Here is a 128,030-nt window from a genome sequence, read left to right as displayed (position 1 = left end):
AGACTTTTTTTTTTTTTTTTTTTAATGAGGGGAAATCAATGGGCCAAAGGGACTCAGAGAAATATCAGGAAATTTCCTGTTAGTTGGCATCAGCTTATTGGGTTGGCAAGTCTCTGTCTGATTTATGGGCAGTAGCCAATAAGCTTTTATAGCATAAATCCACTATCAGTCACTGGAGGCCACCCAGTGTTCCATTGTTTGCCAAAATACCCCATGATGTTGTGTAATTGTCCTACAGCTTTGACACAAGTCAATACAAGTCTATGTCACAAGTCACCAGACAGTGAGATGCAGACATCAGCACATAGTTCCATAGTCAAGGAGACTAAGCGTAAGTAGAAACCTTCCTTAAAGCATCTGTGTAAAAGAAGAATCTTCCACTTGTACAGTTAGTCCCACATCAGTTGGTTACTTACTAAGCTGTATTACTAAGTTCGGTTGAAGTGCTAATTTCTATGAAAGGATACCCAAGTTTCATTTTAACGGAGACAGAAAATTCCCATTTTTTTGCATGACATTATAAAGAGTACTCGGTTTTTGGCCATCTGGCTTGTTATAGCATTTGCCGTTTATACAACCAACTGATTCACTACAAGGGATCAGTACTAATGGAAACTGGGAAATGCTCAAAGGGATGTTGTATGAGTCCATTCTCTCCCTGCTATAAAGCAATTTCTGAGACTGGGTAACTTACAAATAAAAGAAGTTTAATTGGCTCACAGTTCCACAAGCTGTACAGGAAGCATGGCTGGGGAGGCCTCAGGAAATTTACAATCCTGGCGGAAGGCAAAGGGGAAGCAGGTACAACTTACATGGCTAGAGTAGAAGGAAGAAAGAAAGTGAGGAGGGGCCGCACACTTTTAAACAGCCAGATCTCACGAGAACTCTATCACGAGACAACACTGGGGGGATGGTGCTAACCCATTCATTAGAACCCGCCCCTATGATCCAGTCACTCCACGAGGACCCACCTCCGGCACTGGGAGGATTATTGACATGAGATTTGGGTGGGGATATAGATCCAAAACATATCAAATGTGGACATAATTCCAATGGTTGGTTAAATTATGTTTAAGCCATGGAGTCACGAGGGGTACAAAGGCAGTATTAGGAACAGGGGCCCACATGGGTGACATAGTTAGGAGATAACAAGTAGCTATTTGCAATCCAGAACCTTAAACCAGCAGAGAAAGGGGGAAAAAAAAACAAAGGTAAATAAGGAACAAAGGTAACTAAAAACAAAGGTATGTAAGGAACAAAAACGTGAAGACACGTACAGCAGTCAGTTCTAGGCATTTGAAATCTCGTTATAATGTCTCGGGAAGTGAATCAGTTTTCTCAGAAATGTTGACTATTTTCAGTGAGCAGCAAAAATTGTGCAGCTGGAGGGCCTGGCGACAGAGGGCTTCAGGCACACGGCTGCTGCTACTACTGCTGCTCTGAGACGAGGTGGATGAGTCTTTGTTGCTGGATCAAGAAAAAGGTTGTCATAGCTTTTTGTTTCTAGGCTCCAGAAAACTGGGTAAAAGTTGGAAGCCTTTCTGTATGAGTGAGCAGAGAGGTTCATAGTTAGGTAAGGCCAGAGTGGGAAGTTGTTGGAGGGTTAATTTCAGTCACAGGATGTCGGCTTATGTTCGGGTTTCTGTTTCACTTTCCTAGGGCCACCATAACACGTGATCCGGGAGGGTGTGGTGGCTCATGCCTGTAGGCCCAGCAGTCTGAGAGGCCAAGGCAGGTGGATCACTTGAGGTCAGGAGTTTGAGACCAGCCTGGCCAACATGGTGAAACTCCATCTCTACAAAAATACAAAAATTAGCTGGGTGTGGTGGTATGTGCCCGTAATCCCAGCTGCTCCTGAGCTTGAACCCGGGAGGCAGAGGTTTCAGTGAGCTGAGATTGCATCACTGCACTCCAGCCTGGGCAACAGAGCAAGACTTCATCTCAAAAAACAAAACAAAACAAGATAACCCCAAACTTGGTAACTTACAACAGAGATTTACTCTCACAGTTCTGGAGGCCAAAAGTCTGAAATCAAGCTGTCAGTAGCCGTATTTCCTCCAAAGTCTCTAGAGAGAAATCTTTCCTTGACTCTTCCAGCTTTTGTGGGCTGCAGGCTTTCCTTGGCTTGGGACTTGTCTTCATATGCCTGCCTTGTCTCTCTCTGGTTTGTAAAAAGACACTTGTCATTGATTTAGGGCCCACCCAGATAATCCAGGATGAGCTCAGCTTGAAATCCTTAATTACATTTGCAAAAATATTTCTTCCAAAGAAAATATTCATAGATTCTGACACATGGACATATCTTCTTGGCAGCCAGCCTTCAATCTATTACTGTTCCCAAAAATGGGAATTCTGGCGTAGATGACTTAAAGTTATAGAATTGTGGCGATTACAGAAAAGTTAGGGGCTGACTTTCTGCAATAGCTAGTGTGACCCTAAATGTCCTTTGTTGACTTTTAGTGTCAGGACTGGGCAGTTCTGAATGGCAAATCCTTGTGAGGGATGGACTTCCTGGGATAGTCCATATCCTAAGAAATGTACCTTGTTCTGCCAAAATTATACTTCACAGGATATAGACACCTTCTCACCTATATTGGGATTATGGAGATCCGAGTAAGTAGCCCAGCTAATGGAAGGCATGGATTCTGACCCCGTGTCGTGAACAGCTCCTCTTGAACCTCCTTGTGCCTCCGTGTGCCCCACCAGAAGCTACTTTGTTTGCAGCCAACATGCCCAGTCCTGTTTGAGACTAACACCTCATACACATTAGAAGTGGTATTGAGACCTGTGAGTACAGAGACGTCAATTCTCTGAATTGTTCCAGCCTGAAGGTGCCTCATGGCTGCAGGCCAGCATGGCTGGGTTGGGGCTGTACAGCAGAACTAAGTTCTGCGTTCCAGTGCTGCAACTTCAGAGGGACTGAATGTTCCAGGAAGTTTTCTAATGCCCCCACTCCTGGGTCTACCCTCTCCATGAGCTGTGTATTGGGTCATGCCAAGACATATCCCTCTTTTGATCCTAACAGAGCCAAGCAATGGTTTGCAGGGCTAAGAGGTCGGGCTCTCTGAAAGCAAAACTGGATGGTGATGGGTCAGTAGGGGGCCTGAGACAGGTGACAGTTGAATTAAAACGATTTTGAGAGAATCCCAAAGGGAGGAAAACATGTGCCAAGTAATTTTCTTGGTTGTGCACCCATCACCCACTGCAAAATGCAGACGTTTGCTTTATCTTAAGATGAAATGAAATTATCTACACACTAACTGCTTCTCAGGACATAGATCCCCTTTCTTGCTTAAGAGAAACTGAAACTTAAGAATTGGAGAAAAAGGATGTCCTGTAATTAGACTTCCAGGCATGGGCAGGCAATCTCTGTATGGTTCCTAGTATGCCCCCAAATGAAAGAGAATGTTTATGAAGCTCCTACTATGCCGTAAGCCATTTATTAAAATGTTTTATCTAATTGTTACATAACCCCTGTTTGCTAAAAGTGTCTGCATTTTTGTTTTATCCAAAGTCACAGTTAATATGTAAAATATATGGCATCTCCCCATGAAATGTGTACCCATAAAACAAAGGAATTGTCAAAAGTGTGTCAAGGTATGGACGGGCAATTGGATTCCTTCATTCGTCTTCTTCACTGTAACCCACGTGTTTGATCTGAGTGTGTTTGATTAGTGACTCTGAGATTAGCAGAGAGTTACCATCTCATCACGACTCCGCTTTACTCAAGCAGATATGGCCGAACTGCCTGTGCCCTGCCACCCTGAGTCCACTTTCTCTATCAAAGTCAAGTTAATAGCTGGACACCTGCTGGGTGTGGTTCCCTTTATGCCCCAACCAATATTTCTTTCTTTCCAAAGAGTATTTGAAACTTCACTTTACAGACATAGAGCTATTCAGGTTTTCCATTTCTTCTTCAGTGAGCTTAGTGTTTTTCTAAATATTAATAAATGTGTACATTTTATGTAAGTTGTTAATTCCAATGATATGAGGTTGTTAGTAAAATGCTCTTATCTTTTTTTTTTTTTTTTTTTTTTAGACAGTCTTACTCTGTTGCCCAGGCTGGAGTGCAGTGGCATGATCTCGGTTCACTGCAATCTCCACCTCCTGGGTTCAAGCGATTCTGCCTCAGCCTCCAGAGTAGCTGGGATTACAGGTGTCTGCCACCATGTCTGGCTAGTTTTTGTACTTCTAGTAGAGATGGGGTTTCACCCTGTTGGCCAGCTGGGCTTGAACTCCTGACCTCAGGTGATCTACCTGCCTCAGCTTCCCAAAGAGCTGGGATTTTAGGTGTGAGCCACTGTGCCCAACCCCATTATTATCTTCTTATTAATCATAATGATGCTACTTCTCATTCCTGACATTGGTAATCTGTGTATTTCATTTTTTTTTCTTTTTCTGATTGCTCTGGCTAGAGGTTTAGCACTTTTTTTTTTTTTTTTCCCTCAAGGAACTGGCTTTTGGCTTCATTGATTTTTTTTTTTTTTACCTTTATTTCCTTTCATCTGCTCATTTGGGGTTTCATTTGCTCTTATTCTAGTTTCTTACCATGGAAGCTGAGGTCATTGTTTGAGACAGTTCTTTTCTAGTGTAGGCATTACGTAGTATAAATTTCCCTCTATGTACCGCTTTAGTGCCATCCCACAAACATTGATATGTTGTGTTTTCAGTTTCATTCAGTTCAAAATACTTCTGAATTTAACTTTTGATATCTTTAAAAATTTTTTTTTATTTTTTGTTGTTTTTTCCTTAACTTTTGGTATCTTTTTGACTAAGGGTGTTCGAAATTACACTTTGTTGGTTTCCAACTATTTGGGGATTTTCTAGCTATCTTGCTATTGATTTCTAACTTAATTTCAGTGTGGTCAGAGAACATACTTTGTGTGACTCAACTCCTTAGTTTTAAAAGCTGGGAGAGATATTAAAGCATGTTTTTATGCAATGGTAATCTTAGAGAGGTGAATCTGGTGAAGGAAAGAAAGGGAATAATTACAAGAACAAAATGTTTGGGAGGGCGATAATGGATGAACCAGGACTCCGGTGGGGGTGCTGCCTGGGAAGCAGTGTGCCTCTTCTTGTAACGGAAAGCAGGGCAGGGTGTGCTGTCTGGTTGCAGGTATGTTGAACCACTGTCCTCAGGGGCATCTATTTCTTTTTTAGGGAACAGATTTGAGGATATCCTCTAGCACAATCAGTCTGGGAGATATGCGGAAAGAATAATCATCTTACAGAGTAGGAGAGTGAATTTACTAGGGGAAAAGACAACATTGGCTAGGAGAATTGCTTGTCTGTTTGGGATTGGGGTGGGAACATAAAAGAGCAAAGTCAGCCTCTTGTTTCCTTTCTCCCCAGCATCATCTGTTAAGAGCTGCTAGAGCAGGCTGGCATGGTTATTAAGCATGGGGATGGGTGTTTTGCCAGACTCACACAACAGAGTGAAGGGTGTTTGCAAAGTAAAACTCGTAGCATCGAACTATGGCCCTGTTCATTCTTTGAGATATTTTGCATCTCTTTCTAAATTGTATGTAACAGAGGTGCAAGTGTTGTCCTGTCTAGTGGTGACTGAATTGACCTCCTCCTCCCTGTGAAAACACGTTTTGTCATCATTTGCAATTCAGCTCAACATTTGTTGATTCCATATAATCTGTGCCCTTTCAGCTTTTCCTTTGAACCAGTTATAGCATTTCCCTGGTTCCCTTATGAGTAAAATACATTTTTTTGAATATTATTTTTACATCTGTATGACAGTCATGATTTTACCTTTTTCCGAAAATTTTATTTTAGCACCACGTACCTATCACCTGGTATAAGAAAGAAACCCTTAGCAATAAAGACAGAACCATGTGTGTCCTCCTCCCCTCACCCTCAGAGGTAAGCAGGTACTTGAATTTGGAACAATGCTTTCTCTAAATCTCTTAAAGAAGCTAGGTGTTATTTTTAAGGTATTAAGGAAAAATATCTTTGCAATACAGGTATAAATTTCTAAACTAGCACTTGAGAATACCAGTCTTGCTGCAGATGTGGTTGTTTTCTGGTGTCTGTTTACAAAAACTGGGAAGAAATGAACAGCCCTACTGAAAGGTGAAACTTGTTAAAGTAAACCTCACTTTTAACCTAAGGGACTAGGTTGGGCATGGTGGCTCATGTCTGTAATCCTAGTACTATGGGAGGCCGAGGCGGGTGGATCACTTGAGGCCAGAAGTTCGAGATCAGCTTGGCCAACATGGTGAAACCCTGTCTCTACTAAAAATACAAAAGTTAGCCAGGCATGGTGGCGGGCGCCTGTAATCCCAGCTCCTCAGGAGGCTGAAGCAGGAGAATCACTTGAACCCAGGAGGCAGAGGTTGCACTGAGCAGAGATTGAGACTCTGTCTCAATAAACAAACAAACAAACAAACAAATAAATAAAGGGACTCTTCCGAAGCAGTTTGGAGAATTAAAAAATAAATAAATACAAATAAAATAAGGGGCCTCTCCTTCTTTTCATGGGTGATCGCTTTTTGTTTCTGTAAGCCTTAATTCTCACTGGTGAAGTGTGAAAGATCACGACACTGTGATTCTGTGGAAGAAAGAGAATGGCGTGGGCACTTACTGGGTGTTAGTAAACACACACTTCTCATTACCAGCAGGGACAGCGTCAGGCCCATTTACAGGAACTAATGACAGCAGGGGCTGTTCTCAACACTATTTTTTTTTTTTTTTTTTGAGATGAAGTCTTGCTCTGTCACCCAGGCTGGAGTGCAGTGGTGCAATCTTGGCTCACTGCAACCTCCACCTCCTGGGTTCAAGCGATTCTCCTGCCTCAGCCTCCTGAGTAGCTGGGATTACAGGTGCCCACCATCACACCCGGCTAATTTGTTCTCAACACTTTATCTCAAGACATATAATCCTATGACTGTCATCCCAATTTGACAGTTGAGGAAACACAGACAAAGCCAGATACAGTATTCTGCCTGAGGTCAAGAACTCGGAGGGCAGAGCTAGGAGTTTCCACTCCCAATCCCCAGGTTTTGAAAGCTTTCAACAAACAGAAAAGTTTTTTTTTTGCCTTACCTGTTCATCAGTCTGTGTATACTTTGCTGAAACACGTTGTACACCTGGGGCATACGTTGTACACCTCATGACACTTCATCCCTACATAAATAACACATTCCTATGGAGATCTGATAGGTCCCTCATCAGCTCGGTGTTTCACACAAGTGCACACTCACATTTCACACATTGCAACTGGTTGTTTTTCCCCAATGACTTTGGCTTTTTAAAGAGACCAGGTCAGCTGCCTTTGCCTTTGTGGTACTGTCCATGTTTTCCTAGAGGCGGGGAAGGGCCAGAGCCAGCTATGCTCACAGGCTTACATGCTGTCAGCTTTTGTTACATAATGTGGATCTGGGGAGTTCCAATGCATTGTCTGACCTACAACATTGAAAATATTGACTAACTGGCTCTTTCTTTACTTTCTGGGTTTGCTCACCCCCAAGTTGTACTGTCCCTTCCCTTGACCTTTTAGGTTGACTGTACTTGAGACAAAGCTTATTTAGCATCTAAACAATCTGTACAAATGGACACTTATAAAGAACCATTTATTCATCTGTTGATTTTCATTCATTATTTTCATCAATTACAATTTTTCCTCTCCCGCATCAGAGGAAATCACAAAAGACCGGACAGATTTAGGCAGTCAGCTGAGTGCGTAGGCTGCTCAATTAGTAGTACATTAGTGAGTGCTAATTGATAAGAGATCTTTTTTTTTCTTATATAAGGATATTTATGACATTGTAAATGCCCTTTGGACCAACTCAGGACAGGGTACAAAATGGGGCCCATGGATGGAGCTGTGAGCCCAGCTCACCACTGTTCCACTCTCTTCTCCGAAACAAATTGTCCATGGGGACCCTCAGCATCTGGGGGCAAAAGGGCCAAGTACACAGGGGTCTCTGCTCCTTCTTCTGGGCTCTTGGTGGCCTTGGGTCCCGCCATGTCGGTTCTCACCCACCCTGGGCAGCAGGCATTCAGGAGGATCTTGTCCCCTTTCCTCTGCTCACTCAGTTTCCTGGCGTGGATCCTGGACAGAACGGTGACACCAATCTTCGTCACCCCGTATGCGCTGCTGGGCCAGCCCTCCTTCTGGTGCACTCCCTTCTTTGTATCCTCCACAAACTTGTTCATGAGCCCCACCAGCTCCTCCTCAGTGATGGTCTCACTGCGGAACTTCTGCTGCAGCTCTGGGCTGCAGCTTTTAAGGGCTCTGACGCTCATGATGCTAGATACATTCACCACTCTCCCTAAGATACACCACAAAGCATTATGTAGAAAGGTGTGCAACAATCCCATAGAAAGGTGAATGCCAAATGTGCAGGGATTTTGGAGCAGAAAATTTTCATATGAGAGACAGTTACTGGTATGAGTTCTAAGAGGAATACACATAGAAAGTGTGGTGGTAGTTGCATAAGGAACTTCATTCCTGCCTTCAAATTTCGGCTGAGTAGAGTCAGGTGAGATTTGGAAGAGCTGCCCTTTGAGGTCCTGGTGAACCAGAGCCTTAGAAGTAGCACAACTTAATAGGACGACAGGACAGGGAAACAGGATAAAAGCTGAGAGTAAGATGTACATGCAAGTACCCAACTCGAAGCCACACATTTAAATTTTTCTAAAAGTGGCTACTTGATTGCTGTGTTATTTAATAGGTGGGTTCATCTCCTATCCCATTACTTAGGGTAACCATCACAGCAGTTTACAACCAAAGAAATGTGATAGTCACGTCCAGCACCTTCAGCACGTTGAAGGGGAGTTAAAATGGGCCCGGAGTTAAGCAGCGGCAGATTATGGACATCTCTGTGAACCATGCTAAGGGCTTGGACTTTCCTCCTGAAGGATTTTGGGAGAGGCATGACCATGCAGACAGTATGCAGGATGCTGGGAAAGAAAAGACTCAAGACCAGAGGTGCCTCGTGAGGGTTTGCAATTGTCCAGAGGGACAGGTGAGGGCCTGCTGTAGAGTCGGGATGAGACGGATTCAGGAGGAACTCAGTGGGCACAACTCCTAGGACCTAGTAAGTGATTATGAGGGGCGGGGCATGGTGACCTGCAGGATCCTGGTGGGTGGGTGGTAGGGTCTGTGTCCCAGACGACTTAGGGAAAAGGATAGGGATCCTCTGGAAATATCTTAGATTGTGGGGAAAGGCATCAGGAAGAGATGGAAAGGCAGCAAGCCAACTATGTGGTTGGGAGCTTAAGGAGTGTTCCAGACAGGTGACAGGTATTAGAAGGGCCTAATGAACTGGTGGTAGTAAAGGCTCCACCAGCCTGAATAAGATCTCTCTGAAAGAGCAGAGAGAGGATACAGGATGGACTCCCACGCGGAGGGGCATGGAGCAAATGAAAGAGCATCTCTCAGGAGACGTTTGAGCTAAGACCTGAAGGCTGAGAGAGTCAGCCAGGTGTGCAAAGACCAAGTGGGACAGGGAGGACGAATGGCCAGGGGAGTGGAAGAAGTGAGGACAAAGTCCTGAGGCAAAATGGCACATATCAGCTGGCAGGAGACAAAGCACAGACGTCAGTGCACGTGCAGCATGGAGAGGAAGCAGGAGCCTGCAGGAGAGATCCCAGGCAAACAGGGGCCAGATCAAGCCCCAAAGAGAAGGTGCGCTGTTTCCCATCAGACTCACCTTGGGGTTTTATTAGAGGGAGTAATTCTGTGCACACATCTCGGGTACCAAAGAAGTTTGTTTTCATCGTCACTTCGGCTTGAATATGAAAGGGTGTGGGATCAGCAACTTTTAGGAGAGAAAGAGAACACAGTTAATACATTGTACCCATGAGGTAAAATTCTATAGAATGAGACTTAAAAAAACAAAACAAAAAACAACTTAGTGCCTTCTGCCTAAAGTCTGTGTCTGGTTACCATATTGTGCCAATGTCAATCTCCTGCTTTGATCACGTTCTAGGATTTTTGTAAGATGGTACCAGTGGGGGAAGGAGGATGAAGGGCGCACACACTGGATCTTGGCATAACCATTTTTTCTTTTTGCAATTTGTCGTTTATTTTAAAATCAGTTCAAAATTCATCCAATTGCCTTAAAGCTCAATTCAGGAAAACTGCAGAAAACCAGAAAAAGATTCCCAAGAGTCCCAGCCAGGGAAACACAAAGTTCCCTTTGGCTGGAAAACTCTCACTTTCTCCAAGGTTTCTGCACTCCCTGCATCTCCCAGCTCCTCCCTGTCCTCCCTAGGGAGCCGTGATGGACCCCGCAGACGCCAGGAGCCCCAGTGCAGAGCTTCTTCTTCGGGGAGGCCACGTCCCCTCCCCATACCCTTGAAGGCGATGCCCGCGTTGTTGACCAGCACGTCCAGGCCCCCGTACTCCTTGCGCAGGAAGTCGCGCAGGGCGCGGATGCTCTGCAGATCGTCGATGTCCAGCTGGTGGAAGCGCGGGCTCAGGCCCTCCGCCTGCAGCTGCTGCACGGCTGCCTGGCCCCGCGCCACGTCCCGCGCCGTGAGCACCACGTCCCCCGAGAACAGCCGGCACAGGTCGCGCACGATGGCCAAGCCGATACCCTTGTTGCCTCCAGTCACCAGCGCTACATGCATGCCGGACGACATGGCTGAACGGGGCGCGCGGGACACCTGCGTGGAGAACAGACCTGGCTCAGGCCCCGGAACCGCGCGGCGTGTTCCAGAGACTGCTCGAGTCTGGCGGGCGTGGGCGCGCACCCGTAGGTTACACGCCCGGACGCTGAGCGCGCAGGCGCAGGCCCCGCTCCTAGCGGGGCGGGGCCGAACCACCCCTCCCCCTCCCCACCGGAACTTCGCCGGGGTGCGGAGCAGGCGGAGAGCCAGCTAGCCTGACTTTGCAGAACCCGCTGGCCGAAGACCGAGGCTGGTCTCTAGCTACTGGCTGTTGGCTGCCCACGTGGCAGTGAAGAACCATTCCTAGTGGCCATGTGCCTAGATCTGAACTCACTGCTTGTCCTTGGTTCTCCGAGGGGTTTTCTTCCTATTCTCCCAACTGTTCAATCATTCCTAGTTGTGTTTGAAGAAATAGTACATTTGCATGTTTTTTTTTTTCTTTTTTTCCTAGTGTTCTAAAAAAAAAAAAAATACTGCAGGAACTGCAGTCTTTGGAGCTAGAGTTGCAGAAGACACTGGAAGGAAATGACAGGGCATCAAGTTTTTGTTGATTTCCCCCCTAAGTGTATGAAAACAAAGCTACTGACTTAGCCAGATTTTCCAATAATGGTGGGAAACATTCACTAAATCTTTACAAGGTTACTTCTCTGGGCACTTGCAGGGCCATCAGTTTACCTGTGCATAGGTGTAGGAGATTTCACAGCCCTATTTTACACTGACAATAACACTCCAGGATGTACCTTTTAATCCCCATCTTAAAATGAAGAAACAGGGATCCATCCTCAGAGTTTATAACTTAGTTCAGTGGTGGGAAATTGTTAGAGAAATGCCAGGAGTTCGGTCTAGGTCCGGTGGTTCACAGCACAGAAAGCCAGTCACTGAGACCCCATTATTGTCAGGGAAGAAGGCATTATTTGGGTGCTACAGCCTAGGGGGGGAGATCGGTTTCAAATCCATCTTCTCAACTGATTAAAATTAGGATATAGCAGGGAAGAAATGTAACCACATGGGGGAAAATAGCAGGAGTTAGGGAGAGATGAGGAGGAGTGGGTCAACAGGCATCAGGCACTTGTTGCAGGTGAGGGGTCTGGCGTCTGATTTTCCAGATTTGGTGATCTGATAAGTTTCCGTTCCTTGGTGCTATCTGGGAGGCCTGATGGCTAGTTTCCTGAGAAAGGAACTCAGATAAGACAAATGTAAATTTCTCAAGTTTTTAGACAGGGAGGGTCAATTTATTTATTCAAAGGAGACCAGGCTGGGGGCGGTGGCTCACGCCTATAATCTCAGCACTTTGGGAGGCTGAGGCGGGTGGATCATGAGGTCAGGAGTTCAAGACCAGGCTGGCCAAGATGGTGAAACCCTGTCTGTACTAAAAAAAAAAAAATACAAAAATTAGCTGGGTGTGGCCTGTAATCCCAGCTACTTGGGAGGCTGAAGCAGAGAATTGCTTGCTTGAACCCCAGAGGCAGAGGTTGCAGTGAGTCGAGATCATGCCATTGCACTCCAGCCTGGGCAACACAGCGAGACTCCCTCTCAAAAAAAAAAAAAAAGAAAGAAAGAAAAAAAAAGGAGACCATAAACATCCGTCCTATGGGACAATTGCGTGGTTTCAAAGTGAGTGTTCCTCCTTCCTACTTACAAGGGAATTGGGAATAAGGTCAAGTTTCATTTCTGTGCTGTCCCATAGGTTGCCACTATCACAGGTGGCCATTTAAACATAAATTCAAATTAAGCAAAATTTGTAATTCAGTTTTTTAGTTGCACTAGCCACATCTCTGGTGTTCAATATTTGCATGTGTTAGTGGTCACTGTATTGGGCAGTACAGATTTAGGGTATTTCTATCCTTGCAGAAAGGTCTGTTGAACAGTACTGCTTTAAATAGATTGCAATTACATTGCAATTTCAAGGTAGGTTTCCAATCAGTTGCTTTAAAACAAGTTAATAATCAAGGAAAGACCCTTGCTCTTTTTCAACTGAAATTTTTGTCAAAGTAATTATAGATTCACATGCAGTTATAAGAAATAATACAGAGATTCCTTACCCTTTACTCAGTTTCACTAAATAGTAACATGTTGCAAAAGTATAGTACAACATCACAGTGAAGATATTGACAACAAAACAGTCCACCAATCATACTCAGATTTCCCCAGTTTGATGTGTACTTTGTGTATGTATTTAGTCCTATATAATTTTATCAAATGTTGGTTTGTGTATCCACCACTACAGTTAAATGAAAATGTTTCCATTAGCACAAAGAGCCCTCCTGTTGCACTTTTATCACCAAACATACCTCTCTATTACTCCCCAAACCAACTCTAATTCATGGCAACCACTAATCTGTTCACCATTTCTACAAGTTTGTTGTTTCAAAAATGTTATATAGATGGAGTCATACAGTTTGTAGTATTTTGTTTTGTTTTGTTTTCCACTCAGGATAATTCAGAGCTCTGTTTTGAATTTTCTTTCCTATCCCAGTATGTGCATGTTGGGTCTGTCATTGGCTGGGTTCTTTCCACTTAACTAGTTACTGTCTTCTGTAGCTGGTATGAGTCAGTGTTAGAGTGGGATGGATTAAATTTATTAAGAGGGCCAGTCAGCAATAGCACATGGTGTACAGGGAACTTTGGACAGGGTGAGGGTCCTGCTGTTTCAAAAGGCAAATCCTGTGAGGGCCATGTATCATGAGTTTGAGTCTCATTTATTTTTTTAGGACTGGTACCAACATAAGAATTGACAGGTACATTGGGCAGGTTGCTCCGGAAAATATATAAAATATGTATTAACAAGAATTTACTGTATGATAAAGGTGGTTTAACAACTACTGAGGGAAAGAATTATTCCAAAATTAGCACTGGGGAAAGGGCATAATGATTGGAAAGAAAAAAGATCCCTTACAACATACACTAAATAATTTCTGAAGAGAGAGAGAGAAACAGTGATTTATAAATGAATCCATAAAACAACGAAAAGAAAACAAAAGTAAAAGTTTTATTTTCAATAGGGGAAAATGCTTTATTTTGTAAGCATAAAAATAGGGGAAGAATCATAAATGTCTGATGGGTTTGACTATGGGAAACTTTTTGAAAATTTGTTTTTGAAAAGCATAACTTAAAGCCTGTGAATTAAGCTCTACTTGGATGATTTTGTATTGTTTTCTCTGCTACATCTGGGTCTTGATTCTGGTGGTATGTGTGAGGAGCCTCCAATATGTAGCACCTTGTCTGGATTCTGAACAATTTAAGAAATAAAACAGAAATTAAAAAATGGAGTTTCCAGATCTCTGCTATTACTGCTATTGGCTAAGTTGGAAGACATGCCTTAGTTGTGAGAATCAAAGGTCTGAGACTATATTGGCTGCTATATAAAGAATTTTATCACATCAATTAACCTGTGGAATGAATTCATATCTTTACTACCCACCGTTTTTTTTTTAATAGAACGCTTCATGAATTTGCGTGTCATCCTTGCACAGGCACCATGCTAAATCTTGTCCACATCATTCCAGTTTTAGTATATGTGCTGCCCAAAGAACACTACTACCCACTAGTTTAGAGCAACTAAAGAACACAGTTCCCACAAAAAAGAATGGAATCATTTCCTGTGCAGCAACATGGATGCAGCTGGAGGCTATTGGGCAAACGCAGAAACAGAAAACCAAATAATGCATGTTCTCACTTATAAGTGGGAGCTAAACATTTGAGTACACAGGGACACAAAGATGGGAACAATAACATTGGGGATTCCAAAAGGGGGAGGGAGGGGGTAAGGGTTGAAAAACGAACGATTGGGCACTATGTTTTCTACTTGGGAGCATTAGATGCCCAAACCTCAGCATCAGGCAATATACTGATGTAAGAAACCTGCACATGTATTCCCGAATCTAAAAACAAAAACGAAAACAAAAAAGCCCAAAACACAGTTCCATGGTATATATTACAAGAAAAGATGTTGGAAAATAATATTGTTAAGTTATGAACTGTGAGGTTCTCCGGGTCGTTCCTTTGATTATTTACCCTCACGGATCTCTGCTTGACACTGGCTGTGTTCCTCTTGCATTTTATGCTTGTTTAGGATATTCAATAAGCCTTTCTAAAGGGGTAGACTATGGACTTTGAGACCTGGAATCAATCTGTGGCTTAGGTGCTTAGTAGTTATGTAACTCAAGCAATTTACTGAATTCTGTGAAAAATAAAGCCAGATACTAAGGTGGTAAGGACAGATTTTAGTCAATAATGAACTCCTGTAATAGGAAAGAGGGTCCAGTGTAAACGAACTTTCATTTGTACAGAGGTGACTGTGCCTTTTAAAGGGAGAATGAAGGATCAGGAAGTGGGAGGAGTTAGGGAAATGACAAATTACCAAGGGTTGCTCAGTGGAAATGTTGGTTTGGCCAGCTGTGTCTGTTAGCTGGCAATTAGCAAAGTTGGGATTCTAGTCTCCCACTATAAAGACTGAAAGACAGAGGCCCTATCATTTCTGATGATTACATTTCAGAGGAATGGCTTTCAGGTCCTTGAGAAAGACATTCTTTCTTTCTTTTTTTTTTCTTTGAGACAGAGTTTCTCTCTTATCTCTCAGGCTGGAGTGCAGTTGTGCGATCTCGGCTCACTGCAACCTCTGCCTCCCAGTTTCAAGAGATTCTCCTGCCTCAGCCTCTCGAGTAGCTGGGACTACAAGCGTGTGCTACCACGCACAGCTAACTTTTTGTATTTTTAGTAGACAAAGGGTTTCGCCATGTTGGCCAGGCTGGTCTCGAACTCCTGACCTCAGGTGATCCGCCCGCCTTGGCCTCCCAAAGTGCTGGGATTACAGGTGTGAGACACCACGCCTGGCCAAGAAACGCTCCTGGGTGGGAGATACATCTCAAAGGGACAGAGAGAATTCACAGCTGTAAGCCGTTTTTAGTAAATGCTTTAAGAAAGGGCAGTCAGGGGCCTATTGTCAGAAGTTGGTTATTACAAACACCACATTTTTTTTTGGCAGCTTAAACATTCTCAGGAAGGGGCTAGAGTCATCCTAGGGGTGATGGGGTCATCCTAGCCATGTAGCCTTGAGCTGTGTTTACAAAAAAAAAACAAAACCAAAAACAACTCACAATGTGTAAATTTAGAAAAGGAGATGGGGACTTTATTTCTTCTAAAGGGGTACAACCTGCAAGGTAGCCATCCTGGAGTCTGGGGAGCTGACTCCAGCAGAAACAGAGACGGGCACTTTGAAGGGGGAGGCTTTGAGGCAGGAGCTTTAGACTGAACAGGTTGGCTAAACTTACACATTCAACAGTTTACAGGAGGAGCTGTGAATATTCATGAAGGTGGTCCTGATACATGCATATTGAAGAAACATGCATGTAACATACGACTCATGTATATTCACTTTGGGATGGTGACTTGACATTTAAGTGTATTACGATTAGGCCCTATCTGTCAAAAGGTCTTTCAGGACATCAAGGCACGCAAGTACACAGCCTCTGTAAACCAGAACCAGTCCATTCCATAGTCCACGATCTTCTTCTCAGGAGAAAGTTGTTGAAATCGGTCTCTTGTCTAATCAAAGCTGTAGTTATGGCTTGTGTGTAAGAGTTAGAGAAAGAGGAAAGAAGCAAAAATGCGTTGGCAGTTAGAGACAGGTTTACTTTAGATGAAACCTGAGAGGCGCTCCTGGCCCATTTTGGTCAGGAGCTCTTTCTCTTACAGACTAAGAGTATGTATTCGTTTTAGGGTGGGGGGCTTATCACAAGCTTGGAATGTTTATGTGTGTGGAGAAGTTCATGGCGGGGTTGGAATCTCTCTGGGAGGAGCAGAGGTTATCCTGGGGCAGACATCTTTCTGGCCTGGAGGGGGGTTATCTCGGGGCCAGCATCTTCCTGGCCTGGAGGGGGCTTTATCTAGGGGCTAGCATGTCTCTGGTCGGGGAGGAGTTTGGAATGTTTCTGGTTGGAGATGTTATTTGTGGTGTGTGTAGGGATGTGGGATTGTCTGGCATCCATGTGGACTGGCGAGAAGAAGCAGAGGGTGTCTGTTTTTGTTCTAGGCATTCCCAGACAAAAGACAGAGACCCAGAATCCTCTTACTAAAGAGGATGGTCAAGCTGAGAAGAAACTGGGCGTCCCCAAGATTTCCTCTAGCTTAGTCCTGCTGGTCCTCTGAGGACCGGACGGCCGACCTGACTTTTCCCGGGTACGGCGAGAAAGCCGGGGAGGGCAGATCTTACCAGTTGGCTGGATTAGTGTCCGATGTTGGATGTTCCAGTTGGAATTGGCAAAGGGCCTCTTGGACTGCAGCCGCATGAGGAAGAGAGAGAAAGAAAGAGAGAGAAGGAGAGACAGAGAGAGAAAAGAGAGGATGAGGGAAAAGTAAAGTGAGAGAAAAGATGGGGCGGGTGGCCAGAGACCCTCAGGATCCAGAAATTAGCTCAGGACCAGCTGCGCTTGCCCACTGCTTCCTGGGTTGCAAGAGAGCCTCTGCCCCCAGCACCCAGCCTGGGTTTCCGCACCAAACGTAAGAGTTCAAGAAAGAGGTAAGGAACACTAAACGCGGCTGGCAGTTAGAGACAGGTTTACCTTATATGAAACCTGAGAGGTGCTCCTGGCCCGTTTCGGTCAGGAGCGCTTTCTCTTAGAGACTAAGAGTATGTATTGGTTTTAGGGTGAGGGGGCTTACCACAAGCTTGGAATGTTTATGTGTGTGGAGAAGTTTATGGCGGGGTTGGAATCTCTCTGGGAAGAGGGGAGGTTATCTTGGGGCAGACATCTTTCCACCCTGAGGGGTGTTATCTCGGGGCTAGCATCTTCCCCACTTCCTAGCCGGAGCGGGGTTTATCTTGGGGCTACCATGTCTCTGGTCAGGGAGGAATTTGGAATGTTTCTGGTTAAAGATATTATTTGTGATTTATGGTCATGGTGACCTTAGCCATTAGGCTGATGCCCTTTGGATTTAGGCGGTTTTTTTTTTTAGCCAGAGTCTTGCTCTGTCACCCAGGATGGAGTGCAGTGGCGCTACCTTAGCTCATTGCAAGCTCCACCTCCTGGGTTCATGCCATTCTCCTGCCTCAGCCTTCCAAGTAGCTGGGACTACAGGCGCCCGCCACCATGCCCGGCTAATTTTTTGTATTTTTAGTAGAGACGGGGTTTCACCGTGTTAGCCAGGATGGTCTCGATCTCCTGACCTCGTGATCTGCCCGCCTCGGCCTCCCAAAGTGCTGGGATTACAGGCGTGAGCCACTGCGCCCGGCCTAGGCGGTTTTTTATTAAAGTGAACTTTAGAATGAGGGGCTCGTCCAAGATGGTGATGCTTCTGCTTTGTCATTGTGGAACAGGGGGTTAGTTAGCATCTGGTGGTGCATGAGTGGTAATTGTTTTAATATTGCTTAGGTGGAGGTGAGTGCTTATTTAGCTGCTAGAGAAAAAGAAAAACCTTGTAGCCATTAGAACAGAATTTATTCTTTAAGTGACTTAACCCTTTCCTGGCATGGCCTTAGGTCTTGTTTATAATTTTTGTATCTTATTGCCACAAACAGTCTGTTCCATCAGTCTCATGGTCTCCATTTTAACATCAATGCTGGCCAGTTGTGTCTAAACTGTAAAAGAGAGAGGGTATAATGAGGCATGTCTGACCTCCCATTCCATCAGGGCTGGGAACTAAGTTTTTAAGTTTTCTTCTGGGGCCCTTTTGGCCAAAAGGGGTTCCATTCAGTCAGTAGGGGCTTAGAATTTGTTTAGTTTACAGCTGTTAGAAACTATGTTAGTGTTTAAATCTTTTAGTGTTGTGGGGCAGGGGTGAATAAAATCATTTGTGTTTAGAATCTGTAGTTTAAATAGGATTTGTGCTCAGAGGAATGTGTCTGGAATTCACTGGTCAAGGAGGAAAAAAAACCCCGCCTAAATCCAAAGGGTATCAGCCTAATGGCTAAGGTCACCATGACCATAAATCACAAATAATATCTTTAACCAGAAACATTCCAAATAAAAATACACATAACAACTGTTTTGTGGGGAAAAGAAAGAGAGATCAGACTGTTACTGTTCTATGTAGAAAGGAGTAGACATAAGAGACTCCGCTTTGTTATGTACTAAGAAAAATTCTTCTGCCTTGAGATGTTGTTAATCTGTAACCCTACCCCCAACCCTGTGCTAGCAGAAACATGTGCTGCGTTGACTCAAGGTTTAATGGATTTAGGGCTATGCAGGATATACTTCGTTAAACAAACGCTTGAAGGCAGCATGCTTGTTAAAAGTCATCACCACTCCCTAATCTCAAGTACCCAGGGACACAAAACACTGCGGAAGACCGCAGGGACCTCTGCCTAGGAAAGCCAGGTATTTTCCAAGGTTTCTCCCCATGTGATAGTCTGAAATATGGCCTCATGGGAAGGGAAAGACCTGACTGTCCCCCAGCCCAATACCCGTAAAGGGTCTGTGCTGAGGAGGATTAGTAAAAGAGGAAGGCCTCTTTGCAGTTCAGATAAGAGTAAGGCATCTGTCTCCTGCTTGTCCCTGGGCAATGGAATGTCTCTATGTAAAACCCGATTGTATATTCCATCTACTGAGATAGGAGAAAACCGCCTTAGGGCTGGAGGTGAGACATGCTGGTGGCAATACTGCTCTTTAATGCATGAGATGTTTACGTATGGGCACATCAAAGCACAGCACCTTTTTCTTAACCTTGTTTATGACACAGAGACATATGTTCACATGTTTTCCTGCTGACCCTCTCCCCACCATTATTCTATTGTCCTGCCACATCCCCCTCTCCGAGATGGTAGAGATAATCATCAATAAATACTGAGGGAACTCAGAGACTGGTGCTGGCGTGGGTGCTCCGTATGCTGAGCACCGGTCCCCTGGGCCCACTTTTCTTTCTTTATACTTTGTCTCTGTGTCTCTTTCTTTTTTCAGTCTCTCATCCCACCGGATGAGAAACACCCACAGGTGTGAAGGGGTAGGCCACCCCTTCACTATTTACCTAGTATTTACATTGTATTAGATATTATAAGTAATCTAGAGATGATTTAAAGTATATGAGAGGATGTGCATAGGTTATATGCAAATATTACACCATTGTGAAAGTTGTAGAATCAAAATGGAGTCACTTGTGTCAAAACCCTGATAAATGCAGCTGGGGAAGGCCTTGAAGGAAGGGTTCTCATGCAGTATGCCTCATAACAAGAATTGTCACAAAAGACTCTGCATAAACCATAACCTTGCAGAAAGGCCCAATCTTACACAAAAATACTTCTGCAAGGACCTCTGTCCAGCAACTTTGGACTGATGCTACCTTTGTTATTGATTCTTTTAGCCAAAGATAATTGATTTAAAGCAATTCATATAATCTTCATTTTCCTTTTAAAAAACATCTGCTTGCCTCAACCTCCCCCAAAACACACATAGTTTACTATGGCATGCATATTCCCATTGCAATACTACTCCCAGATAAGTATCATTTTCTTTTAGGGAGCTCTTTTGTTACTTAGGTTTACACCATTGTATACAAGGGACTTGAGCATTCTAATTCTGGTATCCGCAGGGTCCTGGAACCATTCCCCCACTGACACCAAGGGACAACTGTACTTGTTTTTCATGACAGAAAACATGTTTAGGAGTACTCATTTTTTTTCCCCCATAGAAGATTTCCATAGAAGAAGGGTTTTGGAGAGAGATACCACAGGAACATGCTATCAGCATGATTTCTTCCTGATGATGTTATCCTTGACCACCCGGTAAGGTACTGTTTGCCAGGTTTCTCCACTGTAGCCCCCAACACCATTCCAGACTGTACTCTTTGGAATCAAGTTACTAGGCATAGCCCGTAATCAAAGTGGGGGTGGGTGGGGCACAAATCCAGCTCCCGCTATTGGAAGAAGGGGTATTTAGATATGTTATTTAGAATTTTCCTGTGAGGCGGGTCCTGGGACCAGACTGAAACGGTGGAATGGGGGCGGGGATTGGCGAGCAAAGTGACTTGACCCGGCAAATCCAGCCTGGCAGGAATGCCTGAGGTCGGGGCGAAGAGGGCCGCGCGCCCTAGGTGGTTTAACTTCGTAAGGAAACACTCCGCAGGCCGGCTCTTTAGTGCGCAGCTTGCCCGCCTGCGGGTTACTGGATTTTCTGACTGCTGACTCGAGGTAGGGGTTATGGGGGTGTGGGGGTGCCAACTTCGTCCCCAACTGTATTGGGCGTTGGCGGCGAGTCCGCGGACACTGCGCATGCGCTAGCCGGAAGCTGCCGCCCGCGGCGGAAGGGGCGGACCCGGGAGACTGAGGACTTGGATTGCTTAAGGACACCAGGCGGGAGCGACGGCCTTCAGCTCTCCCTCTGCAGTTTTGGCCCGTTCCTTTAACTAGCGTTCATCTGGGGCTGTTTCGTGTTTCCACGTGCCTTGGGCCTGCCCACTTCAGCCGCCATCTTGGAAGCGGCCGCGGGCGCCTAGGTGAGCTAGTAGGACTTCCGGGTCGGGCCTCCAGTTGCCCGGGTAACGGGAGCAGAGTCGGCCTGTGCGTTCCTTAGTCCTTCATTCATCAGCGTAAAAAGAACTGAGTTCAGGTCGCAGGTCCCCTCCAGGGCGGGCATTATCGTGTGCGCTGCAGTAACCTCTCATCTTGTGGAGTCCTTCACTTAGCACATATTGCTACGGCCGCGCTGCGTAACGCTAAGGAGCCTGAGGCCCGTGGTGCGATACTCACCTGGCCGGCCTCTGGAGGCAGGAGCGGTGTGTGTCGGACAGTAGGACGGCCTCATGGCTAGAGTTTGAGGACTGTGGGGGCGGGAACGGTGCCTGTGTCTGTGGCGGTCACCGGGCTTCACGTGGTCCTCAGCAGGGTGCTGGTGGACAGCTCGCGCGAGCGCCCAGGAGTCTTGGGGACACTTCCTGGCGCGGTCTGTGGACTGAGCGCTGGGACCCGGACCGAACCAGCCGCGTTTGCCACTGGAGCTGAACATGCCGACTTTCGTTAGGTCAAATAATGAACCTTATGCTGCGGAAGTGCGTATTAATGTTGCCTGGAGTTCTTGTCTCTTGCTCATTTCTGCCCTCGTATGTTTTAGGAGTAGATTTATTTTATTTTATTTTTTATTTTTTATTTTTATTTATTTTTTGTGACAGTCTCCCTCTGTCGCCCAGGCTGGAGTGCAGTGGCGTGATCTCGTCTAGCTGCAGCCTTCGCCTCCTGCGATCAAGCGATTCTCCTGCCTCAGCCTCCCAAGTAGCTGGTATTACAGGTGGCCGCCACCACGCCCGGGTGATTTTTGTATTTTTAGTAGAGACGGGGTTTCACCGTGTTGGCCAGGCTGGTCTCGAACTCCAGACCTGAGCCCGCCTCGGGCTCCTGAAGTGCTGGGTTTATAGGCGTGAGCCACTGTGCCCAGCTCTTATTTTATTTTTATTTGTGTATTTATTTTTTGAGACGGAGCCTCACTCTGTCGCCCAGGCTGGAGTGCAGTAGTGCGATCTCGGCTCACTGCAACCTCCTTCTCCCGGGTTCAAGCGATTCTCCTGCCTCAGCCTCCCAAGTAGGTGGGATTACAGGCGTGCGCCACCACGCCTAGCTATTTTTTGTATTTTTAGTAGATTAAGCTGTAGTCACTAGGTCTGCAAGATAAAACTGTTTTAGAGGGACTGATATAATGGGAATTCTGTTACTGTAGGGATCATGATTTAGCTCACAGTATAAACCTTTCATGTACAAAAGCACTTGAGGGAAACAGTTTACCAAAATATACGTTTGTATACTTAAAGGTACAAAGAACAGTGATTATCATATAACTGGAAAGTAAATCAAAGAAATGTTTTTTATTTTAGATTGAGCATTTCCACAGAAATTACAGTTTTGTCCTTTTTGAAAAAATAGAACTGTGTTTCAGAAAAAAGAAACTACGGTTTTAGCATGCAGAAAGGAAAAGGGAGAACAAGCCGGATCAGAAGACGAAAACTCTGCAGAAGTTCTGAATCAAGAGGAGGTACAGTTTTTCTTTTAGTGCCAGTAATGAAAAAAGAAATCCTTTTGTGATTGCTTGTTTGTTCATACGTAGCTTTTCTTTCTTTCCTTCTTTTTTTCTGAGACGGATTCTCGCTCTGTCATCCATGCTGGAGTGCAGTGGCGTGATCTTGGCTCACTGCAACCTCTGCCTCCCTGGTTCAAGCAATTCTCCTGCCTCAGCCTCCGAAGTAGCAGGGACTACAGGCGTGAGCCACCATGCTCGGCCTAACACATAGCTTTTCTCAAAGGCACACAGTGTTCAAAGAGAATCTTTCTTTTTTCTTTCTTTCTTATTTTTTTTTGGAGACAAGGTACATTCTGTTACCCAGATTGGGGTGCAGTGGTGTGATCATGGCTCTCTACAGCCTGAACTCCCAGGCTCAAGTGATCTCCTGCCTTAGCCTCCCTCCTGCCTCAGCTTCCCAAGTACCTGGGACTACAGGTACATGCCTCTGCACCCGGCTAATGTTTTTTTAAATTTGTTTTAGCGACAGGGTCTCACTATGTTGCGCAGGCTGGTCTTGAACTCCTGGGCTCAAGTGGTCCTCCTGCCTCGGCCTTCCAAAGCACTGGGATTACAGGCGTGAGCTGCCCAAAGAGAATATTTCTTAAATAACACTCTTTTTAATGGTGCCATTGTATTCTTTTAGATCCTGGTGGGAATGTGAAGATATCCAACTCATTGTTTCAACTGTCTTCTCTGGGGATGACTCCCAAGTTTCTTTTTCTGGTCTTGACCTTCAGCTCCCTGTAGGATATCAAATGTTTGGATGTAAATTTATCGCTTCAAATTTGGGGTAACCCTGCCTGAAGAAGATACTGTATCTTGTTCAATACAAAAATGCTTGGCCATCTGGAAAGTCCTATGTAAATCCAACTGGATATGGTACAAGATATCGATAAGTTCACTTTTTTTTTTTTTTTTTTTTTTGCTTATGGAGATCCATAAGCAAAAAAGATCATCCCTTATTGAAAAGACTGTCTTTTTCCACTAATTTGCCTTTGCACTTTGTCAAAAATCAGTTGTTCATTTACGTGTGGACCTCTTCCTATTTTCTGTGTTGTTCCTTTGACCTATTTGTGTCTGTCTTGACAATATCACACTAATTTGATTATTGTAGCTTTATAATAAGTTTTAAAATCAATCTTTCAAAGATATTGGGGCTATTCTAGGCTTTTTACATTTCCACATGAATTTTGGGATCATCTTGTTAATTCCTGTATGAAAGCCTGCTTGAATTTTGATTAGGGTTACATTGAATGAATGTAGTTGTATGTTGCATAAGTATATTTTGGTTGATGGATCACATGTATAGTGGTGGTCCTATCAGATTATAATATCGTATTTTCTTTTTTTTTAAGAGATGGGGTCTTTCTGTGTTGGTCAGGCTGGTCTCAAACTCCTGGCCTCAAGCAGTCCTCCCGCCTTGGCCTCCCAAATGCTGGGAATACAGATGTGAGCCACTGCACCTGGCCAATACTGTGTTTTTATTGTACCTTTTCTATGTTTAGATACACCAATTCTTACTATTTTGTAAGTCTGTCTGACACATTTCATCAGACATGTTCTTTTAAAAATGGTAATCCGATTATATAGTGGTTTTAATCACCATTTGTTCTCTCCTTGCCTGATAGTGAATGAGAGCCACAAGTCTGAATTTATAGAGCTGAGGAAGTGGCTGAAAGCTAGGAAGTTTCAAGATTCAAACTTAGCGCCTGCTTGTTTTCCAGGTAAGAGCTAGCCTTCATCTGTCCTGCCCTTTCCCACACGAGAGCCAGGTAGATGGCAGGGGCTACTCTTGCAGATGGGCCTCAGCGGATATTGTCCCTCAGCTGGTTTGCATGTGTTCCCCTTGGGTTGGAGGAGGAGCCCCATGTGTGTGGCCAGTTAATTGCGGAGTGGTGGGCTTCAGCACTGAGCTGAGGTAGACTGACATTCTCTTCTGGAACTTGTGCTTATTAAGGAGGTTAGGTTAACATTTTGCCAGGCGCGGTGGCTCACATCTGTAATCCCAGCACTTTGGGAGGCTAAGGCAGGCAGATCACTTGAGCTCAGGAGTTTGAGACCAGCCTGGCCAACATGACGAAATCCTGTCTCTACTAAAAGTACAAAAGTTAGCCAGGCGCGGTGGTGTGCCCTGTAGTCCCAGCTACTCTAGAGGCTTAGGTGGGAGGATTGCTACTCTAGAGGCTTAGGTGGGAGGATTGCTTGAGCCTGGGAGGTTGAGGCTGCAGAGAGCCATGATCATGCCCCTGCACTCCAGCTTGGGCGATAGAGTGAGACCTTGTCTCAAAAAACTAACAAAAAAACCACTTTCTTCTGGAACATTCTCTCACAGAAGTTGGGCAGCTTGCTATGGGTGTGTGCCTGCATACATGGCCACTCCACTCTTCCCACAGGTGGTCAGGAGATAACCACAGGGAGGCGCAAGATGCTCTTTAAAATAATTTGGAGTCTGCTGTAGCACAGAGATAGTGGTGCAATTAGGGCCCCAAAATTCTACATCACAGGGCAGGCTGCACCTCACAGAAAAGTTAAAGCATATGCCACACAATGCTCCCCTTGGCCATTAGAATTATTACTCAAGTACCCATTAGGTAATTGAACTTTGAGCAAATTAACTTCCTCATATACCCCGCGCCAAGGCAAATGATTTCCCACTTGTGCCCCTTGCTGAGTGAGGTGATGTGTGTAACGTTGTTCTCCGTGAGTCAGTTACACATCATGACTTTGAACTAAAATGCTTGATTTGAGCCATTTTCTATTAGGGCCCCTTCTAGTTGATGGTCATGAACCATATTGTCAGCCTCTAAAATAACGCTTGACTTTCTGTTTTAGTGTGTCAAAGATGGTGAGTAAAAGCCACACCCTTAGATGTTCAGAACAGAGTTTTTCCCAATGATCAAGAGAGTCAGTAATGTCAGCAGTAAACTTGCCGTGTCTAAGGCCTGCCCACATCTCTGGTGTCATTTGCCCTAAGAAGGATAGGTTTAAAATCATCAAGCAGGAATCAGCAGATAGTTCAGATGGAATACCTGAGAATAGGTCATCTGTTTGTAATTTGGAGCAGTAAAGATTCCTATTTTTAAAAGTGGGAACAACTTGCCCTGGCCCCAACCCCAGATTTCAGGTGTTGCAGGTGCAAAAGCACAGTGGCTTGGCAGTGACCCATGTCCAGTGCTTACAGTTCTGGGGACAAGGAACCTTCTGTAAGTGCTTCATGTAGTTTTTAGCTCTTAGTCAGTGTATGATAGGAGGTAACATTTTTGGGCTTCAGTCAAAATGTATGAACTCTGGGGAATTCATCTTAGTTTGTGGAAGGCACAGGAAATCTCCTAAGCAGGATTCCATCTTTAGACTCTCTCTTCTTTTCTGCCTTGGGAACTGACCCCAGCATTTCCTTTCACCACCAAAAGCACTAGCCAGGTCAGGGCCTTCCATGTAGATTGATGATAGTGGAAATTTTGAGGCTTTGAGACATTTGTAATAAGCTTTACTGTTATGAGCTCCTAATGGCCACTTCTACTTTGCCTAGTATATCCAATATGAAAATGAAAGTAAGTGTAGATTACTATATGTTTTTTGATATTAAACACTATCTATCATATAAATATAGGTAAAGGATCTTCTAGATGTATTCCATAGGCCACCTTTTGTTCATATATATGTTTGGAGAGAATTTCCACTTAGATTAGCATGTAAGTTTTTGGAAGGATAACCACGTAGAAGAAAATCTTCCCATTAGTAATTGATTCTAGGAGGAGGTCTGGCTCACAGGGATGATTAACTCCACAATGCGGTACACAAAATCAATGAAATAAGTTAACACTAGAACCAGCTGTATAAGCAGACAGTATCCTCCTGGGAGGGGAGATGAACTGGGACTCATCAAATCCAACTTGCTGGGAAACCGATGGAAAACTTGAGGCAGGAATTCCCACCAAGAGCCGGGAGCATCAAATCCAACCTGCCAGGAAACTGATGGAAGACTTGAGGCAGGAATTCCCACCATGAGCTGGGAGCATCAAATTTAAGTTGTGGGAAACTGATGGAGGACTTAAGGCAGTGAGCCACTGTGAGCCGGGAGCTCCCAGTAGTCCTGCATTGACTTGGCTGAATTATTTTCCCTCCCAGCTAAGAGAGGAAAGGTGAAGAATGATGAACTGGAGACATTAATGCTCTAGGCCTCTTATGATCATGTAATACCTATACCTGCCAGAAAAGCTGTCATCTGAGCATCCTTTCAATGTTCGTCTGACTGTTCCAGGAGCAGAAGCTTAGGCATGGAGGGAGAAACTTCTGGAAGTTGGTGTTAATTTTTAAATAAAGAAATTTATTGAATTAATTGGTATTAATGCAGCTGCTGAGGTTACTATGGTGACTGTGCTCTAGCCGGAGCCTTGGTTCACAGGGAACAGCTGGAGCTGACCTACCCAGCTGAGCTCACCAGGTCATGGAGAACCCATCTCATGGGTTACCTGATCAGAGAGGGAAGGATGTCTGCAGGCTTTGTGGGGACTTGAGTGGGGTTTACTGGCCAGCCTGCCAATCAAAGGGGTCTTAAGGTCTTTACTCGGGAGAGCTGAGTCTGGTAATGGGGATAAGTGGCCTGGGGCTCTAGCCTCAGAGGTTGGCTGGGCATTGGGAATAGCACCTTGTTAGCTGGTAGGCCCCAGGGGAGAGAGTCCAGCCCAAAGCGTCCGGCAGGAGGCCCAGCAGTAGGTCTGTATAAAGTCCACGGTGCTCTTTAGGTCTCACCTCTGAAGCTGACTTTGCCCTTCAAGGATTATAACTCACTGGAGGTCAAGACATTTTCTGGAATAGCTTTCTGACTCCCTGTTTCCCCTGGGAATCAAAGGCTGAGAGACATCCAGCTTCAGCCTTGTGTAATTTTGAAGTTCACATTTTTTTTTTTTTTCCGTAATAGTTATCTCTAGGACCTTGAAGGTATAGTAGGATTTACTCTCTTTCTGTCTTTGCTTTCCTAGGTACAGGAAGAGGGCTGATGAGTCAAACATCCCTGCAGGTGAGAACTTTTCTTTGATCCTTGAAACCCAATGTAGATTTTGCTGCTTTGTTTTTGTGGTTCAAACGAAGTGGATTAAAAAAATTTCAGACATACAGTCATTTCTTACTTACCTAATAGATATGTTTGAATATGGTTCTATCAACTAGGATTAAGTTTGTTGCAATAAAAGACAAGCCCAAAATTGAGGTGCTTAAGCAGCATGGAAATTTATTTTGTTCTCACTCATAGAAACAAGCTTGGAGTAGGCTGACCCTGGCTGGTGGGGCAGTCCCATGGCTGGCAGAGGCCCCAAGTCCTTCCAGCTCTCTCATGTCCTTAAGGGAACTGCACCCTCAGGTTAGGGTGCGTGTCTTGGAACTTGGGCAGCAGGAGAGAGCAAGTGGGTGAGGAAGGGCAGGCTTCCTTCCTTTAAGGAAATTCCAGTCCCTCTGTCCTTGGCCAGTGATCAGGTACACAGCCCTAGCCAGCTGCAAGGGAGGAGATCCGTGCTGGCCTTTCCCCAGCCACGTGCCTTCTAAGTAGGATTCCGTTAGTGAGGAGGGGGAGAGAAGGCATGTTGGGATAGGCAACTAGCAATCTTTGCCACAGCACATGTTACATGTCAGATCACGTTTTCAGTATGCTAAGGGAGTTGCTGCTGTCTGTGAGGCAGTCGTGCAGCAGGTAGAAACCAGAGCTAGGGGAGGATGAGGCCTCAGGCTTGGGCCAGAGTTGCCTTCAGCTGCCTTCAGCTGCCTGGGGGCCCCAGCATGAGACCCCTCATACTCTTGGCTTCTGTTTCCTCACCTACAAAATCAGGAGGTAAATGACAGCCTCCAAGGTTTCTTTTCATTCTTCCAATGCTATTTTAAAGGATCTCTAGTGCACGATTTTCTGTGAAGCCAGAAATTAATTTCTTCCTTTATTTAAAAATTATCTTATTTTTAATTCTCTATTTAAAACTCGCACTCAGATGTGTACATATGTTTAGGCTAAGGAGTGGTATCTTTTTTTTTTTTTTTTTAGTAGATAAAAGGTCCTTTTTTTTTTTTTTTTTTTTTTTTTTTTTTTTTTGCGACAGAGTCTTGCTCTGTTGCCCAGGCTGGAGTGCAGTGGCGTGATCTCGGCTCCTTGCAACCTCCGTCTCCTGGGTTCAAGCAATTCTCTTTCCTCAGTCTCCTGAGTAGCTGAAATTACAGGTGTGTGCCACCACGCCCAGCTAATTTTTTTTTTTTTTTTAGTAGAGACAGGGCTTCACCATCTTGGCTAGGCTGGTCTTGAACTCCTGACCTCAGGTGATCTGCCTGCCTTGGCCTCCTAAAGTGTTGGGATTACAAGCATGAGCCACTATGCCTGGCCCAAAAGTAATTTTAATTGTTAAAAATGTTGTGTTAAAAAGATAAGTTTTTAAAATATTAAAGGAAAGTATAGTTTCTTTAAAATGCAAGCATAGTGAGCAAGGGAATTCAGGTTATCTTTCCTAAACAGATGAAAATCACAAACACAAGAAGTCCAATATATAAAGAATGATATGTTTTAATGTTGTAATTCTGTTACGCCATGTTAATGTTTTCATCATTTAAAAATTTTTAATTGTGGTAAAATATATGTAACATAAAACTTTTTTTTATTTTGTCATTAAGAAGCCTTTATTGGGTTATATTCACTTCGACCCTCCCACCGAATTAAGAGGGAAAAAACGAAAAACAAACATAAGAAATCCCAGTAAAAGAGCCCCTCAAGATTTCATAAACTACAAACTAAGGCTGCTAGTTAATAAGGAAATGGCAGAATTTTCAGAGCTGTATAATACAAAAGTTCCTGTAATTTAAGCAGATGTTTTCCTCACTGATGACAAATCTTCCAACACAATGTGAAGTTATGCTACTTGGATATTTGTAGCAAAACCGTTTTTTTTGTACAAAAACAAAAGCAAGGGACCATGAAAAAAAAAGTATTTGTTCCTCATGGCCTATGAGCATACAAATTTTGTAGCAATTTAAAAGGGTAACTGACAGCCTGACATTTTTCTGTACCCCACCTATTCTGCCTGTCTGTAGGATTTGTAAATGAAAGTAACATCTTACTAGCAGAGGTCTCGTCTATCTCCCACTCTCTCCAGCTAATCCTACTAATTTTCTCTCATCTTCCTGAGCATCCTCCATGAACAGCATTGCAAGTTGGTTTTAAAAATAGAAAAGAAAAAAGAAAGAAAATTTTACAAGGGTTTTGTTGGTTAATTACCAGTGGAGTCAGTCCACCATAGTTTGATTTCATTGGCTAGCAGCTGGTTCACGTTGAACAGGCCCCCTGGGAGCTTGGTGAGCAGCTCTCGCTCCATGCTTTCAGGGTCACTGTCTACAGAGCTGGAACTTGCACTTATGTTGTCAACAGCAGTGCTGGCTGGGGGACCCAGCTCCGGCTCACTAGTCTCACTGGCAGTGGACACCACAGAGAGCAGGGACATACGCCGGGTGAGCCAGCCAGAGGGTAGAAGGGAGGCGGTATAGTCTGCTATGATACCAGCTACATCTAGATTACAAGCCTTATCAAAGGCGATGAAACCTACATTTGCATTGGCCTCACAGACGCAGAAGGAGCCGCCATCTTTCATCAACAGGTCAATGCCACACACATCCATCCCCAGGATATTAGACACCTGGATAACTAGCTGTTTCCCTTGTTCACTCAGTGAGCACATCATCCCCACACCACCTAATGAGCAGTTGCTTTGCATTCTCCCATCTGTTGAACAATGTAACATGGTGCCAGCCACACGGCCTCCCACGACAATGACACGTACATCCCGTCCATGTGACTCTTTAACATACTTCTGGAACAAGTATGGTGCTTCATGGCAAATAAGATGGCTTAGATCAGCCAAATGGTGCTTATCTCAAGCCAAGAAAACAGCTTTACCTCTATGACCCCGCGTATTCTTTACTACCATTGGGAACTCCAGTACTTCAGCTTCATCAATCATTTTAGCAAAATTTTCATGGCCACCATGAGAGAAAGTATCCGGCAGAGGAACACCGTGGCCAGCCAACTCTTGAAATGTCCAGAACTTATTAACGCAGTTCAGGATGGCTTGAGGTCGGTTCATTAACTGGCATCCCATCTTCTCTAGATGGCGCAAAACAGTAATGTCACTATCACTTTGCACCCAAGGGGTTGGTACTCTGACTGCCACCACTTGTGGGTAGGCAGTGATTAGCTCTCCATTGATCTGCAGACCCAGGTTTCCTTGCTCGATTGTCAGCACCACCTCATCCATCACCACAGCCCTAAAGTCCAGTTCCTCCTCACAACATTTGGCCTTCAATGCTAGTAAAATCTTTTTGAGGATAGTCTTCCCTGATGTGATGATCTGTCAAAAACCACAACTTGGCAGCCACAGAACTACACATCTTGATCAGCTTGTGCTTCCTTGCCTGGATTATTTCCTCTTGGATGTAACTTCTACCAGTTGATTATGGAAGATGAACAGCCAGATACAGAGGTCTGCAAGAGTCCTGAGCATAGGGGCTTCTGTCCCCGAGTTAGAGTGCACCACCCTCCAGCAGGTGGAAGCAGCCCACGAATCCATAAACCCGGAAGCTCATCTAACATAAAACTTACCATCTTAACCATTTTGAAGTTCAGTAGTATTAAGTACATTCATATTGTTGTACAATATTTTTATTTTTAGAGGAAGGTGTAATTGACTTTATTCTGTAGCAGAATTTGGGGATGAGAAATGTCATGTATGCAGCAGTAACTACAGGTAGTTTTTGTTTAGGTCATGAAATAATTGGCAGTTGTTTCACATGTACATTCAAATGTGGTTGTTTTATCAAAAGTTTTTGGAAGTTGAGGCATATTTTACGTATAGTGAAATGCACAGTGAAGTGTACAGTTTGCATTTTGATGATAAAGAGATTTACCCAAATATTTTCGAACCAGAAGATCATAGGATGTTGGGATGGGAAGTGACCATAGTGATCATCTAGCTTAATCTTGCTTTACAGGTGAGGAAACCAGAAATTGATCCCGGAAGATTTTTTGGCTGAGATTTTTTTTTTTCTTTTTTGAGATGGAGTCACACTCTGTCACCCAGGCCGGAGTGCAGTGGCGCAATCTCGGCTTACTGCCGCCTCTGCCTCTCGAGTTCGAGCGATTCTCCTGCCTCAGCCTCCCGAGTAGCTGGGATTACAGGTGCCCACCACCATGGCCAGCTAATTTTTGTATTTTTAGTAGAGATGGGGTTTCATGATGTTGGTCAGGCTGGTCTTGAACTCCTGACCTCAAGCAATCCGCCCGCCTCAGCCTCCCAAAGTTCTGGGATTCCAGGCATGAGCCACTGCGCCCAGCCTTGGCTGAGATTTTTAACCAACTTAGATGCCAGTTAGAATGAAAGGAGAGTCTTACATCTGGCTTCTTCATGCCGTGTTTATTTAAACTGTTTTCTATTACTTTACGTCTAATTTTTCTTTCTGTGGTTCTATCTCAGTGGGAGACACTGAAAACGATACTCTTGCAAGTGGTAGAGTTCGATGCTTACTGTGTTGGGCATGCTGGCCTTTCTTTAGCTCATAGGCGTGGGTTATGTAGAGAGCAGACCATCACCTGACCACTTGGATTTCACTGGATACAATTTTTTGGGGGTAGTTTCTGTCTGTTTGCTATTGGTAGCACTATTTCCTGGCATAAGAAAGTGAAGAAACAGGTGAAACCCTGTCTCTATTAAAAATACAAAAATTAGCTGGGCATGGTGGTGGGCGCCTGTAATCCCAGCTGCTTGGGAGGCTGAGGCAGGAGAATCGCTTGAACCTGGGAGGTGGAGGTTGCAGTGAGCCGAGATGTCACCATTGCACTCTAGCCTGGGAGACAAGAGCAAAACTCCCATCTCAAAAAAAAAAAGTGAAGAAACAGTATAATTTGAATTGTCAACATGTTTCCACCACTCATTCTGGTGAAGGGTTGACTGCTTGTGGGCGTCAGTCACATAATTAACCTTTCATTTTTGTTGGGGCTGTGGGGCCTGGCATTGGAGCAGCCTCGTGTGCATCTGCTGACTCGCAGAGTTGGGAGCGACTCCATTGGTGGGCTCATTGGTGGCTTTTGGTTGAGTTACAGTAGGTTACTGGTAGGTGATTGTGGGATCAGAGACTTGGTAAGACTCATACTCATGGGTCCTTCCCAAAGCATAGGCATCCTCAACTTTACTTTCCTTTTGGCCAGGAGGGGCAGATGATTATTTCGTTGCCTGAGAGTTGCCTGCTCACCACGGACACAGTGATTCGAAGCTACTTAGGGGCATACATTACTAAGTAAGTGACCACACACATGCTTACCTGCTGCAAGTGCTTCTCATTAAGGTCTGTCATTGGCAAATACGTCACTTGAGACATAATTCATTAGAACCCAGTCCCTTGTAGGGCTGATAAATACCTGAATGATGTGAAAAGTTTACTCCATTCCAGAAAGTTTGCCCTTCCTTCTTTCCTGTCTCTCTCTCTCTCTCTCTGTCTCTCTCTCTCTGTCTCTCTCTCTCTCTCTTTCTTGCTTGAGACGGAGTCTCACCTGTTGCCCAGGCTGGAGTGCAGTGTCGTGATCTTGGCATATTGCAACCACTGCCTCCCGGGTTCAAGCGATTCTCCTGCCTCAGCCTCCCAAGTAGCTGCCATTGCAGGTGCCTGCCACCATGCCCAGCTAATTTTTTTTTTTTTTTGTATTTTTAGTAGAGACAGGGTTTCACCATCTTGGCCAGGCTCGTCTTGAGCTCCTGACCTCGTGATCCACCTGCCTCGGCCTCCCGAAGTGCTGGGATTACAGGTGTGAGCCACCGTGCCCGGCCAGAAAGTTTGTTCTTAATTCACTGTAAATGGCATTTCTAAGGTTTTTAATAGGCTTCCTGGAGTGTGGGTATGATATCCCAATCCATCACTGACTAAGAAATAAAAATTAAATGGGATAATATATGTAAATCACAGCTGAGTGCCTTGGCTCATAGTAGCCTGTTCTCTTCCATCATAGTAGCTCTTGACAAATGTAAGTTACTCTCTCATTTCTACCCTTATTGTACTTCAGTTTTTCTTGAACTTTGGAGAGCTGTTGACATTGTGAAAGAATTAGTTTTATTTAGGTATAGAAGAGAGGAGGCTGATGTGGGAGAACTGTTTTCTGGCACACGTTCTGCTGGGCCTTTGTTTTGGGGCATCTTTGAGGACAGAGTGAGAGAGACCCGCAGTGGAAGGGATTTCTAAATACAAGGGTTGAAAGAGTATACCGTTTTTTTCTTTCTTTTTTGAGACAGGGTCTTGCTGTGTTGCCTAGGCTGGAGTGCAGTGGTGTGATCTTGGCTCCCTGCAACCTCCACCTTCCGGGTTCAAGCAATTCTCATGCCTCAGCCTCCCGAGTAGCAGGGATTACAGGTGTGTGCCACCATGCCCTGCTAATTTTGTATTTTTAGTAGAGACGGGGTTTCTCCATGTTGGTCAGGCTGGTCTCAAACTCCTGGCCTCAAGTGATCCACCCACCTTGGCTTCCCAAAGTGCTGGGATATAGGCAAAGGGCTACTGTGCCTGGCGTATACTGTCTCTTAACCATTAGGTAAGTGCTGGTCTTTTTTCCCCCTGGCATGTTTTTGGAAGAAAGTGAATAAGGTCTTTTAGGCCTGTGTAGAGGCAACGATGCTGTCATTATTAACATTTTCTGAATCATTCTGAAATTTTGAGTAGAATGTATGGCAGTATAGGAATCTGGATGTTGAAGGATTGATGAAAACTTTTTCTAAATACATTCAGGCAACATGAGATCTTTTTATTGGCAATTGTGCAAATAAAAATACTGTGATACATAATTTGTAATAGAGCAGGTAAACTTAGGAATAAAAGCTTTAGAACTGCAACAAGTGTATATGAGCATATTCAGTTTTGGTTTAGGTTGGTGCCCTCCAGTAGAGCTTTTAGCAATGACAGAGATGTTTTTTCTGCATTGTCCAGTATGGTGGCCACTAGCTCTGAATGGCTATTGCGCAATTAAAACATAGCTTATCTCACCAAGGGATTGAATTTTAAATATTCAATTCTAAATAATTAAAGGTTAAATTTAAATAGCTCTGTGTACCCAGTGATTACTATATCGGATGGTGCAGGTCTCAGTTCTTTCCACCATTTTTTCCCCAACATGTTTTATATCTTTATATAGGTGAGACAAATGGACTTAGGTCAAAAGCTTTACAACTGGAGACCCAAGTTGGAAGCAAAGAGGTTTTTTTGCAAAGAGGAATCTCTTGCAAACAAACCTGGAACTTGGCTTAGTGAGTCAGTTTTTCTGACATGTAAGTATGGCTCTTTCAGAGCACTAGCACTGGGGCTGTGCTCCCCCGAAGAGGAAGAGCCTTGAGGAAGGAAGGAAGGAAGGAACTCTTTTGAGTCTGTTAAGTAAACTGAGTGTGTTGACAGTTTGAACGCACTCCTTCTGGCAGCAAAACAAACTGCTTGGCTTATTTCGTATTTTGAATCAAAGTAATTCCTTTAAACTGGCTTTTAATTTTCAAAGGTGGAAGCCTCCTCCATCTCCTCTGCTGGCGCTGTGCACCTTTTTAGTTTCAGAAAAGCATGCTGGGGACCGATCTCTTTGGAAGCCTTACCTGGAGATTTTACCCAAGGCCTATACCTGCCCTGTTTGTTTGGAGCCGGAAGTGGTGAACCTTCTTCCCCAATCTTTAAAAGCAAAGGCTGAAGAGCAGAGAGCCCACGTGCAGGAGTTCTTTGCTTCCTCCAGAGACTTTTTCTCTTCTCTGCAGCCTCTGTTTGCGGAGGCTGTTGACAGCATCTTCAGCTACAGTGCCCTGCTGTGGGCTTGGTGCACCGTCAACACCAGAGCCGTGTACCTGAGGCCCAGGCATCGGGAATGCCTTTCTGCAGAGCCGGACACCTGTGCGCTCGCTCCGTACCTGGACCTGCTGAATCATAGCCCACATGTCCAGGTGAGAAGCTGACAAGGGCGCAGCTATTCTATTTGGATAGGAAGGCTTCCACTGCCCAGAACCTGTGGCTGTAGATGGTGGGTGGCACCACAGGGAGAGGCGTCGGCGGCTTCAGGTGACCCTGTCAGGTTGGCCTGACGTCAGGAGGCTCCTGTTGTTCTTCTAGACCCCACTGTCCCTCCCGCAGTGCTTGCCTCGGCCCCTTTTCTTCACTCTGCTTTTCAGGCCTACAGAGCCTTGTGCTGCATCCTCTGTCCGGTCTTTCCCAGCAGCCCGTGGTGCAGAGCCTTCCTTCCTTCTCCCTCGTTCCTCCTTCCGGGACTGAAGCTCAGTTTGCTTTCCTGCCCCGTCCCTTTTAAACTGGTGTTACAGCTGTCACAGCATTTCTCTTTGCTCTGATCGCTGACTGACTTGCTCTTTTTCACAGTGAGCTCTGAAATCTTTGAGAATGGGGTCTTTGTCTTGTTCCTCTTTGTCACTCCAGTGCTCATGGCAGGGCCTGGCACATAGTAGGTGTTCAGTAAATGTTTATTGAATTGATGGGTATTTGTGGGGAAAGGGTTCTGGTAAATAATGAAAGAAACCTGAATTGGGAGGTGGTCACAGATCGCCTCCTCCCCAGCGCTTTCCCCAGGTGGCTCATTTAGGAAATGAATGTATTTGCAGGGCGTGCAGGGCTAGAGGCCTGGCTTGGAGAGCAGAAGGGAGTCCATCAGTCGGCTCACCTGTAACCCCTTTGGGGTGTGTTGTGGAGGAACATGGCTGGGATCTGTGTCCTGGCCGTTGCCTTCATGTGACATTCCACTGGAGAAGAGTAGCCATGCCTTGTGAGCCCACGTGCTAAGCTTACGTGCTCTCCATGTGAGATCAGAGTTTAGGGAGGTTCCCGCTCTGCTTTCTTAGCCCAGGAACAAGGGCTGTCTGCTTGTTACTTTTGTAGAAAGAAGTATCTTTAACAGTCGGGAGCAAAGGAGCCTGGGATTAGGTGAGTGTTTCTGTGGTTGATGTTGATGAAATAATATCAGGAGTGTGTAGTGCGTTAGGATGCTAGACATGGGGACTCCGTCAGCAGTGATTTATTTTTATTGGGACTTTTGGTGCATTTATGTGCCAAACCAATGAGTTTATAGTTTACCGTAGGAAGACCACACCACGAACTACAGCCTGTGGGTATGTGGCCCGAGAGCCCTGAGCTAAGAATGGTTTTAACACTTTGAAAGGATTGTAAAAATAAAACTTGTGACAGAGACCACATAGTGCTGGCAAAGCTGAACGTATTTACTCTCTAGCTTTTTACAGATAAAGTTTATTGGCACCACCATGTCCTCCTTCCCTGGGCTGTGAGTGGACGTGACCAATAAACTGCTGATGATCTCATCTGTGCTGTGTCGGGTGTCGTGGTGTGGCCACCCCCAGAGCCCTAGGGCAGGACTCCCTCCGTCATCAATGGGGTGAAGTTGAGGTGGATGAAACCGGAAGTGGCATTTTCGCTATGCGTAGTTACATTTATTGATGGGTGTTTGAAAGCTGCACCTGACTCACATTAATATTATGTAATAACTTAATCAGCTTTGTAGTTTTACACCTTACTTTAAAAAATACCTTTAACAGTTTTTCTTTCTAGGTAAAAGCAGCATTTAATGAAGAAACTCACTCTTACGAAATTAGAACGACTTCACGTTGGAGAAGGCATGAAGAGGTATTCATCTGTTACGGCCCTCACGATAATCAACGGCTGTTCCTGGAATATGGATTTGTTTCCGTCCATAATCCTCATGCTTGTGTTTATGTCTCAAGAGGTTGGAATCAACTTTGTTCTTAACATTAACACTATACAATTTTTTTCCCCATTTGAAGATGTGTATTTTCAGTTTTAATAAAAATATCAAAACCGTAAGACTGACATACACATCACTAATTTTCTTCTAGGTAGGCCTAGCCTTGCTCTTACTGACTGTCATTTCAGTGTTGAAGTAAAAACAACCAAGTTTTGACTGATATTTAGGATAAGAATAATTGAGAAGTTTTCATTGCACTGGGTCAGAAGATAGAATGGAAGAAAAGGAAAACTGCTAAGGAAATAAATACAGTATTAAAGGATGGAAATGTTGATACTGAGACGTTGTCACTGGCACTAAAGAAAATAGGATTAGAGAGCAATGAATAAAAAATATTTATTAAGCACCTCCTGTGGGTAAGACACTGTGTTAATCACAGAGATAAATCTGTTTATAGTCCTTGTTTCTGGAGGTTGATGCCATGATGAGATTTGATTTCATGTATGTTCTTTTGTGATCTATTAACTAGCCACCATCATTGGTTTTATTATTTTTGAGTCAGAGTCACACTCTGTTGCTCAGGCTGGAGTGCAGTGGTGTAATCTTGGGTCGTTGCAACCTCCGCCTCCCAGGTTCAGGCGATTCTTGTGCCTTAGCCTCCGGAGTAGCTGGGATTACAGGCATGCACCACCATGCCTGGCTACTTTTGTAATTTTAGTAGAGATGGGGTTTTGCCATGTTGGCCAGGCTGGTCTTGAACTCTGGCCTCAAGTGATCTACCTGTCTCAGCCTCCCAAAGTGCTAGGATTATAGGAGTGAGCCACTGTGCCTGGCCTGGTTTATTATTATTATTTTTAATATTTGTTTTTTCATATGATAGAGACAATGTCTTGCTGTGTTGCCCAGGCTGGTCTTCAACTCCTGGGCTCAAGAGATCCTCCTGCCTCAACCTCCCAAAGTTTTGGTATTATAGGCGGGAGCCACCATGCTTGGCCCAGTTTTATTATTTTAAAATAGTAAGTTAGCCATTACACTTAAGATGTGAAAATTCCAAATATAGTGTCAAAAAAGCACATAGAAGACTGATTTTTCCCTTTCTGAAACTGTAGAGAAGCAGTTTTCTAGGCCATGAAGAAAGGGCAAGAGATTTATTAAATATATAATTTGAAGCATTTTTTAATATAGATTTGATTGGAAATAGAAACTTGGCCAAGCTGTTACTACTCCATATTATAGGCAGAATAATAATGTGATTTCTCAAAATAAAAATAGAAAAGCAAAAACTGGGTCTTGCTGCTAGAAAACCAACTTTGAGATTGGCTTCATGTTTTCAAAATCCTGATAAATTTAATATTGATGTCCATGAAGTATTCATTTGTTGAATAAATTAGAGCAAAAATTATATTTTAGTTATATTTACATTTTAAAAATAAAATAGAAAAATCCCTTATTACCCTGCTTCTGCAAATAGCTTTGTTAATTTGTGCATATTTACTTTAAGTTTTTTGTAGTTGCAGTCACTAATATCCAGACTACTTTGAATTCTGGTTTGGAAAAAGCTCAGTATTGTAAACCTTTCCTCATGTTTTTGCAGGGCCTCTACTTTTGTTGACTGTAATTTTCCAACAGTCATACTGATGTCCTAATGACCTGCTTGTTTTTGGTGGATTTACTTAGTGGGAGCATGAGCTGAGATTATGTGTGTTTAGTCCTCCAGCCTTGAAATTCTTACAGCCTTTCAGGGACTCAATACTGATGTGACTGAATTGGACTTGAAGAGTAGACTTCCTTTGTGTGAATTAGGTGGAACTGTTTATGCATGTTTGGGTTGCTAAAGGGAAAGGAAGTGAGTTGAGAAGGGAAGGGAGACATACTTTTGTCCAAATTTATGCCCTAACAGTCTGATTTTTTTTTTTTAAATATAGAAATACTTGTTAAATATCTTCCATCAACAGATAAACAGATGGACAAAAAGATTTCTATTTTAAAGGATCATGGCTATATAGAGTAAGTGTTTCTCTTTCCCTCTTAAAATTATTCCTTTAGGAAATTTTCGTGGAAAACCTGGGGTTAAATTTTCCATGGGGGTGAGACACCTCCTGACCCTGTATCAGTTGGCGGGTAGGTATTGAGCACTTACTATGTGCAGTAAAACTGTGCTTGATATTGTGGAGGACATAAGGAGTATAAGACACTTGAAAGAAACTTCTTTAGGGACATAAGGTACAAGCTAGAAATATTAAATTATGGTACCAAAAGAGAGCTTGGATGTGTTGATGGGTGGTCCAGGGTGAGTCTGTCTCCCCTGTGGTCATGTGGAAAGGCCAGGCTGGGCCTCAGGAGAGCCCACGCACCTGGCAACGTGGTGCAGGCTCTTGGGGTAGGTGGGTAGCGAGGTGATTCCATGCCAAGTGGCTAAACAGGGTTCAAGGCTCTCCCTTTCGGATTTTCTTTTCTGGATGAAATTAAGTTTGGAATGATCCCGCCATGGTGTGAGAGCAGCCTGGCAGTGGTGGCTGCCATCAGTGGGATGCCCAGGGCAGTTCCAGTTCTTAAGCGTTTCAATTACTGGGAACTCCTGCACATGGGCCCTGCCTCCGGCCCCTCATCCACGTTCAAGCTTCTCTCTCTTTTTTTTTTTTTTTTTTTGAGATAGAGTCTCGCTCTGTCGCCCAGGCTGGAATGCAGTGGCGCAATCTCGGCTCACTGCAAGCTCTGCCTCCTGGGTTCATGCCATTCTCCTGCCTCAGCCTCCTGAGTAGCTGGGACTACAGGCGCCTGCCACCACGCCCGGCTAATTTTTTATATTTTTAGGAGAGATGGCGTTTCACCCTGTTAGCCAGGATAGTCTTGATCTCCTGACCTCGTGATCCGCCCGCCTCGGCCTCCCAAAGTGCTGGGATTACAGGCATGAGCCACCGTGCCCGGCCAGCTGTTTACTCTTTAGAAAAAAAATGGGGAGAGAATTTTCTGTTACTTAGGCTTTCTTCTTAAGTATTTGCGGACTGATTTTCTCTTGTCCTTTGACCAAGATTGCAGGTTACATGACATTTAGCAACCCCTTTAAAAAGGTGTTTGGCTCTTCAGTCATGTGCTATGAGGTCATGAAATACTGAAATGATGGATTTGTCATTATTTGTTTTTCTGCTTCAGAAATTTGACATTTGGATGGGATGGACCATCTTGGAGGCTACTCACAGCCCTTAAGTTGTTATGTCTGGAAGCTGAAAAATTGTAAGTTTCACATGTGTTGGTCTTAAGCTGTAGCAACAGGCTAGATATAACTTTGGAGGGTTTGTTTGTTTGTTTTTGGCCTGCATTCAGATACCCAACCAGGGAGGAAAAAGGAATGTCATACATTGGAGTTGCTTTCTCATTATGTAACTTGCCCATGTAGTGAATGTTTCATTTCTCAGTTTTAACTGTTTTGGAATTCTGGTTTTAGACTCATAATCAGAATACTTAGTTTTGATAATTTTTTTGTTTGTACTCATATTTTCCTCCTGGTGACCTGAAATCCTTTAAAAAGTGTGGGCATTGGCACTGTTCAGAGGAAAGTCTCAGAGTAGGTAGGTTTTGCCCAGGACAAGTAGAGCTAGAGCCCCTAACGTCGGTCCTGCCCTGGGGCAGATCCAGAAACCTGGCTGAAGAGCTGGACTTTTCCATGGGGGAGGCAGGTCGGGGAGCCCCCGGTGTGGGTGTGCATCCTGGCCAGGCTCCCTCATGTTCTTGCCTGCTGTCAGTCTTGCTCCCCGCAGCCACCTGTCGGCACATCCAGCTGTGCTGTACCCAGTGCAGGGGCAGCTTCAGCCTGAGTCCCTGGCAGGGAGAGCAGCCTTCAACCTTCTGCTGCTAGATATCCAGGGAGAGCCTCTTGAAGATAGTGCAGGCTGTCCTTGAGCAGTTGGGAGGACTGACTGAGATGAGGCACAGTGCCTGGGAACAGTCAGTGCCCCTTCAGTGACGCCTGTTCTTCTTGTGGATGAGATGATGTTGCTTCCTTCTTTTTCTCTAGGAACTTTTGGAGTAAAATTTCTCTCTGGTCTCAATACTAGACATAGTTTTTGTTTTTATTCTTAGCAAATGGAGTGTTTTTATCTTACAGATACTATGAATTCTTTAACTGATGTTTCCTTCTTTTTCTTGTTCACTGGAAAACTGAGAGGCAAATCTGAGGTCCATCCAAATGTACCTAGTGTTGGGGCGTGCGGTTTCGCACTGGCCCATTCCTGCTGTGTCTTGTCTTTTCTCCTTTTGTCTTCCTTTGTCTTGTTTTCTGCCTTCATTCATCTTACCTTTTATTTTGTGTGTACTTATGGTAGCTTCTTTAAATCCTTCTGGCAACAAGGTATGAGTCCTTTTCGGACACTTCAGCCTAAAATTAAATACAACTGGCTGTTTCCCAGAGGTCTTCCTTAGGCCTCTTTTCTTCCATTTGAGTTACTGCTTACTGAGTGGGTGGCAGAGAAAGCACGTGTGGGGCTCTGGCTGATGTGTGTTTGCAGTTCTTTCTGCCTCATTAGCTCTGTCACTTAGGGTGAGTGCTTCAATTTTCCTGAGTGTTTCTTTGAGTCTAGCCTGGGGATAATCGTGCTTTCTTTGCTAGGTAACTGTGAAGATTAAATTAGGTAATGGTTATTCATGAACACCATGCCTGACACACAGTCATTTCCTTTTTCTTTACTGAGAACTCATTTCACCTGTCATCTCTGAAACTGAAGCCTTCTGAGACTATTCAGGGCTGTGTCTTGCCAGCTGTTCTGAATCTAATGGGCTCCTGTTTACTTCCACAGCAGCCATCTTTCCTCCCCTTCAAAGCCACTTCCACTTCCGGATTCTCGGTGTTCAGAATCCGGTCCTCCATCCTCTTTCTCCTGGTAGTTCTTCTTTCTAGTGTCTAGGTCTGGCACTGCCACCTCTGCTCTGCATCCTGCTGTGGCTCCCTTGCACCTGCCACAGCAGACCTGCCAGAGTGGGCCCTGCCTGCTGACTGAGCCCCATTTCCTGCGAGGCTTTGTAGTAGAGCACTGGAATGGCCTGTATGGGGGAGAGGCTTGCTGTAGATTCCTCCTTCCAGACGCAGAGCATTTGGCTTTGTGAATTGTGTCCCAGTTTGCTACTATTTTGGACAGACTGTCACTTGAAGGAAAACTCCTGCCTTTGCTCCTTAGTCTTCTGCCTTTCGGCTGTGGACTCGCCTTCCTGTTCTGTCACTGGCTTCGTTCCCATGGCCGGGAACAGGACTTCATTCACTCATGGGTCAGACACAGGTTTGTGATGATAATAACATTCAGTCCTTGCCTGCAGAGAGTACCCACCCCCCGTGCTTTTTATTCTCAGCTCCTCCTCCTCCTTTCTCATTACCTGGTCGGCTTCCACATGGGAGCTGCAAGTGGCGTGGAGGTTTGGGGAATCTGCTTATGGAATGAGTTGTATTATGCTCCTGGAGAAATAGGAGAAGGAGTTTATGTGTTGCATTGAAATAGAAAAGTCTGTTTTTTGAGAGCCTGCTGAAATTGTGTCATGGAACATTTTGGTTCTAGTACATGCTGGAAAAAAGTACTTCTTGGGGAGGTAATTTCAGATACGAATGAGAAGACAAGTTTGGACATAGCCCAGAAAATATGCTATTATTTCATAGAAGAGACTAATGCTGTGCTTCAAAAGGTATGTTTCTAGAATATGACATCTTTAAAGAAGTGTCTTGATTCAGCAGTTCCTTGTTTTGTACATGTTATTAGGGATAGTGCATTTTCATAAGAGCATTGTTTAGTGCCTTAAATAAATAAATGTTGATGTAATCTCTATTTTTGTTCTGAGATGGAGTTTCACTGTTGTTGCCCAGGCTGGAGTGCAATAGCACGATCTTGGCTCACTGCAACCTCCACCTCCCAGGTTCAAGCGATTCTCCTGCCTCAGCCTTCCGGGTAGCTGGGATTACAGGCACCCGCCACCATGCCCAGCTAGTGTTTGTATTTTTAGTAGAGACGGGGTTTCACCATGTTGGCCAGGGTGGTCTGGAACTCCTGACCTCAAGTGATCCACCCGCCTCAGCCTCCCAAAGTGCTGGGATTACAGGTGTCCACTGTGCCTGGCCTGAACCACCGCATCTGGCCTCCATTTTTGACTGTTAACATAGTACCTATGCTTTTTCTTTCAATTTTTTTCTTTATTTTTATTTATTTTTTCTTTTTCTTTTCTATTTTTTTTTTTGAGACAGAGTCTTGCTCTGTCTCCCAGGCTGGAGTGCAATGGCACGCTCTTGGCTCACTGCAACCTCTGCCTCCTGCATTCAAGTGATTCTCCTGCCTCAGCCTCCGGAGTAGCTGGGATTACAGGTGCCCACCACCACGTCTGGCTAATTTTTGTATTTTTAGTAGAGACGGAGTTTCACCATGTTGGGCAGGCTAGTCTCAAACTCCTGACCTCAGGTGATCCACCCACCTCAGCCTCCCAAAGTGCTGGGATTACAGGCATGAGCCACCACACCTGGCCTCTTTATTTTTAATTGGTCAGTAAAAATTTTATATATTTATAGTGGACGACATGATGTTTTAAAATAGGTATACATTATGGATGGCTAAATCAAGCTATTTAACATATGCATGATCACATATACTTATTTTTTTGTGGTGAGAACATTTAAAATCTACTCTTAGCAATTTTCAAGTACATAATATATTGTTACTAACTGTAGTCACCACGATGTACCATAGATCTCTTGAACTTAATCCTCTGGTCCAGCTGAAATTTGGTGTCTTTTGATCAACATCTCCCTAATCCCCCTCCAACCCCTCAGCCTCTGGTGACCACAATTTGACTCCCTGCTTCTATGAGTTTGATGATTTTAGAGTCCACGTATAGTGAGATCATGCAATATTTGTCATTCTTGTGCTGGCTTATTGCCATGTGACAACATGTCCTCCAGGTTCATCCATGTTGTCACAAATGACAAAATTTCCTTTTTGATAAGGCTGAATGTACTTCACGGGGTATATATGCCACGTATTCTTTATTCATCTGTTGATGAATACTTAGGTTGATTCCATATCTTTGCCTTTACTTTTTATTAAAAGGAAAAAAGTAAAAGTTACTGTGTGACTTCAAGCATTCTTTCTCATTGATGTGTTTATTTAGTAAATGTTTTAGTTAAATGAGAAATCAGCTTATTCGTATGAAAACATGCCTAGGATTTTAAAGAGTGATTTTAATGAAGCTTGAAGACACTATTGGAAATGAAATAAGCCAGACACAAAAGGACAAATACTGTCTGATTCCACTTCTGTGAGGTTCCTAGAACAGACGACTTCATAGAGACAGAGAGTGGAGTAGAGGTGACTGGGGGTTTGGGGAAGAGGGGAAGAGGGTTATTGATGAATGGTTGTAGAGTTTCTGTTTGGGGTGATAGAAAAAGTTCTGGAGCTGGAGAGTGGCAGTGGACCTATAACAATGCGAATGTACTTCATGCTGCTGAACCATACACTTAAAATTAGTTAAAAAGGTACATTCTATGAGATATATATATATGTTTTACTACAATAACAATAATTAATAACTTTCAGGTGTCTCATATGAAGGATGAAAAAGAGACTCTGATAAACCAACTAACTTTGGTGGAATCCTTGTGGACAGAAGAGCTAAAGATTCTCAGGGCATCTGCTGAGACCCTGCACAGTTTGCAAACAGCTTTTACCTGATTTCACCAAAGCGCGTTTGGTCACCTCCTCTGGTGGGTGTTAAGTCACACATTTTAGACTAAGGTTTGATGGATGGACTAAATTTATATAGTTTAGAGTCGATGAGTGGTATCTACTCAACTATTAGGAACTTAACCCTTTTCTTTTTGCTTTTCCTACAGAAACAGAAGTTAATTTGAAGAGTGTCATCATGGATTGGGGTGGTGGCTGCCCCCAGGACATGCAGGATTTCTGCAGGGGGCAGCACAGGTTCTGGAATTGTGAGGCTGTGAGTGAAGGTGGACAAGCTGTCTGGATGGCAGGTCTAATGCTCTTCCGAATAAAGTGCTGAACTGTGAGGAGAGAAGCGGACTGTGAGGCAGCCAGGAGCCAGCTGCGTCCGTGGGTGGTCTGTCACCATGGGGCCTGCTTCTTATCTGACACAGCAGCTATCAGAGTCTAGCGGTTGTGCTTTTAAGATGCTCTGATACCATTGGGTTAAGGGGCAGATTGGTGGTGGGTGTGGGGCAGTGTGAGGTAGTCCTGGGTCCCCACCAGGGTGGCCCAGCCACCAGCCCATTCCCTGTGTGGCTGTACTGAGGTGAGTGTTGAAGAGCCCCCTAGGGGACACACGGCTTCCGGGAGGAGGGAATGTCCTCTAAGTATGCTCCTGGCCTCTCAAGGCGGCGCTTGTCTAATTATTCCCCTGGGAAGAATGACTGGCTCAGCCAGCGGCTCTTTCTGCTTTGTTCTGGCGACTTTCCTGGGCAGGCCTTTCCACCTGGGGAGCTGGCTCGTCCTGCACAGCTGCGCCGTGGTGGGCCTGTCTGCTTGATTCTGGGGTTCAGTGTAGGTCAGCTGATGGCAAACCATGGTGGTGGTTTGGCCTCTGTTCTTACTCTTGAGTTTTGATACTGCTTAGACCTTGGGTGGGGAGAAGGGGATGCTTCCTGCACGGCTCTCAGTGGCCTGTGGCCTTGGGACTGCCTGCGTAAGTAACGGAGGGGCTGCTCATCCTGTTCAGGCCTGTGCCGGGGACGCCGCTTAGACAATGTTGCCCAGAGTCCTGTTTACCCTCCTAGGGTTCATTCTTCCCAAGAACTCAAATTCCTTTCTCATTGGAGCCTAGCGAAACCAAATGAACGGGGCCTGCTGGCCTCAGGAGGCAGGCAGAGTTTAAAATAAAACTTTCTCCTGATTTCTTGAACATCTTTCCCTGTTTGTATATACAGTTTGTGTTTATTTTTCGGTAGTTGCAGTATATTTCTTTTTTTCAATATTCAGTATAATGCAGTGTATTTCATCATGTGCTGTATGGAGAGTGGGCAGACTTCTGTGGAGGGTCCGATAGTAACCATTTGAAGCTTTCTGGACCTGTGGTCTTAGTCCCAGCGATTCTGCAGAGCGGCCATCGGCAGCATGTCAACCATTTGCACGGCTGGGCTCCAGGGAAACTATTGACAACGACAGGTGGCGGGCCGTAGTTTCCTGACCCCTGTGCTATGCCAGAATTTCTTTTTCCTCTTCCCTATGAGTGGACCTAAATATGTTAATTCCTTTACACCTTTCAAAACGGACAGCCCCTTGAACATTAAAAACTTTGCAGACCCTGCATGGTCATTGTGCTTTCCTTGTCCAGTGATTAGAAAAAATGCGCAATGGGTGGGTGTGGTCCTTACACCTGTGATCACATTAGGGGAGGCTGAGGTGGGAGGATCTCGAGCCCAGGAGTTCAGGAACAGCTTGGGTGACGTAATGAGCCCCCCCCACCCCCCCAACCCCGTTCCTACAAAACCATTTAAAAAATGAGCTGGGTGGGGTGGCCCGTGCCTGTAGCTGCAGCCACTCGGAAGGGTGAGGCCGGAGGATGGCTTGAGCCCAGGAGTTTGAGGTTCCAGTGAGCCAGGATCGCGCTACTGTACTCCAGCCTGGGCAACAACTAAGTGAGACCCTGTCTCTAAAAATAATAATAAAGAAAAATTAAAAAATACACAGTGACAAAAAGCAGCTACCCAGAAACATTTACAACTAATAGTTCATCAGCACAGCAGATCTGCATTTATTTACAGCTGAGTAATAGTTCATCAGCAGAGCAGTTCATCAGCACAGCAGATCATCAGCACAGCAGATCAGCATTTATTTACAGCTGAGTAATAGTTTATCAGCACAGCAGATCTGCATTTATTTGAAGAATAGTAGTATGAGACTGTAGACAATGCTAGTTATGTGAAGTCAGGGACCCCTTGCAAGAAACCTGTGGCCCCTTGTGGGGCAGTCTGTGGCCACGGTGAAACCGCCGCTTACAGTCCATACACTTCCTTTTGGCTGCTCTTTTGTTTTGGACTCAAAGACTCCAGTGGCAGGCTGTTATTGTCAAGTCATTCTGAGGGCAGCAAACCCATCTGTCCCCACGAAGGGCAAGGCAGCGTGCAGTGCTGTTAACCAACGGCGCTATTTTCTTCCTTATTCTCTAATCACCACCGCTCTCCCTGGCTACCCCTAGCCATCCTTCTTTCTTGGTTTTCTCTTTGCTGGTGCTTTGGATGTGCCTGAGGCTCCTAAGGACTCGCATCCCTGTTGGTGTCTGGTTCTGAGTTTGGGTGGTAAACCTCCAACTGCTGACTTGGCCCGAGGGGACAGACAGCAAGAAGTTAAGGGTGATTGGAGGCATTTCTTGATCATCTTTCCAGCTAAGAATAGAATAGGCCCTCCTCTGTGGAGGGTGTTAAGTCTGGAGGCTGGCAGTGATGTTTGAGGAAATAGGTCTGTAATTCTGTGAAAATGGCTTGCTCACCAAAACTCCTGGCTGTGCCCCTTGAGGATCCATGGGGTCCGGCAGAGGTGATTCTGGCTCCTCCTCGGTGGTCGGCTGCTGCCTTCCGTACTATAGGTAAATGCTGCGCAGCAGATTTTGTCCCAAGAGGGAACGTGTAACAGAACCCATGACTTGTGGGCTGATGTTTGAACAGCCTTGTCAGGAATGCCACCTGTGGGATCCCTTGTAAAAGAGCTTTCTCCTACAGTCCAGAAAGTCCTGTGGGAACTAAAGGGAACAAAACGGAGGAAGGAAGGAGCAGGGACAATGCATCTTTCTCCAGCCCGGCCAGTGTATCCATGCATCAGCGCCCCACAACAGGACAGTAACCCCCACACATTAGCACCCCACAACAGGACAGCGACCCCCACACATCAGCGCCCCACAACAGGACAGCGACCCCCACACATCAGCGGCCCCCACAATAGGACAGCGACCCCCACACATCAGCGGCCCCCACAACAGGACAGCGAACCCCACACACATCAGCGGCCCCCACAACAGGACAGCGACCCCCACACACATCAGCGGCCCCCACACACATCAGCGGCCCCCACAATAGAACAGCGACCCCCACACACAGCAGCCCGCACAATAGGACAGCGACCCCCACACACAGCAGCCCCCACAGTAGGACAGTGGCCCCCACACACATCAGTGCCCCCCACAGTAGGACAGTGACCCCCCCACACATCAGAGTCCCTCCACAGTAGGACAGCGAGCCCCCACACACATTGGTGCCCCTCACACAACACGCCAGTGTCCCCGCACAACACATGCCAGGGTCCCCCACATGACACGCCAGTGTCCCCCACACAACACGCCATTGCCCCCACACAACACATGCCAGTGTCCACCACACACGCCAGTGTCCCCCACAACACACCAGTGTCCCCACACAACACATGCCAATGTACCCCAGACATGCTAGAGTCCCACTGACAACACGCCAGCACCTGCCCCCGCCAGCAGACATTTATCTCCCGTGCTCATCCCTCTCACCTTTCAGAGGGCATTTCTCATCTTCATGTTGTAACCTTTTGCTATTTTCTTGTTTTAATATCCTTTTATTCTATGTAGTTTTAACATTAGGCTATAAGAAAATTAAAACAAAACAAAACAAAACAAAAAAACTCCTGGGTCAGGCGCGGTGGCTCATGCCTGTAATCCCAGCACTCTGGGAGGCCGAGGCGGGTGGATCATGAGGTCAGGAGATCGAGACCATCCTGGCCAACATGGTGAAACCCTGTCTCTACTAAAAATACAGAAAATAAGCTGGGTGTGGTGGCGGGCGCCTGTAATCTCAGCTACTCTGGAGACTTAGGCAGGAGAATCGCTTGAACCCAGGAGGCGGAGGTTGCAGTGAGCTGGTATGCCACTGCGCTTCAGCGCAGGCAACGGAGTGAGACTCCATCTCCAAAAAACAAAAAACTCCCCCAAATAGAATGTATTTAATGAAAATGTAAGGTTACCACTCCACAAGGTAGATAGTAGCAGGTGCTGTTACTATCCGAGGTGGGAGGATCACTTGAGGCCAGAAGTTTGAGACCAGCCTGGGCAACATAGTGAGACCCCTGCGTCTCTACAAAAAATAATAATTAAAAAGCTGGATGTGGTGCTGCGTGCCTGTAGTCCTAGCTACTCTGGAGGCTGAGGCAGGAGGATGGCATGAGTCCAGGAGTTCGAAGCTGCAGTGAGCTATGATCGCACAGCTGCACTCCAGCCTGGATGACAAATCTGTGGAGTCCTAATTAGGGCAAAGGAGTCAGGCTGGCGGGATTGAGGGAGTTAAAGAGATAAAGCAGATAAGTTACCGGCCTGCCTTTCTTCATAGTCCAGGACACATAGCCCTCCAGTGCAGATAACGTACATTACCCACAATCCTCCTGCACCCAACTTAACATCAAACACTTCCGTTTATCATCAGACACCTTGGCTGATAGAAAAATGCACGTTAGCTCCTTGCAGCCCTGGCATTATCAGTATTGCACGTAGCCCTATGTAGCCGAAACCATCCTATAAAATCTCCGGGAGCCTTTGTCTCTGGCAGTCAGCTCCTCCACTGATCTGCCCGTTGCCTCCTAACAATGTGTTTTCATTCTTCCTCGCGTAAATCTGCCTTTCTTTACCTACAGCTGTCTTGGTAAATTCTTTTACCCCTGCATGCCACTGGCCCAAATGTTGTCGCCCACCTGTGACAAGTGAGACCCTGTCTGTAAAAAAAAAAAAAAAAAAAAAAAAGATGGAGTGGGACTCACAGCCACTGTATCCTCCCGGTACCCGGCGTGATATCCCTCTTTCTCATCTAATTGTCACAATAGCTCTATGAGGTAGGTATTCCATCTTTTGTTAGAGTTGAAGACACTGAGGCATAGACGGGTCAAATGACTTCTCCCACATCACGTGGCGGGGATTAGAAGCCAGTAGTGTCTGGTGTCTGAGTTCCTGCCTCTGATGTGTGAGTGATACCTGTTTCTGTCTCCTAAGTTAGGCAGTCTAGGGTAAGGGAGGGGACCCGCCACCTTCAAGCAGTTTATGTTGTCTGGTTTTGCTTTGTGAAAGGCTGAGTGACTACCCCACCTTTCAGGCTGTTCTGGAGGAACCGGGCAGCTCCACTCCCTGGCCCCGCTGCAGGGCAAAGAGTGAGCCAGTTTCTCTCGCTGCAGCCTTGCCTCGAATGGTCCCATTTCAGTTTTACAGCCTACTCCTCATCACACTGACAGCTCTTATCTCATACAGGGCATAGCTGTTATTAGAGGGCTGAGAAGGGGAGAGTGAGCCCAAAGGAGGCCTTTTCTCCTTCCTGTGGAATTCGTCTCAGGGGAGAGGCTCTCCTGTTGCAGTTGAAAGCATTGTCTCGGTGCCACAGAAACTGCTTAGAACCCTGAAATCTCCTCCTAATGCCCAGATTCAGAAGATAGGGCCAAGGCCAGAACGGCAAAGACCCCACTCAGTAATGCTTGGGACAGTCAACAATTCCAGTTTTTACTGTGATAATCACAAAGGGAGACTAAACTGTTGACAGATAAAAGAGAGTTTGGGATGTCACAGAGGAAGCAGGTCGGGTCTAAGGGGAGTGTGGTTGGGACAGGCAGCGTAGACCTCTGCTTCTCGCGCCATGTCTGAGACCTGTGTCACTGGACGTCTTTGCCTTCCAAGCCTCTGATGGTAAAGGCTGTAGCAGTGGTTGGCGGCTTTGCTGTTCACTGGAATCACATGCGGAGCTTTAAAAAATTCTGAGGCCGGGTTCCCACTGCAGGGGTCTGAACTAGTTGGCCTGAGGTGTGCCGGGGCATTGGAGATTTAAAGCTCCCACATGACTGATGTTCACCAAAGTTCCCTTTCTGAACCTCTGGAATATGGGAGCAAGCTGCTTTACCTTTTCCCAGCTGGAACTTTCTGGTTTTCAGAAGTGTGGGAGGCAAGCTGGAGAGTGTCAATTCTTTTTTTTTTTTTAATTTTTTTTGGAGATAGAGTCTTGCTCTGTCGCCCAGGCTGGAGTGCAGTGGCGTGATCTCGGCTCACTGCAACCTCCACCTCCCGGGTTCAAGCAATTCTCCTGCCTCAGCCTCCCGAGTAGCTGGGATTACAGGCGCATGCTGCCACACCCAGCTAATTTTTTGTATTTAGTAGAGATGGGGTTTCACCGTGTTGCCCAGGCTGGTCTCGAACTCCTGAACTCAGGCAATCCACCCGCCTCGGCCTCCCAAAGTGCTGGGATTACAGGCGGGAGCCACCACGCCTGGCCAAGAGTGTCAATTCTTATACTACACAAGTTCATGCTGCCTAAATGATCTTTTAAATAGTACCACTTCATGTTGGGTACAGATGAATCCAGACTCTTTATCATTTGGCTCAGTAAATACAGTTGGAGTGCCCGTCCAGTCCACAACAAGTGATTAGCAAATGTTAATTCCACGTGTCTCCTTTAAAAGGAGCCACACCTCTCCGTGTCCAGAGTGTTTGGGCTGATGCTTGGTAAGTACCAGGTGGATCTTGGAATCCCTGTGGGACTTTGCAACGTGCTTGAGCCACTTCCACTTTTCGTACACTGGATGGCGCAAGAGGACCGCCGAGCTGACCTGGGTACTGAGGCTCGGTCAAGTCAGGCAGCAGAGAGTGGTTTTCCCAAATATTAGTAGCATCCAAACAAGGCAAAAGCAACTCTCTGCGTTTCTCCTGGAAGAAAATGCCAACGTTCACATTCTCCTTTGGGCGGATAAACACCACTTCAAGGTGATAGCTGCTCTGGAAGGGACCTGGCCAGGTGGGGCAGGGGCTGGAGAGGGCAGTGGTGGCTCAGAGGTCATGGCGAGAGGAGGAGGGGGTGAGACCGTGCAGGAACCATCCTGGCTCTGCCTACAGAGGAGCCACAAATAAAGGCGTATATTTAGCCCTTACTTTTGAGGAGGAAAGAACTTTTCACACCGGGTAGCAGGTTTCAGTTTCTATCCTAATTGATAGCAGGTAGACTCAGGCTGTTTCAGGCGCCCAAAAGAAGGATGTTTTTTTGTTTTTTTGTTTTTTTTTTTTTTTGAGACAGTTTCACTCTTGTTGCTCAGGCTGGAGTGCAATGGCGCGATCTCTGCTCACTGCAACCTCTGCACCCCAGGTTCAAGCTATTCTCCTGCCTCAGCCTCCCAAGTAGCTGGAATTACAGGCATGCGCCAAGTAGCTGGACTTACAGGCATGCACCACCATGCCTGGCTGATTTTTTTAATTTTTAGTAGAGATGGGGCTGGTCTCGAACTCCAGGCCTCAGGTGATCCACCTGCCTCGGACTCCCAAAGTGCTAGGAAGTGCTGGGATTACAGGTGTGAGCCACTGCGCCTGGCCAGAAGGATGGCTTTTAAGGAGTTGAAACTGACCACCCACACAAAGACAGAGGGACGGATCCTGTGGCTCCTAGCTTCTCATCCGCTAGGTGTTTCTAGAATAAAAACGTGAAGCATTTTGTGGTGAGGTGGAAAGAATCCATTTCTGCTGACCGAGGGGAGGCCTGGCCCATCTGTTGTTAGAGGTGCATGATTGATCAGAGGTTGGGGCCTCAAAGTAGAGTGAAAAAAACCATCAGGGTGCCCTTGAGCTTCTCTGTCCACAGGTGACTGAGACACTGTAGATCCCCAAATGGCTGGTGATGTGGACTGACTCAGTACAACATCACATGATGACTTGATGCTGATGGCCTCACTTGACATGATTTCTTTGGTCAGCTGGACTTTATCAGAGGCTCTGTCATCTGCTCTTATGTGTAGACAAATTCAACAAATTCAACTTGTGAACTGTGAAGCTGCTATAACGCTTTTCTCCCTCCTGATACCCTTCTCCTCCCCGGCCCCGTGCTATTGATACACATTCTGGCTTTGTGTTGAGTGGAAGTTTGTTTACTCTTTGGCATGTTGATCTAGAGGGTGCTACCAAGACCTCAACGAGGCCAATATTCAATATCACAATATTGAAGGTTTTTTTTTTTTTTTTAATTGGAGGAGTAGAGAAAGGTATACATTACTGTTTATCTGATTGGAGTTGCCTCACTGGTGATGGTGATCATGTATATGGAATTCAGATATTATTTAAGAGAATTCAGGTTGGGGCCAAGCATGGTGGTTCATGCCTGTAATTCCAGCACTTTGGGAGGCTGAGGCGGGCGTATCACTTGAGGCCAGGAGTTCCAGATCAGCCTGGCCAACATAGCAAAACCCAATCTCTACTAAAAAATACAAAAATTAGCCAGGCGTGGTGGCGCATGCCTGTAATGCTAGCTACTCAGGAGGCCAAGGCATGAGAATCGCTTGAATCTGGAAGGCCCAGGTTGTACTGAGCCTAGATCATGCCGCTGGACTCCAGTCTGGGCGACAGAGCAAGACTTCGTCTCAAAAAAAAAAAAAAAAAAGAGTAGTCCAGGCGAGGTGGCTCACGCCTGTAATCCCAGCACTTTGGGAGGCTGAGGCAGGCAGATCACCTGAGGTCAGGAGTTCGAGACCAGCCTGACCAACATGGAGAAACCCCCATCTCAACTAAAAATACAAAATTAGCAGGGCACGGTGTCTCACACCTATAATCCCAGCTATTCGGGAGGCTGAGACAGGAGAATCGCTTGAACCTGGGAGGCGGAGGTTACGGTGAGCTGAGATCGCGCCATTGCACTCCAGCCTGGGCAAAAAGAGTGAAACTCCGTCTCAAAAAAAAAAAAGGATTCAGGTTGGAATAACAAGTTTTGTTTTTTTTTGAGACAGCTTCGTGCTCTGCCACCCAGGCTGGAGGGCAGCAGTGGCATAATCTCAGCTCACTACAACCTCTGCCTCCTGGGTTCAGGTGATTCTCCTGCCTCAGCCTCCTAAGTAGCTGGGGTTACAGGCGTGCACTACGCCACCACTCCCAGCTATTTTTTTTAGTAGAGATGGGTTTTGCCATGTTAGCCAGGCTGGTCTTGAACTTCTGTCCTTAGGTGATCCAACCACCTCAGCCTCCCAAAGTGCTGGGATTACAGGTATGAGCCACCCACACCTGGCCACAAGTGATTTTTGATGGTTGCGGTTCAATGTTAAGAGTAGGTGGCCACCATGTAGTCTAGGCAGGGAGCCTTGACTCATAACCATGGCAGCAATCGTGTGAGAGAAGAAATACTGTGTCTCTGTATTAGAAGGCAGTGTATCTGGTACCAGCAGGAGAAAAGTACTGGCAGGGGCAACTGCTAGTATCTATCTTCTTTCTTTTATAGGTCACCAGGGCAAAAGTCTATAAAGGAGGCCACTACCACCAAAAAATGTCCCCCAGGAAGCTAAATAAGTGCTTTCAGCTTTGTTGATTGGGGCCGTTTGCCTTAGAACCCTGCTCCTCACAGGGTGATCTGCAGAGCACAGCATCAGCAGCACCTGGGAGCCTATTAGAAATTCAGGATCTCGGCTGGGCGCGGTGGCTCACACCTGTAATCCCAGCACTCTGGGAGGCAGAGGATCACTTGAGGTCAGGAGTTCAAGACCAGCCTGGCCAACATGGGGAAACCCCGTCTCTACTGAAAACACAAAAATTAGCTGCGTGTGGTGATGGCGCCTATAATCCCAGCTGCCCGGGGAGGCTGAGCTGGATCACTTGAGGTCAGGAGAATCGCTTGAATCAGGGAGGTGGAGGTTGCAGTGAGCTGAGATCGTGCCACTGCACTCTAGCCTGTGCGACAGAGCGAGACTTCGTCTCAAACAAACACACACACACACACACACACACACACACACACACAAATAAAAAGAAAATAAATTCAGGATCTCAGGCCCTGCCCTGGACCCACTGAATCGGAATCTGCATTGGAACAAGATTCCTATGTACGTGAAAGTCAGAAAAACAGTGTCTTAGAGTTGTGACCGACTCCAGGGATCGAGCCGGTTGGATGGTTTATGACCCATCTTATGGGCTGTCCATCGGCAATCCCTTTAGCCCTGTTGTGGTTGACACGAGGTGCCAGTGGAGATGGCTCATTTACAGAAAATGAGGAGGGGCTGGCGTTCTGCTCAGAGGACCCACAAGGCCCGATTATCAGCACAATGACCATGGTTTTGCCCCTTTTACTTTGGGGCATGGCAGTTGCCAAAGACTTCTTGAAGTGGGAGGCAGCTGGACAGAAAGCCACCAGCCCCTTACTCACACCACATGCTGGGGAGCCTCTGCGCCGTGGGGCTGTGGACCTCCAGCCTAAATCACTCGCATTTGTGAGTTTCTCATTCACTGGGAGAAACAGATCCCAGGGCAGCAGTGTGGTTACAAAATCGCCGAGCCCCACAGGTGCATGAGGACTGGTGCACCCTGATTGGAGGGGTCCCAGGATGTTCAGACTGGACTGTGGCATTGACTTAGCATTTCCAGGTGCCAGCACAGTACCACAGGCTGCCAGCCCTGAATCAGTTTCATCCTCAATGGCTACACTAGTCTCCTCCCAACAGATGGAGAAAGTCCAGCTCAGTCAGTCCAGCTTATTTTTATTAGCTAGCAAAGTCCCTTCCTTGTCCAAGGTTCATGGCTGGTATAGACAGACCAGCTTTGGGTCCTGGTCTGCTGGATACCATGTGGGCACTTGGTACCCTCTCAGCCTTGAGAGACAGGGTCCTGCTCTTTTGCCCAGGCTGGAGTGCAATGGCCAATCATGGCTCACTGCAGCCTCAAATTCCTGAGCTCAAGCAACCATCCCGCCTCCGTCTCCTGAGCAGTTGGAACTAAAGGCATGCACCACCACACCTGGCTAATTCTAAAAATAGTTTGTAGAGACGGGGGTCTCATCATGTTGTCCAGACTAGTCTCAAACTCTAGGCCTCAAGCGATCCTCCCACCTTGGTCTCCTAAAATGCTGGGATTACAGGCATGAGCCACTGTGCCCAGTTACCACCCAGCCTCTTTCCAGTCGTTTCCCGTGACTGCTCTCTGATTCCCCACAGCACTGAGGTCAAGGTTGAGTTTCAGTGGAATCTTAAAGAATGAGCAGAGAAGGATGTTGGGAAAGGCAGTGGTGGAGGGGGAGCAGACTTCACCTTTGCTTTGTCTTGGCCATCATAGATTCTGGGACAGGAACCTCAGAAAAGGAGGAAACTTGGCCGGGCACGGTGGCTCATAACCTGTAATCCCAGCACTTTGGGAGGCCAAGGTGGGCAGATCACTTGAGATCAGGAGTTTGAGATCAGCCTGGTCAACATGGTGAAACCCCGTCTTTACTAAAAATACAAAAATTAGTGAGTGTGGTGGTGGGTGCCTGTAATCCCAGCTACTCGGGAGGCTGAGGCACTAGAATCACCTGAACCCAGGAGGTGGAGGTTGCAGGAGCCGAGACTGCAGCACTGCACTCCAGCGTGTACAACAGAGGGAGACTCTGTCTCAAAAAATAAAAATAAAAAAGGAGGAAACTTCAGGAGAGATGGGGGTAGGGGGGTGGGGGTGGGACCAGATGACTGCACTTTGAAAGTTGGCTGTGCCGTCTCTTTCCTGTGGCTTTGGTTGCCTTCAGCTGGTTCTAACATGCTCAGAGCTCACGTACGGAGGCAGGTGGGGCTGCTGGCCGCCCGGGCATGCTGGCCAGGCTGATTTCGTGGGATTGTTTTCAGCCATTAGTGCGTATTGTGCAGAATGACAGGGAACAGGGCCTAGTGCCTCTTTTTCCCTTCTTTTGTTTACATACTTTTTTTCCTCTTTGTGAGGGAGAAAAAAGAGCTGACTCCCTTTCAAGGGACATGAAAACTGAGTTTTGTCTTCCCTTCCTATTACTGTCAAACAAAAGTCACCTTCAAACTCCAGCTCACATGGAGTCCGTCACTGGCAGGAAGCAGGGCCTTCCCTCCTGAATGTATAACTTACAGTAAGTTCTCAGCAGACCAAAAAAAATTCCTTTTATCATGTTCTGGTTTTTTTCCTTCCACTGTTTTATTTCACTTACAACATCACTCAGGTCCAAATGGTATTTGTCAGGAGTAATTGGCAAACGCTGGAGGCTGTGTTCAAGGCTGCTTGAATGGAAAATCTCAAAGCAGTTGTCCATGTTGAAAGAAAATATTACATTTGATCTTTTTAAAAAATGATTTTCGCAGAAATGATGCATGTCTGCATTCTTTAGCCTTACAACCTCTTTATATTTGGGGAGGGAAAAAACCTCCCTGCAGGAAGTAGCACTTCACAGTTAATTTACAGTATGTCGGAGAAGTAATGACAACACATGAAAAGTCATTTTAAAAACACAACTATGATTTATTTTATTAGCTAGCTCATAAACCTGTACTGGTTTGCAGGTTGTTATGCATTGAGTTATGACTTCAAGCTTTGCATTTCATGTGTATTTCTCTGAGGATGTTTATTCTTCTGGATGAAAATATGCTTAAGGATGGTGGCAGCCGTCCACGGGGGGTGGTGTAATACCTTCACATGCAGTCTCATTTCTACGCTACATGCTTTTCCAGAGCAGGACATCATATAGCCAGCAAATGAGAATCATCTGATTAAACTGAGGCCCAGAGAGCAGGGATAACGTGACTGAGGCCATGCAGTGAATGGTGACTGGGTACCCTAAACCTGTTGTCGTCATACTGTGCCAGCTGGTTCCTCTGTGCATTTTCACTTCCAGGAACAGAGCATAGCATCAATGACATGGTTTTGAGGCTTTTAAATCCATACTACCCCCTATTAATATGCCTTCCTCCATGTTCCAGGGGCGTATGTGCACATCCCCAAAGGAAATGACGCAGTCCAGGGACTGAGGATGGCGGAGCTCATGGGAAGTACCACCTCATATCTGCTATGCTGGGATAATTCTGGAACAATCACATACCAAGAGCCATTTTGATGTTATAGAAAATTCTATACCAGGAGTTGGCAAACTTGCCAGTTTCTATTTTTGTAAATAATTTTTTTGTTTTCCTAAGCCAGGTATGGTTGCTCACGCCTGTAATCCCAGCACTTTGGGAGGCTGAGCTGGGTGGATCACTTGAGGTCAGAAGTTTGAGACCAGCCTGGCCAAAATGGCAAAACCCCATTTCTACTAAAAATACAAAAATTAGCTGGTTGTGCTGATGCACGCCTGTAATTCCAGCTACTCAGGAAGCTGAGGCAGAAAGAATGAACCTGGGAGGCAGAGGTTGCAGTGAGCAGAGATCATGCCACTGCACTCCAGCCTGGGTGACAGAGTGAGACTCTGTCTGAAAGAAATGTTTTTTTTCTAAATGCAAACTTTATTATGACAAAATATGCATAACATAAAATTTACTATTTTAACTATTTTAAATTGTACAATTCAGTGGCATTGAGTATATTCACACTTTGTATAACCATCCCCACTATCTAATTTCAAAACTTTTTCAGCACCCCAAGTAGGAACTCTGTACCGTGAATCAGTAACTTTCCATTTCCCACTTTCCCGAGCTTCCGGTAACTTCTACTTTCTATCTCTATGAATTTGCCTGTTCTAGGTACTTCATGTAAGTGCAGTCATACGATCTTTTTACTTTTGTGTCTGGCTTATTTCATGCATCATGCATTCAGGGTTCACCCATGTTGTAGCATGTGTCAGAATTTCATTCCTTTTTAAGGCTGTATACTATTCCTTTGTATGTACATGTATCTACACATTTCGTTTGTCCATTCATCTATTGATGAACACCTGGGTTATTTCCACATCTTGGCTGTTGTGAGAATAACATTCATATACAAGTATCTGTTTGAGTCCCTGCTTTACATTTTTTTGGGTATAGACCCAGCCATGTGTAAATAAAGATTTTCATGTGTATTTGTTTGCCAGTCGCATATGGTTGGTTTCACTTCCCAACAGCAGAGCTGAGTAGGTGTGACAGAGACTACTCAGGTTTGTGGTTCACAAAGCTGAAAATATTTACTATCAAGCCCTTTACAGAAAAGTTTGCTGGCCTCTGCTAGAGCTGATACAGTATGTGCTTTCTTCGATGGCTCTGTTGGAAAGTGCCTCTCTCCATCACTGGCTTTGAACAAGGCCTGTTTGCCTGGTGCTTGGTACCCACAGAGTGATAGCATCAGGCATGCTCCAACCACCAGCAAGCTTGCTCGCCCCCCCGGGTCTGCCATCCTCCCAGGGGTTTGCTGACAGCCATGAGATGCTGCTTTTTGGCTCTCTTAGAACCTGGAGCAAATCTTCTCTATACTGGGGCAGCATTTTTCCCCCCGCCTCGACCCGTAGGTGTTAGTTTCCCAGGGCTGCTGTTACAAAGTTCCACAAGCTCGGTGGCTTAAAACAACAGACATTTATTCTCGCACAGTCCTGGAGGCTGGAAGTCTGAAATCATGGTGTCAGCAGGGCTGTGCTTGCTCTGAAGGCGCTCAGGGAGAATCTGTTCCCTGCCTTTCTCCCAGCTTTTGGTGGCCACCGGCCATCCGTAGGGCTCCCTGGCTTGCCGCTGCATCACTCCCATCTCTGCCTCTGTGGTCACATCACCTTCTCCCATGTCTCTTTCTGTATCTGTTTCTCCTTTTGTCTTACAAGGCTCATTGCATTCAGGGCTCACACAGCTAATCTAGGATGATCTCAACTTGAGATCCTTCTCTTAATGACATCGGCAAAGATATGATTTCCAAGCAAGGCTGCATTCACAGGTACTGTGACTTAGGGATCGGGCATGTCTTTTTTTGGGGGAAGGGGACACAATTCAACCCACTACAACATAGAATGGATGACATTCAAAGCCAAACGGAATAGATGTATATATATAGCTAATAAAATGACACATCCCATGAGTGGACTCTGATTTTGAGAAAATATAAGTTTATTTTATTTTATTTTTAAAGAAACGGAGTCTTGCTCTGTCACTCAGGCTGGAGTGCAGTGGTGCAGTGATAGCTTACTGCAGCCTTGACCTCCTGGGCTCAACTGATCCTCCCACCTCAGCCTCCTGAGTAGAGCTCGGGGTTACAGGCTCATGCTCCTGCACCCAGCTGATTTTGAGAAAATATCAAAAATTTGGTAGGGAAGTAAGGCAAATAACACTGCTTTTTTTTTCCCCCCAGGGACATTGATAAACACATTCATCCACATGAGTAAAGCAGCCATGTAAAGGTCTCAAAAACTAGTCATTGAAAATCATTTAAAATGTATTTTATTTTTTAGTGTTTTTTTTGGAGACAGTCTCATTCTGTCACCCAGGCTGGAGTGCAGTGGGGCAATCTCAGCTCCTTGCAACCTCCACCTCCTGGATTCAAGAGATTCTTTTGCCTCAGCTTCTTGAGTAGCTGAGATTACAGGTGCTCACCACCACACCTGGCTAATTTTTGTATTTTTAGTAGAGATGGGGTTTTGCCATGTTGGCCAGACTGGTCTTGAACTCCTGACCTCAAGTGATCCACCCACTTTGGCCTCCCAAAGTGCTGGGATTACAGGCGTGAGCCACTGTGGCTGGTCTAAAAATGTGTTTTAAGGACTAGATTATTTTTTAAAAGAGTATTGATTTTTTTCCTTTTCTGTATTGCACAGGTAATTAAGCAAACAGGCCAAGGGTAGTGATGGCCCACACCTGTAATCCCAGCACTTTGGGAGGTGGAGGCGGGAGGATCACTTGAGGCCAGGAGTTTGAGATCAGCCTGCTCAACGCAGCAAGACCCCATCTCCACACACACAAAAATGTATATTTATATATTAGCTGGGCATGCTGGCACATAGCTGTAGTCCCAACTATTCTGGAGGCTGAGGCAGGAGGATTGCTTGAGCCCAGGAGGTTAAGGCTACAGTGAGCTAGGATTGCATCACTGCACTCTAGTCTGGACTACAGAGTGAGAACCTGTCTCAAAAATACAATAAATAAAATAAATAATTAAGCAAGCGAGTACCACAATAAACACATTTAAATAAACACATTTTTGTTAACAATCACAGTAAATGGGATTCACACATTTTTGGCTATGTAAGAAGAGCTCCAGTAGAGTAGCCTTGATTCTCATAAGGGCTGCTAGTGACTTCCTCTGCTGATGAGGAACACAGAACAAATCCAGGACATCTGATTTTTCTTGTGGTACGTACATGAAAGCTAATCTGAATGATAATACTGGAAAAAAGCAAAGAAGAGTTCATACAGCCTGATGGCAGGTTTCTCCTCTTTGCTTGGAGAGAGGCAGGGTGGCGTATTTGTTCATCAGCAGTGCAGGGGTTACTCACACGTGTGTTTAGCCTTGACATCTTTCGTGTTAAAAATCTATCTCAGGGCCAGGCACGGTGGCTCACGCCTATAATCTCAGCACTTTGGGAGGCTGAGGGTGGTAGATAGCTTGAGGTCAGGACTTCAAGACCAGCCTGGCCAACATGGTGAAACCCCATCTCTACCAAAAATACAAAATAAAAATTAGCCAGGTGTGGTGGTGGGCACCTGTAATCCCAGCTACTCAGAAGGCTGAGGCAGGAGAATCACTTGAACCTGGAAGGCAGAAGTTGCAGAGAGCCGAGATTGCATCACTGCACTCCAGCCTGGGCAACAGAGCGAGACTATCTCTCAAAAAAAAAAGAAAAAGAAAAAGAAAAAGAAAAAGAAGATTATATTTCAGAATGAAATGCAAAAGAAAACAACAGAAACTGTAAAACCACACCTGCAAGCAGCAGAACAATTTGTAGTTCCCACGACTGTTCACTGTGGATCAAGGGCTTCTGGGTTGTGAGGGGAAGCATAGGTGGTTCACTCATTCTTACCTAACTTCTTTTTTTTCACTACAGAAAGCACATCGGAAGTGACAATATTTAGGGATAATGTTTAAGCCATTCTAGGCTTTTGAAGGCATAATTTAATTTTATGTCAGGGAGGCTAAATTTGGATTAATAACAAATTACTTGTGTATACCTCATAGCTGCTTGGGATAATGTTAGGTTTGTCTCAATGTACAAGATTATTTCCCTGTTGGAAAATTAGGGGCTTCCCCAGCCAGAGCACAGCAGTGTTACATAGCAGTAGAAATGGGAGCCGCAGCTGAACTTTCTGGAAAAATAAATCTGAGAGCAGGACAACGTCGAGGGGGCCTTTCTTGGTCCCACATAGAGCGGGCATCAGGATTCTGCGGTTGTCTGGAGCTGTGCAGGCAGAAATGGTGGTACCCAGGGCCATGCAAGTTTTTCTTGGCCAGACTGATCCTTCGAGGGAAGCTTTTTGGAGTGGTCCACTGAGAAATGGAGAATGTGCTAGAATTAGACTATGAAGCCCTCATGGAAGCAATCGGCTCCACCAGCATCAAACCTCAGAGTTGTGATGGGGACACACAGAATAGTATCCTCAGACACGGAGGGGCCCAGGACCTGTCACCAAGCCCAGGAACACCAGCTCTGGGCTTCACTTACTGAAGCCCTGCTTGGCCTCCCATTCAAAAGCACAAGGAATGTCAAAACATGCCTCCCCAAATCTTACCACACAAAATCTCACTCTGAAAGGGGAAGAAGACAGGAAGTTAAGGACTGAGGAGGAGAAGCGAAGCGTTTCTTTTTGTTTTTTTGGGTTTTTGTTGATTTTTGTTTTTTTGAGATGGAGTCGTGCTCTGTCACCCAGGCTGGAGTGCAGTGGTGCTATCTGGGCTCATTGCAACCTCTGCCTCCAAGGTTCAAGCAATTCTCCTGTCTCAGTCTCCCGAGTAGCTGGGACTACAGGCGTGCACCACCACACCCAGCTAATTTTTGTATTTTTAGTAGAGATGGGGTTTCACCATGTTGGCCAGGCTGGTCTCGAACTCCTGACCTCAGGTTATCCACCCGCCTCAGCCTCCCAAAGTGCTGGGATTACAGGTGTGAACCACCATGCTCGGTGGAAGCAGAGAGATTTTAGAATCATTTCACTATTTCCACTGAAAACTTCTTGCTCCACTCCTCCACAATCATTCATTTTCATGGGGGTATAGGATAGCGGTGGGGAGGCTTGGAGTGATGTATATTTGTCTCCATATCACGTTTCCTTCCCATTAAAATGTGGTACCTCCAAATTTGTGATATAGCATCGCAATGTAATCTGGCAATGTACAAAGAGAAAAGGAAATAAATGTTGGTCTGAAGTAGGGTAAATACGACATATAATCACTGATGTCAGCAGCTATCAAAATTGTAAAACATAATCATGGCTCTTGATTCTAGCATAGTGAAGAGCTGGGTTGATGAACCGTGACCCATGGGCCAAATCCAACCTGATGCCTGTTTTTTGTTTTTGTTTTTTTTTTGAGATGGAGTCTCGTTCTGTCACCCAGGCTGGGTGCAGTGGTGCGATCTTGGCTCACTGCATGCAACCTCCGCCTCCTGGGTTCAAGTGATTCTCCTGCCTCAGCCTCCTGAGTAGCTGGGACTACAGGTGCATGCCACCACACCTGGCTAATTTTTGTATTTTTTGTAGAGACAGGGTTTCACCATGTTGGCCAGGCTGGTTTTGAACTCCTGAGCTCAAGTGATCTTCCCACCTCGGCCTCCCAAAGTGCTGAGATTACAGGCATGAGCCATTGCGCCCGGCCCCTGATGCCTGTTTTTATTAATAAGGTTTCACGGAAACACAGCCACACCCTTCATTTACATATCGCCTATAGCTGCTTCATTCTTACAAAGGCAGAGTTGAGTAGTTGCAACATAGACTGTATGGCCGGCAAAGCTGAAAATATTTACTATGAAGAAATAGAAAAACTTTACCAATCTCAATTTAAAAATTAAGATGGGCTTTTCACAAGATGGCCCCGAAAGCAAAGAAGGAAGCTCCTGCCCTCCTAAAGCCGAAGCCAAAGCGACGGCTTTAAAGGCCAAGAAGGCAGTGTTGAAAGGTGTCCACAGCCACAAAAAAAATGATCCACACGTCACCCACCTTCCAGTGGCCCAAGACACTGCGACTCCGGAGGCAGCCCAAATATCCTCGGAAGAGCGCCCCCAGGAGAAACAAGCTTGACCACTATGCTATCATCAAGTTTCCGCTGACCACTGAGTCAGCCAAGAAGAAGACAGAAGACAACAACACACTTGTGTTCATTGTGGATGTTAAAGCCAACAAGCACCAGATCAAACAGGCTGTGAAGAAGCTCTATGACATTGACGTGGCCAAGGTCAACACCCTGATTCGGCCTGATGGAGAGAAGAAGGCATATGTTCCACTGGCTCCTGATTGTGATGCTTTGGATGTTGCCAACAAAATTGGTATCATCTAAACTGAGTCCAACTGGCTAATTCTAAATATATGTATATCTTTTCACATAAAAAAATTAAGATGGAAACCAAAGCAAAGATGAACTATGGAGACAATCTAAGCAGTGATCTTCTACTATAACACTGGATTGCATTTGTGTCTGCCTTCCCTCTTGCCCCACACCTGCTTTAATTTTTTTTTTTTTTTCTCTGAGATACTTCTAGGTAAAAGTGACAAGCCAACTGGCAAACCTGCAGAAATTAAATTACATTCAGAAGATGGCCTGGGATGGGAGCAGTGGCTCATGCCTGTAATCCCAGCACTTTGGGAGGCTGAGGCTTAAGGGACTGCTTGAGGCTAGGAGTTTGAGACTAGCCTGGGCAACATAGCAAGAGCTCGTCTCTACTAAAAATCCGAAAACAAAAATGAGCCAGGTGTGGTGGTGTGCACCTGTAGTCCCAGCTACTTAGGAGGCTGAGGTGGGAGGATTGCTTGAGATTGGGAGATTGAGGCTGCAGTGAGCTATGATCACACCACTGCAGTCCAGCCTGGGTGACAGAGTGAGACTGTCTCTAACAACAACAACAACAAAAGGAAGGTGGCTCAAGATTCTTGTCTATTTCTCTTCACTGTTGAGTTCACAGCACAAGTAGTTCTTCTATGTTTCTGAAACACTGATTCACTTTAATCAGTTCCTAAAATGTTGCTAAATACTGACTAATGGATGTTTCCAACATTTGTAATGCACTTGAAAAGCTGCTAATCAGAAACACAGCAATCAAGTCATTTATCAAATATGAGAAGTCCCTGTTCACAAGACTGTGAATTCTCGTGATTGATTCCATGACTATAAAATAGCATTATGGTTTTTTACATACTCAACTTGCGACGGCATATGCCCCATATTTTGACAATGGGGAAAAAGCCCAGTATCTTGTGTCTTCTTTAAATTGATGTTGAATATTCAGAGATTTGAGACTTTCGGGATGCCTGAGTCATATCCAACATTTTACTCAGCAATTTTAAAGAAATAGTGGATTGGAATAAAACATGCAGGATTGACAGCAGTGGACAGAACTTCCACCCAGGCTTGTCAGGCTTGTCAGGGACTCATTTCTCCTGTGTTTCTTTCTGGGTAACTTGACCCAGCTGACACATCTAGGAAGTAAGATTGATTTGCTCACCCTTCAGAAGAGCACTGAGAAAAGAATCTGTTTCTCAATGGCTTTTGCAGTAAAAGCTCATCAATTGGGACTCTGGAATAGTTTGGATGTAGCAGATCCCTGAGGAGTTCTGTTTTCACAACTCTGACACAGGCTGGATTATCTCAGAGCAGCATGCTATTGAAGGGAGCATGGCTCCCACAGGAGTTTCAATCTCTACTAGAGGTTTTCTTGTTTGGTTATTTTTTGAGACGGAGTCTCACTGTGTCACCCAGGCTTGAGTGCAGTGGCGTGATCTCAGCTCTGTGCAACCTCCACCTCCTGGGTTCAAGCGATTCTCCTGCCTCAGCCTCCTGAGTAGCTGGGATTACAGGTGCCCACCATCACAACCAACTAATTTTTGTATTTTTAGTAGAGATGAGGTTTTGCCATGTTGCCGAGGCTGGTCTCAAACTCCTGACCTCAAGTGGTCCACCCGCCTTGGCCTCCCAAAGTCCTGGGATTACAGGAGTGAGCCACCACACCCGGCTTGCTGAGAGTATTAAGACCTTCACTGCGTCACTCCAACACACTTTACACTAAGCGCCCATCCCTTTCTTCTCCTCTCTAGGTGTAATCACCAAAGGCTCCCTGCTGTTTTCTGAGCTTGTGTCCTCAGTCTCAGAAGAGGGATTGGAGGGGGAACCCTGTTATACACAGCAGCATCAACTTAAAATTGCACCTTAGCAGCTCTGTGTTTCAAGGTCTTCCAGTCCTTGTGAAACTGACTTCTCATCCATTGCACCAGCCCATAAGCCTGTACTCCTCACGATCTCACCCCTTCTCCTTCATTTCTCTCTTATCCTCACCACGTCCTTTTCAGAACATTCTTGTGAACTTCGAATTCTCATTGTGTTTTAAAAAATCAAGATATAGGCCAGGTGCGGTGGCTCACGCCTGTAATCCCAGCACTTTGGGAGGCCGAGGTGGGGGATCACAAGGTCAAGAGATCGAGACCATCCTGGCCAACATGGTGAAACCCTGTCTCTACTAAAAATACAAAAAAATTAGCTGGGCATGGTAGTATGCACCTGTAGTTCCAGCTACTTGGGAGGCTGAGGCAGGAGGTTCGCTTGAACCCGGGAGGTGGAGGTTGCATGAGCCCAGATCACGCCATTGCACTCCAGCCTGGTGACAGGGCGAGACTCCATCTCAAAGAAAAAAAAAATCAAGATATAATCCACATATAAAATTCACTCTTTAAAAGTGGAAAATTCACTGATTTTTAGTATAGTTACAACATTGTACCACCATGACTACTCTCTCATCCCAGAACATTCTCATCACCCCCAAAAGAAATACCTTACCCATCAGCAGTCACTACCTACCATAGCCTCCCTTCAGCCCTAGGCATCCACCAATATAGTTTCTGTCTTTACGAATTTATCTATTCTAGGCATTTCATATAACAAAGGAAGCTGGGTATTTCATGTAATAAAGGGATCTGGGTCATGTAATAAAGGAATATAAAGGAACCATACAATGCATGGCATTTTGACTGGCTTCTTTCACTCAGTGTAATGTTTTCAAAGTTCATCCATGTTGCAGCATATATCTGTACTTCATTAATTTTTATGTGGAATAATATTCCATTGTATGATATAGCATGTTTTATTTGTCCATTCATCAGTTGATGAACATTCATTTAGGTTGTTTCCACTTTTTGGCTCTTATGAATAATGCTGCTATGAACATTTCTATACAAGTTCTAGTGTGAACATGTGTTTTTAATTTTCTTGGATATATAACTAGGAGTAGAATTTTGAGGAACTGCTAAACTGTTTTTTAAAGTGGCTGTATAGGCCACGGTGGCTCACACCTGTAATCCTAGCACTTTGGGAGGCCGAGGCAGGCAGATCATTTGAGGTCAGGAGTTCAAGACCAGCCTGGGCAACATGGTGAAACCCTTTCTCTACTAAAAATACAAAAATTAGCCAGGCGTAGTGTCATGCATCTGTAGTCTCAGTTACTTGGGAGGCTGAGGCAGGAGAATTGCTTGAACCCGGGAGGTGGAGGTTGCAGCGAGCTGAGATCATGCCATTGCATTCCAGCCTGGGTGACAGAGCAAGACTCTGTCTCAAAAACACAAAACAAAACAAAACAAAACAAAAAAACAAAAGTGGCTGCATCATCTTACATTCCCACCAGTAATATATGAGGGTCCCAGTTTCTCCACATCCTCACCAACACTTGTTTTTTGTCTTTTACATTGAAGCCATCCTAGTGGGTGTGAGGAAGTATCTTGTGGTTTTGATTTGCATTTAACAATTGAATTATTTATGCTTTTATTGTTGAATTGTAAGATTTCTTTATATATTGTGGATGCTAGACCCTTAACAGATATATATGATTTGAAATATCTTCTCCCATTCTGTGGGTTGCCTTTGCACTTTCCTGACAGTGTCCTTTGAAGCACAAAAGTTTTTGATTGGGATGAAGCCCGATTTATCTATTTGTTTCATTTGGTTGTTTGTGCTTTGGGTGTCATATCAAAGAAACTGCTGCCTAATTGAAGGTCATGAAGGCTTATTTTTTTTTTCTTCTAAGAGTTTTAGAGTTTTAGCTCTTGCATTCAGGACTTTGATTCATTTCAATTACTTTTTGTATATGTTAAGGGATAAGGGTCCAACTGCATGACATTGGTCTGGGCAATTATTTTTTTGAATTTGACTCCAAAATCACGAGCACAGCAAAAATAGACAAATGGGATTACTTCAAAATAAAAAGCTTCTGCACCACAAAGGAAACAACAGAGTGAAGAAACAACCTATAGATTGGGAGAACATATTTACAAACCATACATGTGATAAGGGATTATTTTTATTTATTTATTTATTTATTTATTTATTTATTTATATATTTGTTTATTTTCCCACCCTCCTCCCACCCCACAACAGTCCCCGAAGTGTGATGTTCCCCTTCCTGTGTCCATGTGTTCTCATTGTTCAATTCCCACCTATGAGTGAGAATATGCGGTGTTTGGTTTTTTGTTCTTGCGATAGTTTACTGAGAATGATGATTTCCAATTTCATCCATGTCCCTACAAAGGACGTGAACTCATCATTTTTTATGGCTGCATAGTATTCCATGGTGTATATGTGCCACATTTTCTTAATCCAGTCTATCATTGTTGGACATTTGGGTTGGTTCCAAGTCTTTGCTATTGTGAATAATGCCGCAATAAACATACGTGTGCATGTGTCTTTATAGCAGCATGATTTATAGTCCTTTGGGTATATACCCAGTAATGGGATGGCTGGGTCGAATGGAATTTCTAGTTCTAGATCCCTGAGGAATCGCCACACTGACTTCCACAAGGGTTGAACTAGTTTACAGTCCCACCAACAGTGTAAAAGTGTTCCTATTTCTCCACATCCTCTCCAGCACCTGTTGTTTCCTGACTTTTTAATGATTGCCATTCTAACTGGTGTGAGATGGTATCTCATTGTGGTTTTGATTTGCATTTCTCTGATGGCCAGTGATGGTGAGCATTTTTTCATGTGTTTTTTGGCTGCATAAATGTCTTCTTTTGAGAAGTGTCTGTTCATGTCCTTCGCCCACTTTTTGATGGGGTTGTTTTTTTTTTCTTGTAAATTTGTTGGAGTTCATTGTAGATTCTGGATATTAGCCCTTTGTCAGATGAGTAGGTTGCGAAAATTGTCTCCCATTTTGTAGGCTGCCTGTTCACTCTGATGGTAGTTTCCTTTGCTGTGCAGAATCTTGAGTTTAATTAGATCCCATTTGTCAATTTTGGCTTTTGTTGCCATTGCTTTTGGTGTTTTAGACATGAAGTCCTTGCCCATGCCTATGTCCTGAATGGTATTGCCTAGGTTTTCTTCTAGGGTTTTTATAGTTTTAGGTCTAACATTTAAGTCTTTAATCCATCTTGAATTGATTTTTGTATAAGGTGTAAGGAAGGGATCCAGTTTCAGCTTTCTACATATGGCTAGCCAGTTTTCCCAGCACCATTTATTAAATAGGGAATCCTTTCCCCATTTCTTGTTTTTGTCAGGTTTGTCAAAGATCAGATAGTTGTAGATATGTGGCATTATTTCTGACGGCTCTGTTCTGTTCCATTGATCTATATCTCTGTTTTGGTACCAGTACCATGCTGTTTTTGTTACTGTAGCCTTGTAGTATAGTTTGAAGTCAGGTAGCGTGATGCCTCCAGCTTTGTTCTTTTGGCTTAGGATTGACTTGGCGATGCGGGCTCTTTTTTGGTTCCATATGAACTTTAAAGTAGTTTTTTCCAATTCTGTGAAGAAAGTCATTGGTAACTTGATGGGGATGGCATTGAATCTGTAAATTACCTTGGGAAGGATGGCCATTTTCATGATATTGATTCTTCCTACCCATGAGCATGGAATGTTCTTCCATTTGTTTGTATCCTCTTTTATTTCCTTGAGCAGTGGTTTGTAGTTCTCCTTGAAGAGGTCCTTCACATCCCTTGTAAGTTGGATTCCTAGGTATTTTATTCTCTTTGAAGCAATTGTGAATGGGAGTTCACTCATGATTTGGCTCTCTGTTTCTTATTGATGTATAAGAATGCTTGTGATTTTTGTACATTGATTTTGTATCCTGAGACTTTGCTGAAGTTGCTTATCAGCTTAAGGAGATTTTGGGCTGAGACAATGGGGTTTTCTAGATATCATGTCATCTGCAAACAGGGACAATTTGACTTCCTCTTTTCCTAATTGAATACCCTTTATTTCCTTCTCTTGCCTAATTGCCCTGGCCAGAACTTCCAACACTATGTTGAATAGAAGTGGTGAGAGAGGGCATCCCTGTCTTGTGCCAGTTTTCAAAGGGAATGCTTCCAGTTTTTGCCCATTCAGTATGATATTGGCTGTGGGTTTGTCATAAATAGCTCTTATTATTTTGAGATACGACCCATCAATACCTAATTTATTGAGAGTTTTTAGCATGAAGGGTTGTTGAATTTTGTCAAAGGCCTTTTCTGCATCTATTGAGATAATCATGTGGTTTTTGACTTTGGTTCTGTTTATATGCTGGATTACATTTATTGATTTGCGTATATTGAACCAGCCTTGCATCCCAGGGATGAAGCCCACTTGATCATGGTGGATAAGCTTTTTGATGTGCTGCTGGATTCTGTTTGCCAGTATTTTATTGAGGATTTTTGCATCAATGTTCATCAAGGATATTGGTCTAAAATTCTCTTTTTTTGTTGTGTCTCTGCCAGGCTTTGGTATCAGGATGATGCTGGCCTCATAAAATGAGTTAGGGAGGATTCTCTCTTTTTCTATTGATTGGAATAGTTTCAGAAGGAATGGTACCAGCTCCTCCTTGTACCTCTGGTAGAATTCGGCTGTGAACCCATCTGGTCCTGGACTTTTTTTGGTTGGTAAGCTATTGATTATTGCCACAATTTCAGCTCCTGTTATTGGTCTATTCAGAGATTCAACTTCTTCCTGGTTTAGTCTTGGGAGGGTGTATGTGTTGAGGAATTTATCCATTTCTTCTAGATTTTCTAGTTTATTTGCGTAGAGGTGTTTGTAATATTCTCTGATGGTAGTTTGTATTTCTGTGGGATCGGTGGTGATATCCCCTTTATCATTTTTTATTGCATCTATTTGATTCTTCTCTCTTTTTCTCTTTATTAATCTTGCTAGCGGTCTATCAATTTTGTTGATCCTTTCAAAAAACCAGCTCCTGGATTCATTTATTTTTTGAAGGGTTTTTTGTGTCTCTATTTCCTTCAGTTCTGCTCTGATTTTAGTTATTTCTTGCCTTCTGCTAGCTTTTGAATGTGTTTGCTCTTGCTTTTCTAGTTCTTTTAATTGTGATGTTAGGGTGTCAATTTTGGATCTTTCCTGCTTTCTCTTGTGGGCATTTAGTGCTATAAATTTCCCTCTAAACACTGCTTTGAATGCATCCCAGAGATTCTGGTATGTTGTGTCTTGGTTCTCGTTGGTTTCAAAGAACATCTTTATTTCTGCCTTCATTTCGTTATGTACCCAGTAGTCATTCAGGAGCAGGTTGTTCAGTTTCCACGTAGTTGAGCGGTTTTGAGTGAGATTCTTAATCCTGAGTTCTAGCTTGATTGCACTGTGATCTGAGAGATAGTTTGTTATAATTTCTGTTCTTTTACATTTATTAAGGAGAGCTTTACTTCCAAGTATATGGTCAATTTTGGAATAGGTGTGGTGTGGTGCTGAAAAAAATGTATATTCTGTTGATTTGGGGTGGAGAGTTCTGTAGATGTCTATTAGGTCCGCTTGGTGCAGAGCTGAGTTCAATTCCTGGGTATCCTTGTTGATTTTCTGTTTCGTTGATCTGTCTAATGTTGACAGTGGGGTGTTAAAGTCTCCCATTATTAATGTGTGGGAGTCTAAGTCTCTTTGTAGGTCAGTCAGGACTTGCTTTATGAATCTGGGTGCTCCTGTATTGGGTGCATATATATTTAGGATAGTTAGCTCTTCTTGTTGAATTAATCCCTTTACCATTATGTAATGGCCTTCTTTGTCTCTTTTGATCTTTGTTGGTTTAAAGTCTGTTTTATCAGAGACTAGGATTGCAACCCCTGCCTTTTTTTGTTTTCCATTTGCTTGGTAGATCTTCCTCCATCCTTTTATTTTGAGCCTATGTGTGTCTCTGCCCGTGAGATGGGTTTCCTGAATACAGCACACTGATGGGTCTTGAGTCTTTATCCAATTTGCCAGTCTGTGTCTTTTAATTGGAGCATTTAGTCCATTTACATTTAAAGTTAATATTGTTATGTGTGAATCTGATCCTGTCATTATGATGTTAGCTGGTTATTTTGCTCATTAGTTGATGCAGTCTCTTCCTAGTCTCGATGGTCTTTACATTTCGGTATGATTTTGCAGTGGCTGGTACCGGTTGTGCCTTTCCATGTTTAGCGCTTCCTTCAGGAGCTCTTTTAGGGCAGGCCTGGTGGTGACAAAATCTCTCAGCATTTGCTTGTCTGTAAAGTATTTTATTTCTCCTTCACTTATGAAGCTTAGTTTGGCAGGATATGAAATTCTGGGTTGAAAATTCTTTTCTTTAAGAATGTTGAATATTGGCCCCCACTCTCTTCTGGCTTGTAGGGTTTCTGCCGAGAGATCCGCTGTTAGTCTGATGGGCTTCCCTTTGATGGTAACCCGACCTTTCTCTCTGGCTGCCCTTAACATTTTTTCCTTCATTTCAACTTTGGTGAATCCGACAATTATGTGTCTTGGAGTTGCTCTTCTCGAGGAGTATCTTTGTGGTGTTCTCTGTATTTCCTGAATCTGAATGTTGGCCTGCCTTGCTAGATTGGGGAAGTTCTCCTGGATAATATCCTGCAGAGTGTTTTCCAACTTGTTTCCATTCTCCCCGTCACTTTCAGGTACACCAATCAGACGTAGATTTGGTCTTTTCACATAGTCCCACATTTCTTGGAGGCTTTGCTCATTTCTTTTTATTCTTTTTTCTCTAAACTTCCCTTCTCGCTTCATTTCATTCATTTCATCTTCCAGGGCTGATACCCTTTCTTCCATTTGATCGCATCGGCTCCTGAGGCTTCTGCATTCTTCACGTAGTTCTCGAGCCTTGGTTTTCAGCTCCATCAGCTCCTTTAAGCACTTCTCTGTATTGGTTATTCTAGTTATACATTCTTCTAAATTTTTTTCAAAGTTTTCAACTTCTTTGCCTTTGGTTTCAATATCCTCCCGTAGCTCGGAGTAATTTGATCGTCTGAAGCCTTCTTCTCTCAGCTCGTCGAAGTCATTCTCTGTCCAGCTTTGTTCCGTTGCTGGTGAGGAACTGCGTTCCTTTGGAGGAGGAGAGGTACTCTGCTTTTTAGAGTTTCCAGTTTTTCTGCTCTGTTTTTTCCCCATCTTTGTGGTTTTATCTACTTTTGGTCTTTGATGATGGTGATGTACAGATGGGCTTTTGGTGTGGATGTCCTTTCTGTTAGTTTTCCTTCTAACAGACAGGACCCTCAGGTGGAGGTCTGTTGGAGTACCTGGCCAGCCGTGTGAGGTGTCAGTCTGCCCCTGCTGGGGGGTGCCTCCCAGTTAGGCTGCTCGGGGGTCAGGGGTCAGGGACCCACTTGAGGAGGCAGTCAGCCCGTTCTCAGATCTCCAGTTGCGTGCTAGGAGAACCACTGCTCTCCTCAAAGCTGTCAGACAGGGACATTTAAGTCTGCAGAGGTTACTGCTGTCTTTTTGTTTGTCTGTGCCCTGCCCCCAGAGGTGGAGCCTACAGAGGCAGGCAGGCCTCCTTGAGCTGTGGTGGGCTCCACCCAGTTCAAGCTTCCCGGCTGCTTTGTTTACCTAAGCGAGCCTGGGCAATGGCGGGCGCCCCTCCCCCAGCCTCGCTGCCGACTTGCTGTTTGATCTCAGACTGCTGTGCTAGCAATCAGCGAGACTCCGTGGGCGTAGGACCCTCTGAGCCAGGTGCGGGCTATACTCTCCTGGGGCACCGTTTCCTAAGCCCGTCGGAAAAGCACAGTATTCGGGTGGGAGTGGCCCGATTTTCCAGGTGCCGTCTGTCACCCCTGGAAAGGGAACTCCCTGACCCCTTGGGCTTCCCGAGTGAGGCAATGCCTCGCCCCTGCTTTGGCTGGCGCACGGTGCACTCACCCACTGACCTGCGCCCACTGTCTGGCACTCCCTAGTGAGATGAACCTGGTACCTCAGATGGAAATGCAGAAATCACCCGTCTTCTGCGTGGCTCGTGCTGGGAGCTGTAGACCGGAGCTGTTCCTATTCGGCCATCTTGGCTCCTCCCCCCGATAAGGGGTTAATATCCAAAATCTATAAGGAACTCAAACAACTCAACAGCAAGAAAACAAATAATACAGTTAAAAATGGTCAAAGGACTTGAATAAACATTTCTTAAAAGAAGACATACAGGCTGGGTACGGTGGCTCATGCCTGTAATCCCAGCACTTTGGGAGGCCGAGGCAGGGGATCGCTTGAGCCCAGGAGTTTGAGACCAGCCTGGCCAACATGGTGAAACCCCATCTCTACCAAAAACGTAAAAATTAGCCGGGTGTGGTGACACACACCTGTAGTCCCAGCTACTCAAGTGGCAGGGCACAAGAATCGCTTGATCCCAGGAGGTGAAGGTTGCAGTGAGCTGAGGTCATGCCACTGCACTCTAGCCTGGGCAACAGAGAAAGACTCTGTCTCAAAAAAAAGAAAAATAAAAACAAAAAAAACAGAAGACATACAAATGGCCAACAGCTATATGAAAAAGTGCTCAACATCACTAATCATTAGGGAAATGCAAATTAAAACCACAATGAAATATCACCTCACATCTGTCAAGAGTGGCTATTATCAAAAAGATGCAAGATAAGTGTTGGCAAGGATGTGGAGAAAAGGGACCCCTTGTATACTGTTGATAGGAATATAACTTAGTACGGCCATTATGGAAAATTGTATGAAGATTCCTCAAGAAACTAAAAACAGAATTACCATAAGATCCAGTAATCTCTGGGAATATATCCACAGGATTTGAAATCAGTATGTCAAAGACATACTTGCACTCCTGTGTTCCTTGCAGCATTATTCACAATAGCCAGGTTTTGAAATCAACCTAAATGTTCATCAGTGGATGAATGGATAAAGAAAATGTGGTATGTACACATGGAATAATATTTAGCCTTAAATAGGAAGGAATTCTCTTATTTGCAACAACATGGATGAACCTGGAGGACATTATGTTAAATGTAATAAGTGAAGCACCAAAAGATAAATACTGCATGATTTCACTTGTATATGGAATCTGAAACAATCGAACTCATAGAAGCAGAGAGTAGAAAGGTGGTTGCTAGAGGCTGGGGTTGTGAGAAGAAAAGGGAGGTTATGGTCAAAGGGTATAAAATTTCAGTCAGAAGGAATAGGTTTCGGAGACCAATTGCACAACAGGGTGCCTATAATTAACAATAGTGTATTGTATATTTCAAAATTGCTGAAAGTAAACTTCAAATGTTCTTACCACAAAAAATGGTAAGTATTTGAGGTGATGGGTACGTTAGTAGCTCTATTTAATCATTCCACATTGTATAAATATATCATAAATCTTTGTACTTCATAAGTACATATAATTTGTAAATTTACAGTGAAAAATATATTAACTATGAGTTTTTGTGTATGCCCTCTGTCAGGTGGAGAAAGTTCCCTTCTATTTCTACTTTATTCATTGTTTTTATCATGGAAGAGTGTTGGGTTTTGTTAAATGCTTTTTTCATGTCAGATCATGTGTTTTCACACTTTATTCCATTAGAGTGTATTACATTGATTGATTTTCGTATCAACCAACCTTGTATTCCTGAGATAAATCCCACTTGGTCATAGTACATAAACCTGTTTTTATGTTGCTGTTTTCAGTTTGCTAGTATTATGTTGAGGATTTTTGTTTCTATATTCATAAGGGATATTGGCCTATAGTTTTCTTGTAATATCTTTGTTATGGTTTTGGTATCATGGTAATACTGGCCTCACAGAGTGAGTTTGGAGGTGTTTCATCTTCTTTTTGTGGAAGAATTTGTGAAGCATTGGTGTTTTTCACTATTTTGCACTGCAATTTAGCTCTTCTCAGCCTCTATTCTAAAAGGTAAAAAGAGGCAAGTGAGAAGGACCACACTGTGCTTCTAGATGTCATCATTGTGTGATACCTAGATCTACGGCAGCCTCTCTGGGAATATAATGGGAGACATTCCCAAGTCACCATCCTAAGGGTGGCAGAGGAGAAAGAAGGAAAGAACCCACGTACTTTGTGAGTAATTGAATAATTAACCTGGAGCCTCTCTGTCTCCATACCTCTATGGACACGTCTTTATTGTTGTTTAAGCCTCGTTTGGTTAGGGTTTTAATCATTTGCAGCTGAAAGCATGTCTGATCGTTAATATCATATCCATTGCAACAGGAGCATTCTCTGTTTATTGTCTTCCACTTTCTGTGTCATCAAGCTGAGAACACTAATTGTGCCTACAGAAAAGTCTCCCGAGGGGGAAGTGACAGTCACTGGTTTCTGGGTAAAGTAAACCAATGACAACCTCAGGGTTACATGGAATTCAAGTCTGCCAGAGCCCTCTGGGCTGAACTGAATATTTAAGCATCCTTGAGGGTTAACATTCTTGCCCCTTATGTGAAGGTAGTTAAAATACAGGACAGATTGGGTTTGGAGAGATGCACAGTGGACCTGAATTGTAACTCATGCACGAATGTTGTGTATGTGCCAGGGTTCTCCAGAGGAATGCAACCAATAACATTCTAAGATGGTCTCAATTCCTGCCTCTGGTGAACATACCCTATATAATCTCCTTCCTTCTTAAGTGTGGATGGGACAGTGGATACAATGTTATAAGACAAATGTGAAAGGGTTTTGTAGATATAATCAAGGTCCCAAATCAGCTGATTATGAGGCAATTAAAAGAAAGACCATCCTGGGTGTGCCTGACCTAATCAGGTGAGTCCTTAATGGTCTAGATCCTTTCTGAAGAGATAGATCTGAAGTGGAGAGGGCCCATTGAGGGGACCACGTGTCAAGGGCTTGAAAGCAGCCTCTAGTCACTGAGAATGCTTCCTAGATGATGGCTAGCAAAGAAAATGGGGACCTCAATCATAGAGCCACAGAAAAATGAATTCTGCCATCGACCTGATGGAGCTTGAAGATAGCACTTTTCCCGGTTGAACCTCCACATGAAGATGAATCTGGCTAGCAAGTTGATTTCAGCCTTGTGAGACCCTGAGCAGAGAATCCACTTAACATGTGCTGGGCTCCTGGCCTACAGAAACTGTGAGATTATAAATTTGTATTGCTCTAAGATAACTAGGTTTATAGTCATTTGTTATGCAGTGATAGAAAATTAATACAGGTACCATTTCAAATATTGCACCTTTATATTGGAAAAAAAGATAAAGACCAACAAAGAGCAAATTGCAAAAAGTAACGTTTGACAATGCAGAAAATGACAGAGATGAAATGCTCCGGCGAGTTGCCTTTTGTTTTTCTTCATTCAACTTTGTCACTTCTAATGAAACTCCATGGACAAGAGACTGGATTGGACAGAATTTAGGGGATGCACTTTTATCTTCCTCCAGATGGTTGACCACACATGCTCAGCCCTTGGGAGGCTAGTGCACCTGTGTGGCCCTCGTCCTGGCCCTGGGACAACCTTGGCCAGTGGAAGTCACAATCGGCCCTGGCCTGTACACATTCTGGGGTTCCTTCTGTCAACAAGAAATCTACTCTAGGTGAGACCATCTAGCTTTGACAGAGAGTACCTACAATACATGGGACAGATATCTGGTTGAATTGTTTTTCTCTATGGTGTGAGACATGGTTATTTCTTAAAATCTTATAACCCAGTAGAAATTATTTGGGTGGACCAGTTTGCTACGTAGCTCCACTTGTGCTATGACCAGTTCTGGCATCAGAGTAGTTAGGGATAGCAGGAAGATCATGTCCCATCTATAAGTGACTAAATTATTTATAAATTGATTTTTAAAAATGATCAAAACTGCTGACCTTTTACTAACCTTAGAGAAGAAGTTTTTGGGATTATTTTTTAATGTCCTATATCTGTACAGAACAATTTTCTTTTCTTTCTTTGGCTTTGATGGGATCAAAGGTAGTCGTGAGAATTTCTAGCTGGCAAGACAATGGAAAATGAGAAGAGAAGTGCATACTTTTTTGTTGTTGCATTGACAATGAAAATGAGAATCAGATGGAGGGCTTTTTTTTTTTCAGATTTAAAAAATGTCCAGTCATTTGTACAAATGCTTTAAAAGCCTTAAGATTTTAGGAATGTTGTATTTGCAATTATTCTCCTTTAATAATTAATTACTAATATGTTTTAATCACTGAGAACCTTGTTTTGATCATTAAGAATTTACAATGTAAAGATTATTTCAAGGTCAAATTTCAGATGTTAATCATCGTAATGCATGTAAATCTCTGCTGAATTCAGTTTAAAAATAAAAAGTAAATCATTAATTCGAACTGGCATACTTACTGGAAATTGTCTTTTATTTTTCTTTGCTGTGGTTCAAGGTCATTTCTTTAATCAAACCTCAGAGTTGGATATAGAGTCATCAAAAGAAAAATCATTCTTCTTCCTCTCTGTTTCCCTAAAAATAAAAGTCACAGGAGACCTTTCCTTTTTTCTTAATTGTTCTCATCTCATCTTTAATTATTGCTGCTGCTGTTATGTGTTTATGTTTACCTTTTTTTTTTTAAGTTTTGAGGGCAGATGGTGTCACTGGGTGTAAGATACTGAGAAATCAGGTAGCTTCACTGGCTGGTAGGGGACTTTTGCTTTTGAAACATTACAAGCTGTCTTCCTTTGGATGTAATGGACGTCCTGATGACCCAAGCCATCTGCTATGCTGTGTTCTCACCAGGGCCTTGGGGATATGGATGACCAGCATGGGTTCTAGAGTGGGCTTCCCCGGGTTTGAGTCCTCAGCACCACTTATTAGTTCTGTGACTGTGGAAAATTTCCATCCATCCTGTGCTCCACCTCCTCATCTGTAAAATGGGGACAAGAAAAGCACCAACTACTTAATTAGCCAATTAATTAACTAGAGATGGTGTCGCTCGGCCACTCAGGCTAGTGCACAGCAGTGAGATCACAGCTCACTGCAACCTCGAACTCCTGAGCTCAAGGCACCCTCTTGCCTCAGCCTCCAGAGTAGCTGGGTCTACAGGCATGAGCTACTGCATCTGGCCAGGTAATCTATTTAACTCATGCTACAGAGAAAATGTAACTCTTTACTTTGTTTTCTTTTCTTTTCTTTTTTTTTGTTTTTTCAGAGTCTTGCTCTGTTGCCCAGGCTGGAGTACAATGGCACAATCTTGGCTCACTACAACCTCCACCTCTCAGGTTCAAGCGATTCTCCTGGCTCAGCCTCCCAAATAGCTGGGATTACAGGTGTGAGCCACCACACTTGGCTATCTTTTTTGTATTTTTAGTAGAGATGGGGTTTCACCATGTTGGTCAAGCTGGTCTTGAACTCCTGACCTCAGGTGATCCACCTGCCTCCCAAAGTGCTGGGATTACAGATGTGAGCCACCGTGCCTTTACTTTGATCTGGTCTTCTCCTGAAGACCACTCCACAGGTTATTGGGTAAAATATGACTTCTAATCCCATCCAGTTTAAATCTTAGTCTCATCCAATTTAATTTAAAAAGTCCCCATTGAATTTACATAGCTTCTTTTGGTAACAGCCCAAAAAGAAACATGCTCAAAGCGCTGCCCCTTGTGTTTGTCCCTAAAATGTTGCAGGGTGTGTGGTGGGGTTGTGTGTTTACACAGCTTCCCCCCCATGCTGATTCTCCTGTCTGTAACTGGTGAACTTGTGGTCTGTTCTTTGGGCTCAGGCATTATCTCGGGGACACATCTGCTACCTCTCCCTGGCTGGCTTTTGCTACCTGCAGACCCCAGGCTGGGATCCACAAGGCCAGGGAGGTACTCGGCTTACTGCCTCTCAGCTCAGGGTCTCTGCCATGTGAGAATGAAGTGGCCTGGGACAGCTGATCTTCAAGGTTTCCTTTGAAATGTTTTTGCCTTTTGTTTTTAAAGAGTTTTAGAGACAGGGTCTTGCTCTATTGCCCAAGCTGGAGTGCAGCGGTGTGATCATAGCTCACTGTAACCTTGAACTCCTGGGCTCAAATGATTCTCCCACATTTGCCTCCTGAGTAGTTGGGACTACGCGTGTGCACTGGCACTCCTGACTAATTTTTAATTTTTTTGTAGTGATAGGGTCTTGCTATGTTGCCCAGACTGATCTCAAACTCCTTGCCTCACACGATCCTCCTGCCTTAGCCTCCCAAAGTGCTGTGATTACAGGCATGCCACCGCCCCCAGCCCAGACTGCTTTTTGGGCTGTCGAATTTGCTAGGACATATCCAAGCTGTCGAATTTGCTAGGACATATCCAAGCTCTGGATTGGTATATGGGACAGCCTGTTAGGTTGCTCTTTCTATAACCTGACACATGGGGAAAGACAGGATATACTCATTGAAAAACAGGACACCTGTTGGCTTGGCTTGACCTCCTGGCTTCAGGTTCCCATTTTCCCACTTTACCCCAACATCTTTCCTCCTGGCATCTCCGTCCCCATTTTTGCTACTTTACCACTTCTTGTTGGTGAACCGCTGAACAGTTTTTATAAACATTTCCTGTTTTAGTCTTCCACGCCTGGCTGTTGATATGCCAAGTGGAGAAGAAAAGCTGGACATTCTTTCTCAGGTCACCAGCCCAGCCTGAAAGACTAGCTCTTCCTGCAACATCGTCCTCTTGAGTGCATGAAGGAGCATCTCATGTTGGTCTATCTCCTTGCATTCTTTCTGTATTCCTTATCTTTCTACTAGGGAGAGGGATGTCTCCAAGATCAGAGCAGAGAGAAACTCCGCCAAAGAGAAAAGCACGTTAATGCTTTCTGCAAGGCTCTTGGATCGGTTGGAACCCCGAGAGCGCGCCAACAAGCAAAACAAGGCGGTGTGGAGCAACACACTGTTTTAGTGAGTGCCTGGGTGCAGATGGGCTGAGGCCTAAAATGGCGTCAGCCCCAAATGAGCACGGGGCAGGAATTTTATAGTCTCCTGTAAACAGGAAGTGTCTCAGTCTGATGTAACCGCTACGCGGCAGACAGACGGAGGCCTCTCTCTCTCAGTCTTCAAGGGGTGCATGTCTTCCAGCCAGCTCTCTTCCTGCTTCTACTATCTCGCTGATGCATGCTGCGCCTTGGGACTGGGCCTGAGAAGGGAGGAGGAGTTATTCACTACCCACCGCCGGACCCCCCCCCCCGCCCCCCTTCCCCCGGCCCCGCGACTCCCCACTCCCCCTGCCTCCCCACTCCCCCCGCCTCTCCACTCCCCCGCCTCCCCCTCCCCACTCCCCCTGCCTCCCCACTCCCCCTGCCTCCCCACTCCCCTGCCTCCCCACTCCCCCGCCTCCCCCTCCCCCCTTCTCCCTGCCTCCCCACTCCCCCTGCCTCCCCACTCCCCCGCCTCCCCCTCCCCCCTTCTCCCTGCCTCCCCACTCCCCCGCCTCCCCACTCCCCCACCTCCCCCTCCCCCCTTCTCCCTGCCTCCCCACTCCCCCTGCCTCCCCACTCCCCCGCCTCCCCCTCCCCCCTTCTCCCTGCCTCCCCACTCCCCCTGCCTCCCCACTCCCCCGCCTCCCCCTCCCCCCTTCTCCCTGCCTCCCCACTCCCCCTGCCTCCCCACTCCCCCGCCTCCCCCTCCCCCCTTCTCCCTGCCTCCCCACTCCCCCTGCCTCCCCACTCCCCCGCCTCCCCCTCCCCCCTTCTCCCTGCCTCCCCACTCCCCCTGCCTCCCCACTCCCCCGCCTCCCCCTCCCCCCTTCTCCCTGCCTCCCCACTCCCCCTGCCTCCCCACTCCCCCGCCTCCCCACTCCCCCGCCTCCCCACTCCCCCCGCCTCCCCACTCCCCCCGCCTCCCCACTCCCCCGCCTCCCCACTCCCCCCGCCTCCCCACTCCCCCCGCCTCCCCACTCCCCCCGCCTCCCCACTCCCCCCGCCTCCCCACTCTCCCGCCTCCCCACTCCCCCGCCTCCCCACTCCCCCGCCTCCCCACTCCCCCGCCTCCCCCTCCCCCCTTCCCCCTGCCTCCCCCTCCCCCCGCTTCCCCACTCCCCCGCCTCCCCACTCCCCCTGCCTCCCCACTCCCCCGCCTCCCCACTCCCCCGCCTCCCCCTCCCCCCTTCCCCCTGCCTCCCCCTCCCCCCGCTTCCCCACTCCCCCGCCTCCCCACTCCCCCTGCCTCCCCACTCCCCCTGCCTCCCCACTCCCCCTGCCTCCCCACTCCCCCGCCTCCCCCTCCCCCCTTCCCCCTGCCTCCCCCTCCCCCCGCTTCCCCTCCGCTGCCTCCCCCGGCAATTCCGCCTCCCCCTCCACCGCTGCCTCCCCCACTGCCTCCCCCAACCCCCTCCCGCCCCCACCACCGGCACCAGCTTCCAAGCCCCGGGTAAAGTCTTTCACTTTCTAAACTGCTGCCCTTCTAGCGCTGATGCTGGACTGAAGCTTCCTGCAGGCTGGGATCCTGTCTGCATATCTCGCAATGTGTTCCCAGGACCAGGCGTAGTTTCTGGTAAAAACTCAAGGAATATTTGTTGAATGAATTAATGAATGAATAATGATGATGATTCATACCAGAGTTGCCTATAAATAAGCATACGGTGAACCCAGTGAACAAGTCATTTTCACTTGGAAATTGGACGTCAATATACTGCTCACTGTAAATATTCCTTACTGAAGTAAAATGTCATCAGATTACCAGTAAGAGAATGTAGTTAATGTTCCTATATTTTGCTTTTTTTGGGTCAATCATTTGGTAACAGCAATTAGAAAAGAAATTGGAGAGTACAGGGCCTGTCTGTGGAAGTTCTTCAGAACCTCAGTGCCATTGTCAAGAGAAAATGACGTGAGTTTTTTGCACTTCAGAGGAGGTGTTAACAATGAGTGCTTTCCCAATTCGATGCCATCACCAGCCATATTTGTGTTGAATCAGGTGCCTTATGGTAAAATATGTCATAAGTATACAAATACTTTTCCTGAAAAGTCTGTACTATGCGCTATTTCTTTTTGTGTTTCACTCACAACTATGTCTTCTTTTCTATCATCACACTTGGCTAATGATTGTTAGTAGATATTAGTCACCATAACTCTCCAGCATTGGAGAAGCTTAAAGAGAAAACTTTCTGGCTCACGCCTGTAATCCCAGCACTTTGGGAGGCTGAGGAGGGCAGATCACCTGAGGTTGGCAGTTCGAGACCAGCCTGACCAACATGGAGAAACCTTGTCTCTACTAAAAATACAAAATTAGCTGGCCGTGGTGGCGCATGCCTGTAATCCCAGCTATTCGGGAGGCTGAGGCAGGAGAATCGCTTGAACCTGGGAGGTGGAGGTTGCAGTGAGCCAAGGATCACGCCATTGCACTCCAGCCTAGGCAACAAGAGCGAGACTCTGTCTCAAAAAACAAACAAACAAACAAAAAAACAAAAAACAAAAAAAAGAGAGATAAGTTCCATGGGAGGTGGCACGCATTGGATGAAAGTGTAGTTATATAAAGAAATATGACTTAAAAGAAAGTAATCCAATGCTGGAAGCAAGGAGAAAATAATAAAGGATAAAAAGATAAATGGGAAATCTGAGCTAATGGTATTGGTTGGGCTAAGAAGGCACCAGCATATTTTCACCTTGATGGTGTCAGTTGTGGAGTGCCTGGTAGAAATTTTGTGAGCTGCCAGAAAGGCTGTGCACTATACCCTTCAGAAAAATCTATCAGTAGGGATGAGTTAAATCTGTCATGGGCATGTAGTTTAACACAATTTAGGACAATTTAGTTCCAGGACCTTACCTCTCCCTTAAATGATCACATGTTATAGACTGCCTCTTGGCCCATTTGCAAAAGAGGTATTTGTTAGCCCATTTGCAAAAGAGGTATTTTTACGTTAGCCTATTTGCAAAAGAGGTATTTGTCAATCCTTATGGAGTTTTATAGTCATGTACCTTGATGAAGAAAAATATTAAGAACCATGGGCCAATGGCGATTTAGTGCCAGAAACCAGGAATCTCCATCAGCTAGTCACTTTTGATGATTTACACAGATTTTACACATGTTGGATTAAGTGCCTTCTGGATTATGTCTCACTGTTTATAAAACAGTAATTGCTTTTAAGTTTAGCAGCAGCAGATTTTTGGATCATAAGGATATTGAGTGAAAAGCTCTCATACGTTATTTATTAAATGCTGTATCCACATTTTTTTTCTCCCATCAGAAGCTAAATACAAGTGGTTTCTAAGACATGTATTTTGACATACTTTATCATTTGGATATAAGATGAATGTCCAAGCGTTTCTGATTGAATGGAAGTCCCTTTCAATTATATAAAAAAGTAAAGACTAGAAATAGTATCATCTTCTCCCATGCATATGGGATTTTATTTTATATATAGTTGATTTATTTTAGAGGTATGGTTTAACCCATGGTATTTGTACATTGATATGTTATGGATCAAGTTGTAACAGAGTAATACCTTAAACCCCTCCACCATTCTACAGAGTTTTATTTTATTTTATTTTATTTATTTATTTTTTTTGAGACAGAGTCTCGCTCTGTCAGCCAGGCTGGAGTACAGTGGCCCAATCTCGGCTCACTGCAAGCTCCGCCTCCTGGGTTCACACCATTCTCCTGCCTCAGATTTTATTTTATTTTTGAGACGGAGTCTTGCCCTGTCATCCAGGCTGGAGTGCAGTGGTGTGATCACGGCTCACTACAGCCTCCTCCTCCCCAGCTCAAGAAATTCTCCCACCTCAACCTCTTGAGTAGCTGGGCCCACAGGTGCATGCCACCATGCCTGGACAATTTGTTTTAGGTTTTTAGTAGAGATGAGGTCTCACTATGTTGCCCAGGCTGGTCTTGAACTCCTGGGCTCAAGCAGTCTTCCTGCCTCGACCTCCCAAAGTGCTGGGATTACAGGTGTGAGCTGCCACCCGGCCTCTTCAGAGTCTTAATAATTGACTCTGTTAATATTTCTGGGATATCCTCTATCATGAACTGAATTGCATTCTCACAGAATTCATGTTGAAGTCCTAACCCCCCAATGTGACTGCATTTGGGAAAAGAGCATTTAAGAAGATAATTAAGATTAAATGTGGTCATAAGGGTGGTGTCCTCATAAGAAGGCAGTGGGCCAGAGGTGGTGGCTCATGCCTGTAATCCCAACACTTTGGGAGGCCGAGGTGGGTGGATCATGAGGTCAGGAGTTCGAGACCAGCCTGACCAACATGGTGAAACCCTGTCTCTACTAAAAATATAAAGATTAGCCGGGCGTGGTGGTGTGCGCCTGTAATCCCAGCTACTCAGGAGGCTGAGGCGGGAAAATCATTTGAACCTGGGAGGCGGAGGTTGCAGTGAGCTGAGATCACACCATTGCACTCCAGCCTGGGTGACAGAGTGAGACTCTGTCTAAAAAAAAAAAAAGAAAGGAGTGACACCAGGGTGTACATGCACAAAGGGGTGACCTTGCGAAGACGCAGCGAGAAGGTGGCTATCAGCAAGCCAAGGATAGAGTCCGCAGGAGAAAACAAACCCATAGACACCTTGATCTTGTACTTTCAGTCTTCAGAACTGTGAGAAAATTAATGTCTGTTGTTGAAGCCACCTAGTCTATGGTATGTTGTTATGGCAGCCTCAGCAAACTAACAGATCCTCTTTCTCAGGGAGTAAGAATTGGGCCAGAGTTGTAAATCCAAGGACTCAGGAAATGCCAAGAGATCAAAGCCACTGTGCACTTAATACCTTACCCTACTGAAAACACCTTTTCCTTCCAGTCATTTGAATAATAAAAAAAAAAACCCACTGGAATTGGAATGATCAAAGTGAGTATATGTAAAAGCTGAGAGGTAGAAGGAAGTTTGTCTTCTAAGGTGGGTGAGTGAAACCTAGAACTGTTAGCACTGGCTGGCAGGCTCTGCGGGGTCCCCTTCAGTCGTCCTCAAATAACTAGTTATTGGTTTGGTCAGCAGGTGCTACATATATGACTGACACAGAGATTCCAAACCTACGTAAAGGCAAGCATAGAAAAAGCGCAAATGAGAAATTTTTATGGAAAAATCAGAGAAAATCCATAAAGGGTCTTCTTTAGTCTATACTGCTACTCTCAGTGAGCACATCTGTTGTGATAGGAGTGGTCAAGACACAGTTGGAGACAAGCGTGCTTCCTGGAAGCCTCAAATGCACCAGGCCATCCTGCTGACCAACCACCTCACAAGTGTTCACAAGCATTCACTCATTAGCCTCCAACACTCCCAAGAAGGCGCTGAGCATCTTCGTCCTCATTTTTCCTACTTTACCACTTCTTGTCTGTCTGGTGAACTGCTGAGAGGCTCAGCAAATTGCCCAGTGTTGGCTCCCAATAAGACTCCTCCACACCCTGCAGCATCGACCTAGATTCCCCACCCCCACCGAAGTGTCTTCTGGACGCTGCAGATCCCACAGTCAGTCCATTTACCTGTAGCTCTGCAAATCTGGTCCTATTCCCAAAACAACATTACTTGATATTTAAGAAGCGACCGGAATTCTTAGTTATTTTTACTTGCAATTTCAAGGCTTTTTCCTTTCTCCAAATCTCCTTGGGCTATAAATTAATCTTAGTCAAAACATGCTTTTAAGAGAAGGGGACTCAAAGTGGGACAATGACTTGTTCTTTTTGAAATTGCAGATAATTTAACAGGGAATAACCTTTGAAGAGGAAATATGACCTGCGCAGAACATCGCAGTGGGATTTAAGGAGGCTCTATGTCTGAAAGCCTCATCTCAAAGAAGGCAGGTATTTGGTTTCAAATTATCAAAACAGCCTTGTACTCTTCTTGGAGTTATTTTGACATCCAAATAATAGTTCTGGCATTTCTTTCACAGTGTAAATCAATAACATTGACTTAGTGCGTTCTTTCCTCTTATTTTCATTCCTTACTCTTTTATAGACTTAAATCAAGTATTAATAATTATTTTAAGCCTTAGCTTAGGTTTGGTATCTTGCCACTTAGTGATGGAGGAGGCACCTCCCCCCTCTCCCCTTCCTTTTACCAGTTGCCCAGCTCTTCCAGAATATTCTCTTCTTGGGATAAAGACTACATTCATCGTCAAAGGCAGATAAGTAGATTTAGTGGTCGCCTTTGACACATCTCTTTTTCTTCTTTTCCAGTTCTCACAATCTTAGAATGCAACACTTTCCTCCTTTTTTTCTTTAATCACAGCCTCTTATCATGAATTCCTCCGTGGTCTCTCCCCATTTCTGAAGGATGACCTCAGAATCAGCTGATGCTTGTTGCAGTGGCACTTCTTGGGCCTCACCCCAGACTCAAAGAATTGGAATCTCTGGGGATGAGGACCTAGTGGTGCAGCTTTAACAAGCACACAGAGATGCTTACAGCAAGAACATGTGGGAAGCCCTTCCTCACACCTTCCTGGCTTTCCAGTTCCCTCCATTCCAGTTAAACTCAAAGTAGTTATTGAATTCTTACATGCGACCTTCTGATATGGATATTACTGCATTTTCAACAATATTCACACAAGCTCCAAAGTCCTCGTGATTGACTTTCAGACTCTGCAGGATGTGGGGGTAGTATAGTGGGGAGGAGGCAGAGAGACATAAAAGGGGGTAGGAGGGGCTTGGAGGTCAGTCAAACCTAGGTTACATTTCCAATCCAGCTGCATAACTAGCTGAATGACCTTGGGTGAGTGATTTCACTTTGTGAAACTCAGATTTCTCTAAGTGGGGGTGATAATCTATCATGCAGAGTTGTTTCAGGGCTGTTTAGGAGGTTTAAATGAAAGAATGCATGTAGAGTTAGGAGGTGCTACTATGTGACAATTTTTTTTTTTTTTTTTTGGGATGGAGTCTCACTCTGTTGCTCAGGCTGGAGTGCCATGGCATGATCTTGGCTCACTGCAACCTCCGCCTCCAGGGTTCAAGTGAGTCTCCTGCCTCAGTCTCCTGCGTAGCTGGGATTATAGGCACCTGCCACCTCATCCTGTTAATTTTTTGTCTTTTTAATAGAGATGGAATTTCACCAAGTCGGCCAGGTTTGTCTTGAAATCCCGACCTCAGGTGATCCACCAGCCTCGGCCTTCCAAAGTGGTGAGATTACAGGCATGAACCAGCGCGCCCAGCCTATGTGACAACTTTTATTGCCCTTTAGTTTATTTCTTTTGTTTTTTTCATTCCTATACTTCTATTTCTTGGTTGTCTTAGCTCCTTGTCTTTTTTCCATATTATCCGCTTGGGTAAACTTAAGGTCTTATCTTAGCATCTTCTTTTTCAGAAACTCATCTCTAAAGTGATTTCAGCTTATTCATACCTTTTATGCTTGACCTTGTTAGGTTAACCGTGTAGAAATCCCTCAGGCGGGGAGTCCCCAGTAGATATCTGCTGTTTTGGTGTGTTTAGCATTTCTTCCTCCAGTAACAGCACCTCTCTTCACCTTTGAGGTCCTGCTGGTCCTCCCCTAACTTGAGTGGTTGTGGGGGGCTGGCTAGCTGAATGGGCACCTGACACAGGGTGTGCCATTTATGGTGCCACGTGCTTCCCACCGTGGTGATTGGTCCTGGAGTTGTCAGGTAATGCAAACAGGGCCAATCAGCGTCATTCCCCATAGTTTTCTACATTGGACTTGTTGGTGGAACTTGCTTTTGTTTCTGGAGCTCCAGGTCCCCTAGAGCTCTAAGACTTCTTTGGTCTGCTGATACTTGCTTGGGGCAGTGGGGCGGGGGGTGGGGGGTGGCAGTGAAAGTGAGGAGGGAAGGCAGCCTCTGTTGCCTCCTGGACTTTAGGTGTGCTGGGGCTTACCCCTCTCTTGCTGCTAGGGAAACACCTTCCAATCTCTGCTTTTCTGGAGGCGCTCCCTCTTCAGAGATGCTGAGTGCTGGCTCCCAAGAATTTACAGCTCTCTTAATTGTTTGTATTGTACATCCTTTTTCTTCCCCAAATCATGTACACACTGTCAGTGTGGTTGAGCCTGAGGGCAGCATTCAGGCAGAGTCGTACCTAGAATTACCGTTTCCCTCTATCCCGCAGGTCCTGTTGGTGAATCTGACACGTCAGGTTCAACCTTTATCCAGCACAGTAGGCTCTGTCCCAGGGACTGTCATAGTCTCCTCTATTCCCACCTTCTGTGGGCTTCCCCTCCTTGGCACTGTTCTACCTGCTCCTCGGCTCAACAGAGATTCCAGTAATTTGGGGGGAGGTTTCTGGACCCCATGGTAATTAGTGGATGCCATGCATGTGGGTGGGTCTTTCACCTCCACAAGCTTCATCTACAGCCTAGACAAGATTCCTGCTGCACATATCATTAGAACTGTGCAAAAGTGTGTACACAACATTCAAGTATGGGAATAGTTAATAATCAAGGGATCATTAGTAGGTGCAAATTCAGCAATTTCAATTCTATTGAATTGGTGAAAGTTTCAATGGGATGTGGTAGAAATAGGAGGAGGCAGGAATCAAGGTCCACATGTAGTTCTTTTGTCTCTGCCATTGAGTAGCTATGACTTTAGACAAGTCAGGAAGTTCCTTCTTTCCACAATTTCGTCAATGGCAAAATGGCAACTGTAAATTATGAATGATTCCATGACAGTGGTTTTAAGTGGAAATTTAGTGGCCCATGGCTGGATTTTGAACCGTCTACTCAGGTCCCACAGTGCTGAGGGCGTGCTCCTTGGTACTCAGGATTTCTGAGACCTCAGTGCCTGCTGCTGAAACGTTTGCATTAGGATGGTTCCCCCCTCCTTCCGTGGTTGTTTGGATCACTGGGGCAAGCTGGGTAAATCAGCTTTCCTGGGCACTTAGAATTGGGTCTCAGAAATCCTGAGTACCAAGGAGCACGCAAAAATCCAGAAGTCATGGAGTGGCCATAGGTATTCCTTAGAGCTACAAGATGGTCTTTTTCTACCCTATGAAGTGAAGTAAACAATGAAGTTCTGGAGAAAGTAGTTGTACAAAGAGATGTGGAGTTAAGAGGCAGAGAGCTCGTGGATTTCCAAGTCCCCCAGTTGCTCATGAGGTCTCCTTATCCTCGGGTTCCATGAAGCACCCCCGCATCCTTCTCACAAATTTCATTTTCTGATCAAGGTAGCCCAAATTGGTTTTCATTACTTGTTTTGCAAAGAGCCTTGACTAAGATAATCTCTACTGTTCCATACTAGCATCCAAAGTTGGGGTGGTCCTTAGCAAATGCTTATGCTAAGAAGATTCCTAAAATAAGAAAAATCATTCAATCTATTTTGAACATTTATGGAAAGAATAATGATCATAAATAAATATATCCTAAAAGTGCTTGAAGTGGGAAGTACGATGTTTTCCTATTCCTTTCCAGCAAGATCTAAAATCATCTCACCAGAAATCAGGAGAACAGATTCCCAAAATAAACACGAGGCCATCAACCAATCTTTTGCAAAAAGGGTTGCTTCAGTTTATTTAAAAATTTATAATAATTACAAAAATAATAAGACATGGCTCATGTACTGCTACTATCTTTTAATGGAACAACATTGGTTATTTAGTCCTAGAGTCTCATAACAAGTCAACTGAATGTTTATTGTGTTTGAATGAGTCTCCAGGAAGCTGCAAGAGAGGTATACAGTGGATGCTTAGGTTTCGGACCTCTTTTTTTTTTTTTAAAGACCATTGTTTTTCTACTCCCTTTCCCTTTTTTAGTAGTTAGTCTTATACTGGAAAATATAACTTTCTATGATGATACAAATGTTTTATATCTGTGCTGCCCAATATGGTAGTTACTAACCACATGTGGCTTTTGAGCACTTGATATATGTGGTTAGCATGACTGCAGAGCTGAATTTTAAATGTTATTTCAGTTTAATGAACTAAAGTTTAAATTGAAATAGCTACATATGGCTAATGACTACTGAGTTAGACAGTGCACATTTAGTCAGTACACCCTAATTTTTGTTGTTGGTGTTGTTAAGACTTCATTTGTGGGAGCTAAGCTATGAGGATGCAAAGGCATAAGAATAATACATTGGACTTTGGGGACTCAGGGGGGAAAGGCTGGGAGGGGGGTGAGGATAAAAGACTACACATTGGGTACAGTGTACACTGCTTGGCTGATGGGTGCACCAAAATCCCAGAAATCACCACTTAAGAACTTATTCATGTAACCAAACACCACCTGTTCCCCAAAAACCTATTGAAATAAAAAAATAAATAAAAAAAGACTTCATTTGTGATGTTTGGCAGGGTTTTACAGTGGTTTGAATTACTCATCTGATTTCTCTTAATTCTCTCATTTCCCACTTCAAGAAGATCCACGACCGTGAAGCTGGCTGTATCACCTTTTAAGCACATTTGATTTTGTTCTTTGGGTAAAGCTCTGCCCCAGTTCTTGTTTATTTTAGATGGGGGTTCTGTGGTTGTGTGTGGGCGAATTGTGGCTTTTTATGATAATGCTGGCATTCACAAAACACACCTGATGCTGAGGGCAGTCAAATGTAACCTGGAAGGAAGGGTATTTGCTTATCTTTCAACTTGTTTGAAGACTAAACCACAGCCATGTTGGGATAAAAGAGCCTGGTGAGATAGTAGCAGCAAACTCTAGGGAGAACTCCTCATGGCTCACCACAAAAACCTCAATGTTGATATGCACTTTTTTTCCTTTATAGACCTTAATGACAGACTTTCCTGGGTCTCGGTTGCTGTGAAGAGGTTACTTGAGGCGGGGAGTAGTATATTTACTACAGGTAAGTATTCCTGCAGTTGCCCTCTTTATTTAAAAAATAAACTCGTAGCAACCCTTTCCACAAGAGGTGAGTTGACAGCCTCATGCTCTGCCTAGGTAGCCTGTTCTCCTGGTTCCTGGTAAAATGGGTTCAAGTTCAAGCCAACTGGATCCAGAGCTGGGAGTCTTTTGAGATATGACTGAATGCATTGGTTCAAAGACAGTAAGGCTGTTCAAAGATAGATGACGACACATTTGATTGAGATAGTTGAGAAGGTGTCCCTTCTATTGTTTCTGATTGGGTTTCTCCGTTAGAGACTTGAGTGATCTTTCAATTTCCTGCCTTGTGCCCTGCTGAGAAGCAGCCCTGGTCTCTAATGGCTGGATCATTTTGTCTTGTGCACCTTGTGACATCTGTGACTATAACTATCCACAGGCCTGGCAAAGCCAGTCAATCATCTGTGGATGTTATCCACAGGCCTGGCAAAGCCAGTCAATCTGTGGATGTTATCCACAGGACTTTTCTTCTCCTATCTTCCTGAAAAGGGGAGGGAAAGCATCCTTCTCTGCACTTTGGCCATCCGATGCCTGAACTGCCTGAGGTTGAAGGGAGATTTGTTTATTGGTGTGGTGAGTGGTTAAGTCAGCCTCCCGAGGAGGGCTGGGGCCCAGATGCAGGAAAGCAGATAGGTTGAAGTCTGGGGCCACCTTCTGCTATTGTCACCATAGGTACCCTTATCAGGAGAGTCCGAGAAGACCTTCCTGCCCTCCTGATTAACCAGCGTCTGTTCAGTGTGCTTATTGCACCACTTGCTTGCTCAGTGGTCCACGTGGCTACTGCTTAGGGAAGTGCTGGGTCAGGTCAGTGAGTCAGGTAGGTGTTGGCATTCGTGGAATAAGCCAGTCACACAGAGTCCTCTGCCGGTGAATGTTCACCTCAGTCCAAGCAAACTCTTATGGAGAGCCAGGAGCAAACAGCCACTGGACTCGACTCCGGGTTGAGTTGGCCTGGAGGCCATCTTCGTGAAGTCCCTGGACATGGCAGGGTTTCTGATTGGTGGGGCTCAGATATGAGAGTTGTGGTGTGTGAGGTGAGGTGTGTGCTGGGGTGTGTGAGAGCTGGGGTGTGTGTGAGTTTGGGGCGTTTGTGAGTTGGGGTGTGTGAGAGTTGAAGTGAGTGGGTTGGAGTGTGTGTGAGTTGAGGTGTGAGTTGGGGTGTGTGAGAGTTGAGGTGTGAGTTGGGGTGTGTGAGAGTTGAGGTGTGTGAGTTGGGGTGTGTGTGAATTGGGGTGTGTGAGCTGGAGTATGTGTTAGTTGAGGTGTGAGCTGGGATGTGTGTGAGTGGGGTGTGTGAGAGGTCGTTTGTTGAGGTGTGTGCTGTGAGAGTTGGGGTGTGTGTGAGAGTTGAGGTGTGTGACTTGAAGTGAGTTGGGGTGTGTGAGAGCTGGGGTGTATGTGAGTTGGGGTGTATATAAGTTGGAATGGTGTGAGTTGAGGTGTGAGTTGGAGTGTGTGAGAGTTGAGGTGTGTATCAGTTGGGATGTGTGTGACAGTTGGGGTGTGTGTGAGTTGGGTCGTCTCTTGGGGTGTGTGCTGTGAGAGTTGTGGTATGTGTGAGAGTTGGGGTGTGTGAGTTGCAGTGTGTGTGAGAGCTGGGGTGTGTGTGAGAGTTGAGGTGTGAGTTGTGTGTGAGTTGGGGTGTGTGAGAGCTGGGGTGTTTGTGAATTGGGATGTGATTTGAGGTGTGTGAGAGTTGGGGTGTGTGTTGTGAGAGCTAGGGTGTGTGTGAATTTGGATGCATGTGAGAGCTGGTGTGTGAGTTGGAATGTGTGTGAGAGTTGAGGTGTGTGAGTTGGGTCATCTGATGGTTGGGGTGTGTGTTATGAGAGTTTGGGTGTGTGTGAGAGTTGAGGTGTGAATTGTGTGTGTGAGTTGAGGTATGTGAGAGTTGGGGTGTATATGAGTTGGGGTGTGTGAGAGAGTTGAGGTGTGAGTTGCCGTGTGAGTTGGGGTATGTGAGAGTTGGGGTGTGTGTGAGTTGGGGTAAGAGTTGGGGTGTGTGTGAGTTGGGTGTGAGTTGAGGTGTGAGTTACAGTGTGCGTGAGTTGGGGTATGTGAGAGTTGGGGTGTGTGTGAGTTGGGGTGTATGTGAGTTGGGGTGTGTGTGAGAGTTGTGTGTGAGAGGGTGTGTGTGAGTTGGGGTGTATGTGAGTTGGGGTGTGTGTGAGTTGGGGTGTATGTGAGTTGGGGTGTGTGAGAGTTGAGGTGTGAGTTGCAGTGTGTGTGAGTTGGGGTGTGTGTGAATTGGGGTGTGTGTGAGAGTTGAGGTGTATGAGAGCTGGGTCATCTGATAGTCGGGGTGTGTGTTGTGAGAGTTGGGGTATATGGGAGAGTTGGGGTGCATGTTGTGTGAAGCTTGGGCATTGTGGTGGGTGTTGTGTGTGTGTGAGGCATTGAACAGTAAGGGAGCCTTGGCAGCCTCTGAGACAGCCCCCTGAGCCCCAGCTTGAACCAGAAGGGCCGGGCCCATCACCTTCAGGTGGACTTGGGCAGTAACCCCGCAATAGGGAAACAACAGTCTTTTGGGATGCGCCATTCACTTCTATTTGTCTGTTTGGGAAGCTGTGAGAAAGGGCTGCAAACTCCAACAAATGTGTGTACACTTGTGCTAATAGCAGCATTATTCACCATAGCTGAGAGGTGGAAGCAGCCCAGGTGTCCATCGATGGGGGAATAAATACAGAGAATGCTGCATGGCGGTAGATAGACCAGCGCAACACCCAGCCTGGAAAGGAAAGGAATTTGGATACAGGGATGAACCTCGGGGACATTATACTAAGTGAAAGGAGTCAGTTACAGAAGGACAACTACTGTATGATTCCACTTATACGAGGTCTCTAGAGTAGTCGAATTCGTAGAGACAGAGGTAGAACCGTGGTTGCCAGGGGCTGGGGCGACGGGGAATGGGGAGTTAGTGTTTAATGGGGCAGAGTTGCAGTTTTGCAAGATGAAAAGAGTTCTGGAGATGGTGGTGAAGATGGCTGCACACGCATGTGAATGTACTTAACACTGCCGAGCTGTAGACTTAAAAATGGTGAAGATGGTAAATTTTATGTGACGTGTATTTTAGCCATTGCAGGGTGGCTGTTCCATTCCCTACTACTAAGCCTGATGGTTTATTTTGGCTGCTAGCACTTGGGGTGCACTCTTTGCTCCCCTTAGCCTCTGCCCAGGGAGGAGTGCTCCCAAAATCTCTAACAGGAGGAGAAATGAGATCACACTGGCCTAGCATCAGGGAAACATCAGTCTGGTTCGGCACACTGGAAACAATTCAGTACACGAGCCTCCCAAGTGGCTACGAACTGCACACCCAGAACGAGGTTAAATAAAACAAAATGGAATCGTAGGCTGAGTTGGAAAACAGTTATTTCCCCCAGGTTACTAGGCTTTACCTTCCTAGATGCAATAGGCGCTGGCCCAAGTTGGCTTTTAACTCTGGCTCTGTGAGGTGGTGGGGCTGAGCTTTTTTTTTTTTTTTTTCTTTTTTCAGACGGAGTCTCACTCTGTAGCCCAGGCTGGAGTGCAGTGGCGCGATCTTGGCTCACTGCAACCTCCGCCTCCCCAGACTTAAGCGATTCTCCTGCCTCAGCCTCCTGAGTAGCTGCGACCACAGCTGCACACCACCATGCCCAGCTAATTTTTGTCTTTTTGGGAGAGACGGGGTTTCACCATGTTGGCCAGGTAGTCTTGAATTCCTGACCTCAGATGATCTGCCCGCCTTGGCCTCCCAAAGCACTGGGATTACAGGTTTGAACCATGGTGCCTGGCCTGGAGCCAAGCATTTTAATCCCCATTGGCGAAAACGAAACTGGCATCAGTGAGGGACAGTGATGCTCCATCTCCCTCCTCACTCTCCTGCTCTGTCCCCCAAGGCCACCTCTGTTTGCACTGGGAAAATGCAGATGTGTGAACAGAAGCCTGGACAACAGGAGCTTCTTTCTCCTCATGGATGCAGTCAGGAGTCTGGCCAGGCCAGCACCCGGGCTCTGGTGGGAGACTCAGCCTCCTGCCTCCTCAGTGGGCCTGGTATTTGAGCCCCTATTTCTCCACCGGGGCGCAGATCATATTCCAGAGTCCCTTCAAGGCGCTGCTCACCGTCAAATCCTTTGATATTTTGACTTAAACCAGTATCCCATTGGAGCCGCCAATGGAAGCAACAGCTGAGGACCTTTGTGTACAGTCCTCTCATCTCACGTTTCTGGGTGGATTTCTTTTTGGAGACAGTGTTTGAGAATCACCTTTGAAATGAGCATTTATCTGCTTAGGGACTATTCTCTTTGGACTGTCAGAATAAGAACAAGCGTAACTCTCTGAAATCCTGTTTCCGTAGTCCTAGGCCTACTCCAAAGGAGGAAAGGAATCTCCCCCACCCGCACCCGGGGAGCTATGCTTTATCTCATTTTTCCCAAAGACTAGCACGGCAATTCTCATTTGCTTCTTTCACTTCCCTACGGAATGGCTGGCCTGACTCATCGCACTGTTCTCCTGGTTCTGCCCCTTGCTCTCCAAGTCTCAGTTTCCTCTTCTGTAAATTGGGTACAATAGCTCAGGATGGCTGAGAGTTTAACTGAGTTTTTTTTTTTTTGACGGAGTCTCACTCTGTTGTCCAGGCTGGAGTGCAGTGGCATGATCTCGGCTCACTGCAACCTCTGCCTCCCCGGTTCCAGTGATTCTCCCGCCTCAGCCTCCTGAGTAGCTGGGATTATAGGCGTGCGCCACCACGCCTGGCTAATTTTGTATTTTTAATAGAGACAGGGTTTCTCCATGTTGGTCAGGCTGGTCTCGAACTCCCGACCTCAGGTGATCTGCCTGCCTTGGCCTCCTAAAGTGCTGGGATTACAGGCATGAGCCAGTGCACCTGTCTGTAAGTGAGTTTCTATAGGTGAAAGTGCTGTATCGATTTGAAACTGTTACGCCAATGGGCATTACTCTCCTGCTAAAAACCCATGAGAAGATGGGTGGTTTGTCTCCCTCTGAACTTGCTGCCTGGCAGGGAGACTATGTCTTAATCGTGCTGCCATATTAAAAACATTAATAACGAAGATCATTTCTCTCTCCTTTCGGCCTTCTTTCCCTCTGCCCCCGTTTCTGTCTTGGTGATCATGCAAATTGATTTTCATTTCTTTTTCTCTCTCCTAGCCTCACTGTCAGGAGAGGTTCGTCAAAGCTGTTTCTCCTTGAATATCTGTTATTTGCCATTGCCTTCACATGAGTCAGTGGAAGGTCATGCTTTAAGCCTGTGAAGGTGTTGGAGAGCTAGACAGCCTTTGTCTTCTGACCCACAGAGACTGATGTGAATTTAAAGGCAGATTTTTTTGGCTTTGTTTATTTATTTTTTTGAGATGAAGTTTTGCTCTTGTTGCCCAGGCTGGAGTGCAGTGGCACGATCTCGGCTCACTGTAACCTCTGCCTCCCAGGTTCAAGTGATTCTCCTGCCTCAACCTCCCGAGTAGCTGGGATTATAGGCATGCACCACCACACCCACCTAATTTTTTGTATTTTTAGTAGAGACGAGGTTTGACTATGTTGGCCAGGCTGGTCTCAAACTCCTGACCTCAGGTGAGCCACCCACCTTGGTCTCCCAAAGTGCTGGGATTATAGGCGTGAGCCACCGCGCCTGGTCTTTGGTCTTGTTTTGTTTTTCTTCCAGGGAAGGCCATCATTTGGGAAGACAAAGAGGTCCAGAGAGTGGGCTCAGTTCAGGGCTGGTGAGGGCAGCTGGGAACCACCTTCTGCTGGCTCCCTGTAACTCTGGCTCAGCTCTGCCCCTGGACGCTGAACCTCTCTTCATGCCCACAACTGCTGACCGTATTCCCAGGCTTACAGGAAAGTTAATATCTGTTCTGTGGTTTGTTGAAAAGTCCAAATCTGACTGTGTGATTCAAGCCAGTAGCGTCAAACTTTGGCCTGGGAGGGGTGGTTTTTGAGGGAAGCTTGGAGAAGTGAGAAGTTATCTAAATATTGTGACATGAGAAGTTTTTCTGTTGATTTTAATGCACTTTGCATAGTTTTCCAAGGCTCTTGGCAGCTCGACGGTGGCCTGATTCGTTGTGTAACATGAGGCTGCCATGGAGGAGGCTCAATAATACTTGGGTGTGTGGTTTGTCGTCTGGGAACCTGGGTGTGCATGCTCTGTATTTTCTTGCCAACCAGAAATCTTGAGCAAATGACCAGCTCATCAACATAACATTTCTTCCTAACACTTGATGTGCCAGCGAGTTCTTGAAAATTACTACCGTATGACAGCTTTTTGGTGGTCTCTGTGTGGAGGAGACAGAAAGGAATCAATTGTATAAAAATTGGCACCACACTTGGCATTTTGGCCGGCCGTCTCAGAAAAGTGGCTGTTGTTGTATAAGATGATCTGCTTTGTCAAGGGTGGGCGGGAGGGAACGCTGAGCTTCTAGCTCATATTGGGTAGTTGAAAGTCAACCTCCTGGAAAACATTGTTGAAATCAGGAAGCCAAGTATATTGTGGGTATGGGAAGATTGAGATGGAAGTTCCTAAGATCTAGGTGAAATCCAAGAAGCTGGTGGCAGGGAGCAAAATCTCTTTTTTTTTTTTTTTTTTAAATAGAAAAGCTCTTTGTTTTGAAATAATCGTAGATTCACAGGAAGTTGCAAAAAATATACAAGGAGATTCCATGTTTCCTTTACTTCTGTCACATCTTGCATAACTGTAGTATGAGAGGAAGTCATTAAATGAAGCCAAGTGCTTTTGAGGTAGCTAATTGACATTTCGGACAATGCAATCATAATCCTATTGTGGAGATAGCAGCAGCAAAAAAAATTTTTTTGAGCCCCTGCTATTTGTCAATATACCGAGCATTGGGAAGGTAAACAGATCAGTCCCTGTTCCTCCCTTTGGAGGGGATTACAGAACGAGCAGGGAGACTGACATTAAATAAATAATTATGCAGCTAATTCGTTAATTACTGTTGTGGTAAGTGCTATAAAATGGAAATATAGTCAAAAGAAAAAAATAATTTCATGAAAAGAGACCTTAAAAATTTCCATGAAGTTTAATCATCTTAAAATTTTCTAAACATTCTATAAGAGTGGTAACTTTAAAGTTTGCTCCTACTATAAACTTTATAATCGTGTCCTTTTTGGGAATAATTTTTCCAAATTTTCTTCTTTTTCTTTTTTAGAACTGTGAAGCCAACTATGCAGCGATGACTGTGCCCACAGATGGAAGTTTATGAGGATGTTATTAATATACGTCGAAAATTTGGCTGCAGAAAGAAAATTAGACTTCAGAAATCTGTTCTGCAATATCACCAGCAATTAAAACACGCTCCTGTCAAGGGGCACGATTCTTGAACGTTGGCTGTGTTTGATGAGACACTAACATCTTTTCGATAGCAAAGCTTCCTGCCTTTAGTTCCAGAGGGTAGCTTTGCAAACCACATTGAGAGGTCAAATGCATAAGGTTCACTCATGTGGTTCAGCAATGTGATCTAATTTGGAATCCTTAGGGTTTAAGTGAAGAGAGGAACAATTAGATTTATGTTCCCTGTTGAACTCAAGATGTGGTATCCGGGCAACTCAAGCTGAACGCACCCAAGATAGCGAACCTACCCACCTACTTGGTAAACTCTGCACAGGTGGTGGAAATAATACCTGGATAAATATCACTGGTCACTTAGGACATTTTCTTTATATCAACATTTGCTGTGGGAGGTTCTCACGTCTCCTGGCTTTTGCCAAGCAAACAGTGTACTTCAGACAAGAAGCAGGAAACAAAGGTTTGTCAGAAGGTGCTGGGAATCATTGGCCTTATCAGTGATGTGCCCAGCCAGGTTATTCGACTGATCGCCAGCTCCAGTTTGTGTGAGATGCTGTCTTGAATTAGGATACCTGTCCAAGAAGCACATAATATTTAAAAGCGCTGACTTTATGTTTGTTTAAAGGGGAGCATCTTTGTAATGTTTCATTCCTCATTGATGTTTGGTGTCAATGAGTCTTTCAAAATGTGCTTAGTATAGAAGTAAGAGCTCCACTTCCATTGCCTTGTTCTAAATAAAAAGGGGAAAGAAAGCCCCGCAAAAATCCAAAAAGCCTCAAACGTAGCTTTTCCTCCCCTTGTAGGGAAATCACAGGATCAGTTCATGTTAATCTTGATGTTAATCCTTTTGTTGAATTTCACTTTTACAATAATTTTTTTTTTTTTTTTTTGAGACAGTCTTGCTCTGTCACCCAGGCTGGAGTTCAGTGGCTCGATCTTGGCTCACTGCGACCTCCACCTCCTGGGCTCAGGTGATTGTCCTGCCTCAGCCTCCTGAATAGCTGGAATTACAGGCATGCGCCAGCACACCCGGCTAATTTTTGTATTTTTAGTAGAGACAGGGTTTTACCATGTTGGCCAGGCTGGTCTTGAACTCCTGACCTCAGGTGATCCACTTACCTGAGCCTCCCAAAGTGCTGGGATTACAAGCGTGAGCCACAGTGCCTGGCCAACTTTTGCTATCATTTTTAAATAATAATTTTTGTTATTTTTTTCAGAATGTTGGAGCTGAGATCGGGAGAATTTATTATTTTCAGTGAATGCTGGTGAGCAGGTGGGTGTCCTGTTAGACACTGGAAGCCTGGTGTTCCCTAGGCAGGCAGATGCTGCACTAACTCTTGGAGGCAGGCCCCAGTCACCTCTGTATTCCCCAGGGCCTGGCACATAAACTGTTATCAGTGGATGCTGGCTGCATTGCTGTTGAAAACTTGCAGCTGGACGATGTTGGACTTTGGAGAAGATATATCTGATTTTGAATCCTGGTTCTGCCACTCACTCATCTGAGTCCTTGAGCAAACCAGTTAACCTCTCAGCCTCGTTTTTGGTTTTTTTTTTTCACATGTAAAATGAAAAATAATAGGACCCACCACATAGAGTTGGAAAAATTAAATGAGATGATATTTAGTGCTTTCTGTGGAACCTGAGGTACGTTTACTTGTAGATTGCCTGTGTCCCCAATTAGAGTGTAAGCCCCATGTGCACAAGGATTTGTCTTATTCACTGCTGTATCCCAATGCCTGGCACAGAGCAGGTGCTCAATAACTATTTGTCAGATTAATGAATACAAATGTATTACCAATTTTTCTATGATATTACTGTAAAAAGAGAACAGTGTAAAGATTGGGAGAATGAAGACATGAGACAATTATATTGGAAAAAAATAAAATTATTGGAGAGATATTTGTGTCAATATGAGTTATCTGGATATATCAGTATTGGACATCAATTCTACTTTTAAGTATAGTTAATATTTTAGTTATGGAGTCATTCATTTTTCTGGATTATGTTTTTCAAGATTCCTGAGAGAAATTGACTTACCGCTTTTAAAATCTTTAATTGATATACATATATATATATATTTTTTTTTAGACAGAGTTTCACTCTGTTGCCCAGGCTGGAGTGGTGTGATCTCGGCTCACCACACCTCTGGCTCCCAGGTTCATGCAGTTTTCCTGCCTCAGCCTCCTGAGTAGCTGGGATTTCAGGTGCCTGCCACCACGCCTGGCTAATTTTGTTTTTAGTGAAGATGGGATTTCACCATGTTGGCCAGGCTGGTCTCAAACTCCTGACCTCAAGTGATCCACCCACCTTGGCCTCCTAATGTGCTGGGATTACAGGCGTGCGCCACTGTGCCCGGCCCCATATATTTTAAACATAATTATGTATTCTTATTTTTGGCTCTCCACCGAATATGGCAGTGACTGACTGCCCCTCTCTTCCCCTTTCTTATTTCTTGCTATTTTACTCTGCCTCCAAGATAAAATATTATAGTGCATTAAAAATATTTCTGAGAATTAATGATGTAGGGGAATGTCAGCTTCTCAGGGAAAAGTTTAAATAAAGTCAAAACAGTGTTTTTCCATAGGGGTTACTCACCTTTGTACTAATAATTCTGTAGGCAGTCAGTAATTGACCTGCCCTTGAAATTACCAGAATCTGGTGTCAATTAGTAATCAATTTGGGGGATCAGTATGTGTCTAACTGCTGGGACTCAGGCTGGCACTGATGCTACTACTTTGCAAAGTCACGAGTGGATTTAAAAGTGTTTTAGGGACAATTCTTTAACCTACCACCAGATGGGAAAGGTACTCCGTCGAAGTGGAGTGTAGCACTGGGTTTGTTCAAACAGGTTTTGTCACTTTGCTCCTTCCTAGGCTGGATGGTTCACATTTTTCTGGATGCAGGAAAGAGAGCTATTCACTTGGGCCTGTATTTTAACATTTTATGTAAGAATTAAAGTACATGTTGTTACAGATTCTGATACTATATGTGCTCTTAAAATATCCAAAGGGTTACATATTTTCAATCTCTAAGAGGATGCTATTGACATGTAAGTTTGATTTTTTTTCCCCTCAAAGTAAACTTTGGTTTCCCATTTCATAACTTCCAATCCCCTCTCTTCCATGTCATCCCCCACGTTCTTTGTCGGATCATTAACAATAGGTTAATGATTAAGAACAAGTGCGACAGAGATCAACAGCTCTGTGTTCAAGTCCAAACTCTTCCCCTTGGCAAGGCACGTGACCTCCCTGTGCCTCAGGTTCTTGCAGAGTGGAAATGCCCACTTCACAGAATGGCTGTGGGTGTGGATGAGACGATGCAGTGGACGCTCCTGCCCAGCACCCATGGGAGCTCACGATGATTGTGTTTACTGTTGGCTGCAATATGTCATGACTTATCATGTGTGATACTTGAGTGAAAAGGCAGGTGAGTGCGGTATTTCTATACCTCTCCGGTACATTAGCATCTCAAACTCCACTAAGTGATAATTTAGTTATACTCCCTTGCTTCCTCCTCCCCACCCCACCCCTACTTCTGGATAGGTAAAATAAGTGGTTTTCAGTGGTGATGGCAGGGGATGATACTGCTCTCCCAGGGAACATTTGGCAATGTCTGGAGACATTGGGGGTGGGTATTACTGACATCTACCGTGTAGAGGCCAGGGATGCTGCTAAATATCCTATCATGCACAGAACAGCCCCCTACAACAGAGAATTATCTGGTTCCAAATGTCGATAGTGCTGAGGTTAAGAAATACTGGGCCAAAAAAAAAAAAAAAAAAAAGAAACACTGGGCTAAGTGGTATTCAGTAGAAGGAAAGTTCCCTGTCTTCAGTTTAGTCCATTGAACTTGATTACTTTCTACATATATACTAATCAGGACCTATGCTGGACTCTGGGGCCAGTCCCAAAGAAGAAAAGGCATGAACTCAGACCAGGACCTGCAAAGGGTCTGAGATTTTACTCTACTTACAAGCTAATAAGTTAGCTTGTTACTGTTTTATGGATGCTGGCAGAAGACACAAGATCCCTGCGTCAGAGACAAAGGACTTTATTATTCATGGCCCAGCAAGCTGAATGAGCATCATGTTGGCACTTGTTCCCCTTGCCCCTCAAGTCCCACAGGGGTAACCTGGATGTGCCAACGTGAATGCTAAGCATGTAGTGAGTTTACATTTTAGCTGATGAGCACTGAACTTGGGAATCTACAGCTCTTATAGTAAACAGTAAGTCTGTTCCTTGTCTGTTACTATGTTTGCTCTTAAAGTGACAGAAATTAAGGGGGAACACTTTACCTCATCCCTCAAGGGCATAAAGAATCCTATACAACGTGCAGAGGTCATGGAATAGGGTATTTCAGATTGGAGGTGTTTGAGAAAGCTTTATGGAAGTGGAGATACCTGAACTGGGTTTTATGTAATTTTTTTTATTTTTAAAATTTCATTAACATACTTTGTTTCCAGAAGCTTTGCCAATGAAGGTAAAAAGCATAGAAATACAGCTCTGACAAAAAGTTGTATGAAAAATCATTAAACATGAAATTAAAGGAAGCTGTACTAAAATCACATGTGCATCCAAGTGGGTTAGGATTGGGGAATAGAGGGAGCACCTGATTTTAGCACAGATCAGGGAGCACAGGAAGAGGGAGGCCTGCTTGGCCTCGGGCCCTGGAGGCATCAAGGATTTGGCTCCTGGCCAGTCGCAGTGGCTCACACCTGTAATCCCGGCACTTTGGGAGGCCGAGATGGGAGGATCACTTGAGGTCAGCAGTTTGAGACCAGCCTGGGCCAACATGGTGAAACTCCGTCTCTACTAAAATACAAAAATTAGCTGGGAGTGGTGGTGCATGCCTGTAATCTCAGCTACTAGGGAGGCTGAGGCACAAGAATTGCTTGAACCTGGGAGGCCAAGGTTGCAATGAGCCGAGGTCACGCCACTGCATTCCAGCCTGGGTGATGAAGCAAAACTCTGTCTTTAAAAAAAAAAAAAAAAGGATGTGGCTTCCATTCTGCAGACTCCTGGAACTGCACTTAGCAATACACAGCCTCAGCTGCCAGCCCCCAGCCTGTCTCCAGAAAAGGAAGAAACCTAGACAGGGACACGAAGAGGCGTGTATCTTGCTTGCTCATGTGATTGACTGGGAAATGCTGCCTGGGGTGCTGTTCTGCTAGAGTTTTTGAGGCATATCTGGGCCTAACAGGAACATGACCTGGACTAGGTTAGTGTTGTTTGCCTTGGGAAAAAGAGGGTAAAGTGATGTGTGGTGTCTGCACAGAGGATACTTTCTGATCCTTCCAGAAGTCCAACTCAGAATGACCTGGGTGTTAAAGGGTAAGTAGGGCTTCCACCCAAAGGCAAGGAGAGAAAAAGTGTGCCCAGAAGCAGAAATAGGATAGGCAAAAGGCACAGAAGCACAGACAATTATGGGATGTTCAGGAACAACATGCCATTTCATGTTGACAGAGTGAAGCATGCCGTCAGAGAGGGCAGATGGTCTGCTCATGGTGGGGCAGTCAGGGGGTGCATCTTGCCTGTTGGTGTTCCTCAGAAGGAGCAGGAGCATCTCTTACTGTGGTCTATGAGTGCCCTAGAATTGAGGGGTATGAAAATATGTGTCATGGATGTAATTGCAATTCTAGAGCTCTCTGTGAAATATAGAGAGCTGTATCTGCCCTCTTTGAAAGGCTCAGTGACATGAAACATGGAATGAGGAATGAATGATACAAAGGAATACAAAGAGGTAGAGGAGAATTGGGAGTTCCGGTGATGCTAGGAACCCTCTGAAGAGAGACTTCTTTTTGTCCCAGCAATGCACTAACTTCTGTGCTGAGCATTTCAACATAGATTATGTGGGGAGAGGGAGGACCCTCCGGAAAAGTCCTAGCTGAGGTTAATCAGCTTGTTAGCACAGAGAAACGGTTGCATCTGTGTCCCACAATGATAAACGTAGGTATAACAATGACTTACTGTAAGCAGCTGAGCTACATTTTTCTGAGATGATTTTTTTCATGTTGGCAGCTGCGAGCCTGAGCTGACTCCTATGAACCAGTCTTCTCCAGCAATAGAACCTCCTTCAACTCGTGGTAGCCTATACGCCAAGGGTGACAGACTGGAAAGCAGGATCCACTGGTTCATCTATGGGAAAAGGAGGGGGAATGAGATCAAGGATTGAGGACGCTAATGGGTAAGCATGAGAACTATTTGGGTAAACACCGCAGCACGGTCTCTATTAGTCTAATCTGAGAACACTGGCTATGAAAAGCATCAGAGGCTGGGCAGGCAGGGAGTAAAATGGAGCCAAGTTAGGGAGAATCCTGTGGGATATGGCCACAAAATGGAACATTATACCACAGTGAAAACGATGAGAGTAGACAACAGGCATGAATACATTCTAGCCTTTCAGTCTGAGAACCAGAAACCATTCTATATATTTCCAGCAGGAAGGGTTTAATTCAGGAAATCAGGTGCCTAGAAAACAGTTGCAAGGCCATCCTGGCCAACGTGGTGAAACCCCATCTCTACTAAAAATACAAAAATTAGCCAAGCGTGGTGGCGGGTACCTGAGGCAGGAGAATCGTTTGAACCCGGGAGGCGAAGGTTGCGGTGAGCAGAGATCGCGCCACTGTACTCCAGCCTGGGCGACAGTGAGATTCCGTCTCAAAAAAAAAAAAAAAAAAAAAAAAGAAAAAGAAATGGTTGCAAAGGATGGTCAGGGAGCAAAAGCCAAGGGAAGTGGTGCTCCTCAGAAGTCAGGAGGTATCAGGAAGCCACTGTTGCTACTGCAGAAGCCTGGTTATCTGCCGCTGTCGCTGCCCCAGGAAGAGTGAAATCTTTGTCCCACCACGTGCTTCTCACTGGTGATCTCAGAACAGAGACTCTAAGGGCTGTTCCCAGGCTGCCCCATCCTGTGATACATCAGCTGAGAGCAAAGAAGGGGCAAGGACGATGTTGAGGGTCAAAAGACAAGAGTGACATGATGTGGTATGAAAAAGCAACTCCCAGATTGCATGCAGCATATTACCATTTTTTAAAGTACAAAAAATAACATATTGTTTGGGCATTTCTGTCATGGTGTGTTGGGGCTGGGTTGAACTGGTGTGCAAGAGCCAACAGTTAACTTTTCAGGAATTTTGCAAGCCAGTTGTTAAACACAGCCATGATTCAAAATTAATTACACTTATTGTTAAATAAATTATATTGAATTTAATGATATTCTAAACTCATCATTTCTTAATCATTTTACTGCCTTTTATTATTAGCTGTGCTTTTAAGGTTATTTATAGCTATTGCATCTGTTTATTTTTATTTTTTTGAGACGGAGTTTTGCTCTTGTTGCCCAGGCTGGAGTGCAATGGCACCATCTCGGCTCACTGCAACCTCCACCTCCTGGATTCAAGTGATTCTCCTGCCTTAGCCTCCCAAGTAGCTGGGATTACAGGTGTGTACTACCACACCTGGCTAATTTTTGTATTTTTAGTAGAGATGGGATTTCACCAGTTGGCCAGACTCCTAACCTCAAGTGATCTGCCCTCCTCAGTCTCCCAAAGTGCTAGGATTACAGGCGTGCGCCACCGAACCCCGCCAGCTATTGCATCTGTGTGGTGAAAATACAATACTCTGGTGTGCTACTGTACATCTCTTTGCAACTCTGTGTTCAGTGACATCACCTTGGTAGCCTGGAATATGCCACAATGGGAGTATTTACACCAAAAAAATTGACAAATTCTGCCAATCAGAGCTTGCTTGTTTTGTTGATTATCTAGACACAAGGAAGTGTGGGGAAATGTTAATCATGCAGATTCGACTTAAAAGTTTGTCATGTCTTCAGCTGCTGCATTGTAAATGGCACAAAAATTGAGGAAACAGTCTTCTAGTATTTGACAACTACTACCTGATTCAACAAAGAGTCGCCCTTATGAATGATGAAAATGTTTTCCACCATATGTCTTTGTCATTTATTTTGCTTTCTTCTTACTTGTTAATGTAAAACAAAAATATTAACCAGCATTCATATTGGAACTACACTTGTTCATCAGTTGCAACCATATGTTGGCTACAATTACAATGGTTTGGCAAAAATCAACAAAACCATTCTGTAAGAATCAATTGACTTTACCGATTTACATAAAAGTTAATCTTATTATTTGTAAATTGTGTGCTATACATTGTTTATGTCAAAAAATTTATAAGACACAGCATGATGACTATAGTTAATTTTTCTTGGTCTGTTTGGGTTGCTATAACAAAATATCATAAACTGAGTGGCTTACAAACAACAGAAATTTATTGCTCACAGTTCTGGAGGCTAAGGAAGTCCAAGATCAAGGTGCTAGAAGATTCAGTGTCTAATGAGGGCTTGCTCTCTGCTTCATGGATGATGCCTTCTAGCTGGGTCCTCACAGGGCAGAAGGGAAGAATGAGCTTCCTCAGTTCTCTTTTATAAGGGCACTAATCTCATCTGCAAGGGCTCCACCCCAATGATCTTCTCACCTCCTAAAGGTCCCTTAAGACTATTGCATTGGGGATTAGGCTTCAACATGTGCATTTTGGAGGGACACACATTCAGATCATAACAGTATCATATACTTGAAAATTGCTAAGAAAGTAGATCTTAAGTATTCTTACCACAAACATAAGCTAAGTATGTGAGGTGAGGTGATGGATATGTTAGCTTGATTTAATCTTTCACAATGTGTACATAGAGCAAAACATCACATTATACACTATAAATATGTATACTTTTGATTTGTCAATTATACCTTAATTAAGCTGGGAAAAAAATTTAAAAATTTGTAGTAAACTTGTAAAGGAATAGACACACATACCCACATGCATACATTCAGTTTTTTGGAGATGTGGTTGCTAAACATTTACCATCACATCACTGCATATATATATCATGAACGAAGAGATGATAACATTTCATATAGCAGTTGCCTGTGTGGGGCAATTGTGGGTGGAAATCCACCAATACCCACCTCTATTGTGTCTTCCCTGGTTTGCCATTTACCTAGGCATCCAAGTTCAAAGTCGGGGAGCCATAGAGGAATCCTCCCTCCCACTTCACAGCCCATCACCAGCTATGGTTGTATTTTCTTTTTCATTTTATTTGGAAAACAGCTTTATTGAAGTATACGATACATTTGAAAAACTGGACAGGCCACAGGGGCTCATACCTGTAATCCCAGCACTTTGGAGGGCGAGGCAGGAGGATTGCTTGAGCCCAGGAGTTTGAGACCAGCCTGGGCAACAAAGTGAGACTGTCTCTCAAAAAAAAAAAAATATTAGACTGGTGTGGTGGTACGTGCCTGTGGTCCCAGCTACATGAGAGGCTGACATGGGAGGACTGCTTGAGCCCAGGAGTTTGAAGCTGCAGTGAGCTATGATTGCACCACTGTACTCCATCCAGCCTGGGCAACAGAACAAGACCCTGTGTCAAAACAAAAACAAAACCAAAACCGCACATGTTTGATGTATACAATTTGGTGAATTTGACATAGGCTTATACCCAGGATACTATCCCAACAATCAAGGTAATGAACATATCCTCTCCAAAAGTTTCCTTGTGTTCTTAATTTTATCTTATGTCTATTTTTTGTGGTAAAAATGTTTAACATGAGATATGCCCTCTTAACACATTCTTACGTGTACGATACTGTGTAAACTATAGGCATGACGTTGTGTAGCAGATCTCTAGAACTCATTCATTTTGTGTATTGGTTCATTTTCATGCTGCTGATAAAGACATACCCGAGACTGGGTAATTTACAAAAGAAAGAGGTTTAATAAATTCACAGTTCCACTTGGCTAGGGAGGCCTCAAGATCATGGCGGAAGGCGAAAGGCACTTCTTACATGGTGGCGGCAAGAGAGAGAATGAGAGCCAAGCGAAAGGAGTTTCCCCTTATCAAACCATCAGATCTCGTAAAACTTATTTACTACCATGAGAACAGTATGGGAGAAACTGCCCCCGTGATTCAATTATCTCCATCAGGTCCCTCCCACAACACGTGGGAATTATGGGAGTACAGTTCAAGATGAGATTTGGGTGGAGACACAGCCAAACCATATCATCTTGCATAACTGAAACTTTATGCCCACTGAAAAGCTCCCCCTTTCCCCCCTCCACAGCCCCTGACGTGCACCATTCTATTCTCTGCTTCTTGAGATTTATTGTTGAGTTTTCTTCCTAAGCCTTTCATTGTATTTATGTTTTCCACTTGACAGTTTCCAACTTGGAGTCCAGTTGGAAAAATGGTTTTTCCCAGCGAGTCCTCTCCTGTAACTTTCAGAGCACAGACTGCTATGGAGAATGTGGTTGCTAGAGAACATGGAGGGTAGAGAAACACAGAGAACTCTCTGAGTGTCACCCAGCTTCCTTAGCAAAGTGTGCTGTGGGCATTTATTAATCTCCAGGGAAGCAAACCTCTGCAAAAGAAACCTCAGTGAAGAACACATGTAAGGGGACCTTGAGCAGTTCAAAAGGAGAGGCCAAGACTAAGTTCCCTGAAAAAAAGAAAGTGACATCTCAGCATAGCCTCTGCGGAAACAAGAGCAGAACACACGGAAGAGGGTGAGTTGAGCCCACCTAGAGAAATCCAGGCCACAGGTTGGGGCTGCTCCTTGAAGCCATTTCTCAGCATGGGGCAACTAGAGGTGGTGGAGCTGGGTGAATGTAGCCCCAGTGTTGTCCTGGCCCGAGGGCAATGCAGGGCCTGCACAGCTGTGTGTGCAACAGAACTCCAGGTACTGTGAGCTCAGCTGCTCCTCCTCTTGGTGGAAACTCCTGGGGGAGAAGGTTAGGAAAGTGGGCAGGGCATGAAGGGACATGGGGAAGCAGGCTTGGGGAGGCTGCGTGGGCCTGTGAGTGCTGCCTATGACACCAGCTGCGTTCTGAGGCTCCTTCAGCACCTGTGTCTGCAGGATAGTCAGTGCCATGCATTGAGGCGGATGCCCACTCAGCTTGCTTGTGCTTTTCGGTTCCAAGAACAAATTCCTGCCTGCCTCCCTCCCTTCCTCCCCAGAACCCTGCACCCAGCATGATTCCTTTCTTCTTTTCTAGAAAGAAGGAAGGGGAGCTTTTTGTTGCCCCAACAATGCCCTGGGCCTCATCCCCTTGTTGATATCAGTATCTTGCTAAACATACTTCTTAGATTTGGATGCCCATGTCAACTCCTAGGAGAACAAATAACACATAACACATATAGTGTGGTTTTCAGTTCCTAGGGGGTTTAATGGTTCAGCTGTTTTCACCACATCCTGTATTTAATCTCTGGTCAAGGCTCAGCATTGAGACTTGGACTGGGTGGACCCAGACCCATTTGCTTCACTAATGTGGGCAAAACCAGGTAAGCTCTGTACCCCTTTCAGAATGTGGGTCACCCTCCTCTGAGTGTGTCCCAGGCTATATAAAGACAAGGTGCAAATAAAGAAAGTGTGTTTGTAGCTGGCAGTTTGGAATTCAGCATATAAAGATACTACCCAATCAAGGCAACCACAATATTTCAGGATACAAAAAAGATTGATTCCACTCAATTGGGAAATGCAAATTAAAGACTTGGCTTCATTCCTCCACCAGAGCAAGAAGCCAAACAGTCTTGCCCTTAAAAAGGTGGGCTCTAAGTTTATGTGACCTGCCTTGGAGGGTGACTGTCCTCACAGTCACATGCTAGGTGGCCTTGGCGTTAAAGACCTTATTTGCTCTGTCTCTTCCTTTAGCTTCAGTGTCCCATGGTGCATTGAGCTGGAAATACTTGTCCTAACTCCAGCCCCGAGGAACCTCTAGCAAAGACCCCTGGCCAGCCCTGCTTTCCCTAAACATGAGGAGGCTGTGATTCTTCTCACATCTACACCCATGCACATGCTAGAACATTCCTAAACGGATGATTTCTACCTGGCTATCAACAGTCTGCAATCTTACAGGAGTCATTCATTCATTCATTCATTCATTCATTCATTCATTATTTTCATTCTATCTCATTCTGCCTCAAACAAGTACATAATGTTGGATGGGCACAGCTTGTTCAATAGTTGCTGAGACTTCTTAAGAGAGAGAGAGGCAAAGTATGCTTCCTTGGATTCTGAGTTCCGTGTTTCCTGTGTTTAAGATTGCAAACTACTGTGGCTTCCTTCTGAACAAAAGGAAGAAATAAACATGGAAGGCCTTACCCCTGTACAAAGATTAGCATAGCATGAAGATGCCGGGCAGGATGGGAAAGGCTGCCGCCGAAATGAGGACTAAAGGGAAGCATTTCATTACTGCCATCCCATGGCTGACGTTTTATCATTTCCTCCTTGCTTGGGTGCTGCACCAGCTCTGTCCAGTTCCCGTCCTGGGAGAGACACATTCTGATTCCATGATACATGGATAATTTTCAGGTTTGGCGACTAACTGTGAAACTGGATGTAGCATTCTCTTAAGAGATGGATGCATCCTGGCTGGGCGCAGTGGCTCAACGCCTGTAATCCCAGCACTTTGGGAAGCTGAGGTGGGTGGATCACCTGAGGTCAGGAGTTCAAGACCAGCCTGGCCAACATGGTGAAACCCCATCCCTACGAAAAATACAAAAAATTAGCCAGGTGTGGTAGCGGGGGCCTGTAATCCCAGCTACTTGGGAGGCTGAGGCAGGAGAATCGCTCGAACCTGGGAGGCAGAGGTTGCAGTGAGCCGAGATCACACCTCTGCACTCCAGCCTGGGCCACAGAGTGAGACTCTGTCTCAAAAAAAAAAAAAAAAAAAAAAAAAGAGAGAGAGAGAGAGAAAGAAATGGATGCATCCTACGGTTAGATCAAAAGGATCTGCTCAGTAGCTATTTCTAATTTTGCTGCTGTACTGAAAAGCGACCTGGGTTGCGGGTGCGGCTGCTCTTATCACATTGTGCCAAAATTCTCTGCACTGTTTGCCCAGCTGGTATCTGTTTAGAGAACTATTTAGATCCTCCCACAGAAAGGAAAGCTTTCCATCCTCGGAGAAACCACAGTGATTAAGTACATATAAGAGAAAAGCATTATGATGACTAATCAGCACAAAATCAATGATTCCCTTTTTACATTATAAATGATGAGGTTTATAGTGGACAGCTTTTAGCATGAGTGCTGGTGTGACTTTGGGATGGGGTGGGGAGAGAATCACACAAATGCCATTGAGCACCGGACCTGTCAGTTGGGAAAAAGACTAGAAACGATAATGATGTGATTAGGGGGCTCACTGATAATCTGAAGCAGGAAATTCTTTCTTAAAAAATTTTATTTCATTTAATTTTAAGTTCCAGGATACATGTGCAGCACATGCAGGTTTGTTACGTAGGTAAACGTGGGCCGCAGTGATTTGCTGCACCCATCAACACATCACCTGGGTATGAAGCCCTGCATGCAGGAAATTCTTAGCCTTTGTAGTGGAAGAAAATATTATCAGAGGAAGTGAGAATTTTCGGTTAGCTTATGGGCAGTCATTCGAGGACACCCAACCTAACCTCTCTGTCCATGTGGAAATTCTCTACAAAACCTGACTTCAAAGCCTGAAGAATCTCATGATCCCCTGAATTTCCATGCAGCCAAGAAAGTGAAAGGCAGCCTTTGTAGGAATTCGTCAGTGACAGGATGCTCATCACCTCTTGTGGCTCTTCCAGTTTTTGAATGGCTCTAATTACTCGAAAGGTCTCCCTCACATGTAGGTGAAATTTGTCTTCTGGTAACTTTTATCTGTTGGTCTTAGTGCTGCTCTTCAGAACTATAGGGAAAACCTAGTTCTCTTCACACTACAGCTCTTACAACATTTAAGGATGACACTAATGTTTTCTCTGTCTTGTTGTCTCCTGACCGTCCTCACTGCTTTCTGATGCTATAGAAGAACACTCATCACTACTCGGCCACCTTCCAGATCTGAACGTGTGGGGTCCATATGTTGTTCATATATGGAGAAAGAACTGTGGGATTGTTGCCCACCTTTGTTTACAACACTATACCTCTATTAACCAGTCCCTCTTAAGAACTTGTTAGTTTTTTAGCAGCTATTGGGTCCTGCCTACCTTAAAATCTGAACTTGAGCCTTCTGTTCCCTCAAATTTCCATGTACCTGAGGAGTTGGAAAGAAGCAGAAACAAAATTTCTGACCTGTCACTATTGACCTGTTTTGCTTTGATCAAGGCCTTTGCATTATTTGATGTTAGAATCTTAGGTACGTGGATATATTACGTACTTTGCATAGTTTTGCATTTTTAATGTGATAGGATCACACAAAAATCCATGTTCTCCTTTGGGAATGGTGGCTGGAGCTTTGTTAGATTTTTGACAAAAATTATATGTGCTGGTCATAGCCATGTAAACAGTTCAACCAGCTGAAGGTGTTGTTATCAATAAGGAGCTAACACTGCCAGAATTAGGAGTTTGAGGGCATTTGTGTGCAATATTTACAGAGCAATGGGAATCTCTTATGCTATTTTGAGAATCCTCTTTGTATGACTGGTGCAGATGTTAGGGTCTACCTGAGCAAATTGTGCCAGGCAAAGTCCCAACCTTCAATGTGAAGTACAACCAGTACATCTACCCTTGAGCAGGCCTTCCAAGAGCATGTGCTGGGTGGGCAAATTCATTCAAAAGTATACTTGTTATACTTTTCTGAATCATTAGATAGTACCTGTGGACGTATCTGGTTTGAGTGGACTGAGCTGTTCAGAAAATCTCTCTCTATCTCCCTCATTGTTAATTTGATGACCATCTTGGATTAGAAAGAGTGGCCAACTCAGCAGTGGGGAGACTCGGCCTTGGGAAGGAAGGCGGGAAGGGCCTCTATCTTCCCATTTCCCTGTGCTGAATCCTTAGCCTGAATCCCAGGAGCCCAGGCATGTCTCTTCTTTCTTTGAACTTCTTGAGTACTTGTGGTCTATATTAAACACTTGGGCATTTACACATTTAATTAATAAGCCTGTTAACATTTCCCCATGAGTACCTATTGCCTCCCCAGCTAGATTGTTCCATCTTTTGCGTCCTCTACACTCAAGCATGGAGTTGTACCCATCAAAAGGCCTAGATAGATAGATGTGGAATTAAACTATGAAGATCTGAGAGGTTCAGCTTCTTCCTCAGAAGAAAGGGCAAGAGAAAAAGGAAAACAGACTTAGGAGATTCCTATCCTATGCCGGGCACTGAGCTGGGAATTTTACATTTGTTACTCCCTATAAATCTCCATAGGACCCTCAAGTAAGCATTATCATCCTCATTTTGCAGAAGAAGAAACTAAGTCGCAGAGAAGTCACGGAATGTATCCAAGTTCATACAAAGCATAAGAGACCAGGCAAGGCTTGACCTCAGGTTCCTCCACCTGCAGGAGCAGCAGTGTTAGGAGACTGCCCTACCCTGGGAGGGGGCAGCAGGGCTGGGTGTGAGGACAATGTTTGTGGCTGTAGCTGCTGCATGGCCACCTTTGAGTTACCACCAGGACCATCTCACTGCTGAAGACAGATGGGAGAAGGGCCAGGCCTGAAAGAACAAAGAGGCACATACATCATCAAGGAAGGTGGAACCAAGGAGAAAGAAAAAGAGAGAGAGGAATATCACAGATTACTTACAGTTCTCTAAGCAGGAGGAATCTCACATCTGCTCAGCAGAGCAATGTGTTCATCAGCGAAGTAGTTGTAACCCCCTGAAAAGGCAAAGCAGTGACATGTTTATCTTAGTCCCTTCTTTCAAAAGGAGGAAGACAATGTTTTTTTGCTAGAGATGACAAGGATTTTTAATGTTGTCTTAGAGCTTTGGAAACTTGGATCCCAATCATTGGATCATGTTTGCAAACTTTATTAGTCAGTTTGCACCTGTTGCAGTAAATAAACCTTGATACCTCAATGGCTTACATGACAAATATTTCTTTTTGGCTCATGAAAACTCCAGTGTGGGTTGGGTGAGCCTCCAGGGCAGCTGTCCATGTGGTGACATGGGAATCCAGGCTGTTTCCATGCATGGAGGTCACCATCTCAGCACATGGCTTCCAGATTGCTGTGGCAGCCAGTGTGGAAGGTCAAAAACCAGCTTTAAATTTACTTATTTTTTATTTTTGGAGGACAGGCTCTCTGTCACCCAGGGTGGAGTGCAGTGGCACAATGATAGTTCACTGCAGTCTCGAACTCCTGGCCTCAAGTGATTCTCCCACCTAGTCCTTCAAAAGTGTTGGGATTACAGGCATGAGCCACTGTGCCTGGTCAATTACCAGTTTTTACAAGCTTCAGCACGGATCACTTCTACTCACTGTTCCTTAGCCAGAGCTACTTACACAGGACTGCCTCACTACAGAGCAAAACTGCGCTGGGAAGGGTGGGGGAACATTTGGGTAGTCAATGACTATTAGATATCCTGACACATTTTCCTTACTCTCTTCTGCTCAGCACCCTTTCTAAGGCAGATCATTGCTATTGGAAAGCATACAGGCTCCCTAATACAGCTTGTAGGCCGCTGGCCTTGGCCTCCACCTTCCAGTTGCATTGGACATTTTCCATTGAGTCTCTTGGCTGAGCTTACCTTCTCTTACCTACTACCTTGTTCTTCCGCCTGCCTGAAATATTCTCCCCTTTCTGATTTTCCGGCCAACTCCTTTGCTTATGTGGAGGCTTAGCTCTCACTTCTTAAGGAAACCTTTCCTGAACCTCTAAATCTGGATGGAGTCCTTCCTTTGAGCATCCAGCCATCCTTTATTTCTCCCATTACATTGCACTGTGGAAAGTCACTATTTTTTTTCTTTCCTTTTTTTTTGAGACAGGGTCTTGCTCTGTCACCCAGGCTGGAGTGCAGTAGTGCAATCTCAGCTCACTACAACCTCCACCTCCTGGGTTCAAGTGATTCTCCTGCCTCAGCCTTCTGAGTAGTTGGGACTACAGGTGCATGCCACCATGCCTGGCTAATTTTTGTATTTTTGGTAGAGACAGGGTTTCACCATGTTGGCCAGGCTGGTCTTGAACCCCTGACCTCAAGTGATCCACCCACCTTGGCCTCCCAAAGTGCTGGGATTACAGGCATGAACCATAAAGCCTGGCTGGAAAGTTACTATTAACTAGTCTGTAGACTGTTAGACTGTGGCTCTGTGACACTTGGGATCATTGTGAGAGCAGCCCCTGGGCACAGTGGCCCCCACACAGTAGATGCTTAATTAGTATACCTTGGATAAAGGAGGAAGGGAAGGAACTTCCTTTGAGGCTGAATGTGGATGATGATACTGTTGCAGATTTTATTCTAAAGTTAAAAAGCAAAGGCAGTAGAAAAGGCAAGAAACTTTTGATAAAGAATAAGGGAGAGATTTTCACTTTCCTTGAGGTGAACATGAACTATGGAGTTTCACTAATTAAAAGAGAGAGATGCTGGTGTAGGAATAGATCAAGAGACAAATAGAATAAAATGAAGAGTTGACATTGCAGTCTTGATTCTGAATTCTGTAGGCCAGGCCAGGCAGGCTGGAAACTCGGGCAGGGTTTCTGTATCTTGAGGCAGAATTGCTGGTTCTTTGGGAAATCTCAGTCTTTGCTCTTAAGGTGTTCAACTGTATGAGGATTATACATGGGAAATTGGCATGTGATAAAGGAGTCAGTTTATTTTATTTTGAGACAGAGTCTCACTCTGTCACTCAGGCTGGAGTGCAGTGGCACAAACATGGCTCTCTACACCCTCGACCTCTAGGGCCAAGCCATCCTCCCACCTCAGCCTCCCGAGTAGTTGGGACTATGGGTGTGTGCCACCACACCCCACTAATTTCTGTATTTTTTTTGTAGAGATGGGGTTTCACCATGTTTCCCAGGCTGGTCTTGAACTGCTAGACTCAAGTGATCCACTTGCCTCGGCCTCCCAAAGTGCTGGGATTACAGGTATGAGCCATGGTCCCTGGCTAAAGGAGGCATTTTAAATCAGTGGAGAAAAAAATGAATTATTGAACAAATTATTTTTATACAATCAGCTGTTATTTGTAAAATTAAAAATCAATAATTTAATAATTAAAAAATAAATAAGATTTAAGTTAAAAAATTAAAAAATAAAGTCATATCCCTAGCGTGTTTTCCTATGTGGTTCTCATCTATGCAAGTTTCTTTCCTACTGTACTGCAGAAAATGAATAAATTGAAAAGTAGTTAAGGACCTAAAGCAATGCATGGTTTTGAGGGAGCCTTTTGTGTGTCTGGCAGTGTGCTCCGTGATTGGCCACCAAGTGTTAATAGCTTGGGTGTCTAAGAAATCCTATCTCATCCAGTCTGAAAGATTCATGTTGGAATACAGGATATTTTTATTAAAAGTCTCTCCCCTCTCCATAGTCATATTATAGGTGAACACTGTGCTGGCTCTCTGTACATCAAGACAATCAGTCTTGTTCCTCCACAGGCCTTTGGCAGAGCAGGGAGTTAAATGGGCATGTTCATGCTATGCACTTCAAAGACAGCTGGTTACGTCAAGTCTCATTATAATGAAAGACGAAAATGAAAGGTGACTGTCTAAACTTTGCCCTGTCTTGTTATTCAAATGCCACATGAATGTTGGTTTACTGAATGCAAAACCAGAAAAATATAGTGACTGTGCATTGTCTTGTGTACATTGTACCCAGGACAAATGGGTACAAAGGAGGTACAGGGAGGACTTTCTTGGCGTGACAAAGTTACTGTCATACTATTGAATACATTTCTGTTGTTGCTCCTGTTTTTGGTCTGTATTGACTTGTATTGCACTGTACTATTCATTTAATATAAAAGCAAAGCACGCTTTGGATACTAAGTCCTAAACCAAACAAGTGAAATACAGGGATAGCCTCCTGAAAGATTTCTGGATAAATGTGAATATATACAACAGATAAAATCAGTTGTAATTATTCATATCACAAAATCATACTTAGCATGAAAAAGATTCAATGCAGGGTCTTTAAAGAGAATTTTCCTGATTTAGATAAAATATAATATGGTCAATTTCAATGCACCTTTAAGAGCAAAATCTGTAATGAAGCCTGATGTAGTACATTTTACAATTAAAATATTTCAAGTCCCCCAAATTCAATTTGGCTCATGATAAGTGCAAATAGGACTCTTATTCCTCCCCCACTTTGTGTTTTACCAAATTGTAGTTTCAGATATACAAACTTCTGTCCCTTGCACACACTTCGAGTTGCCTTATAATTGGGGATGTCTAGCAGCTGAAGGGTAGAAAGCTATGAGAAACTGAAAAGGAGCCTTGGCCATAGTTAAAGTAAAAATAGAATTGCAGAATTTGTGCAATTTGTCTAGCTAATTAAGCAAAAATCCACAGGACAGAATAGCAGTAGTGAGCTGAAAGAATGTGACCAATGGGATAGAATTCATCATTTAAAACAATTCTGGTTTTCTACATCAGCTTTATTGGTTGAGCAGGCATAATTCCCTGAAAATCTGTGGTTAATGTCTCAGGTTCAATTAGTGCATTAAGGAAATGTCAACATTTTAGCTGTTATGTAGCTTTGTTTCTTACTTTTATTTTTTGAGATGGAGTCTCACTCACTTTGTCACCAAGGCTGGAGAGCAGTGGCGTGATCTCAGCTCACTGCAACCTCCACCCCCCAGGTTCAAGTGATTCTCCTCCTTCAGCCAACTGAGTAGCTGGGATTACAGGTGCATGCCACCACACCTGGCTAATTTTTGTTATTTTTAGTAGAGACGGGGTTTCATCACATTGGCCTGGCTGGTCTTGATTTCCTGACCTCAGGTGATCTACCGGCCTTGGCCTCCCGAAGTGCTGGGATTACAAGTGTGAGCCACCACCGCCTGCCTAATTATTATTATTTTTTTTAAGTAGAGATGGGTTTTACCATGTTGGCCAAGCTGGTCTCAACCTCCTGACCTCACGTGATTGGCCCGCCTCAGCCTCCCAAAGTGCTGGGATTACAGTTGTAAGCCACCACACCCAGACTGCTTCATTTTTTTAAAAAACAAAATCTCCCAGTGCTTTGGGAGGCCAAGGCAGGAGGATTGCTTGAGGCTAGAAGTTTGAGATCAGCTGGGCAACGTAGCAAAATACTGTCTCTACAAAAAAAAAAGAAAATTAAAAAATAAGCTGGGTGTGGTGGCATGTGCCTATAGTCTCAACTACTTGGGAGGCTGAGGTGGGAGGATCACTTGAGCCCAGGAGCTCAAGGCTGCAGTGAGCTGTGATTGTGCCACTGCCCTCCAGCCTGGGTGACAGAGAGAGACCTTGTGTCTAACAACAAAAACAAACAAACATACCAAAAAAAAAAAACAAAAACAAACAACAACAAAAAAGCAACCCATCCAAACCCCAAAAACTAAGGGCATGAGTTTGCAAAGGATCAGAAAGGACGTCACATGACTTTGCCAGTCACTGCATCTTGCACATGTGCTGAAATGAGCTTATTTATATTCAAATGTGAGGCCTGAGTTTAGGGCTTGTCTCTGACTCAGTTTCTGTATCACCACAGAGCTGCCCACCTCTCTTGCCCACTGGCTGGCTTGGCCCCAGCCATGGCTTGTGCTGGTCCTGCAGTCACAAAGTCAATTCATTGCTGCCATTGTTGCTGCCTGTACTACAGGCCAAGTTGCTCTCCATGCAGTACTAATTGGCTAGAAGAAGCTTCACCTGAAAAGGCAGGAGGACGCACCTAGAAAGCATGGAGAAACTAAAACCCCCTGTCGCCAACTTTGCTCAGCAGGAGGTGGTGGATAGGAAGGAACTGGCTAATTAGTTATTTTCGTTTCTCCACCTCATGCCCCGCCCCACGTACTGTTCTGAGATGCAAGCATCCATGTGACCTTCCTGAAGACATTATGTGAGATCAAGCCATCATCCAGGCTGTTATAAAGCAGCTCAGTAGGCCGGGCACGGTAGCTCACACCTGTAATTCCAGCACTTTGGGAGGCTGAGGCAGGTGGATCACCTGAGGTCAGGAGTTCGAGACCATCCTGGCCAACATGGTGAAATCCCATCTCTACTAAAAATACAAAAATTAGCTGGGTGTGGTGGCCCGTGCTTGTAATCCCAGCTACTTGGGAGGCTGAAGCAGGAGAATCGCTTGAACCTGGGAGGTGGAGGTTGCAGTGAGCTGAGGTTGCGCCATTGCACTCCAGCCTGGGCAACAAGAGCAAAACTCCATCTCAAAAAAAAAAAAAAAAAAAAAGCAGCTCAGTAACCCACACCCTTGTGTTTGGTCTTCCTCTTCCTTGCCTCACTGGTCTCCCTTACACTCCTGCTTCCCCAGGATTGCACTTGTCAGTGAAGTCTGAGCACATAAACGTGTGCCTGAGGCTCTACTATCCAGGGAAACTTGGCCCCAGAAAGCAGAGCTTCTGATGGGTTTTGGTAGGAGCAAGTGGGTGGTGACAATCTCTGACATTCTGCAGCATCACAATTACAAAAGCTTTTATCTGAAGCTAATTAGGATGAGGCAGAGGAGGAAGCTAAAATACTGACTTATCAAGACACTGGAGCACTTGATGCATTTTGGAGCAATAATAACTCTAAGGACTTGGATGTGGGTGGTAACTTTTGAAGGCATTGGAAGCCTTGCAAAAAGAAAATAATAAGTGCAGGGCAGCTATTTGCCACCTTGAGGCCCTGTCTGAAAGCTAGAGTATTTCTGTAGTCACTTTAGAGGAGGTTCTCATCTCTAAAACCCACAGGACAGAAGGTTATTAAACCCAGAATCTGATTATAAGGGTGGCAGAAATGCAAAAGAAGCAAAATGCACAGCCTTAACACCGCCTCAGTGTCAAAATAAAGACCTGATGGGAGAGTGGACCACCAAGACCTTGGATGGTGATGTTTGCATGGCCAAGGCTGAGAATATTGTAGCCCCCAATTCCCTGAAGCTTCCTGGCTGGCCGAAGCTGTTCCCAACAACCTGGGGAGAGAACAGCCTTGTCTTCCCAGGGCATTACACTATGACCTCACCTGGAGGTGCTCCACACGATGATCATTGTTTTTCTCCAGATCTGTCCCCACTATCTCTCATTATTTCCTGCTAACAACCAAAGTCAGGCCTGAGCACAGCTTCAATGAGGAAGTACAATCCCTGCTCCAGGAGAAAACAGTCTATGTGTCAAAGGCTTACAGGAGCTGGCAAGCATGAATTAGCAAACACCTTGTAGTAGTGTATCTTGAGGGTATTAGATCATCATGATTACCTGGAGCTGGTCCTAATAATCTTTTGAGACAGCTCCATGATATTTAGATAGGATGATGGCTGCAATTGATAAGGTGGAGATGCTGGAGCATATTTGGCATTATGTCGAGAAAGGGGTTAAGGCTCAAGGAGTTGGGAATGTTAGAATGAATTTACTATGTAAATCCTGAGAACCTGCCACATCACTGTGTTTCCTGAAAAAGACTGGGAGACACTTTTGCTATGAATGCAGCAGGAGTATACAAGTGAAGGGCTCACTAATATCTTTGAGAAGCTTAGTGTCTGTCTTCTGTAGGCAGGGGTTAATGAGTGTAGACACTTCCATGGAACTGAACTTCTTCTTCTTCTTTCTTTTTTTTTTTTTTAACAGGAGTCTCACTCTGTTGCCCAGGCTGGAGTGCATTGGCGCAATCTGGGCTCACTGCAACATCCATCACCTGGGTTCAAGCAATTCTCCTGCCTTGGCTGAGATTACTGGCACCCACCACCATGCCTGGCTAACTTTTGTATTTTTAGTAGAGCTGGGGTTTCACCATGTTGGCCAGGCTGGTCTTGAACTCCTGACCTCAAGCAATCCTCCTGCCTTGGCCTCCCAAAGTGCTGAGATTACAGGAGTGAGCCACTGCACCCGGCTGGAACTGAACTTCTTTATGTCAATGGGGATAGTGAGATTCCAGAATTATAAAACTAGATGGCAGCTCGTAACCACCAGAGGCAAGGTGGCCATAATGATTATAATTGGAAACACTACAGAATAGTACTTAGGGTGCCTCAACCTTCCGGGATTTGTAGCAATGGTTAAGAGATCATGGTGTTCCTAGACATGAGACAGAAGGACAGCTAACTAGGGTGTTATTAAGATTGTATAATAGTAATAATAAAAAGAAAGCTGGAGAATAGAAGGTTGACATCAGTCCTGGCAATAAAAAATTGTGGACTCTCACTCAGTTTTCAAATGTAAGCCAGTTTGAAAACCAGCTTGAAGTAAAGTTTTCAAACTGGCTTATTAGGTTGATGCAAAAGTAATTGTGGTTTTAGCCATGAATTTAATGGCAAAATTGCAATTATTTTTGCACCAACCAAATACATTTGAAAACTGAGGGAGAGTCTACAATTTTTTATTGCAATGACTGATGTGTGAATTGAGGTGAAGACTTATGCCTCCTTGAAGAAGGACCCTTCTATTTTCCACAGTATACATGAAAATTTGTTCTTCTAATCTTCCCCTTTAAGGAATTTGCAGCCATTTCCCCAAGTAACTAATGCCAGAGAATAGGGACAATTCAGACTTTTTGAGGATTAGTAATATACAAGGTTTGAGCTGATACCGATAAGGAGTTAAGAAGAAATTACTTAGGCGGGTAGTGAGGGTACAGAAGTCCTCAGTAAGGTTTTTCCTTTAATGAAAAGCAGCCCCAAATCATTTTCTAACAAAGAGCAGCCTGTAAAATCAAGCTACAAACACAGATGCTGGCAGCTGTGCTAATCATGTTCAAGACAGCAACTCCATCTTCCCTTTATCTTTGACATCCACGTGTACAGTAAGGAGCAGACAAGATGACCCAGCCAAGGGGAAATTTCATTTGCTAAGTAAGATTAGGGTGGGTGGCCAGCCTTCCCCAGTGGTATGTAAACATCATACCTGATTGAACCAATCTGTGAGCCCTATGTAAATCAGGCACTGCCTTGAACCAATCTGTGGGCCCTATGTAAATCAGACACTACCTCCTCAAGCCTGATTATAAAATCTGGCGCATCTGCCGCCAGCGCGCCTTTTCCTCTCGGAAGTTCCCTCCCTCTCACTAGAGAAAGAGAGCTGTTTTCCTTTCTTTTTCTTTTGCCTATTAAACTTCTGCTCCTAAATGCCTCATATATGTCCGTGTCCTAAATTTTCCTGGTGTGAGATGACAAACCCTAGGTATTTACCCCAGACAACGTAGCCGTTTCAATACCAAGGGATCTTAAATGATACCAAGGGATCTTAAATGCCTTATGTTGTCCCTCCCCACCTGCCCTGTCCTGTTAGATTGGCAGTTTTAGGAAGTCTGGTGATAAATAGAGTTTTACCCCAAGTCTGTTTCACAATGGGTCCATTTGGTCCACTGGGTCCAAAAACTACCCTGTGGTTATTTATCAGGTCCCCAAATGTATAATTGGGATAGATATATTTAGTGGTTGGCAGAACTCCCACTTATGGAGTAAGGAACTATTGTGGGAAGGGCCAAGTAAAGTATCTGAAACTGTTCTTTCTCCATTATTCAAGATGGTAATCAGGAATAACAAGGCATTCCAGGAGGAAGTGCAGATATAATTGCTATCATCAAGAACATCAAAGCTGCAAGGTGGTGGTCCCCATAACATCTCCATTCAGTTTACCCACTGTGTCCCTGCAAAAACCAGATAAATGATGGCAGATGCTATTAGGTGATAGCCCCTTGAAGCTGTTGTGCTGGGTTTGCTATATTTACTGATGAAGAGCAACACGCCTTCTCAAACTTCATATGTAACTACTGATCTGGCAAATGATTTCTTCTCAACCTCCATCAATAGGGGGACTCTGCAGTGGTTGGCCTTTCTGTGGCAAGGATAGCAGTATACATTCACTATCTGCATGTCTGCAGGGATTTGATCATGCTGACATTCTGCAGAACACTGCTCTGGCTCACCTATTAGTGACATCATGCTAATTGGACTTACTTATCTGGGAGTAGCAAGTATCATAGATGCCCTAATACAGGGCATCAATCTGGGATGATTTTAACCCCCAGGGGATATTTGGGAGCATCTGCAGATATTTCGGTTGTTATAATTGGTTGACGTGAGCAACTGGCATCTAGTGGGTAGAGTTCAGGGATGCTTCTGTACACCCTACAACACAAAGGATAGCCCCCTACCCAAACAAAGAATTATCTGGCTCCAAATGCCGATAGTGTCAAGGTTGGGAAACACTGTCCTAGAAGACACCTGTGTACCAGTGGTGGGAGGTCAACCCTATGCAAATTCAGGGGTCTGTTACATCAACGAAGTTTCTAGAAGTTAAGTAGTCTGGGGCATGCCAGACCATCCTTTTTAAAGTTAAAGGATAATTGGCATATATCAGGCTCTTAAAAATATTTGCTGAATGAATGAGCGAATGAACAGCATATAGAAGAGTTCCCTGTGCAAAGAGAAGGGGGCTTGAGAGAGAGAGTTTCCCAGAGGAAGGCAGAAGTTTGCTGTGGCCAGAGGCCAGGAGAGGGGCTGGAGGTGCGGCTTGGGAGAAGGCTGTGGTTTATATGGTTTACATGCTATTCCTTTAGACACCCACCCACAGAAGGTGGAGGGCAAACAAATGAGAAACAAGGCCTGGTTTGTATTCTAGAAAGATCACTTTAGGACTGGTTAGAGGTTGTCCTGAAAGGTTATGAAACCAGAGTCAGTCAAACTAGTCTGGCCCCCTTTTTTTTGCAGTAGTCTGGTTGGGAAACCTTGGGCACCTGTTCTGGGTCAGAATGGAAATAAATGGAAGAAACAGATTCCAGAAGATCTGGGAGAAAAAACTTATCAGGAGTTGGTGACTGAATTGAGAGTGTGGGTAAAGGGAGAAGCAGGGATAGAAGAAAACTCTCAGTTATCTTGGTCTTTGGGTAAATGGGAAATGCAGGAAAATAATACAGTTTTAAATGGCATTTTTGAGAAGGTTTTGTTCTGGATATTTTGTAATTTAAAGATGTGGGGCTGGGTACAGTGGCTCACACCTGTAATCCCAGCACTTTGGGAGGCCGAGGTGGGCGGATCACTTGAGGCCACCAGCCTGGCCAACATGGTGAAGCCCCGTCTCTACTAAAAATACAAAAACTTGGTTGGGCATGATGGTGTGCGCCTGTAAGCCCAGCTAATCGGCAGGCTGAGGCAGGAGAATCACTTGAACCCAGGAGGTGGAGGTTGCAGTAAGCCGAGATTGCACCACTGCACTCCAGCCTGGGCGACAGAGTGAGACTCTGTCTCAAACAAAACAAAACAAAGATTGGGGGCATACAAGACATAAAAGAGGAAGAATCCAGCAGCTACCTGGAAAAACAGGGCAGGTTTCAGCTGAAGAAGGAGACTTGGGAGCCTTCCTTGATGGGTGGTGTTTGAAGTGATGGATTGCGTGAGAGCACGCAAGAGAAGAAGTTAAATGCTTCATGTGTGTTATTCTGTTTCATCCTCAGCCATGTCTAGAGGAATATTGTCTCCATTTTATAGATGAGGAAACTGAGGCTCAGAGAGTTTATCTAGCTCAAGTTGACATAGCTGATGATGGCCAGAACTCATATTCAAACCCAGGCATTTCTGCCTTTAAGGCTTACTCCACCACCTCCTAACTTACCTTTTTTCAACTTTTATGAACCTTTACTTTAAAATGCTATGGGTCGCAGTGACTCACGCCTGTAGTCCCAGCACTTTGGGAGGCCAAGGTGTGTGGATTACTTGAGGTTAGGAGTTCAAGACCAGCCTAGCCACCATGGTGAAACCCCATCTCTACTAAAAACACAAAAATTAGCCAGGCATGGTGGCTTGTGCCTGTAATCCCAGCTACTTGGGAAGCTGAGGCAGGAGAATTGCTTGAATCTGGGAGGTGGAGGTTGCAGTGAATTGAGATCGTGCCACTGCATTCCAGCCTGGATGACGTAGTGAGAACCTGTCTTTAAAAAATATGCTATGGATAGCAATTTATCAAAACCACCAGTGCATTTACAACCTGGCCCAGCTATCCCACTTCTGTAGGAAATGACCTTATGGTCTGATCCAGACAGGTACAAAATGACATATGCCCAACATCACCCATTGCAACCTTGTTTCAAATAGTAAAAGACTAAGCAGCAGGATGGGAAGGGTTAAATAAAGGATGGTGCATCCATACAATGGACTGCCATGGAGCTGCACAAAAGAGTAAGGAAGCTCTTAGGGAATGAATCAGAGAGCTTTGGGGTATGTTGTTACGTTAAACAAAAGCAACAACAAAATCCAATGTGTCAGACACTGTGTATACTATTCTCTCTTTTGTGTAAGAAAGTGAAAATAAGATTTACTTGTATCGCCGTAAAGAAACACAATGAATATGAGATACTCACTGAACTAGTTACTTATAAAGACAGTGAAAAATGGAGTGGAAGGACACAGAACAGGAGCAAATCTTCTCAGTGGACAACTTTTAGATTTGGAGTATGTAAATATAGTACCTATTCAGCAATTAAAACATTAAAAATGTAGTATATTTACCTATTAGCCTCTATCTACATTTGATATTTATTTCTGCCCCTGGAAAGATGGCTTATGGATTTATAATATTTCTGGCTTATGGCTTTATAATATTCTGGTACTTAGCAATCAGTCAATCAATGGATCAATTGACCATCCATCCATCCATCCATCCATCCATCCATCCAATTATTCATCTATGCGCCAGGTGCTGGGCTAGCCACAGGTGAAATAATTGAGAAAATTAAAGGCAGGCATAGTTCCTGTGTTAAGTCTAGATAGAAAAACAGAGATTACTCAAACCACCGTACAAATATGCTAAAAATGTCAACCACGCTACAAAAAGTGTAATATATATATAATATGCCCTGCCTACCCCATCCCAGAATTACTGAGTTATTCTGGGATGGGGTAGGCAGGGCATGTTAGGAAAGGTTTTCCTGAGGAACTGGCTTCTGCGCTTCAGGAAATGCAGGAAGTAATAGGCAAAGAGAGGGAGGAAAGGTGGAGGGAACGGTATTTGCAAAGGCTCTGAGGCAAGATGGAGCACAATATTTGATGAACCCAAAGAAAGTCTGTGTGGTTGCTGCATAGGGACTGAGGAGATGGGGTGGATATGTTAGAGAGGGAGGGGTTACAAACATGCAGGATCTTGTCAAGCATGAGGGATTTTGTGATGAAAACTGGATTGGAACCCACTGGAGAGGTTTAGACTACAGTGGAACAATATGATCCCATTTATTTATTTATTTATTTGAGAGGAGTCTCACTCTGTTGCCCAGGCTGGAGTGCAGTGGCATGATCTTGGCTCACCATAACCTCCGCCTCCTGGGTTCAAGCGATTCTCCTGCCTCAGCCTCCCAAGTAGCTGGGATTACAGGCGCATGCCACCACGCCCAGCTTATTTTTTGTATTTTTAGTAGAGACGGGGTTTCACCATATTGGGCAGGCTGGTCTTGAACTCCTGATCTCAGGTGATCCACCCACCTCAGCCTCCCAAAGTGCTAGGATTACATTTATGTTTTAAGAAGACCGCTGAGGACTCTTTAGAGAATGACGGGGGTGTGGAGCAAGAGTTGACTCAAGGAAACCAGTTGGATGGTCCATCGTTAAAGAGTAGGCAAAATGTGACCTTTACTTGGACCAGGGTGGATGTTAGAGTTAAGAGAAGTAGATGGATTCAAAAGAAAATGAAACCAAGAAGACTGGGTGATGTGGTTGTATAGGAGTGAAGGAGAGAAGTTGTCAAACATGGATAGGTTTCTGATGAGTACAATGGAAGAAATGGGGCTTCCATTTCCTGAAAACAACAACAACAACAACAACAACAAACACACACATTAGGGCAGGGTGTTTTCTGGGGAACACGTTGAGTATGAGGGTTCCTGGGCTTTCTGGCAGTTGCCTGTTTTCTTCTGGTTCCTCTGAAGGCTTAGCTGTTAGTCTTCCTTCATGTTT

At 44.8% G+C, this 128,030-nt stretch overlaps 2 protein-coding genes, 1 long non-coding RNA gene, 1 other non-coding gene and 2 pseudogenes across 9 annotated transcripts; 3 read left to right on the top strand and 3 right to left on the bottom strand.

Annotated features, from left to right (window-relative positions):
* Positions 1-7,563: 7,563 nt before the first annotated feature.
* Positions 7,564-10,860, bottom strand: CBR1 (carbonyl reductase 1). Of its 2 annotated transcripts, none has more exons than XM_054468579.2 (3): positions 10,311-10,860; positions 9,666-9,773; positions 7,564-8,282 (listed from the first exon to the last, which is right to left on the bottom strand). In XM_054468579.2, exons 1-3 carry the CDS (start codon positions 10,597-10,599, stop codon positions 7,846-7,848), a joined length of 834 nt encoding a protein of 277 aa, XP_054324554.1. In that variant the 5' UTR covers positions 10,600-10,860; the 3' UTR covers positions 7,564-7,845. The 2 variants fall into 2 exon arrangements, with proteins under 2 accessions (XP_054324554.1, XP_054324555.1); XM_054468580.2 differs by lacking the exon at positions 7,564-8,282 and adding an exon at positions 8,306-8,913 and having other exon boundaries at positions 10,311-10,779.
* A 3,194-nt stretch (positions 10,861-14,054) lies between these two features.
* On the bottom strand, positions 14,055-14,161 carry LOC129022736 (U6 spliceosomal RNA). Its single transcript, XR_008496533.1, has one exon. It is a non-coding gene; the product is annotated as a U6 spliceosomal RNA (small nuclear RNA).
* Positions 14,162-20,605: 6,444 nt separating this feature from the next.
* On the top strand, positions 20,606-46,646 carry SETD4 (SET domain containing 4). 5 transcript variants are annotated; one of them, XM_054468577.2, is made up of 12 exons: positions 20,606-20,746; positions 22,469-22,577; positions 24,233-24,328; positions 27,587-27,624; positions 32,830-32,918; positions 35,152-35,581; positions 37,206-37,380; positions 39,285-39,366; positions 40,513-40,593; positions 42,903-43,026; positions 44,922-45,088; positions 45,218-46,646. In XM_054468577.2, the coding sequence occupies exons 2-11, from the start codon at positions 22,505-22,507 to the stop codon at positions 45,054-45,056; spliced, it is 1,323 nt and encodes a 440-aa protein (XP_054324552.2). In that variant the 5' UTR covers positions 20,606-20,746; positions 22,469-22,504; the 3' UTR covers positions 45,057-45,088; positions 45,218-46,646. The 5 variants fall into 5 exon arrangements, 4 of the variants coding, with proteins under 4 accessions (XP_054324552.2, XP_054324551.2, XP_054324548.2 ...); XM_054468576.2 differs by lacking the exon at positions 20,606-20,746 and adding an exon at positions 20,858-21,051 and having other exon boundaries at positions 22,420-22,577; XM_054468573.2 differs by lacking the exon at positions 20,606-20,746 and adding an exon at positions 20,858-21,603.
* On the bottom strand, positions 28,344-31,054 carry LOC129022697 (beta-citrylglutamate synthase B-like; annotated as a pseudogene).
* A 17,365-nt stretch (positions 46,647-64,011) lies between the features above and the next one.
* Positions 64,012-64,479, top strand: LOC129022626 (large ribosomal subunit protein uL23-like; annotated as a pseudogene).
* A 27,341-nt stretch (positions 64,480-91,820) lies between these two features.
* Positions 91,821-101,125, top strand: LOC134738950 (uncharacterized). The gene is made up of 2 exons (XR_010125248.1): positions 91,821-91,900; positions 99,090-101,125. It is a non-coding gene; the product is annotated as an uncharacterized LOC134738950 (long non-coding RNA).
* Positions 101,126-128,030: the final 26,905 nt, after the last annotated feature.

The sequence above is a fragment of the Pongo pygmaeus genome, chromosome 22 (genome assembly GCF_028885625.2).
Source record: "Pongo pygmaeus isolate AG05252 chromosome 22, NHGRI_mPonPyg2-v2.0_pri, whole genome shotgun sequence".
NCBI classification, from domain to species: domain Eukaryota; kingdom Metazoa; phylum Chordata; class Mammalia; order Primates; family Hominidae; genus Pongo; species Pongo pygmaeus.
The sequence above is the reverse complement of the archived record's forward strand: the minus strand, read 5'-3'. Positions and strand labels throughout refer to the sequence as shown.

Coding starts and splice junctions, on each gene's coding strand:
- CBR1 (XM_054468579.2), bottom strand. CDS start 10,599: ATGTCGTCCGGCATGCATGTAGCGCTGGTGACTGGAGGCAACAAGGGT. Junction 9,774..10,310: donor CGCGGGCATCGCCTTCAAGG/GTATGGGGAGGG, acceptor CTCTCCTAAAAG/TTGCTGATCCCACACCCTTT. Junction 8,283..9,665: donor CCCTCTAATAAAACCCCAAG/GTGAGTCTGATG, acceptor GGTGTATCTTAG/GGAGAGTGGTGAATGTATCT.
- SETD4 (XM_054468573.2), top strand. CDS start 21,559: ATGCCGACTTTCGTTAGGTCAAATAATGAACCTTATGCTGCGGAA. Junction 21,604..22,468: donor ATGAACCTTATGCTGCGGAA/GTGCGTATTAAT, acceptor TTGAAAAAATAG/AACTGTGTTTCAGAAAAAAG. Junction 22,578..24,232: donor AAGTTCTGAATCAAGAGGAG/GTACAGTTTTTC, acceptor CTTGCCTGATAG/TGAATGAGAGCCACAAGTCT.